This window comes from Balaenoptera physalus (assembly GCF_965194825.1).
Source record: "Balaenoptera physalus genome assembly, chromosome: 4".
NCBI lineage: Eukaryota > Metazoa > Chordata > Mammalia > Artiodactyla > Balaenopteridae > Balaenoptera > Balaenoptera physalus.
In genome coordinates this window covers 22,141,271-22,285,449 of record NC_138891.1, presented here as the reverse complement: position 1 = coordinate 22,285,449, position 144,179 = coordinate 22,141,271, and the positions used below count along the sequence as shown (strand labels likewise).

At 44.6% G+C, this 144,179-nt stretch overlaps 2 protein-coding genes across 2 annotated transcripts; one reads left to right on the top strand and one right to left on the bottom strand.

Moving 5' to 3' along the window:
* Positions 1-31,607: 31,607 nt before the first annotated feature.
* Positions 31,608-60,316, top strand: COPB2 (COPI coat complex subunit beta 2). The gene is made up of 22 exons (XM_082461192.1): positions 31,608-31,750; positions 35,914-36,051; positions 39,587-39,673; positions 39,879-40,005; positions 40,875-41,023; positions 42,892-43,038; positions 43,727-43,826; positions 44,481-44,623; positions 44,858-45,057; positions 46,371-46,481; positions 49,522-49,610; positions 49,701-49,807; positions 50,869-51,012; positions 51,655-51,785; positions 52,056-52,263; positions 56,049-56,159; positions 57,253-57,467; positions 58,857-58,949; positions 59,038-59,218; positions 59,405-59,473; positions 59,626-59,697; positions 59,950-60,316. The coding sequence occupies exons 1-22, from the start codon at positions 31,748-31,750 to the stop codon at positions 60,043-60,045; spliced, it is 2,721 nt and encodes a 906-aa protein (XP_082317318.1). The 5' UTR covers positions 31,608-31,747; the 3' UTR covers positions 60,046-60,316.
* A 605-nt stretch (positions 60,317-60,921) lies between these two features.
* On the bottom strand, positions 60,922-79,803 carry MRPS22 (mitochondrial ribosomal protein S22). Its single transcript, XM_082461295.1, has 8 exons — positions 79,596-79,803; positions 73,044-73,207; positions 71,798-71,962; positions 69,812-69,955; positions 69,416-69,499; positions 68,004-68,149; positions 62,046-62,154; positions 60,922-61,051 (listed from the first exon to the last, which is right to left on the bottom strand). The coding sequence occupies exons 1-8, from the start codon at positions 79,765-79,767 to the stop codon at positions 60,956-60,958; spliced, it is 1,080 nt and encodes a 359-aa protein (XP_082317421.1). The 5' UTR covers positions 79,768-79,803; the 3' UTR covers positions 60,922-60,955.
* Between the last annotated feature and the right edge of the window lie 64,376 nt (positions 79,804-144,179).

Sequence of the window (144,179 nt, the reverse complement as noted above, 5' to 3'; positions counted from 1 at the left end):
TACTGTTATCTAGGTACTTCAGAGAGGAGCTAAAGCAGAGGATATGGGGGAAGGCCTGTCCTGGGAAAGACCCATAGGGTCCTGCTGGGTTACAGAAAGACGTACCAAAATGTGTAGCCCCCAACCAAAAGTAGGGGGCTGAGAAGTTGATAGTTTGTTGTTGTTGTTTTCACTGCTTTTAGTCTGATGGAAAGAACAGGAAAACTAGAAATTCAAGAAGGGGGGCTACTGCCAAGTACCATTGTTCTTTGGAAGCCATTGATGGGTCTGCTGTGCTGGGGAAGAGAGCAGGTCAGAGCCTCTGCTTTAGACACTCAGGGACCCTAAGTGACTTTCCTCCGAGAAAGGACAGTACCCCCATCCAACACACAACATTTTGCAGGGTGGGGGGCTGTGCCAGAGGGGAAACAGAGACCACTCTGAATTCACCATCCTTCTTCTCTAGCTCTAGACAGACATGAAGGTTCCCTTTCCTTTCACAGCTGGACCACAGGCCCAGGCCCAAGGCCCCAGAGGATCTGTCTCTTCCCTTGGACTTTCATATGCAACTGCTTCTTGAGTCCTGCCATTTCTTCACTCCTAGACTGTAATCCTGGAGTGAAGGAGCTAATAAGTGGAGCCCAGAGCAATCATCTAGCCCAAGCCTTTCATTTTGGAGAAGATGCCCAGAGAAGGAAGTTGACTTGTCCAAGGTCACACAGGATGTTAGTGACTAAGGTGTGCTGAAGAAAGACCCAACTGAGGGCTGGTGCTGAGAAAAAGCTGGCCAGAAGACACATTTTGACCCAGGTTTATGCTTATATTTCTTACCAAAGAGAAGCAGAGGGAAGGGGCAAGGTACATGTCAATGAGGTGCAAGGTGAAGAAATCCACAGGGAAGGGAATTAATCTTCAAAAAGCCCCACCTCTGTTCTGGGTATGAGACACTTTACCTGTAACTCCAGTTTACCCCTATTTTACTGATGAGAAAACTGAGGCCCAGAGAGGTTAAGTGACTTGCTCAATGGCACACAGCCCATCTCTAGTAGAGCCAGGGTGAGAAGCCAAGTCTCTGTATAATGCCCTTGATGTTCATACCTTCTCTCTAATCCCCCCAGGCTCCCAGCAGGTCATATCAAGGTTACAGCCAACCTCCTAGCAGGTACACCACCATGGGGTTCTCCACAAGTCAAGTAACCTCCACATCACCCTTAGATTATTTTTCGCAGAACGTCCCTGTTTAAAGTTGACAGAACATCATGTAAGTGGAATTGTGTAATTATGTGTCTGCCTTCGTTCACTTACCATGTTTTTGAGATTCACTCATGTTTTGCATGTTCATCCCTTTTTTTAAAATTGCTGCATAGCATTGCATTATATGGACATACCACAGCCTTTCATCCATTCACCAGCTGATGGGCATTTGGACTGCTCCCAGTTTTTGGCTACTATGAATAAAGCTGCTATGAACATTCACATACAAGCAGTGTGAGGACTTATGCTTTCATTTCTCTTGGGTAAATACACAGGAGTAGAATTTCTAGGAATTATATTAAGTGTGTGTTTAACTTTATAAGAAACTGCCAAACTATCTTCCCAAGTGGCCTTATGATTTTACATTCACACCAGCAGTGTATGAAAGTTTCAGTTGCTCCATATTCTTGCCAACTCTTGGTATTGTCTTTTTAATTTTAGTCATCTAGTGGGTGTGTGGTAGTATCTCACGGTGTTTTTGACTAGCATTGAGCACCTTTTCATGTGTTTATTTGCCATCTATATATGTTCTTTATTAAAGTATTTGTTCAAGTCTTCTGTCCATTTTTTTAATTGGGTTGCTTGTCTTCTCATTATTGAGTTGTAAGAAATGTTTCATGTATTCTAGATACAAGTCCATTGTTAGATGTATGTTTTGCAAACATTTTCTACTAGTCTGGGGCTTGCTGTTTCATTTCCTTAACAGTGTCTTTTGAAGACACTGTCTTTTAATGAAGTTCAGTTTAATCATTTTTTCTTTTATGATTCATAATTTTATCTTTGCCTAACCCAAGATCATTAAGGTTTTATTCTATATTTTCTTCTAGAAGTCTTTGAGTTGGCTCTTACATTTAAGTCTATGATCCATTTCATGTTAATTTTTGTATGTAGTGTCACATAAGGGTCAAGGATTGTGTTTTTGCACAATATCCAACTGTCAATCCTTCTATTCTTGAGGCTCCTGATACTGAAGAAAAAGAATCTACACCAAAACAGAATCTTAAAATATTCTCAAGTATTTTAAGCGGTCACATTTAATAAATTAGTACTCTTAACCTCAAATTATGATGAGACAGTGATTATATATAAAATCTCATTTGCTCAAATTATCTCGAGGTCCCTGAAGACAGGCCGCACCCACAAGCCTTCTTCCATCAGTCAACCTGTAGCTCCCCAGGGCCTGAGCTATTATCTTCACATTCCCTACACTCTTCAGAAGGACTGGAGGGCAGGCAGAGACTCACAAGAGATGGATAGATATGTTACCCATATCCATATTACACAGCATGTACAAATGGAAATAACATGCTACTATCCTCATTTTACAGTTGCAGAAACTGAGGCCCTGAAGTTTTAAGTTCCTTAGCCAAGGTCACTGAATGATGAAACAGCAGGGGAGCTTGGATTTGAGGCCAGATATGCAGAGACTAGAGCTCTACTCCCCACCCCTAACCATCTCTCCACAGATCCAGGCTTGATACTTGTGATCCCATTCATGTGGGTTCCTGAACCCCTGCTCACGTGATCATTTCAGTTGGATGGAAGTGACTTTTGCCAATTTTATGGGAATAAAGGGAAGAGGGTGTTTCTTCGATAAATAAAGGATATAAAACCAGGTTGTAAAAGTAATTTTCCTTCAGACTTTTTATTTTGAAAAATTTCAAACAGAATACTGAATGAGGAGGACTGTCGTGTTATACACCTAGATTAACAACTGTTAACATTTCACCACATTTGCTTTACTTTATAGACTTTTTCTCAGAATTATTTGAGAGTAAGTTGCAGACATCACCCTTAAGACACTTCACCCTTATATAGTTCAGCACATATCTCCTAAGAACAAAGATGTTCTTCTACAGAATGATGATACCATGATTACACCTAAGGAAATTAATAATTTCCTGGTGTCTAATATCCAGTTCGAGTTCAGATCTCCTCAAATGTCTCCAAAATGACTTTTATAACTTTTTAAAAATCAGGATCCCATCAAGGATTGACACATGGTATTTTGTTTTATGTTTTTATGACACTGACTTTGTAAGGAGTCCAGGCCAATTTTCTTGTAGAACATTCCACACTCTGGATATGTCTTGGTGTTTCCTGGTGGCATTCTTTCACTTACTGCTGTCTCTGCAGAGGAAAGAGTTTTCAGCTTAGACATCCTGGTTCCTTTAACCAGCCTCATTTGCATTTGAACCATTATTATGTGAATAAGAAATACATTGTACCTACACTTTTTTAAAAAGCTCTGGCTGTCAACACCAGCTGAAAAATGAGACGCTTTACTTTTACAGTCATATAACAGCAACAATAATGATAAGCTAAAGGTTTACCTTCCCAAACTATTGACTGCTTGCCAGGAGCTGGGTAAGACGCAAAGAGCCACCAGAGAAGGCCAGTCCTCCATGGCACTTGGCTCCAGGAGTTGTCAGGCATAAGTGGAGAGAGAGCCGTGACTCCCAACCTCCCAGTGACAGGCTGAGCCCTGGGAATCAGAAATGGGAGGGATGGGAAGTGGCGCGCAGTTAATGATGGCGGCCTGGGCGCGGTCCCACCACCTTGGGCCCTGACCGAGGGGCGCGGGACAGCCCCCCTCCCAACACGCAGACCGCGTGTGGCACGAGGGAACTCGCGAAGGGACCGCGGCAAGACCACAGCACGAAATCTCTTACAATCTATTTAAGCAGGTTGGAAGATTGTATTTTCCTTCTCCTTGAAGTTAGACACAGCTGCATGGCTGTTGAGCCAATAAAACGGGAGCAGAAGTGAAATAAGACACTTCCAAATGGAAAACTACTACGCTGGGGCTCTTCTTTCCAGCCCTTCCTTCCCCTACTTCGAGGAGTGCAATCACAGGAGCTCATATCCACGTGGAGGTGGTGTAAGCATGGAGCAGCCTGGAAGGCTGAGCAAGCACCCGGAGGGACACCGCATGGAGAATTGCCTGGAGCCCCGCAGATTTGTAAAGATGGCCACGTTTGTCAAATCGTGATAGAAGACCTTGATGAAACCATATTAGTAAAAGAGAGAGAGAAGAAAAAGAAGGAAAAAGAGTGTCCACCTTTACCCCCTCCGTCCCCTCCACCAAAAGGCTCACCTCCTCTCTTGTTCCTGCTATTATCTTCATCTTGGAGTATCTGACCACAGGGGACAAACTCCAGCTACTCAGCCTGGGGCCCATCTATCTCCTGCCTCAAGTTCACACAGCCAGAAAGGGTCTGTGTCAAGACTGGAACCTAGATTCATCTAGTCTCTCTAGTTTCGTATGGCGCACTGAGGTACTGAAACTTGAATCCAGGGAAGACAGGAAGTGCTAAGCCTGAGGAGACACTAGAGAGATGTATGGAGCTATCCTGCCATGGTCCCTCCTGCCCTCCTGCGTGACTGATAATGAGAAAGGATGTGGATGGGCCTCACTGGAGGAATGGCACCCAAATGCCCTATCTTTCCACTCTGAGCTCAGATACGTCTCTGACAGAAGGGAAGTGGACAGACAGACGGCAATTTAATTTTAATTGTGATTGAGGATTCCGAAGAAGAAATTAGGTTGAAGCAGAAGAAGAAGCAGAAGCAGCAGCAGCAGAAAAAAAAGAAAAATACAAAAGAAAGAATAAAAGCAGCCAAGAAGATCCAGGCCTGGTGGCGTGGCACCCTGGTACGCCAGACATTGTTACACGCAGCCCTCAGGGCCTGGATCGTTCAGTGCTGGTGGAAACTGACCAGGAAATGGACAGGCTGCGGCAGAAGAAGCGGAGGGCAGCCCTGATTTCCTACGCACACACAGAGAGGGCAGTGGTCCAGCTCCAGTCTTTGGTCCGTATGTGGCGCATCCACTGGCGATACTGCCAGGTGCTCAACGCCATTTACATCATCCAGTACCGCTGGCAATGCCACAACTGCCAGACCTGTGCTCTTCTCCGGGGCCACTGTGTCGTCACAGCCACTCACCTGCAGCTCCACATTGAAATCATCAACCCCTAAGGGATGGCAAGAAGCGGCACTGTCTCCTCTCCTCAGTAAAGGTCTAACCTGATCTGGTATGTCTCATGGTCTCCCCGCCAGCTAATGGAAATTTTAGGACTTAAGCCGTGCTGCCTCCTCTTCTCCCTGGGAAAGAACTTTAGTGAGGTTCTCCCCTTGTGCCCATGAACCCTGTTCTGGACTGACAATTCCATATGCTACTTACTTAGTTGTCAAAACAGAAACCGAGGTCCTAGTCTAATATAACAGAGCCAGAAGTCCAAATTCCCATCCCCAGCCCCATTCCTTTCTTCTCGCCGGGAATCTGCGAGACAGGTGAGCTACATCTTCCTGAAGACTTTGGGTACCTCTGCACATGAGAACAGACAGTGAGGGTCTTCTCTGTCCGCCTGCAGTTGGGGATTGACTGGGATCTCAGGTGCCTCGGACAAGGTATCTTTGGCAATCACCTAGTGAAAAGGCCAGCATGTGGCTGAGTCTTCTGGTAGCAGTGCAGTGCAGCCCCAGGTAAAGGACAGGAGGCCGGCCTTAGTGACAGATGTGACTGGGCATGCTGACGAGCAGGTGATGACCCTGGGGACTGGTAGAAAACAGGAGTTCATGGCACTTTGACTCCATCTTCACAATTCCCTTACCAGAACTCCTCTCCCTGAGGGCTGTGTAGCAAACAGGGCTCCCCCTGATATTACCCCCATCCCTACTCTTGTCTCCATTCTCACTCCCATGGTCGTACTAAAGCAGTGCTGTACTCAGTAGCAATTTCTGTGATGATGGAAATGTTCTGTATCAGTGCTGTCCAATGTGGTAGCCACTAGCCACACATGGCTGTGGAGCACTTGAAATGTCCCTGGTGCAACTAAAGAATTGAATTTTAAATCTTATTTAAATTAATTTATGTTTAAATAGCCACATATGGCTAGTGGCTATTCCATTGAATAGTGTGGCTCTGGACCTTACCATTACCAATCAGTGTACTGTGGCCCACATTGCTTTTTCTAGAGTTCCGTTCTCTTTTTACTTTATTTTCTCCTTCCAGTTCACCTTTCAAATACCCCTAATAGAATGTTTCTTCAGATGTGATAAGGTCTTCCAATCTATTGACCCTACCAATGTTTTTTACAGCCATCACCCCTGACAAACCCTTGTATCTTTCTTTACCCAATTCAGATTCTATACTTAATTATTGTAATCTCTCCCCTGAACAACTTGACTTCCCTTGGGCCCACTCTCTGCTAATGTGTGTGGGATGAACTTAATTATCTACCTGCTCTGTGCCTGCAGAAGAGTGGCATGGCTAGAGCAAAACAACCATGAGACATGGTCTCGGTTTGTATTCATGACTGCAAATGTCCATTGGACAAATTTCCCAATAAATTTCTCTGGTGTGTTTGAAAAAAAAAAAAAGAAATGGGAGGGATGCCTGGGATTACATGAATTTCTTGGTAAACAAAGGCTGTGAAGTGTAGAGAGGCAACAGGTCCCTTGGCAGAGAGCAGGACAGGCATTCAGGAGACCTGGCTTCTAAGCCCAACTGCCCCTAACAGCAGCCTGCCTTCTTGGACCTTCCCCCCAGTGTATGATGGGGGATATGCCCAGGTGATCTCCACGGTTACCAAATATGACCTTATGGGAGGGCTCAGAAAAAAGTGGGGCATGTGACAAGACACACCACCAACCTGAAGGCAACCCCATCGGCCAAAACTGGAACAAAATGAGAAATAACTAAAGTAAGGACTGTGTAATAATCCATAAAATAAAATAAACATCCATGATTCCATACTGATATAAACTTTCAATTGCATAAATAAATAAATGGGGAAGAAGGGACAGCTCTTCCTTAAAGAATTCCAAGAAATAAATGTAGAAGAAATGAGAAATGTAAAAAATCACAATTAGGCAAACACCACAGTAATAGTTATCACAGGCAAAACCTACCGATGGATGCTCAAATTAGTATGAGAAAGTTTGAGGAGAAACAGAACATTTGCATAGTTTCAAAGTATTTCCCCCGAGATGTTTATTAATTATAACGGGAAAATAACAATTTTACAGTAGAGAAACCCAGCAGACACCACCTTAACCAACTGCTCAAGGTTAATTATCACCAGTAATAAGGCATATTGACATCATCTACCCCCAATATGTATGCTGAGAAGGTCACATTACTCTGAGATATTCCTGCCAAAAATCCTTAACCTCAATCTAGTAGTGAGAAACATCCAACAAACCCCAATTGACAGATATTCTACAATATAACTGACCGGTATGCCTTAAAAGTGGCAAAGTCACCAAAGATGAGGAAAGACGAAGAAACGGTCACAGGTTGGTAGAGACTAGGAGATGTGGCAACTAAATGCAACGTGAGAGCCACATCAGTGGAAGAACTGGTGAAATTCAAATCATAATAGTGCTAATAATAACATTCATAGTACCACTGTTAATTTCATGGTTTTGATCACTGGACTACGGCTAGGTAAGATGTTAACATATACCTCCAGGAGAGCTGAGAGATGGGGTCCTTTCGGGGCAACTTTTCTGTAAGTCAAAATTCATTTCAAAATAAAAAGTGAAAAAAAAATACTGCTGTATACTTAAGTGAAGTAGAAGTTCCCCTAGACACTGTGGTCTGAGGGACACAAGTAGGAGTCCCCTGCTTTCACATTTTCCTCTCCAGCCTGTCAAGATGTCTGAAATCCCATCAGTCAAGACGCATGCCTTTCAGCTAAGGTCCAGATAGTCATGCAACAGATATTTATTGAGCACTTTCTACGTTCAGGCAACTGTTAGGTACTAGGGATAGGTGGAGAAAAAGACAGATGAGACGCCTCTTCCCCCAGAGCTTATAAACAGCCATTAGCATCTTAGTATGGATTAGTTGGTTTGCTCCATTTTCTACGGCAGCCACAAATCAGGCTACTAAGGAGGCGGAAATTTCAACAAGTAAAAGAGGGAAGGTTTAGAGCATGGAGCAGGTGCCGTTATGCAGAAGGTAGGTCTGCATAGGGGCTTCTAGAAGTTCCAAGATCTGAGCATGGCACTGAGACAAACAGGTTGGGGCACTGGGTGGCAATACAGCCCCTACCTTGGGTGTGAAGGCCAGCTAAGAGGTGAATGCACATGAGTCCTGAATTGAACCTGAAATAATAGGAATAGCCAACACCTGCAGAGCACTAACTATGCGGCAGGTACTGTTCTCATGGTTTTAGAAATGATGACTCATTCGACCCATCTAACAGCCCTATGAGACAAGGTACTATTACTATCCCCTTTTATAGATAAAGAAACTGAGGCACTAGGAGTTTAGAAATTTGCCCAAGGTCCCACAGTGGGTATGTGGTGGAGCTGGGCCATGGACCAGGGCTGTTTGGCTCCTGAATCCATGCACTTAACATCCATGCTCTAATGCTTCTCCCAGAGCTAAGGGGAAACACCTTGGCACAGGGCAGGAAGAAGAGAGCCACAGAGCCAGGACAAAGGCCTTCTCTGCATCTAAAGGGGCAAAAAGAAAAAACCCCCGAATCTTGTTTTGTATGGAGTGCCTGCTATGTGTTAGACAATGGCCACGGCTCTTCATGTATTAGACATGTAACACTCATACTTCTGAGGTCCTATCATTCCTTTTTTACAGATGAGGAAGCCGAGGCTTAGAGAGGTTAAGTATTTTGCCCAACGTCACATAATTCTAGTATTAGGTGAATCTAGGATTTAGCGGATTTGTGGAAAGAGACTTGGAGGCTATCAATCTCACCCATGGCCTAGTACTAAATAAGCCCTTTCTCTCCCTGTCTTTCTCTCCTCCTCTCTTCTTCTCTCCCTGTCTCCCTCCCCTTCACACGATAAAGTTATTATTTGATGCCCACAATATAGATCTTGAGTATGGCATTTTGCAGCCCTGAGCTTTAACTGTGCATGTTTAAATACATTTAATCCAATGAATATTTCAAGGTAATTAATCTCCATGCGGTGAGAGAATGCTCAGGTTTCCCAGCACATCATAATACATCTGAATCAGCAGAGGGAATGATTTGCTCACTCTGCAGTAGGTTGAGAAAGAAAGATTCACTTAAAGGCTTTTAGAGCTGACTCCCCGGTGTTAACAAGCAAAAATGCTGCCACTGAGAAGAACTAAAGCACTGTCTAGTGGCTGAAACTATTTATGCAGAGACAGAATATGGCTAACAACTGTAGGACAGGATAGCGGCTTGTTTGGGGTGTTTTGGAGGGGATGCCCTGAAAATATCTGTTGAAAATAATATATATACATATATATATTATGTATCAAATACACATGACCATTTTAAAAAAATAAATTTATTTATTTATTTATTTATTTATTTATTTATTTATTTACTTATTTATTTATGGCTGTGTTGGGTCTTCATTGCTGCGCGCGGGCTTTCTCTAGTTGCTGTGAGCGAGGGCTACTTTTCATTGCAGTGCACGGGCTTCTCATCGCGGTGGCTTCTCTTGTTGCAGCGCACGGGCTCTAGGCGTGCGGGCTCAGTAGTTGTGGCTTGCGAGCTCTAGAGCGCAGGTTCAGTAGCTGTGGTGCACGGGCTTAGTTGCTCCGCGGCATGTGGGATCTTCCCAGATCAGGGCTCGAACCCGTGTCCCCTGCATTGGCAGGCTGATTCTTAACCACTGTGCCACCAGGGAAGTCCCCATCACCATTTTTTATGGAGATGAGAGCGGGATGGGGATAAGAATGGGTGAGAATTATGGTCACACACCCACATGTCCCTGCCTGGATCCTGTAACCCTTCTGTGAGGTGTTGAAATGACTGTGTTTGTTGAAGGTTGAGTTTGAGGCCACAGAATTCCATGGAGTTAATAGACCTTCAGTGATTTCCAGCACATGACATTAGTAGTAGTAATAGCTGCCATCAACTGAAGGCTTATGGCTGTGACCATGTATGTATATAAGTATGTTGTATGCCATATATATATATGGCTCAGAATTTAAGCAACTTGCCCAAGGTCACACAACCTGTCAAAACCAAGCCTACTAACTCCTGAACGCATGTTATTAACCTCCATATTGCACTGCCTTTGTGGCACATATTACACTGCAGTGAGCTTGTGTTACCGGCATCCAATCAACTAATATTGTATATGCACTTGATGCTTGGTACTGTTGAGAGAACACACACACACACACACACACACACACAGCATGATGCACATCCTTGAGAATTAAATAGTTTTATTGGATAAGGTAATGCATAATTGGTTAAGAAGTTAAGTAATCTCAATATATATATGCATATGTATTCAAGCCGACAGAGCAACCTTAGAAGATAAGGCATTAAGACAATGCTTGTTTAATTGCCAAATAGTATTGACAAGAATTGCCATGATAAAGTTTAATTCAGGGGACATATGGGGGGGGCATTTGAAAGTTGGGTAAGATTAAGGTGGGCTGGGGGGGCAGGTAGTGCTTTACCAGGTGGAGGCTACCCCAGAGGGTCATGAAACGCGGTGAAGTAGTCAGAAAACACTGGGATGGGGGCTCAGAGACCCAGAGACTCAGTCACTGGCTTGCTGGGCACGCTTAGACAAGGAATCCTTCCCTATTTGTGCCTCAGTCTCTCCACTTGTAAAATCTTTAGGGTGTTGGCTCCTCTAGGAACCTCCTCGGTCTGAAATTCTATCATTCCACAAGCCTGGAAGTCTGAGATCCAGTCCATAAAGAGCTGCAGGGTGTTAGGGAGTGTTATTGGTGGTGACCTGGCTGAGCTGTCCCTTCAGCGGCTCATCACTTGGGGAAAGGAGAGGAAAGTCGCCCCACCCACACTCATAAACGTGCTGAGGGCGCCCCCTCATGGTCAATGGCAGCACACCCTCTGGGGTGGTCTGGAGAACCAAAGACATGCAACACCATTGCCCGGATAGTGGGTATGGCATTTCATAAAAAGATGCTTTTCCTGGCATCACAACTTGGTGCGTTGCACCCATGTCACTGTGTAAAAGAAGGAACACAACACAGTATAGATAAGAACCCCACCTGCCAAGTACAGCCAATTGATGTGTACTTTCCCATGAATGGTCTGAAGTTCCCAAAATATACATGCTCACTTCTATCTCCAGGATTTGAGCATGCTGCTCTTTCAGCTCAGAACAGACCACACACTCATACTCATTCATACACTACTAGGCATATGAATATATATATATATATATATATATATATATATATATATATACACCTTTATTCACAATATTCACTGTCATTTATTCAATTATTACCAAAGAGTATAGAAATATTTATCCCAGTCTGTAGCTTGTCTTTTTATCCTCTTTACAGGGTCTTTCACAGAGCAAGAAGTTTTCAATTTTGATGAAGTCCAATTTGTCAATTTTTCCTTTTATGGATTGTGTTTTCGGTGCCAAGTTTAAGAACTCTTTGCCTAACTCTAGATATGAAGATTTTTCTCCTATTTTTCCTCTATAGTTTCATGTTTTACATTTAAGTCCATGATCCATCTTGAGTTTATTTTTATGCGAAGTATGAGACTTAGCGTGAGGTTCTCTTTTTCCCTCTATGGATATTCAACTGCTCCAGTACCATTCGTTGAAAAGCCCATATTTCTTCAACTGAATTGTGTTTGCACTTCTGTTAAAAATCAGTACAGCATCTATGTGTGCATCTCTTTCTGGATTCTCTATTCTGTTCCATTGATCTATGTGAATATCCCTCTTCCAATACAACATGGTCTTGTTACGGTAGCTACATAATAAGACTTAAAAAGACTATTCCTCTCACTTTTCCTTTCAAAATTGTTCTAGCCATTCTAGTTCCATTGCCTTTTAATATAAATTTTAGAATAATCTTGTCTATATGTACAAAATACTTTGCTGGAATTTTGATAGGAATTGCAAATATGTACAAATCTCTGCATAAATTTGGGCAGGGTTGACATCTCTACTATGCTGAGTCTTCTAATCCATGAACAAGAGATGTCTCTCCATTTATTTTAGATCTTCTTTATTTTATCAGTGTTATGTAGTTTTCAGCATACAAGTGTTATACATGTTTTGCTACATTTACATCTAAGTATTTAGTTTTTAAAACAATTGTAAATGGTATTGTATTTTTAATTTCATTGTCTACATGTTCATTGCTAGTATATAGCAATAAATTATTCTTGTATGTTTATCTTATATCCTGCAAATTTGCTAAACTCACTTATTAGTTATAGTTATATGGAGATTACTTGAGATTTTCTACATAGACACCCATGTCATCTGTAAATAGGAACAGTTTTATTTCTTCCTTTCCAATATGTATGCTTTTTATTTTTCTTTTCTTGCCTTATTGCATGAGTTAGAACTTTTATCACTATGTTGAATAAGAGTGATGAAAGTAGACATCTTTGCCTTGTTCCTGATCTTAGGGGGAAAGTATTCAATCCTTTGCCATTAAGTATAATGTTAGCTAAAGGTTTTTATAGATGCTTTGTATCAAGTTGAGGAAGTTTCCCTCTATTCCTACTTTTCTGAGAGATTTTATCATGAATAGGTGTTGCAATTTGTCACATGCTTCTTCTGCATCAACTAATACTAACATGTGATTTTTTTTGGCCCATTGATGTAGTGGATTACACTTTTTTCAAATATTGAAGCAGCCTTGCATCCCTGGTAAATAAACCCCACTTGGCCCTGGTGTATAATTATTTTTATGTATTGCTGAATTATATGTGCTAATATTTTTTGAGACTTTTTGTGTCTAAGTTCATGAGGGATATTGGTCTGTAGGGTTTTTACTTTTATTTTTGGTACTATCTCTGCCTAGTTTTGGTATTAGGGTAACACTAGCTTTATAAAATGAAGTGAAAATTTCTCTATTTTCTTTTTTCTAGAAGAGACTGTGTAGAATTAGTGTTAACTCGTCTTTAAACATTTGGTAGAATTCTCCAGTGAAATCATTTGGGCCTGGAGAGTCTCTTTGGAGAGTTTTAAAATTATAAACTCAATTTTCTTAATAGTCATAAAACTATTCAATTTATCTGTTTCATATTAGGTTAGTTGTGGTAATTTGTGTTTCTTTTAGAAATTGACCCATTTCATCTAAGTGGTCATATTTATGTAGAGTCATTTGTAGTATTCCTTTATTATCCTTCTGATGTCTGCCCAGAGTCTGTATTCATTTCTGTTATTGGTAATTTGCATCTCCTCTCTTTTTTGTTCCTTTGTCAGTCTTGCTGGAGATTTGTCTACTTTATTGATCTTTTCAAAGAACAAGCTCTTTGCTTCATTGATTTTCTCTATTATTTTTCTGTTTTCATTTCACTGATTTCTGCTCTTATCTTTATTACAGTTGACCCCTGACCAATGCGGGGGCTGGTGGCGCTGACGCTTCACACAGTAAAAAATCCCCGTATAACTTTGCAATCGGCCCTCCGTATCTGGGTTCCATATCCACAGATTCAACCAACCACAGGTCGCGCACTACTGTAGTACATATTGATTGAAAAAAATCTGTGTGTAAGTGGACCCATGCAGTTCAAACCCGTGTTGTTAAAGGGTCAACTTTTTTTCTTTCTGCTTAAGCGTTTTGGGTTTATTTTGCTCTTCTTTTTCTAGGTTCTTGAGACGGAAACTTAGGTAATTGATTTGAGATTTCCTCTTTGCTAATGTAGGCATTTAGTGCTATAAACTTCCCTGTCAGCACTGCCTTAGCCGTGACCCACAAATTCTGATATGTTTTATTTTCATTTTCATTCCTTTCAATGCATTTTTTTCTTTCCCTTGAGACTTCCTCTGTGATCCATTGATTATTTAGATGTGTATCATCTAGGTTTCAAGTGTTTGGAGATTTTCCTGTTACCTTTCAGTTATTGATTTCTAGTTTGATTCAATTGTCATCCAATAACACACTCTGTATTATTTAAATTCTTTGAAATTTTTTTCTTTAGAATTTTTGTTCTATGGCCCAAGATATGGTTTATCTTGGTGTATATTCTGTGGGCATTTGGAAAGAATGTGTATTCTGGTATTGTATGGTAGAATGGTCTATATATGTTGATTAGATCCTGTTTGTTGATGATGTTATTCAGTTCATAGAGCTCCCTTATGTCCTTGCTGACTTTCTGTCTAGTTGTTTTTATCAGTAGTTGAGAGAGAGGTGTTGAAGTCTCCAGCTATAATTTGTTTAATTCTCTGTTCAGTTCTGTCCGTCTTTGCCTTACATAGTTTGTGGCACTATTTTTGGTGCATACACATTTGAGATTGCTGTGTCTTTTTTATTGCTATTATCATTATATAATTTCCCTCTCTGTCTCTGGAAATTTTCTTTGCTCTGAAGTCTATTTAATATAATATAGCCATCTATGCTTTCTGTTGACTAATGTTTGTATGATATATCTTATTCCATCCGTTTCCTTTCAATCTGCCTGTGTCATTATATTTGAAGTGAGTTTCCTATAGATAACATGTAATTGGGTCAGTTTTTAATCCACTCTGCCAATTCTTGTCTTTTAATTAGTGTATCGATATTCAGACCATTTACATTTAGTGTAACTATTGATCTGTCAAGACATAAGTTTGTCGTTTTATTTTTTGTTTTCTATTTGCTCTGTTTTTCACTTCTGTTTCCTTTTTCCTGCCTACCTGTGGGTTACCTAAACTTTCTAAAGAATTCCATTTTAGTTTATCTATAGTTTTTTTAGCATATCTCTTTGTATAGCTATTTTAGCAATTGGTATAGGTATTACACTATATGTATGTAACATCAAAGTCTACTGATTATTTTACCAGTTCAAGTGAAGTGTAGAAACTTTATCACCCTTTACATATTTTCACCCTCTCTCACCTATGATATTGATATAATTGTCTTAAATATTTCCTCCACATTCATTAGAACCATATTAGACAGTGGTATACTTTTTGCCTAATTATCAAATATAGTTAGAAAACATAACAGGAAAAGGAAAGTCTATTGTATTTACCCATATTTTGCTTTCAAGTTCTTTTTTTTCACCCTGATGTTTCAAATTTCCTTCTTTTATCATTTCCTTTCTGTTTAGAGAATTTCCTTTAGCCATTCTTTTACAGCAGCAGTCCCCAACCTTTTTGGCACCAGGGACCGGTTTCGTGGAAGACAATTTTTCCACGGAGTGGCGGTGGGTGGGGCGGAAATGGTTCAGGCGGTAATGCGAGTGATGGGTAATGATGGGGAGCGGCAGATGAAGCTTTGCTTGCTTGCCCACTGCGCACCTCCTGCTGTGCAGCCCGGTTCCTAACAGGCTGAGGACCAGTAGCAGTCCATGGCCTGGGGGTTGGGGACCCCTGTTTTAGAGCAGGTCTACTGGTGACAAGTTTTCTTAGTTTTCCTTCATCTGAAAATGTCTTGAGTTTCCCCTTCAATCCTGAAGGTTATTTTTGCTTGATACAGTGTTCTGAGCTGACAGTGCCTTCTTTCAGCATATGAAAAATATCATGCTACTTCCTTTGCCTCCATGGTTTCTGATGAGAAATCTGCCAGCATTCAGATGGTTTTCCCCCTATAAGTTGCATTTCTCTTGCTGCTTTCAAGATTTTTCTCTTTGTCTTCAGTTTTCAAAAGTTTGACTATGATATAGCCTTGGTATGGGTTTCTTTGGGTTTATCATGTTTGGCATTCTCTCAGCTTCTTGAATCTGTTGGTTTATGTTTTTTGCCAAATTTGGGAAGTTTATGGTCATTATTTCTTTGAATATTTTTTCAGCCTCATCCTCTTTTTCCTCTCCTTCCAGGACTCTGATAACACAAATATTCTTCTTGTTATATATTTTGTTTCTTTGCTGAGACTTTCTTTTTACTTTTCATTTGTTCAAGTATGTTCATAATCGCTTGTGAAGCATTTTTAAGATGGCTGCTTTAAAATCCTTGTCAGATAATTCTAACAATTCTGGTATCTTGGTGTTGACATCTATTGATTGTATTTTCCCTTTCAGTTTGAAATCTTCCTGGTTCTTGGTATGATGAGTGATTTTCAATTGGAATCTGGACATTTTGGGTATTATGTTTGACTCTTGACCTTATTTGAACCTTCTGTTTTAGCTGACTTCCTCTGACACTGCTCTAGTGATGGGGGGAGAAGAGAGGCATCTCATTGCCAGATGCAGGTAGAAGTTCAGGTTCACTATGTAGCCTCCTTTGACACCTAAAAGCAGGATGGGGGGAGCTCCCTGTTACTGTTAGGTGGAGGGAGGCCCCACTAAGCCTCCACTGATACCTCTCTAGCTGGGAGGGGTAAGAGTGTCACATTGTTTTTCCCCACGTTTCCTCCACTAACATCCCAGGGGTGGAGGGGAAGGTGGTCACCTTACTGCTAACTCTCCACTGATATCACTCCAGCAGAATGGAGGGGTACCTCCTTACTAACAGGTAGAGGGGGAAGTCCAGGCTCCCCACATCGTCTCCACACTGTGGAGAGCTGGGCCTCCTTATCATCCAGTGGGGACGAAGGATCCAGCTCTGTGCTGGCCTTCTCTGACACCACTGCAGCAAGAGGGCTGGGACACTTCATCATAGTCTGACCAGAGTGGAAGTCTAGGCTCACTACTTGGTCTTTGCTGGCATGAGTGGGGTGGGGCAGCATTTTTTTCTGTGGTGTTTGGCTAGAGTTGAGTGTTTATCATCTAAAAGTTTTCTGTCTCTCTAGACTGCCTCTTTCCTGGTCCATTGGTCAGTAAGAACAGGCTCTTATTTGGGCTTTTTTATTTGTTTGTGCCCATCGGTGTTTCCAGATTGCTGGCTTCTTCAGCTCCAATTCTGGGGTGTATAGTAAATACAAAGAGAGAACCCAGGGAACTCACCATTATGTCGTTATTTGGGTCTTGGGGTCCCTAGCTGGTGTCTTATACTTAGGGAGAAGACTAGGGAAAAATCTATTTATTTAATTTTCCTGGAAGTGGAAGTCAAGTACTGATATTTACAAATTTTAAAACATCCAAATTGTTGAATTCTATGGTCTATGTCCTGTGTCCTTTCTTTTCTCATCTACACCTACTCAGTGACTAAAAGGGACTTCTGTTTTTACACAGTACATCACATCCCTGTAGTAGTAATCATAGAATAGTTGACCATGAAAAAGGGGATGGGGGTGGGGAATTTTAGCACGCACAAAAAAGGAAATATGAGGTGCAAAAAAAATGAGCTAATATTTTTAAAATGGTATCCTCATTTCAAATATATTATCTTTATAACTCTTGCAGCAATCCATGAGTTAGGTATTATTATCAGTTTACGTTGAAAAGGCTGAGGTTGCTAGAGGTGGCGAACTTCCCCAAGTTAAGAAGAAGATGTGAAGAGATTGAGCCAGCTATGTCTGTCCCCTTTATTAGTAAAAGCAAAGGTTTTCCCAGAGCCTTCAGAACCTGGCAGACTTCTACTTGCATATCACTGGTACAATAACTATGTAACATGGCCATTCCTCACTGCAAGGGAATCTGGAAAATCTAGTCACTGTTTCAAGTGGATGGCTATAAGGAGAAGGTTGAGAATGGCTGTTGGATCCACCACCCTGCAGGTTTGCCATAATCCATAACTGTTAACCAGGGGCCTCTCCCTATGCTAGCTGACCCAAATCTCCAGGGAATCTACTTCATTTCTAAAAGGCATATTCAATATGCTTCCGTATTTGGGAAGTTTTAAAATAAATGATAGGTTTAAAGAAAATTAAACTTAACATCTTCTTCACATCCGGGAATCTGTGAAAGATGTAATGACCAATATATGGTATGGGAGAATTTTTATATTTAACCAAAGAGGGCATGAATTGAAGCAAGTTAAAAAACATGATATCAGGAAGTGAGCACTACGGGCACTATTAAGAGACACCACCTGTATTAGCCTTCATGTTCTTCATGAAACAGAATGAATACATCCTGTGTGTGTATATATATATACATAAAATGAAATTTATTATGAGGAATACAATTATGGAGGCTTAGAAGTCCTGTGATCTGCCATCTGCAAGCTGGAGACTCAGGTAGGACAGTGGTGTAATTCAATCTGAGTCCAAAGGTCTGAGAACCAGGGAAGCCAAAGGTCTAAGTCTCAGTCCAAAAGCAGGAGAAGATTGATGTCCCAGCTCAAACAGGCAGAGAGCAAATTCTCCCTTCCTCCACTTTTTTGCCCCACACTGGGGAGGGCCATCTGCTTTACTCAGTCCAACTCAAATGCTAATTTCATCTGGAAACACCCCCGCAGACACCCCCTCCCCCCAAGATAATGTTTAGTTACATAGCTGGGCACCCATGATCCTGTTAAGTTGACACATAAAATTAACCATCACATTACCCTACCCTGAAAGTTATAGGAACTCTAATAGCCATATACAAAGATGAATTGACTGCCCTCTTTGCCAGCTTCAACACATCTATTGAAAGGGGCCAGTGTGTTCTCCGGACCTGTCTAGAGTCAAGCTGCAAGTTGTCACAAATAGTTTGGTGACAGTGTCACCTGTTCCTAAAGCGCAAGGAAGATTCACAGGGGTAGGGAGAAAAGGAGACACATGCTGTAAACCATGGCCAGGGCTAAGTGCCTTGTTTGGCTATGTTTTCCTTCAGGGTCACTTGGCATAGAGAATAGTCAAGCCCAGGATTTGAGGGAAAGCTCTTCCACTCTACATGATTGCTAATTGTCCAAGGAGAAAATCACAGTAGAAATAGCAGGCAGATACAAGACTCCAAATGTTGGTGATAACTGTATTTAACCTTTCCTAAAGGAATGTTAGAGAGGCTTTAATACTTTGGTTGGGGGAACCCCAATGTGTGAAAAAAGAAACAGCAATTTCTGACAGAGTCACTTTCCACCTGAAGGAACCATGCCAGAATCAGTTTCTAATAGGAGGGAAGGGTAATGAGAGTGCCTTGTGGATTACAGTCACGTTCAACATCACATTCTACATCTCTAAAAGCTTCTCTGGACAGACTGTAAATTACTCTGACCTCAAAGAAAATGTTCACACTAAGGCTTTGGTTTTTATGAACATTCCACCTGGACAGTCTGACCTGGCTTCTGATAAAATAAGAAACCAACCAGGAAATCAGCTGAGCCACACAGAGCCAAGGGTCAGGCCTGGTTTGATGATTGATTCACACTGTTTCCTTACCACCCATGTATCTAAGAGACAAAAGAGCATAACTTCCATACATGATTACCAAACCCAGGGCTAATTTGGAATGGCTACTTGCTACCCCAAACTTGCTTTGGCTGTTGTTAAAATCAACGTGACATCTGGGGCTTTCTTTCAGGTTTCAAAACTACAGTTGAGAGGACCATAGCATCTTTTGTTTGTGGGCGGGTTATTGGCTACTGTACTACGCAGGGCTCTTGATTGAAAACAACAGACACTAACTCTAGGTATGTATCAGATGCATATTTGCTGGGGAACAAGGCCCACCCATGACTCCACCCAGGATCTGTGCACGCAGCATAGTGCCATGGGCACTGCATAGGCACCATGGTCCTGCATCCTGTCCATTGGTGCTGCTGCAGCTTTTCACCCTGGACATGCCCTCTATACTGTTGGATTCCACTGTGAATTATCACCAGCTGACCAGTCTCTCAAGATTCAGCTCGGACAGGAACACCTTACAGTTTGTACTGAGGCCACATGGCCATGCTTAAGTCCAAGCTGCCAGGGGATGGGGAAATCCCCCGCATGGGAAGGACATACTGAGCAGACAAACAATAATGCTCACTGTAGATGAGTTAGAAAAAAATAAAAATAGCTATCCTCACATGATATCCAGATAGATAGATAAATAGATATGGTGTATTAGATATATACCATATATTAGTGTGTGTGTGTGTGTGTGTGTGTGTGTGTGTGTGTGTGTATTTCTTCTGGAAATCAGTCAACAAATATTTATAGATAGTAGGTTTAGGTGTCCTCGTGAAGATCTTATTTTCAACTCCTTAGCAATAGAAGACCAGCTAGAAACCTTTACGTGGGATTTGCACTGGGTCCTCTTCCAGCCTGCCAGGCCCCAGTGATTTGTACCAGTTTCCTGCCCTACACACATCAACCCTATCCTCCAGCCCATTTTTTCTTGGTCCTTTTCTTAAACATTTACTTCTGAGCTAGATGCTGTAAAGGGACAAAATATAGAAAGATGGGAAGGGAACTAACATTTACCAAGTGCTCGTTTGTTATTGAGTGTTCTGGGACCTGGTTAAGTTAACATTATCCTTATAATAGGTAGGGCTGTTACCTTACAAGACTCAACTGGATTTGAGGCCCAGCTCTTTCACATACTGTGACCTGGAGCAAGTTATTTAACCTTTGCAACCACCAGATTTCTCATCTACAAAATGGAGATACTTTCAGGATTGCTGGATGAAGCGCCAAACTCTGTGGCAGATGGCCAACTGTTGTTACTAGCCATCAGCTGAAATCTGGACCATTCTCAAGTGTCTCCTCCTCCCAGAAGCCTTCCTCAATCTCCCAAGGCAGATGGTATCCCACCCTCCTCCTTTTGTCTTTGGTTTTCACCTTCTCGGTGACGCTCGATACAGGCAGTTAAAACTATTGAATACCAGGAATCTTCACCAAATCCCCAGCAACACCTAACAATGCTTTGCACACAGTAGGTCTTCTATAAAAAGCCATTGAATTGAAATAGCCAAACTAAATTCTTCATGGCAAATTATCCTTTTAGCAACCTAAATGTGCTAGTTAGTTGTCTAAATTGCTCTTTCTCAACAAAAAAAGGAGATGTTTTGCACTTAGAGTCACACCAGCAAGGTTTGGATTCCACATTTAGCATATTATACAAAATCATGACAAAATAACCCTTAAACACATCCTTAGAAAGGAGCCATGCTGGAGACTGACATATGGCCTTTCCATAAATCCAACATAGCCATTTTCCACTTTGATTACTGCTAAGTACTAGAGGACACAGATGGATTGCATTTAAGGACAAGTGATAGGAAAATCACCTGTTTTTAAACCCCAGACTCTCATCCAGTGAGGGAACAGGTTCTCATCATGGGCGGTACAAAGGAACTGAGGTGTTTGGAAGGAAAGGCAGATTCACTTCTGGTTTGTGTTCATTCCAAGAGGAGAGAGGTACTGTTAATATTATTTAAATTATTTCTTTATTTCTGAGATCAAATAGCTGAATTTGTATAAATTTAAGTGCATGATGCAATTTCACTATGCAGTCACAGACTAAGGAACTCACTCTGTCTTAACTCACTGGGGAATCCTACTCAAGGTTTTGTTGTACACATTAGCTTTTCAGCAAATCGCAAAGAAAATGGTAGAGAATAAGACAGAGGGAACATATTTGATCTGAAAATGTTCTAAAGCTGCATTAAGAGCCCTCTTCACTGTAATCTTGACTGTTGGAAGATGTGGCTAAATTTCTAGTCTTTCTGCCTTCTCCCCTAATATCAAATACAAGATTGATGTTCCTCCTTATCCAGGGCTCTTAGGAGCTGTGTACATCTTGCATTTCTCGTTGGTGTCCCATGGATGCCCTCTTACCACTGCCATCGGTCCCAGCTGCCTATGGGAACAAGGACTTCCATGTCCAGGGTACAGGGGGAGGGGCCTCTTGTGTAAGCACTGCTGATTCCTGCAGTGTGACCACTGTGCTGTGTCCTTCATTCTTTACTTGTTTAGCCATGTGGCTACAAGCCACTAAAATCTGTAGCTAGCCCCCTACTCTTTCTGCTGTAATTGGAATTTATAGTGCATCTAATCTTCCTGGGTTTTGGCGTTTTTTTTAAGCAGGCAAAATAATTGTATAAAGTCCTTTAAAGAGGACTCACCCTGGATATGTTTATGTGGACAATGTTTTTATTATATTATCACAGTAAGCTCAAGCACCTTTAGGATAGGAATGGTGTATTTTTTATCTAGATCTAGAACTCTGCATGATTCCTAGCACATAATAGGTCATCAGGAAATGTTTATTGAATTTGATTGCGTTGTCTGCATCATAGGCTTGGTGCTTGGATTTTTTACACGGTTTCCATGAAATCTTGAAACTTGTATGAAAAGTACATGTATATATACCTTTTTCCCCTTGGGAGAATATTCCGCTGTAGTCTGGGAATACTAGTGACTGCTGTGAACCTTTCCCTCATATTCTGACCCAGGTGAGAGAGGCAGCAGTGGTGGAAAGAATGGAGGGGGAACCTGAGACAGATGATTGAACAGAGGTTGTTGGAGAGTCAAGGCTGAGAGATGCTGGCAGAAAATAGGCACATGAAGGAAAGTGGGGAAAATTCTTGTCAAATATGTCAAAATGTTTTCCTGCCACATCACCCATAGATGGGGTCAGTTTTCAGGAGCACTGTGAAGGGTTCTGTCTCACCTCTTTTAAAAGCATAGTGTTGGCGTATGCTCCTTGCCATTTCAGCCTAGATCTCTTTCCTCCATTCTAAATTGGGATAATTTCTCATCGTTTTTGTTTTTCATGCTCAAAATGCCTTCATTAAGACCCAATTATAAACTCTCTCGAGGCTTCTGGTTTCTGTTAATAGCAAGCTGGTTTACTCAGATCAAAACTCTTGCTGAAAACAACAGCAAAAAATACTGCTAAAATAGATTTAAATAAATACCACTACCTTAAAATAATCAAAGATTTGAAAACACAATAAAGAACTTCCAGGTCAATATCTGGATGAAAGCCTGCTATAGAAATGGCAGGAAGACTATTGGATGGTCAAAACCCCTAAGATCATCTGTCATTACTGCTGTGCCCACAAGGGGCTAGATGGCCACAAGTCAAGGCCTGGAACCCACAGAAACTGAAGAGTCTTATAGGACATAAGTCTTATAATTTCCCCAAATTAATACACACACAGATTGAGGCTAAACCAGATCTAAATCTGCCTTCCCTACCCCTCAACATCAAGGGACTGCAGGAAAGCCTGCCATGGCAATAAGCAAGGCAAAAGAATTAAAAAGAAAAGGGACAAAAAGTCTTCAAGAATTTGTAGCCACAGAATACCCTGTTGTGGATATGTACTGTGGGTACACTTAGCCTGGGTGGGCCAGAGGCGTTTAAGCCATGAATTCGGTGTGAAGAGATCTCAATTGTTATCAGGTGCCTGGCAAAACCAAAATAAAGCCTCTCTGGAGGGGGACACATTCAAACTAAGCTTCAGAGTACCCCCCAAAATAATTTAAAGACAGTGACCAGTTATCCAATCAAAGATAACTAAGCATAAAGGGAACAAGAACCAGCAAAACGACAGACAGAAGAAATATACCCGCAGAGACTTCTTTTTTTATTTTATTTTTTAAATTTATTTATTTATTTTATTTATTTATTTTTGGCTGCATTGGGTCTTCCTTGCTGCGTGCGTGCTTTCTCCAGTTGCAGTGAGCGGGGGCTACTCTTTGTTGCGGTGCGCAGGCTTCTCATTGCGGTGGCTTCTCTTGTTGCAGAGCACGGGCTCTAGGCGCGCGGGCTTCAGTAGTTGGGGCATGAGGACTCAGTAGTTGTGGCTTTTGGGCTCTAGAGCGCAGGCTCAGTAGTTGTGGCACACGGGCTTCATTGCTCCGCGGCGTGTAGGAACTTCCTGGACCAGGGCTTGAACCCTTGTCCCCTGCATTGGCAGGCGGATTCTTAACCACTGCGCCACCAGGGAAGCCCTCTGCAGAGACTTCTGCTGTCAGAGCCAGGTTTAAAAACCCAGGTTTCCATGTTTATGGAAATGACAACCTTGAAAATAACTGTAAGGAGACTATGAAAAGTTACATACTCTATCTGAAAAAAAGAACCAAACTAAAAATAAAGATAGTAATTGAAATTTAAAACTCAATAATCACATTTGCAACATACTGACACTATGAGGGAGAAATAATGAACTGGAAGGTGGGGCAGAAGACCTTATACAGCATGCAGGACTGAGAGAAGAAAATGGAAAAAATACACAGAAGTGTGTAGAAGATGTGGAGAATGCTGTACAAAGTTCTAACTTTGGCATTCCAGGAAGAGACAAAAGAGGGAAAAGAGGATAGGGGTTGAGAATTTTTCAGAACTGATGAAAGATACCTATTCACAGATTTAAGACACTCAGTGGATCCCAAGCAGAATAAAATAAAACCCATGCCTCAACAACTCATAATGAAACTTCAGAAAACCAAGACATAGAGAAAATCTTAAAGTACCCAGAGAAAAAAATTATCATCAAAGGAGGAACTGACAAAGGACTTTTAACAGCAAGTCAGAAAAGGGTAGACTGATACAGCTTTAATGTGCTCAAAGAAAATTAGTGCTAACCTAGAATTCTATACACAACCACAAAAAAAATACCATTCAAAAATGAATTTGGTCCCCTTTCCTAGAGTATGGTCCCCTATAAAATTCTGGACACTCTGAGAGAGGCTTGAAAAACCCATGTTGATTGATTGCACTTTAAAGGGATGGGCTAGGTGATGAGTTTATCAGTCCGATATTTGAGAAAGTCATAGAACAAGTCCTTCTAACCGCACACAGAGTTGATGGGAAAGGGAGAAGAGGGTACCTGAGAGGTTGGAAGTGGCTGCCAAAGACCAACTAGGCTTATTTTATAATTTGCCCTACCGTGAAGATAGCTCGTCAGTGTAAAATACCTGCTTTCTCCTTTCATTGTTCCTCAAATAGATGCATCAAGGACCAGTTCATTATCCTTACCTTACAGGCAACGTTGATGCTCAAAATACTTAACAATACTCAGGCACCAGCACTCATCAATCAGAAGAGTTGCCTAATATCAGACTAGATGCTGGCTGTTGCAGAAGATCAGGGGCCTGGGGGCCTATTGCAGTGTAAAATTTTATCCCTTTCGTGGCCACAATAGGGAGAAACCCAGGGGAGAGACCTGATCAGCTTCAGCTAGGATGGTGGAGACATTCAAGGTAGCAGCTATCTAATGACTGGTATATTAATACATTTGTTGACATACAAATACATACCTGATGAACATGAGCCCTTCCAGCCCTTCCACCAGTCTCCTTAGCGGGTCTCATCCTTCCCCTGCTCCCTGATCATTGCCTCACCTTTCTCCCTTGCAAGTTTAAACCTTTCAACAAAGCTGCTTCCTTGTCTATTTTTACCAGGCACACACCTTACCAAAAAAATCCTTCCTCAAAACCCTCAGACAGGGATTGCATATTCTACCTTGGCAACTGTTCACTCCTGGATATGACTATACCATTTTGTTGCACCTCAAATGGGCTTTATAAAATGAAAATCAAGATTTACGCAGAAAATAAGAGGTATTTCTTTGCTTTATAGTCAGATTAAAACTAAACTTCCTTTAAATGACAAGCTCCTTTGCTACATTTTATATTTGCATTAAGTAATTTATTTTCTTTATTATAGTGTATGTTTATAATAGAAAAGTTAGAAAATATAACCAAAAGCACCTGTAATCTTTTTCTACCTCCCTCAGATATTGACTTTACCTATATATGTATGTCTGTATGTATGTATGAATGGATATATATATATATGATCCAATTAACATTCACTTTATATATAAATCTTTTCAGGATAAAGTTATATCTGTATTCATTGTCAATGTTAGATGCACCAAAGTATGGCCGTATTTAGCAAAGAAAACACTTTCTTCTTCCTATATTTAGATTTTAATGAATGGATCAAGCATTATCAATATGAAGTTCCTTTGACATCAAATGAAAAGTCCTGTAGCAGCACAGCTCAATATAATTTGGATTATCATCTTCAGGTACAAAAGCATATCATGAGTTCAGAGCTCAAGGACTTCATCTTTAAAACTTGGAGCTTGAACTACATTTGAATTCAAATTCAGTCATGCCCTTAGATCAACTTGAGCTGACAAACTCTTTAGAAGACAGTGGAATAAGGCAATTTGATCAAAATTATACTGTGCAGTGCCTTGTCACTCCAGATATTTCACTTTTACATTAAATTTTTTTCAATTAATTTAAAGGTAACTGCTATATGCCAGATATCCAGGCTATTTGTCATTATTATTCATTTATTTATATGCAGCACTATCATTTACAAGCACATAATTCTTAAGGAAACATAATTGCTCTAAACCTCTCAATTTGCTTATATAAAACTTTGTAAAGTCTTTTCTCTGGAAAGACAGTTAAGCATTGGTTGTCAGAGAATGTCCCCCCAGGACCTCTGCATACCATGCACACTTGGGCCTCTGCTCCTGGTCCCCTCACACCCACCAGGCTCCTTGCCCTGAGCCCCAGGACCCTCAAGTTTATACAGCATTGTTTCAAGCATAATAAAGCCTCAACAAACATTTGCTGATTTAAGGTGGCTTCCTGAGAAAAAGAGCAATGCATACTGTAAAATATGCAGGAAGAACTACTTCACTGGCACATGAATGAAGTAAAAAATGTCTAATATATCCTGCAGCCACTCCCTTTGCCCATTTCATTTGACAAGAATATAGAATCACAGACTCAAAATTCTAAAGAAACTTGGAGTACAAAGGGACCTTAGAGTTCATTTTTCCAACATTATTTTGTAAGTAATGAAACTGAGACCCAGAGAGTTCATTCCACAAGACAACCCTGAGTCAAAGAAGTCTCCAGAACCTGCTGGACATGACTTAACCACAGGTTGTCTTAGCACTCCACATGTGAAGAACTGGATATAGAATGTCCAGGGTGTGGACCATTATGGAGGTCACTAAATGACCAAGTCCCAAAACTCTGCTGCCATATTTACAATGTCTAGCAATTCCTACCTATGAAATCACTGCCTTCATTCATTCAAAGCTCACTTAAAACCCTGCCTCCTCTAAATACGTTTATTAAAAAGACATAGAGTTAATGCCATTTTTAAGAAGGTAAAAGTATACTCGTGTCAAAAACATGACTAACAATCTGGATATTTACACTTTCAAGTAAACAAAAGTGAACATCCCCTCTATCCCAAATCCCACGTCAAACTCACACGGAGTAAATTTAACAGATTTTAAATTCTGAGAAGGTAATCATACAAAGTGTACAGCACATTGTAGTTGATCAGTGCTTTTGCAATCCGTCAAAGCTTTGCCTCTGTCAGGCAACCTTATTAAGCTTCATTCTTCTTGGAAGACAACTCAGTGGTTCTCCAATTCAATTCAGTCTCCTGCTGGTTAGTATGTGATTATGTGGTCAAGACTCCCACTTTCATTCACTTCATGCAGAAATCCAGCTGAGAACCTTAACATTTCCTTTAATAGGGAAAGTAACTGACATGCAATGATGAATCAGTAATAGAGCATGAAGATTACCCTACTTAACATTCTTCAGTGCTTCCCTAGATCCTTCAGGGTAAAGTCCAGACTTCTTAAACTGGCAATCATGGGTTTTCAAGGATCTGAGCGTCATCTATCTTTCTAGTCCCCATTTCTCACTCCTCCCCCTTACTCTCTGGTCCAAGCATGCCAAACTACTTCTAGTTCTCTGGAAAAATCGAACTCTCAAGTCTCTCCACTTAAAATGCCCTACATATACCCTCTTGACGTTTGTCTGGCTAGTTCCTAACTCATACTGTAAAGGTCCATTTAGTTGCATGCATCCATGTGGAGTGTCATCATGAAGTAATTAACGTCAACTATACCCCAAATATAGGAACAATCAATCCACTTTCAGTGAGACATCAACATTTGTCTTTTCATGACTAAACTTTTGGTAAAATAGTTTATACCCACCACTTCCACTTCTTTATCATCCAATCCTTTCTTAATCCCTTGCAAACCTGCTTCCCCTAGCATTACTCAACTGAAAAAAAAAAATACTTTTAAGGCTACTAGTGGCCTCGTAATAATCTAATTCATTGACAATAGTTTTTTATTTTCTCCCAATACCAAGTTTCCTTAAGTTCCCTAAAGCCATCTAGACTGCTAGTCACCCTATTATATTCTACCTCCCTTCCCTTCTGTGGCATACAGTTTTCCTTGCTGTCTTATTCTAATTGTTCCTTTACTGTGCCATTTACTGGCTCCACTTCTTCCTCTAATTAAAGATATTCCTCTGGGTTCACTATTTTCAAAACATGAGCATTAGGATGCCTCCCAATTCCCTAACTCACAAAACAAATGCAAATTATTTGTGTACCCTGTTGATTCTAGCTTCTTAGTGAGAAAGGAAGAACTCACAGTCCAGTAAAAAGAGCATTCATTTTGGAGATAAACTTGGGTTCAGATCTCAAGTACATCACCAACTCTTGAGCAGTGTGACATGGAGCATATTACTCAACTCATTTGGGCCTCAGTGTTTCATCTCTAAGTTGAAGAAAATAATGGCTATCTTTCAGTATTACTATATGAATTGCAGTATGCAAAGTGCACATTTCAATGCTGGGTACAAAATTGGGCACTCAATGAAATCTATTCTATATTATTATTTCCACACCCACTTCCTCCAAACTTGTACAGTATCTCACTGTTCCAATCCATTTCTTCATACGCATCAACAAAAGATAAATCTTATAGAGTGCATATATGAACACGTTTTTTTTTTTCTGGCTTAATTGTTCCCAAGTGCTTACTGAATCAAAGCCCAATTCCTCCCTATTTAAGTAAATTTTCAGATTTTAGCCCCATCCTTCCTTTCCAGCCTTCTCCCTCACTGCCATTCTAAATGAATACCATTTTCCAAACAAACTGGATTTTTGTGGTCCAAAGGTCCACCTCAAATTCTGCCTCCTTTATGAAACTTATCTCCCCAGCTGGATATTTTATCCTGAGTATTTTAGTGGTACTTCTTATAAACTGTAACCCTTTTGAAGGGAGAAACTAGGTTCTTATTCATTCTGCTACTCACCGCTTTGCTAAGTGATGAGACATGTATATATATATATATTTTTTAAATTAATTAATTAATTAATTAATTTTTGGCTGTATTGGGTCTTCGTTTCTGTGCGAGGGCTTCCTCTAGTTGCGGTGAGCAGGGGCCACTCTTCATCGTAGTGCGCGGGCCTCTCACTGTCGCGGCCTCTCTTGTTGCGGAGCACAGGCTCCAGACGCGCCGGCTCAGTAGCTGTGGCTCACGGGCCTAGTTGCTCCGCGGCATGTGGGATCTTCCCAGACCAGGGCTCGAACCCGTGTCCCCTGCATTGGCAGGCAGATTCTCAACCCCTGCGCCACCAGGGAAGCCCCCGACATGTATATATTTTAAAAATACCAACTAGACTTTTCCTCAAGGAATTATTTTCACTTCCTCAACTTCTCATGAAAGGGTGGGAATAGAATAGGGAGGGAAGGGTGTATGTAGAGTACTGACAGAGACACTGCTGGCTGAACTTCCACTTGGAATTCTCCCAGCAGCAGCAAAAAGGCAGGGTTGAAACAGTCATCCTAGAAACTGACCAGGTAAGACTTTAAGATCTGTTGATCAATTGCACTCAAACTCTTGGGAAACCCTTTCCCAATTTGCTAAGCTTGTCCATATTTCTTTTCTTTCCCAGAGTTATTTTTCTACCTTCTAGTCTTCTCTAAACTGAAGAGTAAACAAAAGATTTTATTTTAAACCCACAGTTGAACACACAGGAATATACACACATATATTTAATGTTATTTTATGTATTAGTTCATATTTGAGAATCTTATTTCTTTAAAGTGAAGTTTCTTTCAACCCAAATCCAAGACTAAAGTTTTATAGGTATAATCTTCAGGCAGCACCTAGTATAGTGCTTTGGATACAGTACAAATTCATTATGTAATGTCTGAAAGAAGAATGAATTTATAATGCACAACTCCAGAACTTAATGTTGGTTAACTGCCATGGGAAAAAATGAGAAAATATATAGTCAAAGTGAGTGTGATACTTCAGGGCTCAGCATCTTGGGTGCCTAGCGGTGTACAAAGATTTTTTTTTTTTAAGATGAGGAAAACTAAGACCCACAAAGAGGTCACATTGGCGACAAAGCTCCTGCTAAAGGCAAATTACCTGATGCAGAGTACATATGTCTCCCTCTGAATATTACTTTACACACACACACACACACACACACACACACACACTCACACACTTCTTTTTTTTTTTCCTTTCTGATAATCTAGAGGTCTAAAAAATCTCCAAGGCTACTCTCAGGCCTGAGATACACGTTTATATGTAGCAAAAGGGCAAGTGTTACTTGGCCCACGGTGTTTAAAAACTAAAATAAAATTTTAAAATAAATTTATTTTAAAAAGCGGGAAGGGATTTCCCTGGTGGCGCAGTGGTTAAGGATTCGCCTGCCAATGCAGGGGACACGGGTTCGAGCCCTGGTCCGGGAAGATCCCACATGCCGCGGAGCAACTAAGCCTGTGTGCCACAACTACTGAGCCTGTGCTCTAGAGCCTGTGAGCCACAACTACTGAGCCTGCATGCCACAACTACTGAAGCCTGCATGCCTACAGCCCGTGCTCCGCAACAAGAGAAGCCGCCACAGTGAGAAGCCCGTGCGTCGCAACGAAGAGTAGCCCCTGCTCGCCGCAACTAGAGAAAGCCTGCGTGCAGCAACGAAGACCCAATGCAGCCAAAAATAAACAAAATTAAAAAATAAAAATAAAAAGGCGGGAAGAGGGTGCGGGTAGGCAAAAGCTCTAGCACTCTACTTTGTAACTGCTATGGCCCAGGTCCTTATTCTGGAGTTCAACTACCTTAATGAAGATATACTTTGGTGTAATAGAAAGAGCACAGGACTTGGAGGACTTATCAGTCTGGTATCAAATCCTGACTCTACCATTGACTGTGTGGCCTTGGCGGGGACCCTTAACTTCTTTGAGCCTTAGTTTCCTCATCAGTAAAATGGAGATAATTCAGGTTCGATGTGAAGATTTGAGAGGAAAGTATTCTGGCACACAGCCGAAGATCAATAAATAGCTATAAATGAATGAACAACGCGGTCGACGCTCAATAGAAGGAGATCCTGCAGGGTCGGATACTCCCATCTCCTGGGGAGCTCCAGAGCTGAAGGCTCTTGGCAGCCCTCCGACCACCGATGCCTGAAGCTCAGCTCAGAAACCGGCCTACATCTTTCCAGCCTCAATCAGGGCCCCGAGCAGGCCCCGCAGAGGACTCTCTGGGCCTCGTTCTCAGGCCCACCAGGGTACAGTGGGCTTAGAGCCTAGCTTCGCCTTCCCTTCTCTTCCCCGCCCTCTCCTCAGAGCCAGAATCAGAGGAAGCCTCACAGCGCTTCTCAGACCCTGCGACACAACTCCACTATAGGGGAGTTTCTCCGGACGTTAGCATTCGGTTGAAGCATTTCGCTTTTTCTCATCTCATTTAACTCGCGGTTTTCTGATTCTCGTACACGCTCAGCAGCCCCAGGACACTGCAGCGGGTAGTGGAGGCCACACCCCCCCGCCCCAGCAGCGCCAGGTGGGCTCGAGGCCATTTAGGAGGCCTTGTTGCCTTGGAAATTGGGGCGGGGCTTGGGAAACTTCAGCCCTGCGCCGCGTTTGCGCAGGCGCTCGGGCCCTGGCCTCGAGTTCTATCGCGAGAACTCCTCCCGGAAGTTCCACGTCAAGCAGTCTGCCGGTCAGCGGGTCGGTGGGTCTCTCCCGGACTGCTTCGTCGGCACCGAGTAAAGGCGCCCGGGCTCGGACCAACGGAGCCATGGTAGGTCCAGGCCCTGCAGGAGGGAGTGGGGCCCCTGTGGCCAAGGCCAATTTTGGGGCTCCTGGCCTGAGGACCGTAGTCAGCAGCGGCCTGGGCTCCCGCTGCGGCCGCCGCCTCAGGCCTTGCGGGTCCTGGTCCAGTTTGAACTCTGGGAGGGAGGAGGCGGTGGGTGGTTCGAGGAGGCAGTCCCTGGAATTGAGGGGTCCCTGACTCCTCCGGTGCTTACGGCGTTTGCCAGAGGTCCTGCGATCTGCAGCGGGATCGTTGGTGTAGGGAAATAGAAGAGACCGAAAACGTTGAACTCCGTAGGTTTTGATGAAACTGCCTCATTGTGCCTTTAAAACGGCGACAGCTGATTTTGCGCTCATGTTGGGCTTGTTCTGGTATAGTATGTGCTGACCGCAAACTACGAACTTAAACAGGCAAGCCCCCCTCCCCCCAAAAAAGTAAATAAAACGCATGGAGAGTCAAGAGTGGAATTTCTGATGCTTTGGGACCCCAGCTTAAGTTTCTAGGGAGAAACGAAGAGTTGGGGAGTTGTTTATAAAACTGGTTGGCGTGCTTTTCTGCATTTGCAAATATAGCGGCTGATAAGGATGACAGTCATGACAGCATTTTTTATTATCACCCCCAAATATGCTCTAAAATACTTTTGCACAAAAAGAGTTATAATAAGAAAAACAGTACGATAGTGTGAGAATTTCTTTCCAAAAAGATGTAAGAAATTCAATATTTTGTATTTAAACATTTTCCTGCTTTTTTTCACTTGTTAGGAAGCACAGGTTCAAGGATTTTGGAGCTTGAAGACCGTAGGGATTAATAAGTCCAAGTTCCTCACCTTGCAGTTAAAGGAAAAAAATAAATAAAAACTTAAAATCAAGTTAGTTTAAGGCTCGTTGCTGCAGAGTTTTAACTACAACAGAAGTTGATTCCCCGGGGAAACTTGTGAACATTATGGATACTTCCAGAAAAATGCATAGAGAAACACAGCATTGCATAAAATTTTAGTGGGTTCACTCACAGATACCGCCCCCCCCAATCCTCATCCATGAACTTTCTTGGGTCCCCAGGTTAAGAGCCTCTGAACAGTACTCAAGTCACTTAATTATGCCACCTCGTATTACCAACGACCCGCTCTGGGGTGTGCTGTGCTTTCAGCACTGGACATTTTTGGAAACAGCCCTTGCATCTGCCTAATTTAGTTTTCTTTTTTTTTTTTTTTTAGTTTTAGTTTTCTTTTGCAATGTTTAAGAGTATTTTTATAATTACATATTTCATTCTTTAACACATTTAAAATCTTTTATATAACTATAAAATGTGAATTTATTTATTCACTCATTTACTATAGAGTGTTTACTATGTGCCATGGATTTTGCTAAACATTTGCCTCCTAATTCTCACAACAGCCGAGAGAGTGAGTTATAAATGCTTATGGAGTGGTTACAATAGGCCAGGCACTGTACTAACTGTTTAACACTGAATTTAATTCTCATTATACTAAACGGTAGATAATAGTCAATGGTTTTACATTTTTCAAACCTGAGAGAAGTTAAGTAAACTTACCCACTGTTGTACTTTTGAAATGAGTAGTGGAACTGAAGTTTGAGTCCATCATGATTCTTTAGACCTCGATTATACTGTCTGTACTTAAACCCCTATACCCGAATATATAAGACGCTGTGGAGATAAACACATGAATAAGCAGTGACCCTGCCCTTAAGGAGCATCTACTCTAGAAAGCAAAAACAGACATGTGCACAAATGTTAAATGTTAAAATTAAAACCTGTAGGATCCCATAGGAAAGGGTACTTCTGGTAGGGTAATCTGAAAGATCGTAGTAGTGGCAGTAGCATTTAAGCTGAATCCTAAATGCATCCAGCTTTTGGGAGATATAAGGAGACAGAGTTAAGGCTGCAGTATGAGTACCCTACTCATTTTGGTATTCCACAGTGCCTAGTACAATGTCTCATTCAAAGTAGGCACTAAAATCTTGGGAGGAATACAGCAGGAGCTCTTGGCTGTGCTTTTTAAACTGAGATTGTGCATTGGGGGTATTTAGAGTTATACTGGGGTTGCTCAGTCCCCTGGACCACCTTCCTGAAGCATCACTTTTACTCAGTAATCAAGCATTTAAAACATTTTTAATGGTAAAATATACATAGTTTATAAGTGTACAGTTTCCTCATTTACTAGAGGAAAAAGCCTTCACCGTGGTTCTTGGCATGTAATAGACACATCATGTTTGCTGACTCTGAAGAGACCAGAAAAAAAGAGTTAACATTTGTGATGATAATTAATGGGACAAAATTTAGAAATGGGTGAAGTAAGAGGTCCTGCTTCAGCAAGGTATGTGAAGATGATGGTTTGAAAGTAGCAAGTTTGAGATGGAGAAGAAGGTAAGACAGTGGAAACATTTTTGTGGCTATTGTAGAGAAGAGCCAGAGAAGTCAGATCTTTTAAAGGAAAGTAAGAGGTATAGGTTGTTGCCAAAAGTGAGGGAGGCCTGTATAGAAGTCAGAACAAGGTTCGAAGCAGTCAGTGACCCAGATTTGATAGAGATCCAAAACGATGAATAAAAGCCTTGTGAGGTGTTTTGCTTTGTCTCAGGAAATTATCTCTGCGGAAATTATCTAGCAGTCTTCATTTGTGTAGAAAAGTAACATTAAATTTCTGTCCCATTCATGATCATCACGGAAGATCACAAAAATAAAAATTTGATAACTCAACTTGCCAAATAAACTTTTAGGTTGTGTGTAAAACCTGTTGAAGGAGAAACATTTTAAATCAGTCTTCCTCAGATCTGCTTCCAAGAGAGAATTAAGACTACTGCCCTAAGCCATCATTGTATATAATGAATTAACTTTTCTCCTAGAAAGGTATCCTTGGGAGAATTGAGAAAGTAGTTATTCAGATAATTTTCTTTCTGTGGTTTAGATGAGGAATCCAGGTTGAAAAAGGCTGTTTTAAACTGTTAGTATTTTATGACTCGAGAAAGTATTTTTAGCTTCAGTTTAAAATTGTAATTTCCGTTTGGTTCTTGTAACTTAAATACATTAAAACATTATAAACATTCCCATTTGGCTCCAAAGCTCTTCATGGACATGGATATAACCCCTACTGATCCCACATTACATTGCCTAGCATTTACTAATATTATTGCCAAAATAAATCTAATACTTTTCTCTGAAGAACTCAATTTTTTAAAAAAATAATTGAGGTATAATTGACATATGACATTATATTCGTTTTAGGTGTCCAATATAATGATTTGATGTTTGTGTATATTGTGAAACAATCACCACAACAAGGCTAAACACCTGTCACCATACATAGTTACAAAAATGTGTTTTTTCTTGCAATGAAAACGTTTAAGATCTACTCTCTTAGCAACTGTCAAATATGCAACACTGTATTATTAACTACTGTGCTGTACGTTACGTCTCCATGACCTACTTATTTTATAACTGGAAGTTTGTACCCTTTGACCCCCTTCACCCATTTCTCCCCCTTCCACACTCCACCTCTGGGAGTTACCAATCTGTTCTCAGTATCTGTGAGCCAGGCTTTTGTGTTTTGTTTTTTGGGTTTTTTTCATATACATCAACCAAAACAATATATCACAACATATTGACGGCTGAAGCAGATATGTGAAAACAACTGTCTTCTATTAAGTCAGAATTTAGAGTTTTGCAAAAATGTGAAACATTGCTACTCTTCTCACTAAATTTCTTTTGAAACTATAGTTAGTTTTCATAACAATATCTTACTTACGTTAATATGTAATGGGTTTAGTTCATTTTTGAAAATGAATTAATACACAAATATTTTAATGTCTCAGTTTTAATTTTTAACATGGTAAATATTAATAAATATAATCTACCTAAAAAGAAGCTTTTTAGTGTCCTCAAAAATTAAGACTGTAAAGGTGTCCTAAGACCAAAAAGTTTGACAAGTGCTGCTACAAATTAAAAATTTTTAAATACTCATATTTTTTGTATATATGAGTGAATAGGTGCTTTAGACTTCAAACTGTGTCTGTAATTTAAGCACAGTAAAAACTGAATTGTTTTGTAACATGTTAATGCACTGTTTCTAGGTAAGATCTCAAGCATGTTTTATTTGTCATAGCAATTTAATGTTTGTTTTTTATGTTTGTCCTTAGCCTCTGCGACTCGATATCAAGAGAAAGCTAACTGCTCGATCTGATCGAGTTAAGAGTGTGGATTTGCATCCTACGGAGCCGTGGATGTTGGCGAGTCTTTACAATGGTAGTGTGTGCGTTTGGAATCATGAAACACAGGTAGGAATTTTTAAAGACTTTATTAGAAATACTATCTTAATCTGTTTATAATGAAAGAGAAGAAATATAACAGAGTTCAGTAGTATATGCATACTGCTTTCTTAAATAAATTGGTACAGAGTATTTTTAATAAAGATAAACTAACATTTATGAGGGTAGAGCTTGTGGGAGAAACTGTTCTGGGCTCATTATATCCAATATTTAAGTGTTAAGTTCTGAGATAGGTAGTATTAGCTCTACTTTGAAATTAAGGAAACTGACACCAATATAAGATCACTTGCTCTAGATGAAAGTATTTAATGGTACTTAATTTTCCATTCAGTGAGTATTCTAACAATCTTAATGGGATTTTTACTTTTATTAAATTTTCCCCAAGTGCTCACTGTAATGCATGATGCAGGTAACTTTCAGTCAGCCGTACAAATTATAGATTATATCAGAGAGAGATTTGTAGTCAGCTTTTCATTACCCATGAGAATGTGCCTTTTTACAGATTATCTGCCCTAAATGCTTTCATCTGAGTAAATAATAGGTCAGCTTAGTTTGTCTTACCTTTTCCGGTCTTTGTTGGCCATCCTTAATCTTTTTCTTTTAAAGTACAGAACATACCATACAGTTTTGAGTCTATTTATACAGTAATTATCCCCAACATCCAAGATTAAGTTCTTAAAATCCAGATAAAATTCACATTTGAGGGACTTAAGATGGCAAAAATAGGCCTTGGGGAACCAAGTTCAGGAATAAACCTAAAAACACCCTTACAGCTTATATCACTCTAATGAAACAGTAAGGACTACACACTCAGCCAAGTCCCACCAGTGACATTTTATTCACATTAACACTTTGTTCTCTGCTGTATCCCAGTGCCTATGACATTACCTGACACACAGTAAGTGCTCATTAATTATTTGTTGAACTAGTAAATAATAAACTTTCCTTTTAACAGTATATCACTAATTCAGAATTTCTGTCCTGTGACTTCAGATCTTTATCTTGTGAATTCCTTTTGCCTTGATGCGGAGAGTATGCTTGTTAACTGCTTTTGTGTGGGTGGGGTGGGGGGGAGGATCTACTCTCTCCATGTGTTTAAAACCTTTCAGGTTTTATGCTTAGCAGATATACTGGTACCTGCTCCACCCACACCGTGCTTCCTAATGCTCCCTGGAGTCCCCTCTGTCAGCTTCATTTAACCATTTCTCAGCTCTGTCATTTCACTATAGTTGTGCTCTAAAGCCCGGGTGTACTTCCCTTATCGTTCTCCAGGCTTTACTGTAACATAACTCTGCTTTATCTGGGCCATCTACTTTGCTTCGTTTTTCTTTTTGTACCCTTCTGTGCCCTTCTGCAGGGCCATCTACTTCCCCTTTCATAATTAATCTCATTGGTAATTTTTTGTTTAATTTCCTTCTTTCCTTCAAAAATGGAGGTTCTCTGAGGACAGGGATTATCCTAGTGTTAATTCCCATTGTTATTCCAAGTGGGTACCTGGCAGACAGGCTCATAGTAGATACTCAGTAAGTTTTTGTTGAATGGTTGACCTGTTTTTGGTTCTCCCTGCTTTTCCTCCTCTTTTTATCACCAACAGAAGTTACTTGCCACTCGTGTATTGAGAGCAAAATTCTTGAAAGAGCCAAAATGGTTTTTGGAAGTAAATTCAAATGTACTTGAATTTCAAATAAGGAGATATTATACTCTTTGAGGTGATGGGTGCAGCAGTTAAAAAATCAGTACGTTATATATACAATGGAATATTTCTCAGTCATGAAAAGGAATGAAACTGAGTTATTTGTAGTGAGGTGGATGGACCTAGAGTCTGTCGTATAGAGTGAAGTAAGTCAGAAAGAGAAAAACAAATACCGTATGCTAACGCATATATATGGAAGCTAAAAAATTGGTACTGATGAACCTAGTGGCAGGGCAGGAATAAAGACACAGATATGGAGAATGGATTAAGGACATGGGGAGGGGGAAGGGTAAGCTGGACGAAGTGAGCGAGTAGCATGGACATATATACGCTACCAAATGTAAAATAGATAGCTAGTGGGGAACTGCTGCATAGTTTCCCTGCTAATTAAATGATGCGGGCAAGCCTTTGAACCGCGTTGAGGCTCGGTTTACTTACCTAAATGAAGATGATATGTTGCCTTCTTTACTTCGCAGGATTGTCAGAAGGATTAAATCAAATTGATAAAATTGTGTACGAGACCTATAAGGCACCATACAAGTGTTTCTTTATTTTCTTACATTTCGCTGATGGTTTACATGTTGAGTGTGTAGCGTTTCCTCCTGTTTAGCTTGTTTAGCTTATGGAATGGGAAGACCATCTCTTAGGTCATTTGTATCAGCCACAGCTCTTAACGTGGACCTGAAACATGACTGTTAGTTCTGTAGCTGCTTTATTTTTTATTGCTCAGCAGATCCCTGAATTTGTTGGCTCCTCACGAGCTTTCGTGGATTTGTCTGTCATCTTATAGGTTGCATGTTCTACCTGTTTGCAGTGTCTGTATCACAGTCAGCTGGTAGTGGTTGTGCAGGTTGGAGCTTATGTCCCCACTTATTCAGCCTTTGACTGAAGAATCTTTGAAGTCTTGCTCAGGAAGCCAGAGTGGGCTCAACAGTTCTTATGAACCAGTCCCTATTTTTAAATTTGGTGCACATGGTTAATCAATCAGAATATGCTCTTTTCATTATTCTCTCGTACAGAGAGAGAGATTGAAAAGTGATAGTTTGATTTGCAGAATTTTAAAGAACAAGGCATCAAAGTGGGAGGACAGAGAGATGCATTCGTCCCTGCTCTTTCTAGCAGGGTCTCCTAGTTTTCCACCTTTATCCTGTGTATATAATTCTATTCTGAGCAGCTTTAAGGGACATCTAAATCACTGTGTGCTCGTACTTCACTAAAAGGAAACGGCATCTGTATGGAAGCATATTGCTGAAGTGTACAAAAGAATTATATCTTGTTTATAAGTTTATTTTATGAGTTTATGGGTTTAATTTTTAAAAGAAGAAAACTAGGGGCTAATTCATTCAACAAATACTTATTACACATTCATTGTTTTTCAGCCGCTGTTCTAGGCTCTAGGTATACAGTGGTGAACAAGATTCCTGCCCTCAGGGGGCTTAGCAGGAAAGATTGACATTAAACACGTAATTATGAAGGTGCTATGTTGTGAAGGTGGAGTATAAGGTCCTCTGGGTGGGTTTTCAGGCGGAGGGAACATGAGCAAAGGTAAGGCACTGGGAGTAGCCAAGGATGAAGCTAGAGAAGTAGGAAAGGGCTGGAGCACAGAGGATGGGGAACTTCATCTTGTTGACATTTGCTTTCTTTTATCATTTATAAGTATTTGCACTTTGAATCTGTTAAAGAAAAGATCTTTGGTCTATTTTTTTCATTTGACTGTTGCACTTTTATATTTTAGCCTGAGAACATTTTGTGATTAGTAGTGATCTAAAAAATCGGATGTTTTAAATATAACAGGATAGATTTTTCAGTTACCTCATGACTCAAAGTGTATATTCTTGTGAATTTTTTAAGACACTGGTGAAAACATTTGAAGTATGTGATCTTCCTGTTCGAGCTGCCAAGTTTGTTGCAAGGAAGAATTGGGCTGTGACGGGGGCGGTAAGTAATTCCTTGTGCTTCTAACCCATCTCTGAACCTGTCAGTGGCTGCTTTGGCAGCCAGTCTCAGAGCTTTGACTCTTGCTTTGTTTTGTTAATTAGTGCCTTGTTTTGGAACCTGGGCTTTATACCCTGAGCCTATAATATACTTTTTTGTGCAATTTACTTCATAACAGTAATGATGGTGTTAAACTTTCCATTTCTAGGATGACATGCAGATTAGAGTGTTCAACTACAACACTCTGGAGAGAGTTCATATGTTTGAAGCTCATTCAGACTACATTCGCTGTATTGCTGTTCATCCAACCCAGCCTTTCATTCTAACTAGCAGCGGTAAGAGATGACCCCTTTTGGTCATGTGCGTCTCTTTGAGTAATTCATTTTCATTCAGTGAGACATGCAATTCTTTTACTGCTGTTACAAGCAGAGTTCTAATTCCAAGCAGCCTTTAAACGATTTAAATCCATTAACGTTCTATCAGTGCTGCTTACTTTTGTATTTTAATGAATATCAGCTCTACTTAGGATTTGTATAGCAGTTGCTCCAGTTCCCCTCAGGGAAGACCTGAAGGTCTAGATGCTGAAACGTCTACTGAACAGAAAGCTAATTTACATGCTGATTGAGTGAGTTTTTGGCAGATTGCCATATACCCTAGTCAATTTTATCTTTATACTCAGACTAGTTTGCTCCTTGGTATTATGTATAAAACAGTGGAGCTTTTGGAAGGCATTTAAAACCAGTTGCACTGAACTGGTAATAGCTCTTTGAAACATTTTTAATTTAGAGATTGAGAAGTAACTCAAAACTTTTTTTTAACCAATCTTGTATTAAAAGAGAAATGCTTATTTCTGAAATAGTCATTGCCATCATTATTCATTCATACTTAGACTCTAATCAAACTTGTTCCTCTTTCATCATTCTGTAAAGCCCATTGAGTCTGTCTTAAATATTTTTCCATGAAATTTGTATATTTGCTATTAGTAATCTCTCTCTTTTATCTCCACTCTTTAGAGAGTTAAATTTATTCTTAGAATAAATAAGCATTTTGAAAAATCTGTTCAATTCCGATTCTGTTTCTTTAAGTCATGGAATATATGATTTGTGTTAGATTTGCTGCCTTAAAGGGCACAGAGACTCTGCACCTTAGTTCTGAATGAAAGAAATAGAAATTGCAACTAACTGGAGACTTTCTTTTGGTCTAGATGACATGCTTATTAAACTCTGGGACTGGGATAAAAAATGGTCTTGCTCACAAGTGTTTGAAGGACACACCCATTATGTTATGCAGATTGTGATCAACCCCAAAGATAACAATCAGTTTGCCAGTGCTTCTTTGGACAGGACTATCAAGGTAGGATGTCCACTGTTGGTGTCAGTTATGATTGTTGGTGAAATATAGTTGTGTCAGGTATTTTACTACTGGCTGCCCAGAAAGTTATTCCTGTCTGAGAAGTTTCTCTCAAAAGCTCATTTTGAAGCAAAATAGGACTTCTCATTTTGATCCAGAAGGGCATACTCTGTTGAGAAGAACAGTGTGGCAGCTCAGTGCTCTTAATGAAGGAGTGTTTTTCCATGTGGAAGCAATATGGTGTAAGACTTTTTAAACCTCTTCACACCCAGAATAAGAAAATGCCTGTATCTTCTCTAGGTCACTGTTTCCTCTCCTTTAGTATATTTGTTGTTGAATTCTGCTGATTATTAATCTGTTTTATATTTAAATGTCATCTGCCTGCATTCTTTTTCTTACTTCATTTCTCCATACTGCTTCCAGTTATCTTTCTAAAACATGGATTCCATCTTGTCAGTTCCGAGTCTAAAGATAAAGTCCAAATGCCTTGGTGTGGAATACAAGGGTTTCCAAGACTAGCCTTAGCTAATGTTGTAAGATATCTGCAGTAACCCTGGTCTACTCACCATTTTCTGGAGAAGCCCTGAATGTTCACAGAACCTTACCTAATTCAGCTGGTCCTTCTGCCTGCAGTATTCTTTATTCTGCCATTTTGATTTCTTTTCCTCTGGAGAATTACTCATCTTTCAAGGCTTATTAGCACAGTTATTTACTCTGAGAAGCTCTCTTCAGACATTCATTTCACCTCTAGACAGAGCCAGTCATTTTCAAACCGTTCCTTCCATCGCTTTTTGCCTCTATTATGGCCTTCATGTTGAATAATAATGAACGTGTCTCCGGAAATTTTTATCCCTGAAATATTGATGTTTGGGGCAGGAACTGTGTGTTACCCCCTCCCCCAAACAGACACACGTTAGCAAGCAGCACAGTGCCTTGCCTATACTAGATGCTTAATACATGTTGCAGTGAGTGTAAATACATTCCTTTTCCCACTGTAATATTTAAAATATTTCTATATGCGTAGATTTAAAATATACATTACATAAACTTTTGCTTGCATGTATAGGCTTACATCTATATAACATTTTTATTAGTTTTCCTTTAACTTTTATAAAATGTTATATGCTGTTTGTCTGACAATTTATTATTAAATGCTATATGTTGAATATCTTAGGACTTCGGCTTACTTTATTTTTTTTCCTTTCACTGGATTGTCCTTGCTTTTGACATAGGTTGAAACTTTGAAATTAGTTTTAAACTTTCTTCACTAAATTAGGTATATCTTGAAGACAAAAATTGTCTTATCTTTGGCTCTAGTAAAGTTTGTTTACACATCTTTATACTCCACACAGGGCCTCCCACGTAGTAGACATACAAAATAAATATTTGTAAAGGTAAAGCTCAATACCAGTGCTGTAGTAATATTTGACTACTTTTCCATACTTTTAATTTTTTGACTAAGCAGTAGTTTTCTCCTTTTAATACGTCCTACTAAGTCCACTTTCATTAGCTTTATATTAAATCTCTCGTGAAGTCATTTCCTGCCCTTAAAGCAGTGTTTCTCAAAGTCAAGACACCTGGGGTGTCTGTTAAAAAAATCTAGATTCCTGGGCTTCATTGTAGATCCACTGAATCATAATCTCTAGGGATAAAGCCTGGAAATCGGCATTTTTCAGAGAATGCTATAGTGATTCTGCCCCCTGGAAATTCAAGGAAAGTGAGAAAAAACAAAAACAAGTGGGTGAAAAAATGAGCATCCCTGAGCGCCTCTCCCGGCTTTGGCACTTACATGACCTGTCAGGGGTGTGGTGGAGCGGCCTTCTGAGAAGCAAGGCCCCATGTTGACTGGCAGATGCTGTTGCTCTCTGAAGGTGTGGCAGCTGGGCTCCTCGTCACCAAACTTCACTCTGGAGGGACATGAAAAAGGCGTGAACTGCATTGATTACTACAGTGGGGGCGACAAACCATACCTCATTTCAGGTGCAGATGACCGTCTTGTGAAGATATGGGACTATCAGGTACAGTGTTTTCATAGCTTACTTGCCATAGGTTAGATATGCTTCTTACTGTTTCTTCCAGGACAGTTAAAACTTGGGTTGTTGAACTCTGTTTATAGCATAATAACTTAAGGCATCAGAATTTGCACCTAAACTGTGGTCTCAGACTTTCATTTATATTTGAAAACCAGCAGACAAATGAATAAATGTCAGGACATCACCACGGTACAATCATTTTGCCACAAAGACTCTTGTAAACCTAGGTATGTTACTACACTTTTTATCTCCAGAGTATGTTAAATTTTTATTTTTTTGTTTCTCACATCAAAATTTCAATAAACAGTTAATAAAATGAGGCCTAGAAACCAGTTGTACTGAGATACTCAAATCTGTGTTTAAATACAGGATAAAAATATTAAAAACATTATCTTAGGAATTTGAGGGAATGATACTTAGATGAAGACCACATCTTACGGGGGTGTGTTGTGTTTTCTTCTTTAAATGTGATAGTTACATTTACATTTGCCTGTACTATCAAATAATTAGAGAAAATGTGTACACGGTAAGATGGTTCTATTTCAAAAATCTCTATTGAATGCTGTTTAGATGTCATAACCACTCTTATTTATTATGTATCTGTGCACTGGGAAAATTAAGGATGAGTTATTGTTTGCCACTAATAAAAGTGTTTTCTGTGTACTGATTACAGAATAAAACATGTGTACAGACACTGGAGGGACACGCCCAAAATGTGTCTTGTGCCAGTTTTCATCCTGAGCTGCCAATTATCATCACAGGTTCAGAAGATGGTAAGTTAGAAATGAAAATGAATATTTATTCCTGTGTTTAATATCATTACTAAGTGGATATTTAAGCTGGCTAGTGCCCTGCATTTTCATTGGAAGTTTCAAAGGATTTTGATATTTTTATTAGAGTAGACTACTTAAGCTATAAAAGAGTAAAGGGGCATTATTATCAGCATCATTCTAATGTGTTTTGACTCTGTTACTTAAATAAGAGGACACCCAGAAGTGCTAGAGAAAAGCTGAAAAAGCCTGTGCTTTGGAGTCTAAAACCCCGGGGTCAGATTCAGCCTCAGCCACTTCATAGATGTGTGGTTTGGGTACATTATGAAATGGGAATAGATATATCTGCCTCATAGGATTACAGTGAAAGGATGTGAAGAAATCACATATAGAAAGCATCTGGCACGTAGTGGGCACTGTACCCAGGAATCCTGTCATTATTTCACACTTAAGATCACATTTCTTAGTTTTAGTTTCTTATAAATTTTCTATTATTTATTAATGTTGCTTTATAAAATCACAGACTATAGATCAAGAAATTAAGCTGCCAGGAAGTGTGTTCTGTTTGAATATAAAAACTTCCATGTGGCTGGTTCACCTGACAGTTCATTCTTGGATGTTCAAATCAAAAGGGCATATTCACATGGTTCTTTTCAGGAACCGTGCGTATTTGGCATTCAAGCACCTATCGCCTTGAGAGCACATTGAATTATGGCATGGAGAGGGTATGGTGTGTGGCCAGCCTGCGAGGGTCCAACAACGTTGCTTTGGGCTATGATGAAGGGAGCATCATTGTGAAGGTAATCTCTCATTACACTGTCTCTGAATAGATGGACATAGGGGAAGCAGTTATCTTCCAAGTCACCAGTTTTGTTAAACTGGCACTTCTGTCATTAAGCTCAAGAGATTAAGCACCGGAGATTTAAAGTGGAAGAAAGGAGCCCTCCATTAAATGAAAATAGAAAATGTTTATTTTGTCGTGGTTTTATTTTGTTTTCCTTTTCATTGCTAAGAGTCATTTGTCATTCCTCCAGCTTGGTCGGGAGGAACCTGCCATGTCCATGGATGCCAATGGAAAGATAATTTGGGCCAAACATTCAGAAGTCCAGCAGGCCAACCTAAAAGCAATGGGAGATGCTGAAATTAAAGATGGAGAAAGATTGCCACTGGCAGTGAAGGATATGGGCAGTTGTGAAATATACCCTCAGACTATCCAGCACAATCCTAATGGGCGGTAAGCCACCACCAAAATCTCTCTCTGGGCTTCTGTGTATGTTTGCATATCCACAGCATATCCCACCCCTGCCCTTTGGTGGGCATTCCTCACTGAACTTTTGCCATGGCCTCACAATCCTCAACACAGCAGCAGGCAGCCATGCCAGCTGATGGGGTTGGCATGCAAGGTGAAGCGTAGTTGCCTTCCTGGCCTTATCCCACCACGCAGTTTTGAACAGTTGAATAGTTTTGTGTTGACTCTTTATTTCAGATGTGTTGGTATATGTCCTTACGCTCCTTCAAGGCCTAGAATCATGTCTTATCCTGAGACTTAGTGGGTGCTGTCTAAACACTTGATGACTCATTGCTCTTAAGAAGACGAGTTGTGAGGTCTTTGTCTTTTGAAAAAATTTTGGGACTGCTAATAATTCTGCTTCTCTGTAATTTGAATCATCAGCTCTGTTTCTCCCTTAAGATTTGTAAAGCACTGAACATCTTGTGAGAGGAGAGTTTCTAGTACAATAAGTTTAAACCTATGAGTTTTAAAAGTTATTTTACAATAGATCTGGGCATTTTATAATGCTGTCCTGAGTATTAAAAAAGACAGAGCATATAAACCAAGTATGCTGCCTAGTTCAGTAAATGGTATCCATAATTACTTGTAATAAAATTTTATGAAGATTAAGAACGCATTGCATTTTTTCCCCTTAATATCATAAAACGTTTCTTGCTTAAGTTTTACATTTCACCTTTGGCCATCTAATAACAGCCAATATGTCTATTGAGAAAATTTTGACTATGCAACATTCTTTTTTTCTTACATTTAAATGTTAAAATATCCTGTTTATTTTGATAAATTTAACAGTCATTAAAAACTGGGGTAAGATATCTTTATTCATTTGAATGATCAGCTTTAAAATGAAGATAGCCTTGCAACAAGGTAGTGCCTTCCTATGGTGTAAATGTAATGAGCAAACTGCCAGGCATCTTGGTGCTCAACAGATGCTCGTCAAATTAGGGGAATCTTCCCCTGTGTGCCTCCACCCTCTCATCTTCCTGACCCTCTGTGTATAAGAGAGGCCAGTGCAGTAACATTTTCAGCTGTAACCCCCTCTTCATAATCTGCTTTTGATTTATTGGGTGGAATATTTATGTCTAGCTCCATATTCAGAGAAATATATAACTTTAAAAGATAATAGGTTCATTTGTAACAGTCAACTGAAGTAACGTTTGTTATTAGAAATATTTTACCATAAAGATGAATCATTGTTTCTTAACTTTTACATGTCATTGGTCCTCTGTACTTCCCTCCCTGGGTTCTGTAATTTCTAGGTTTGTTGTGGTGTGTGGTGATGGCGAATATATCATCTACACAGCAATGGCACTGAGAAACAAGAGCTTTGGATCTGCCCAGGAGTTTGCGTGGGCCCACGATTCTTCAGAGTAAGTTTTAGCTGTGTCATATCCAGCTTGCCCTGACTGCCAATGGGTGTTTGTGCAGCTGTATTAAAGAGGTTTGCAAGGCTCAGTGTAGGCTGTGCTGCACCATGTTAAAGAACAGTTCTCACCAGAGCTGTATTGGAAGATTGGTCAGGGGCAGCTATGCAGCCTGAGCTGCCTCTGCCTTTTCTGTGCTCAGTATTGAGCTGGCTCACTTAATCTGATATAATATTCACATTAAACCGGGGACCCGCACCTATTTCCTTGGTGGAGCCCATGGCAGGGCCTGGTACTTATGGGCTGAAGGCAAAGTTGGCCCTCAAATCAAGACCGTGGCAGGCCCTCCCCAGGACCTGGCATCCTGAGCTGCTGCTGCCCTTTTCTGAGCTACTGGGGAGAGATGCTAGATTCTGATGTAATCTTGATGAAAACCTCAATGAATCTTTTTTTTTTTAATATCTTTATTGGAATATAACTGATTTACAATGTTGTGTTGGTTTCTACTGTACAACAAAGTGAATCAGCTATATGTATACATATATCTCCATATCCCCTCCCTCTTGAGCCTCCCTCCCACCCTCCCTATCCCACCCCTCTAGGTGGTCACAAAGCACCGAGCTGATCTCCCTGTGCTATGCAGCTGCTTCCCACTAGCCATCCATTTTACATTTGGTAGTGTATATATGTCAGTGCTACTCACTCACTTCATCCCAGCTTCCCCTCCCCGCCGTGTCCTCAAGTCAGTTCTCTACGTCTGCGTCTTTATTCCTGCCCTGCCATTGCAGGTCTGTTTACAATAGCCAGGACATGGAAGCAACCTAAGTGTCCATTAACAGATGAATGGATAAAGAAGATGTGGCACATATATACAATGGAATATTACTCAGCCATAAAAAGAAACGAAATTGAGTTATTTGTAGTGGATGGACCTAGAGTCTGTCATACAGAGTGAAGTAAGTCAGAAAGAGAAAAACAGATACCGTATGCTAACACATATATATGGAATCTTTAAAAAAAAAAAAAAGTTCTGACGAACCTAGGGGCAGGACAGGAATAAAGATGCAGATGTTGAGAGTGGACTTGAGGACACGGGGAGGGGGAAGGGTAAGCTGGGATGAAGTGAGACAGTGGCATGGACATACACTACCAAATGTAAAATAGTTAACTAGTGGGAAGCAGCTGCATAGCACAAGGAGATCATCTCGGTGCTTTGCAACCACCTAAAGGGGTGGGATAAGGAGGGTGGGAGGGAGATGCAAGAGGGAGGGGATAGGGAGATACACGTATGCATATAGCTGATTCACTTTGTTATAAAGCAGAAACTAACACAACATTGTAAAGCAATTATACTCCAATAAAGATGTTTAAAAAAAAACTCATTTTCTGTAATGTTACCTCTTTTTTTTTTTTTTTTTTTTACAATCTTAGGATCCATTTAATTTTATTTAAATATATCATCACCCTCCTTGAGAATCTAAATCAAGGACTTGGGATCCTAATTTGAAAATGAAACAGAACAACACAGAGGAACCTGTTTCCTCAAAACAGTAATGGGCTTACAGAATGCCTTTTAGGAACTTATACCTAATTAAGTCTGTTCATTCCTTGCGTAAACTTTAAGCATCCTCAAATTTTATACATCTCTAAATAAAGTGGAAAAAGGGGGAAAACCACATTTAGCTGCATAATTCAAATAAAAGTATTTCTTTACTCACATCCCATTCTTAACAAAACAGATTCTGTCTGAATTCAAAATGTTCATAAAATAGTCTCATTAAAAACAGGAAAAATTTACATCTCAATTATTATAGTCACTGACCGGTTCCATTTTGATTCCTGTTTGGTGCATGTAATAAACTTCGGGGCTTACATTTTTTTCAGACACTGAATTACATCTTTACAGTTTTCTTAGTTTTGTTTTCCCCATATTTTGTGTTGCCTCTTCTGCCGGCAGTGGGTAACTTAAGCCTCAGTGTTGCATAGTAAGATGCATGCTTTTTATTTTTTAACAGAAAGGTCACTGAGAGGTAAGATCTTTTCATAAATTTCCTAAATAAACTCATTCATGCACAGTTCCATATACTAAAAGGTACTTTGTTACCATCTTAATCAAAATTATGGTTCATGAGTCGCCTTACCTCTCTCAACATACCTCTCCCTCTGTTTTGATAGTTTCCTCTTTTCAGCTTTATCCAGCCCAGACCCTGTTCAGCATCTTTCCCGTCTTGAGCAAAGCACTTGTCAGATCACTTCCTCATACACTCCCGAGTATCCAACCACAGCCCTTTTTCAAGGCAGAGGCCTGAGTATATATGATTTATTAAGTTGTTGCCAAACATGGCTGACTAATGAGCCACTTATAATAAAAGTTTTTATTTTTTAAGTTACTTTTATTGAGGTATAATTTATACGAAATAAAATGCACTGTTTTACGTGTATATTTCAGTGAATTTGGACAAATGGATATAATCTGTAACCACCAGCACAATCAAGATATATAGAACATTTCTATCATCTCAAAAACAATCCCCTTGTGTCCCTTAACAGTCAGCACCCAGCCCCTACTCCCCAGTAGATTAGATTTGTCTTCTTTAGGGTTTCATGTAAGTGGAGTTGTGTGGTATGCACTCTTAAGTCTGGCTTGTTTTGCTCAGCATAATGTTTTTGAGGTTTATCCATGTCGTTGCATGGATGGGTAATTGGTTCCCTTTTTTGCAGAGTAGTATTCCATTTTATGAACAGACTGCAGTTGGTTTAGTTATTCACCTATTGAGGAACATTTGGATCTTTTCAGTTTCTAAAATAGTTTGTAAGCCCTAGTAATTTGTGTAATAGACCTTGTGAAACCCATTCATTATTTGTCCAACTGTAAGCAGTTCACTGATCTCTCAGGAAAAAATATATTAGTGAATTTTCAACTATTTTATATTTTTGCATAATTCACTACTCAAATGTATTTGAAGATATTTGTAACATTTGGTGGAATTGCAGTTTAGTATATACATAATATGCTATATTTGCTTTCCTTTTTCCCCCCCCCCAGATATGCAATAAGAGAGAGCAACAGTGTTGTAAAGATATTTAAGAACTTTAAGGAAAAAAAATCATTTAAACCAGATTTTGGAGCTGAAAGTGAGTGCTGTTTATATATGATACAATTTTAGAAGCTTTATAATGGCTCAAAAACATCTAAAGATCTAAAATTTTTTTTGTTCTTTTTAGGTATCTATGGAGGCTTCTTATTGGGAGTCAGATCTGTAAATGGCTTAGCTTTCTATGACTGGGACAATACAGAACTCATACGCAGAATTGAAATTCAGCCCAAACACGTGAGCTCCCTCCATTGCTGTTTTTGGAGTGTACATCTTTGTGACAAGCTCTGAGTCCCTGAGGCCAAGAAACAACCTTGTACCCTGCTGTCCCTGTTCCATTGTGCTGGACACAGTGCCATGTACCTCAGGATTGCTTAGAAAAGGAGAGTTGTGGTATTTGAGTGAGGCAGTAGATGTTGGGCTTTTTGAAAAGTATAAAAAGTTATACAAATGCCAAGTGCTGTTTATATTTTAAATGGCTTTAATGCTTTGAAGATAAATAGCCAGGGAGTTCTTGACCTGGAAGGGCCTGCAAGTCTCCCACTCAGTTCAGAAAGCCTTTTCATACTTTACCTGATAATGGCTGTTTAAAATTTAGGTAGCCGTTCTCCAGTGACAAAGTTTTCAGCCTTTAGATCTGCCTGCTTCTTTGACAGCTTTAACTGTCAGGAAATAATCTGTGGAGACAAATCCACCTCCCCAGGGTCCTGGTTCTGTCTTCTAGAGCATGCATTCTCAGCAGGGGGACGTCGTCCCCTAGGGGGAAGAAATTGGTTCCTGGAACCAATTGATGACAAACTGTACTCTTTATAAAGCATAGATGCACATATGTTTATACACATTATGTGTTTGTGTACCGTATGTATATGTTTATGTATTAATATATGTATAGACATATAGTATCTGTGATATTAAAACTTCAGGGGAAGGTGATTGGGAAAAAAATGCCTAAAAAAGGTTTGAGGTGGGGGTCATATGGGAAAAAAAGAAAGAGTGAGAAACACTATTGTAGGGCAATAGGGAATAGGCTAGTGCTCCTCTGAATCTCAGCACCCCTGGCACTTACTGCCAGCGCTCCTTGCTGCCTCCCTTAGGTCCTTCCATTTCTATAAATAGAACGGTAGTGCCCTGTCCACCCTCCCAAATATGTGTGTATATACATGACAGAATTGTTAAGTGTATACTTAGTATCTTAATGTAGGACGATAAATCTTGTAGGAAACAAAGTGTATGCAGTTTGTCATACCCACTCAGAAATCCAAAATCATTTATCTGTGTTTTTGTTTGTCATGTTGCAGATTTTCTGGTCTGACTCTGGAGAGCTAGTCTGTATTGCCACTGAAGAGTCATTTTTTATCCTTAAATATCTGTCGGAAAAAGTTTTGGCTGCACAGGAAACACATGAGGGAGTTACTGAAGATGGCGTTGAAGATGGCTTTGAAGTAATTGCATCAGCACAACTTTAGCTTTGTTTTTAAATGATTTATATTCTTAGAGCAGAGCTTCACTCACTGTTACTACTATAAAATAGGTTTGGGGAAACTAATAAGCATTTAAGGAGTTACGGTAAAATGTGAAAATTAAAATCTTGGCTCAGAGATCAGGGTCTGAAAGTATTTGTTCAAAAGAAATTTGTGCTTTGATTTTAGGAAACCTTTAGACTAACTTTGATTGTCTTTCAGTAAGGAAATTAGAAGGTGTTTTGGTCTTAAGACAGTTTAGCCAGAGTTATTTAAAATGCGCTCTCAAATGTAATGATAAATCATCCATTGTGGAGGTGTCTTGGAAGACTTTTTGAAATACTTATTATTCCAGTCTCATGTATGTTAGGAGTTTAGATCAGCACGTTCTTAGATTACAGCTTTGACGCAACAGTGAGATTTTACAGTACAGATACTCATCCAGGAATCTGTTCTTAAGTGAAGAAAGTAGAAATTCCAAGGAAAGATTTTCTTTCTTGAAATAGGATTCTTTCTCTGCATTTCTTATTCTACGTATCACCCCTAATTATATTCAGTTTTTTGTCATTGACAGGATTCCTATTGCTGAACAAGATAATAATAGACTTTATTTTTTTCCTGCAGGTTCTTGGTGAGATTCAGGAAATTGTGAAAACAGGGCTGTGGGTAGGCGACTGCTTCATTTACACAAGTTCTGTGAACAGATTAAATTATTATGTCGGAGGAGAAATAGTCACCATTGCCCACTTGGACAGGTAGCTGAGTATCGTTTTGCTTTTGTCTTTAGCCTCCTAAATTTAAAAGCATACTTTTTAAACATAAACAAAACCAATTGCTGGCTTTTAACAATGATAGGCCTGATTTTTCAGTGTTTTAATAGGTGGCAATTGCTAACCAAAATTGCGTCAATCAAATGGAAAGATTTTGAGCAAGAGGCAGAGTGAGTGAGTGACTGCAAGAGAGAGAGAGTGTGTGTATGTACTGATTTGGGCTTAGTTCTAAATTAGTTTCCGTTTCTCTTACAGGACAATGTATCTCCTGGGCTATATTCCTAAAGACAACAGGCTTTATCTGGGGGATAAGGAACTCAACATCGTTAGCTACTCCCTGCTGGTTTCAGTGCTGGAATACCAGACAGCTGTCATGCGGAGAGACTTCAGCATGGCTGATAAGGTCCTTCCGACCATTCCAAAAGAGCAGAGGACCAGAGTTGCTCACTTTTTGGAAAAGCAGGTAAGGGGGTGGGGGTTGGTTGGTTGTTTTGTGTGTGTTTTTGAAAACCAGCAGTTTGAAAGAATGTTAATACGAATTTGAAGAACTTTATTTCTTAACTACCACTGATTTCCTTATGGCAATGCAATTTCTCCTTTAAATTTAAGTCACTTGTTATACTCCTCCTTTCTCATTGCCCTTCGCATCCCCTTTAAGTGTTGGAGGTGATTATTAGTCTTCCCTTTTTGTAGACTTTTTTTCCGTTCTATCAGTGTTTTCATTTCTATGCTGCATTTTTCTCTATCCTAGCTGGCTTCTCTCTCTCTCTCTTTGTAAAATATACATAAAATTTACCGTTACTGATAAGCCTTTTCCTTAATGTAGCAATTTTTAGTATAAATTCAAAGTTACGTGTGCACAAAGTACAACGTTTTGCAAGGCTTAGGAAGAAAAGAGCCCTCCCTTCTCTCTCTCATTTCTACTCCCTAGTGGTAATCACTTGTAATTCTTTTAGCTGACTCTGTTGGCATTTATTTCCACATGTCTAACATACTTATATTGCTGTTTCTCAGCTTTAGGCATTTCTTGGGACTTTCCACTCTATACAAGATGAGGAATTTATCTCTTTCACTCCCCCTGCTTCTACCACATAATGCCACTTTCCGATTGCTTAACCTCCCAATATAGTTACATCAAAATTTTGATTAAATTGGTATTCATTGTTTATATTACTGTGGCTGTGTAAACACTGTTCACAGCTGAGCCATGTGATATATTATAGCAATAGCTTTCTCTTCTTGCAGTTGTTTGTTTTCCCTGGAGTTAATAATTGTTTCTTTTTTTTAAACTTTGCTTATTTTTCTATGTACTTAGGGTTATTCTCCCTACTCCGATGGTTCTCCAGATTTCCTTGAAATCTCCTTTCCGTATGTTCAGTCTGCTTCAGGCTGAACTGGTTTCTGCCCTCATCATGGATATCCCCTCACCATCGTGTTGGGGCTTCCCTTTGGCTCTCTTGAGTTGGATCCGTTGTTTCCTATATTCCCTATCTTCTTTCCTGGTTTACTCCCTCCTTTTGCTGGGGTATGTCCTTCAGTAGTTTCCTGAGAAAAGGGTTATTTATTAATAGCAGGTAAATTTTTTTGTGACCTCGATTATCTGAAAGTGCCATTGTTCTACCTTAAAACATATTTGGCCATTTAACTGGATATAGAATTCTAGGTTGGAGATGATTTTCTCTCAGAATTTTGAAGACGAAATTCTATTTTGCCTTCTGCCTTCTAGCTTCTAGTTGTTGAGGTCTAAAGCCATTTATATGCCTGATTCTTGGTACCTGATCTGTTTTTTTCTCTTTGGAAGTTTTTTGGATCTTGTCCCTGTTGTTCTGTGATGTTATCATGATGGTGGGCCTTTGTGTAGGGGTCAATTATTGTTCATTCTTCTGGGTATTAGATGAGCTCTCTTAATTGGAAACTCATTCCTTCATTTTTGAGAGATTTTCTTGAATCATTTCTCTGTTGATTTCCTTCCTTTGTTTTCTGTATTCTCTCTGTGCAACTGTTATTCAGATGTTGGACCTCTTGCACTGGTTTTCTTATTTTGTTATTCTTGGACTTTCTAAATCTTGTTTATGGATCAGAGTTTATCTTCATACCCTCTGTAAGGGTATGAATGATGGTTTTTGTTGTTGAGTTTTCTTTTCCCCTTATGTTGTATGCTTTCTTCAGATTGCTGTTATTGGTTCATTTTGATCTCTGCCTTTCCTTTTAAAGATTTTCCTCAGGTATCTCATGATCTTTGGGCACTCATTTAAGAGTGGAGGTCTAAGAAGCAGGTCAAAAGATCTGAGTTTATGGGTGAATTTATTGGCTGGACTAAAAATATGTGATGTGGCTAGGCCTTTTGTTTGGGGAGCCTCAATCAATGTCAGTATCTTCATCTAATGAATTTAATGACTCTTCATTTATTCAATTAGTGAATTTAATGAGCACTTAATATTGTACCAGGCACTGTTCAGGCTGGCATATGGCCCTCATTGACATTTTAGTATTTTTAAGTCTTACCCCTTTGGCTGCTTAGTTTACAGAGAAGCTCCCCAATCACCATCCTTCTGCGGGCTGAGCAGAGTATGGCTTGGTGTCTCAGCATTTAGTATTTCAAATATTTAGTCTCAACATCCATTCTTACAACCTCCTGTTTTCCTTTTGCCACTCAGCACTCCTTCTGGGTGAGCAGGGATCCCTCAGACTGGAGACCCTCTAGTTTACCCTCTCCAAAGAACAAGATTCCTGTCTTCTGTGTGTGTCGAGAGGTCGGGGCGGGGAGAGGAGTGGGGACCTGGGGTATCTAACTGCTTCTTATATAGACTTTCAGGCAGTTTTGTTTATTTGCTGGTTTTAACACTACCCTTCACGAGACACCTCTGGGGATTCTGAGGTGTGAATCCGGTTGTTTCTATGCTGTCTTCACTCCTGATTTAGGGATTAGTCTTCTCTAGTGTTTTAACTTGAATGTTTGTACTCCTCCACCAGCTTTCGAGCTTCCAAAATTGTTACTAATGTCTCTGCTGCCTTTCTGTGTGTCCTTGGGAGTTATGCTTTTAAAAAAGAACCCCCTAAGTGTCATTTCAGTGGGGATTTGCAGGAAAGCAAAAGTAAGTGTATATAGCCCACCTCATTTCATCTGCTTTGCCCTCACCTATATCTGACTAGTTCTATAGATCTTCCATCCTCCACTCTTGGATTTTATATTGTCTACATCAGTGCTAGGGAAGAAAGGGAGTAATGCAGATTATTCAGAATGGCTTGTTACATTGTACTCCTGGGAGAATGGAGGTAGGGGCAGCTTGTATAGTCTGGGAAGTTATTTTAAACACAGTGATACAGCAATGCTGAATATCTACCCAGACAGAACTCAGACAGCTGTCCAGCTTCTCCATCCTGACCACCCCCTAACAGAGCATTCACTCTCAGTCTGAGGAAGTCTTCTGCAGCCTGAGCTTTTTGTCTCATATACCACATCCCTGGAGCTGAAGAACTTGCCCATAGGGCAGACCCCATCAGCCCTGTTTGTCTTGAGGGAGAAGCTAATATAGTAATTACGGTAGTTGGTTTAAAAGCTTGTTGCTGATGACTGGAGCATGGGAAGGCAGTTTTAGACTTCCGTGCTCTGGAATACTTGCTGATGAGTAAACTGGACATGCGACCAACAGTAAAGGCATAGGTAATGACACCAGATCAGTATCAGGACCTGAAAGCAAAATGTTTGCTAAATGATCTGCGGATGATAGAAAATTGGGAGGTTTTACATTCGACTTCCTTTCCTCTGAGGCACTGGACTAGATCTCTGAGGCCCAGCTCAGGAGATTACGGACAGCTAGGTTTACACCACTGTGCCTGTCTTTCTCTTTTTGAAGTGGCTCTTGTTCAGTCAACTTTCCAAAATCCTTTTCTTTTTGACATTTGTTTACTTTTACATTTCTAAATTTTAGTGGTTGTTGTTTTACTTGAGTTTATCAAGCATTGGTCAGCTTCCACTGCTTAGAAAACAGTAGATGTTGTGTGACTGAATTTTGTCTGCCCTGTTTTTTACCAGTTAATTTAACAGCTCCTTAATTTTTCTGTCTTCTAATTGAAGAGTATTTTTTATTTGTTACTTTGTTTGATTTAAGGAATGGGGCTTCCAATGTCAGCAGCATATTTAGTTTGAGAGAGCAACGGATTGTTTGCCACGTGTGTGCACTGTATATGTAGACTACACACACACAGGTTTTTCTGTACATAAACACACACATTTTATCTGTTTAGGGCTTCAAGCAGCAAGCTCTTACGGTATCCACAGACCCTGAGCATCGCTTTGAACTTGCTCTTCAGCTTGGAGAACTAAAAATTGCGTACCAGTTAGCAGTGGAAGCAGAGGTATGTACTAATTTATGATTTTTTGTAAGTGATGGAAGGGTCAGTAGGTACTTATATGTGTCTACTATAAGTTGTGTTTTAAAGTTTTCTGAAATGCAAATTAGTGACTCATTTTGGTGAGGTTGTTGCCTTTCTTTGGTCTTCTTAAAAAATGAATTACGTTTATCTTTGCGTAAATTAAATGGATTATATTGGAGATATGTATTATTATATTCTTATTAATATATTCTTAGCATTCTAATTTAAGAAAAAGTGTTTTTTTTTAATCTTACATGAGATCTGTTTTGGAAGAGAAGGAAAGCTAGAAGATAGTAGATAAAGGAGTCTGGAACTCTAAAAGAATGCAGACACAGCAGTAATTTGCCAATATCCCAAACTAGTGAGGAAGACGTTGGTTTTAAAGAAGGGTTCTGACATTTTGAGACAGTTTAATGACATTTTTATGGATCGTTGTATATTTTGTATATTGAGGGCTCCCAGTTGTGGTTTAAGTCTAGCATTTACTGGTAAATACATTTCAGATGTACTAAATAAATTTTAGCTATGTCAAAATCATCCAAATGAGCAGCATTTTATTTGATTTCTGAGAAGCTACAAATGACAGAAATAATATTTATTATTAAATATTTAAGGACATAAAAAGGTTTTTCTGCTTTCAAAAAGTGGTATTAAATCGTTCCTTAAAATAATTACAGTCTAATTACCTTAAAACTCGTTAGTTTTAGTTTCACTGTGTAATTACAAAATAAAAATATAATGGGCTGAGGATTATTCACATGCAGCATTAAATTTGATTTGTGTTTGAATTAATTTTATGTATGTGAATAATTTCGATTTCCTCATTATACATTTTGTCATTCCGTTCTTATTTTGATAGACCCTACTTAACAAGCAACAGCTCAGTATACATAAAATATGTATTTTATAATTATAGAAAAAGCACAGCTCAGTATACATAAAATATGTATTTTATAATTATAGAAAATATAAAATTGTTAGTACAATGATGTTCAGACTAACAGAATAATGTTGATGTTGGAAATTCAAATGTTTATTTAAAAGATATTTTAATGTGGAATCTCTTTTCTTACAGTCAGAACAGAAGTGGAAACAACTTGCTGAACTTGCCATTAGTAAATGCCAGTTTGGCCTAGCCCAGGAGTGCCTGCACCATGCACAGGATTATGGGGGTCTGTTGCTTTTGGCCACTGCCTCTGGAAATGCTACTATGGTGAACAAGCTAGCAGAGGGTGCGGAGAGAGACGGCAAGAATAATGTGGCATTCATGAGCTACTTTTTACAGGGCAAGTAAGTATTAACCCAAGGTCTGCAAGAGTTGGGCACAGTAATAAAGCACTGACTTCAAGCGTGGTCTTTGGAGAGGAACATGAAGAAGGAGCCCTGGAGCGAGTGCTGATGCCTGGCCAAGCGGTGCTGCTGATGGGAGCAGGCAGGAGGACAGTGCTGCTTTGGAAGAACTCAGAGGATGCTCTTCAGCAAAGGATGCTCTTACCACATTTGGTCTAAATGTCTGAGCAAAATGAGCTGCTCGGGGAGGCTCAACTGGGAGAAATGTTAACCCCTTTCTCAACAGCCCTGCCACTTAGTGGCTAAGGTATTTTAGTTAATGAAGGCAGGAGGCCGTTGGGCTGCTTGTTTCATTTGGTACCTGAGCGGCAGGTGATTTTACCCAAGTTGAATAATTCTGATCTGCTTACAACAAAAATAAGGTGGATGAGGATGCCAGTTACTTTTAGATTTGATTTCAACTATAAAGCATAAAAATGTCATGTATTAAAAAGTCGTAGCAGTTAGTGCGTATGAGATCATTTCATTAGTTGACCATGTTATGAAATAAAACACAGAAGTATTCATTAACTTTGCCCTACATACTTTTTAAACCTCACACTTAATCATAAAAACTTTGAATGTGTATGTGTTTTATACATATGTATGCGTAAATTTATATACCTGTAAGAATAGGTCCACTATTTCTTATCAATAACTCAAAAACCCAAAAACATTCTGAGAATATTTGGTGGCAAAACCTGGCCTAAACACTGAAGTATTATTAGTTGCTTTTATGCTACTTGGTTTGTTTTTATTGCATTTAGTATTCATGTGTTATAGCAGAATATTGATGTTTGTGACTCTGATGCTGAGGGTATTATGTAATGTATATGTACTTTCTAAAATCCAAAAGGTATTACCTTTTTAAAATCCAAAAAATTCTGAGTTCTAAAGCACGTTATCCACTTTATCAAACTTACACAGGAAAAAGTTAAAAAAAGAAAATGGACACCTGGATATTTTCCTACTGGGCACCACTGGATTGTCCAGCATAGTCCGTGTTAGAGATGCTGCCCTCAAAACTATACTTGTGAAACCGAGTTTCTGCTCTTCATATTCTGAAGCCCTTAAATGTGCTCATCTAAGCTACCTTGTTTTAAAAAGCCCCTTTAGATTCTTCTTAGGGAAGTTAAGGAGATTGAAAAATCTCTCACACTCCTGGAGTCCGTTATGTAACACACTGGTGATGACAAGTTAGTGGCTCAGTGACAGAAAAGAGGTGTATGTGTGAGAGTTGGAGAGGGAGTGCTGACTTGCCAGCACTAAACCCACATTTCTTTAATGTGGTAAGTGCCATTATTATCGCGTTCATTCTTGGTAACAGTGCCTCTCCTTTTTAATCTTTAGGCTTGATGCTTGCCTGGAGCTCTTGATTAGAACTGGACGACTGCCAGAAGCTGCCTTCCTGGCACGGACTTACTTACCCAGTCAGGTTTCAAGGTACAGACTTTTCATTTTAGGAAGAAATGTTTGAGATAAAAACAGAGCCCTTAACAGTCTCCCAATGGTTCTATGATATCTGTAATAGGGTGGTGAAACTCTGGAGAGAAAATCTCTCAAAAGTCAATCAGAAAGCAGCAGAATCCCTTGCTGATCCAACAGAATATGAAAACCTTTTTCCTGGATTAAAAGAAGCCTTCGTTGTAGAAGAATGGGTGAAGGAAACACATGCTGACCTGTGGCCGGCCAAACAATACCCACTTGTCACGGTGAGTGCCTGGGGTGCCTCATCCCGTGTGACTACGGGGTGGAAAGGCATTCACGACTTAAGGTTTTGAACTGCACCACATACATTATGGTTCGATTAAGAGCTAGTATCTGGGATTTAGGCCAAGTTTATAGATGAATTATGCTTTCAGAATATTTCATTTCATCATTGCTTTATTCTCTGATAGCCAAATGAAGAAAGAAATGTTATGGAAGAGGCAAAAGGCTTGCAGCCCTCAAGAGCTGCATCTCAGCAGGTCAGTCAGACATGAGAAAGTTTGGTTGAGATTTGTTGATTTTAAGTACCACTTCCCACTTCCTAATCCTGACCTGCCTTCCCTTCGGGAAAAATTTCAAATTCCTGAACAGATTCCTTTGTTTTTATGTGTGTTTCTACTTGGGTTTTCAGGAACTTGATGGGAAACCTGCTTCTCCTACTCCTGTTATTGTGGTCCCCCCCACAGACAACAAAGAGGAAAAGGTACGGACATCATACCCAACTTCTATTGGACCCCAGCCTCACCCTCCCTCCCCGCGAACGTCTGCAGGATGTGCAGGCCTCTGCATTTTAAGTGATGTAATCAGTTTCAGAGCAGGGGTTTTGAAATGAGAAGATGCCCCCTTTTGACTGTTGTTTTAGTTCCCTTTGGATCATGAATCACAGATAACTTTTCTTTAATAACTTTGCTTTAACACAGTACTATATAACTCACCCTCTTCCTTTTCTTTGCAGAGTTTACTTGAACTGGAAGTAGATTTGGATAATTTGGAATTAGAAGATATTGACACAACAGATATCAACCTGGATGAAGATATTTTGGATGACTGAATAATGTTTCCCATTTACTCAACTAAACAGATCATTATTATGGACAGGTATTGATCATCACCCTGACCACAGTGCTTTGGACTCTGAGAAACTCCTTAGATTTTTATATGTAGATGCTGTGGCCCACTGGGAGCACAATGCCCTCATCTTCAGAGGAGTTTATGTGCAGCATCTAAATCACAATGTTTCCTTGTTTAACTAAGACTGCTGTGGGCTTTGATTTTTTTCATACTGTCATTAAGACCATATCTCATAAAATCTTTTGAATTAATGAAGATACTTCAAAGTTTCCTTTCTGCATAATGAAAACAGGATTCTAGTTTTAGAAGGCTGAGCCAAAACTACACCTCAGCTAGGGATCAGCCCACATTCTCTTTTCTTTGAATAACTATTTTCAAATACCATCAATCAAATTTTTCTTAGAACTGAATATCTGTGCTAAACCATTTTCCTTGACCTCACGGCATTATTCCTCTCTATGTAGCTTTCTTATGCCTTGCCCTGACTTTGTCTGGTAGGTACCCGTTTCTGGAATCAGGGTCTGAAACCCCAGCTCCTCTGACCTCATTAGGCTGGGCTCTAGTTAAATTACCGACTGGCCCATTTGGTAACACAGAGAGGCATAGTACTTTCTTTTTCCTTTCTTGTTACACTGTACTTATCTGACATGATTAGAAAAATTCATAACCAGGCACTAAGATGTACTTCTCAGTTATCCCCTCGTAGCCTAGGAAAGTGAGCAGAGTAACAGGTTTTTCTTTGTATTTCTGATAGAGGCACTATTTGGAATTTAAAAAACAAAAGAAGTAATTTTATAGGGAACTCCCAATTTTGACATTTTTAAACCGCTCAGTATTAACAGAGAAAACTAGCCAGTATTTAGTAAAATGAAATTTATTTAAAAAATATCTCAGGAAGCTGCAGAATTGCTAATGAATGCTTCTTGATAAGCTTGCAGTGTTAATTCTATATATGCTCCCTTCTGTGCTTCTGTTTGTGCAAAGACCTGTTTAAAAAAAAAGTTTGAAAATAATAGAGCATATACTATTGATAAAGTTTTTAGTTTTGAGACATCACTAACAAACATTTCTGTAGTAGCAAAGAAAAAGCCCCAGTTTAAAAAGCCTTCCACATTTCCAGTATTTTTCTGATTACCAAACAATAAGCATACTACATGGACAGAAAACAGTATCACAGTTAAAGCAATACTAATTCTACACACCAGAGGTATCCAAATATGGATGCCATCTTTCAGAAAAAAATTAAGAAACCTGACATTGCTGGATCAAAATAAAAACCATTAGGTTCAAGAGAAATCTGGAGGATGAGAGTTAGCAAACTGATTTTTCACTTTAAAGAAAGAATGTTTTTTTTTTCTACCCCACCTATGATGGCATCATCACTGGTTGTTTTTATCCTTAGTAAGCTTTATAACTGCTTTGAAGTATGCATGAAGTAATACTGGGATAGAAGCCAGATCCACAAATACATGTCTATCCTGAGCATTAGAATCTAGAGACGAAAATTATACAATGGTCTTCCTGAAAAAAATCATCTCAACATTTACAGAGACATCTATGTTAGCCCATAGTTTTGAGAGGTATGCAATTCCAAAATGATAGTGCAACTAAGGCTTGGTATTATACAAGCACTGCCCTCCCAGCTTCTGGACACCTGAACAGGAATGTGACCGAACTGGAGGACAGGAAGCTGCACTGGGGACGTGTACTACCCAGCGGTCCTCCACCACGCCCTGCTGGCGACCTGACCACTTAGTTGCCAGTACTGCAAAAAACAAGGGGGCTACTGCCCCACTGTCTGAACTTCTTGGACTCCAGCAGCAGCTCTGTTTCTACTGTCCAGGCTAAAGAAATATGGGAGCTCTGATCACTCTGGTTCAAAGCCACAAATCTGTTTAGTTACCATTAAATATGACCCACTTAAAACTTCCTTCCAACTCAGTCACCACACAGTAGCTAATGTGAAAAAAGTCCCTTTACCTTAACTAAATGTAATCCCTCAGCAGCCTGCTCTTTGGCCTCTTGAGCTGACTGGCCATCTGGATGGAGGATGTGATAGAGCTGGACCAAGCTGGTGGCATCATCGACTCTAGAGGGAAAGGGTTTACTGTTAAAAGGGTTTATTGTTTTCTTCTTTTTTAATTTTTAATTTTTGTTTGTACTGTTTTGCTTCACAGTCCTATAAAATGTGCCACACTTTAAATTACATTTCAAACTTTCCTTGGGCCAGAAAAAATTTTTTACAGCCTTCAGTTTCATGTTTTCAAAGGCACTTTCAGGAATACTGGCTAATCTAGGCTTCATACCAACTCTGAGATAGGTAGGGCAGGAGTCAATACAGGCAGGGCCCAATTTATGACAGTGAATATATTCTAAATGTGGCTGTATCCTTTTTGGAAGCAGAACATCATTTCTTGTAGAAACAGCATTCTAATGGTAGATGATTTCCAAGCCAGCCCACATCATCAGCAGATAACATAATCCAACTCAGATGGTGTGACTGTACCTTCATCCTACATAAGCCAGAGGCTGGTGGTCATGGGGATTGCTCAATGCCACTTGCTTTTAGGTGCATTAGCAGTGACATCTGCTAACGAATTTTCATTGAGACTCTGAATTAGCGGACAGATGCCTCTGTATGAGGCATTTTAGCAGTCCAAGGAAAGACTCCCAGGCCTCCTGTATTCACAGGAACCCATCAGTTAAAAATCAGCATCCTAGGGAAGCAAATTTGAAATTATACATACCAAACAAAAGGAAAGTCAGGTTCTACCTCAGCAACCTATCTAGTGTCACACAAGATGAAGCCATAACAAAAGCTCAATTCTTACAGTTTGTACTTATCTTTTGTGAAACCTATAAACAATTTTTATCAACCTTAAAACTTAGCTAGCCTTCCCCAAACTAATCTCTGTGCTCTCACATAGTCAATACCTTCCTACCGTTTACCACCTCAAAGCTGAGAGGGTATATAAAAATAACCCTTCTAATGGTTTCACAGGCGAATTCTATCAAACATTTAGAGAAGAGCTAACACCGATCCTTCTCAAACTCTTCCAAAATATAGCAGAGGGAGGAACACTCCCAAACTCATTCTATGAGGCCACCATCACCCCAATACCAAGACCAGACAAAGATGTCACAAAAAAAGAAAACTATAGGCCAATTATCTCTGATGAACACAGATGCAAAAATCCTCAACAAAATACTAGCAAACAGATCCAACAGCACATTAAAAGGATCATACACCATGATCAAGTGTGGTGTATACCAGGAATACAAGGATTCTTCAATATACGCATATCAATCAAAGTGATACACCATATTAACAAATTGAAGGGTAAAAACCATATGATAATCTCAATAGATGCAGAAAAAGCTTCTGATAAAATTCAACACCCATTTATGATAAAAACTCTCCAGAAAGTAGGCATAGAGGAAACCTACCTCAACATAATAAAGGCCATATATGACAAACCCACAGCCAACATCTTTCTCAGTGGTGAGAAAATGAAACCATTTCCTCTAAGATCAGGAACAAGACAAGGTTGCCCACTCTCACCACTACTATTAAACATAGGTTGGAAGTTTTAGCCACAGCAATCAGAGAAGAAAAAGAAAGAAAAGGAATCCAAATCAGAAAAGTAAAACTGTTACTGTTTGCAGATGACATGATACTATACAGAGAATCCTAAAGATGCTACCAGAAAACTACTAGAGCTAATCAAGGAATTTGGTAGAGTAGCAGGATACAAAATTAATCCACAGAAATCTCTTGCATTCCTATATGCTAATGATGAAAAATCTGAAAGAGAAATTAAGGAAACACTCCCATTTACCACTGCAACAGAAAGAATAAAATAGAAACCTACCTAAGGAGACAAAAGACCTGTATGCAGAAAACTGTAAGACACTGATGAAAGAAATTAAAGATGATACAAACAGATGGAGAGATATACCATGTTCTTGGATTGGAAGAAACAACAGAAGAAACAACATTGTGAAAATGACTATACTACCCAAAGGAATCTACAGAGTCAATGCAATCCCTATCAAACTACCACTGGCATTTTTCACAGAACTAGAACAAAAAATTTCACAATTTGTATGGAAACACAAAAGACCCCGAATAGCCAAAGCAATCTTGAGAAAGAAAAATGGAGCTAGAGGAATCAGGCTCCCAGACTTTAGACTACTACAAAGCTACAGTAATCAAGACAGTATGGTACTGGCACAAAAACAGAAATGTAGATCAATGGAACAGGATAGAAAGCCCAGCGATAAACCCACGCACATATGGTCACCTTATCTTTGATAAAGGAGGCAAGAATATACAGTGGAGAAAAGACAGCCTCGTCAATAAGTGGTGCTGGGAAAACTGGACAGCTACATGTAAAAGAATGAAATTAGAACACTCCCTAACACCGTATACAAAAATAAACTCAGAATGGATTAAAGACCTAAATGTAAGGCCAGACACTATAAAACTCTTAGAGGAAAACATAGGCAGAACACTCTGACATAAATCAGAGCAACATCTTTTTTGACCCACCTCCTAGAGAAATGGAAATTCAAACAAAAATAAATGAATGGGACCTAATTAAACTTAGAAGCTTTTGCACAGCAAAGGAAACCATAAACAAGATGAAAAGACAACTCTCAGAATGGGAGAAAATATTTGCAAATGAAGCAACTGACAAGGATTAATCTCCAAAATATACAAGAAGCTCATGCACCTCAATATCAAAACAACAAACAACCCAATCCAAAAATGGGCAGAAGACCTACATACACATTTCTCCAAAGAAGATATACAGATTTCAACAAACGTGAAAAGATGCTCAACATCACTAATCATTAGAGAAATGCAAATCAAAACTACAATGAGCTATCACCTCACACCGGTCAGAATGGCCATCATCAAAAAACCTACAAACAATAAATGCAGGAGAGGGTGTTGAGAAAAGGGAACCCTCTTGCACTGTTGGTGGGAATGTAAATTGATACAGCCACTATGGAGAACAGTATGGAGGTGCCTTAAAAAACTAAAAGTAGAACTACCATACAACCCAGCAATCCCACTACTGGGCATATACCCTGAGAAAACCATAATTCAATAGAAGTCATGTACCACAGTGTTCATCGCAGCTCTATTTATAATAGCCAGGACATGGAAGCAATCTAAGTGTCCACTGACAGACGAATGGATAAAGAAGATGTGGCACATATATACAATGGAATATTACTCAGCCATAAAAAGAAATGAAATGGAGGTATTTGTAATGAGGTGGATGGAGTTAGAGTCTGTCATACAGAGTGAAGTAAGTCAGAAAGAGAAAAACAAATACAGTATGCTAACACATATATACGGAATCTAAGGAAAAAAAAAAAAGCCATGAAGAACCTAGTGGCAAGATGGGAATAAAGACACAGACCTACTAGAGAATGGACTTGAGGATATGGGGAGGGGGTGGGGTGAGATGTGACAGGGTAAGAGAGTGTCATGGACATATATACACTACCAAATGTAAAATAGATAGCTAGTGGGAAGCAGCCACATAGCACAGGGAGATCAGCTCGGTGCTTTGTGACCACCTAGAGGGGTGGGATGGGGAGGGTGGGAGGCTGATGCCACAGGGAGGGGATATAGGGATATATGTACGCATATAGCTGATTCACTTTGTTATACAGCAGAAACTAACAAACACAACATTGTAAAGCAATTATACTCCAATAAAGATGTTAAAGGAAAAAAAAAAAAAACGTTCTAGAGTGGGGTAAAGAATTTCTTAAGACATGGTGACCTCTGAGAGATGCTCTGGGCTCATTCCAAGGCCCATCCACCCTAAAGGCCATCTCTTGGTAGAACTGAGAAGCCAGAGGTCAGAAACTAAAACTTTCCAGAGGAAAAATATTTTTTAAATGTTCAGTATAAATCTGTTGTGTTTGTTGTAATCTAATAGTCCAATAAACGTGACAACAAAAGATAACAGTAATTCTCTTTAGAGCATAACCATGTGAACCCATAAAGGGCTTAAATGGGTTTCTATATCTTAGTCATGCTTAGGGCTTCTTTACGTTCATGCTACGGTAAAATGCCTGTGTCTCACAGAATAGTTTAGCTTCACACCCAGCCCATATTTGAAATTTAAAAAAAATAAATTTACATGTAAAGATTTTAAAGGCATCTCAATTCAAAACCAACAGTGGAACTTAAGTTTGAAATGTGCAGAATCTCAATTCTGGCCTGGGCTCCATTCACTGAGGACATGCACCCTCTACTGTTTAGCCTGGGATTTGCAGCAAACTGTCCTGTTCAGCAGTCCCATAGGAAGTTTTACTTACGCAGATCAGGAAATTCAGGGAACTCAAAATTCCCTCCCAGTATGCGAATGAACTGCTTCAGAGGTAAAGCGTACGTGTGATGAGTATTACTATAATATTACTTATTAGTACTCCTCGATAAAGAACTTTAATTTTCAAAGAAATTTTTTTTTTTTTTTAATTTCTTTCTTTTTGGCTGTATTGGGTCTTCATTGCTGCGCATGGGCTTTCTCTAGTTGTGGTGAGCAGGGGCTACTCTTCACAGCGGTGCGCGGGCTTACTGCGGTGGCTTCTCGTTGCAGAGCACGGGCTCCAGGCGCGTGGGCTTCAGTAGTTGTGGCATGCGGGCTCAGTAGTTGTGGCTCACGGGCTCTAGAGCGCAGGTTTGTGACGCACGGGCTTAGCTGCTCCTCGGCATGTGGGATATTCCTGGACCAGGGATAGAACCCGTGTCCCCTGCATTGGCAGGCGGATTCTCAACCACTGCGCCACCAGGGAAGTCCAGAAGTACATTTCTGTGTTGCTCTAATTTCTTATAAAAAATGTTAAATTCTTTTTATAATAAAATAATTTCAGAATATTGACATTTGAGAAGCTTTATAAGAAAATTCATTCACAGGAGATGTCACTGCTAATGCACCTAAAGGCAAGTCATTTTTGAGCATCCTCATGACCACCAGCAGCCTCCTGCTTATGTGGGATGAAGGTATATTTTTGCCCTCTGAATTGTATTACACTACATACACTGGAGAAGAGGGCTAGCCTGGAAATCACTTACCATTAGGAATGATGTTTCTATGAGAAATGACACTGTTTCCATATGGGCTGTATTTCTTAGACAATATGGAACCTTCTAGTTCCAAATGCCTTACCTTTGTGTGAACGGTTCAGATTACGCGGAGGATAGTCTGAGTCAAAACTCCTTACATTCAAGATGGCAATAATCACTAAGCTCTCTGGTGACTTTCTTACTACAGCCATGTTGGTTTCTTTTCCTTGTTATTTTGGCCTTTCTCTAACTCAACCAATGGAAAGATACTTGAAAACAATCTTCTCCTCAGTTCATCACAAGTTGTAAAGTATTATTTCAGCTAGAAGCCTGGGTGCACACCACTTGCATGCTAAAATACAACAGACATTCTTTGTTTCACGCAACTTTGAAAAAAACCTGTAACCTTTTTAATGCCTTAAAAATCTTGCAAAAACAAGGAGGATCAAAAGCAAGAGTATTTTCATAAATTAAATGATGACTTTTACTGAAAAGCACCCATCAGAGTTTATGTCTACTTCTGTACATTTCCTATTTAATCCCCTTTGAGTATATGGAAAGTTCACTGGTATCCGGGAGCACCAGTAAGGCCAGGGATAAGTCAATATCCAGGGTATACAGTACAGATCCAAAGCCATTTACTCTTTCAAAGAATCCAGCCCTGTTTACAGAACACGGAAGCAAAGACTGAGAAAACTGGGTTATACTGGAAAAACAAACCCATAAATAAACTGCGGTAAGTGAAATCTATCACTGGACAAGTACATTGTTATCACTGGAAAAATAACATTAAATACAAGTTTAATGGTAATAAGACTTTCTTTACTTACTAAGATCATACTTACAAATCTCTCTGAATCTGGTCAATCAGTAAACCATCAATCTTTTTCTTATTTACAAAATACCAAGCCATTCCACCGAAGTGTCTTGTTGAACGTAAAAGGTCATACTTTCCATATTTATCTATATCTTCGTAGGTCTGATGATGAATCTATCCACATAAAATGCAACTTTTCAGAAATATGAAAATAAATAGAAGTGAGCAGCATTACCCGTATACATCTACTAGCATGTGAGCTGCCCAAGAAAATATCAGTAAACGAGGTCTACTTATACCGGCCTCCACTATCACTAACCAGAAGATATGATTTAAACCAGCCCTCCACTGTAGAAGTATATAGGGCCTGGAACAAGTCTGCCAAATATTTATAGCCAGATCAATTACTCTTCAGCAGCCACGCACTATTTATGAAGCTCCTATTACATATATATATATGGACCACTGGAAATAAAGGGCCACCACTCCCTTTTTCCCCTATCCAATCAACTACCCCATTCCAACTTATTAACTAATGTTCCTTCAGTTCTTTTATAGTGATCTTCCTAAATGAGGACTTTGATGAGGGCATTCTTGTGTTCAAAAGGCTGCTGACTGAAGTCCAGATTCGTCAGCCTAGCATCTGAGGTCACCTGTGATATGGCCCCATCTACCTTTCTAGCTTAATCTTGAACCACTCCCCTACATATACACTGCATGTACAAGCAAACCAGATGACTGGCCATTTCTCAAGTATACTTTGTTTCCTGCCTGTTCATACTTTCCCCTCTACCTGAAACACCTCTCCTCACCCAACTCCACCAGCCATAATGTTCCCTGCCCTTCTAGAACCCTCTTCAAGAACCCTATGACACCTGAGAGCACGTTGTAACCTTCTCTTAGCACCTAACATCTTAGATCTACAGTGGTAATTATCTGTGTACTTAACTAGCACTCTTCCCCACAATCATTTCTGGACTTCGACAGGGCTCCCTATCCTAGTTCATGCCATAACCTATACCTCCACAATAATACCTTATACATGGAACGTACTACATGATTATTTATTAAACTGAACTGTAAGATACATAGACTGCATTTTGGCAAATTTCAGTGAACAACTGTTTCCTGTGTGATAAACTGAAAAAAGAATAGTCTTTGCCGTCAGGTTTGGGTCTTATCTCTACCACTGACTAGCTATGCAACTTTCAACAAGTTACTTAACTCTCCAAGCTTAAGTTCTCTCATCCTTCAGTCAAGGGTTGTTGTGAGGATGAAAATATCTATCTGGTGTACATCAGGCACTTGATAGGTGTTCAGGCATTTCCCTTCTCTTCCCCCTGTATCAAAGCTTATAACCTAACTCATTGTGCTGGATTAAAAAATCATACTCGTAATCATACTTAAGCCCATACTTTAGAAACTGTAAAATATACTCACTTTGATATATTCAGCAGAATCTGGCTCAAACTGGGCAACACAGAGATTGAGGACATCAACATGCCGGTCCTGGCTGTACATGGTCTAAGCCAACACAGCAGAGTTGGAATTAGCTGAGAAGAACACGAGCGTGCAACACCTGTCCTGACGCCATGCCGGGCCTGCCCATCCACACACAGGCCACATCTGTGCCCAGCAAGAGGGATGCAGAAACAACACAGGCTTCGGAACTGTCCCACCTGGATTCAAATCCTAGCTAAGCCAATTACAAGATAAATAACCCTCCTTATCATTAGAAATGTCAGTTTATCAAAGCAAAATGCCCAGCAGCACCAGAGCCAACTGTTCAACAAAGAAACCATCAGCACTACCTCTATGAAACAAAAATCACCTTACCTGAAGATTTTCTTCCTTGAAAATTACTGGTGTTAAAATTCTACGACCTTCTTTTGGGAAATAAATTTGAATCATCCGGTCCCTTTCTTCCCAAGAGGCTTTGCGTAGTGTGCCACTTGGTTCTCTGACGACAATAAAACGCTCCTGAAACAGAAAACATAATCAAGGATGAGTTCGTGAGGACTTATTTTTAGTTCCAGTGTCCCACTAAGCACCATTATAAGAATAACTTGCAATCAACAATATAAAATGCAACCAGGAAACATAAGATGCAATCATCTGTATGATTTCAATGATAATCGTAAGCCTCAAAGACCTGGCGAGATTTGATACTCCCTTCACCAATCACTGCCGTGCCTCTGATAATCAGAAACCTAAATGAAAGTATGTACTAAATGTGATCTATAGCCCTCAAGTGGGTTCAATACATAAAACGGTTCAACTAAAAAAAGGTGACCTGAGATTCATCTAAATCCATTTCAGAAGAAAGAAGTGCTATAAAACCTTTCTGAATTATTTCATTTCCCCATCCTGAAGTCTCACACAGACAGACTTTACTACTTTATGATTTATGTTTGAAGTCCCAGGGATTGAAGGAACAAACCCAAAGGTGTGGAGTCTTAATCCCACACCTCTGTGATGCCTCATACTGGAGACAAAAGTCTCAGAGAGACTGGCTGGTCCGCTTGCCAAATCCCAGGCCACAGGACTGCTTCCTCCACTGAATTCCACCCACTGTGTGTACACCCAACTGCCAATTTATCACGTGCAGGATTCTTAACACCTCTCAGATATTGTTAATATTGTTACAGAACTGGAAAAGGTCAGGAACTGTGGATTACAATTCTTTGCAACACCCAGAGTGACTTACACAGAGCTTTGCACATAGCAGATAAATGAGACACATCTGATTAATGTTTAAATTAACCAGATGGTACTGACTCTCAACTCTTCAGAGATGTAAGAGTCTCTGAATGTGTTCTGAGGATAATATAATTAAAACTTTCATCAAGCACTGCAAATAGAAAAAAAAACAGCAGATGGCAAAGTAACACAGTTGTTCCTCAAAAGGATTTTGGTAATTTGAATTCCAAGTTCCTTTCTCCCTCTCAGGTTATAGAACGCTCCCACCACCAGCCTGCACAGCACTTCAAACATATATAAAAGCAAAAATTCTAATTAAAAATGAAACTCTAATCCCTGTTCATTATGTCAGATATACAGGTGATTGATGTACAGACATGGACATTGCTCAAATCATGTCTTCTAACCAAAATCACATGATAAAAAGATTAGTACAGGGTGGCCCTTCTCCCAGCCCTATCACTATGCAATATTCTACTGCATTTTGTGGGCTGAACTGTAAATTACTCTTTTACTCTTTACTTGAAAAGGCTCAAACAACAACTAATATATTTTATAAGTGCCAGAGTGTTCTTTTGGAACTGGCAATCAGAGGAAGAGGAGCTAGACAATAAAAACTACAACAGATGAAGTGGTGCCTGAAAATTATCTGGGGAAGCCTGCCATTTTTACTGCAAATTCTGATCAGTGAAAATCCTTCAGGAAGTCTGAGTTTTTTGGGCATCAGCAAGAATTTCCATCTTAAAAAGCTTCAGCTAAGGAAATCAGTCTAACTTGAGCAGAAAGAATCTCCCTTCTCCTATTGCCTTGAAGATATTTTCCTATTTGTGGTTTGAGGGTAGGTTTCTGTCTTGTTCTGTCTCAGCACACCTGTCTCTTTTTCTGCAGTCAATCTGGAAATACTGTGTCCATAATCTGTAAGGAAATGGTGACATGATGATGTGGTGCTGGTTTGCATTTTTCTTCTTTATGCTGTATCTGCCAGGTCTCACTCAGTCACAGAAATTCTGGTTTGGAAGATTCAGAGACAGCTGGGTCACACGATATTGACCCTCGTCCCTCAGGCCCATCTCTACACAGTATTTCAAATAAAAATCATTTTGCAATTAGACATATACTTACCCGGTGTGGTATGCTATATGATATATCAGTAAACACGTATTTGGCTGTTTCTGTTCCTTCCAAAATCTTATCTTCAGCTAACACGTCATTTATTGGCGCTCGCTCTTCCAGAACTGGTGGCATTTTTAATCGGACTTTAGCCGCCTCGACTGCCTGTCTTGTAGCCTAATGAAATAAAATATTTCTTGGGAAAGCCACAAGGTTACAGACCAAAAGGATCACCTGACAAAAGCAGATACTAATGAAAAATGCTAGACTGCAAAGAGAAGAAGCTGTAGCCATGAATAAGTGAGTAAAAAGCCAAACTTGGGCTCCTGGGCCCTGGTCTTTGCCTCTGCGGCGTGGCTGAGAGCATTAGCTACAGGCTTAACCATTCTCAAAACAGCAAAGGGACGCTCTAAGACAGAGCCAGGCCACAAAAGCTGCCTGAAATAGGCCAAAGGATTTCACTTACTGGGTGCTTACTATGTGTTTCAATATTTTGTATTATATTTGGCTCATTTAATGCCCACAACTACCTTATGCGCTAAGGGCTACTGTTAAGTCATTTTATGAGAGAGAAAATAGAGGCACACAAATGTTAAGTAAACTGCTAAGAAGCTGCAGCACTAGGATTTGAACCCAGGCCACTTAACTCCAGAGCCCATGCCCTTAACCACTGAGCACACCGCCCCATGCCATACCATTAGCGGTGGTCACCTCTGAGAGGTGAAAGGGGCCCTTCGTGTGATGTGCTATTGGGTATTTGAATTTTTTGCTATGACTCTTAATCATTTTTGAATTAGAAAGAAGAGCTATTGCTCTTCACATATTCATACATCAAAGCATTTTCCACAAAGCACTCAATACCCACGACTCCAGGAGGACCCTTGCCTGGAGCTGGATGCTGTTCAGAAGGATCTCATAATCTCACCAAAGCCTCAGCCTCAAAGTACTCACAACAAATGCTCCTCTAGGAAGGAAGCTGGAACAGGCAGCACAAAGGGAGGCTGATCAAGCTGGTTCTGGAGCAGAGGCGGCTCTGCCGGACAGCCAGGCCTGACCCACACGCCCAGTCTGCCTAATTCCGGCCATACCCCCTGCTCCTCTCTGCCTGCCTGCTCACATCTCTTTTCTCGGTTCTGTGCCTGCAACCCCCCTCACTAGCACCTGTGGAAGAGCAGCTACCAACATCTGAAGGGGTCCTGGAAATCTTGTTTAATCCTTTAAAGAAAGGTATTATACCAATATTCTTACATTCACATACCTCTTCCAACTGTGCTTGGGTCATTAGCTTATAAGTTGGTGGCTTCACTTCTTGTATAGCTGGCTTAAAAATCTTCCGCAAATCTAAGCCTGTCATCTTGATGAGTATGCTTTGGACTTCCTCATCCATAAAGGTAGGTTTCTTGATCTTTGAGCTACCAGATTCTGTTAAAATGAATTTTTAGTAAATAAGATGTCAAAAATAACAAACCAACAAGACCTCTAAATGGAAACATCAAGCAAAAAAATTATTAACACAAGGTCTACCTCAGTATGCATAATACTAATACCTACAAGATTCCTTCATTCATTCATTTAAAATTACTGAGCATTCACTATGATAAAGATACAGTTTCTGCCAAAAAGGCACTCAAAGTCTAGTGAAGAAAGCAACATGAAAAAAGTAGCTAATGCAACATTAATAACAATCATGGTTACTACCATCTACAGAGTTGTCTCCTATATGCCACGCATTACACACATTTTCAGGAATGCTTACAACAACCCACAAAATACTGATATCCCAGTTTTGTAGATGAGGATATCGGATATTGGAGTCTTCCTAAAGACGGCTAGCTATTAAATGATAGAGCCAGGATTTAAACCGAAGTTTATCTGATGCTAAAGCCTAGATCAATTCCACTCTTCCATTATGCTCCTTAGAGCAAGTGCTACATACAAGGAAGGTACAGGGGTTTGTGTGATTACAGAGGCAGAAACTAAACATAGCCTGGGAGCAGAGAAGGGCATGGTAGGGTCAAAGAAGGCTTCCCAGGGGCCTGAATAGAGCAGAGAAAAAAAGGAAGGAAATTCTAGGCTGAGGGGATCCAGCTAGGAAAAAGAGGCCTGGGTCACTGGACATGATACTGAAGATGTCATGTGGCATCACGGAAGAAAGTTGGACAGAAGAGGAGGAGACTCAGATCTCAGCTCTGCCTTATGCAGCTTGACTATCCCTTTGCCCAACCTCCATTTCCATTAGAAAAAAAAAAGCCATTCCTTCCCAACCACCTCTTCCTCTGCTAGTCCTATAAATGCTGATGTCCTGGTGTCCCTCAGGATTCTGAACTACATTCTTCTTTTCTCCCTTCTCATCTCCCTTGATGGATGATCTCCTAACCTCCTATAATTTCTTCTATATGCTGGAGACTCTAAAATCTGAATCTCCAGCCAAGATCCTCTTCCATCCAACTACCCAATGGATATCTCACATGCAGTTCAATACTGCCAAAGCAGAACCCATAACTTCTCTCCTGTCACAAACCTGCTTTTCCTATTATCCTTAGCACCATCCAACAGGTCACGTGGGCCAGAAGCCTACAGTCATTCTTGACTTCTCCTTTACCCTCCACATCTAGCCAACAGCAGGAGTAATGTTAACAGCTGACACTTGTTAGATATTTACTATGTGCCGGTACTAACTACTTTACGTACTTGGCACGTTTAATCCTCCTAACAACCGCACAAATACTATGATTATCCCCACTTTACAAAAGAGGATACTGACACAAAACATACTGCCTGTTACACCTCATAAATCGGTCTTTAATCCTCCATTTCCCACTGCCACTACTCTAGTCAAGGCCATCCTATCTCTTGCCTTAGCCTCCTAACCTATCCCCCTGCCTCCATTCTGATCGTTCTCCACAGAACAGAGTCATCTCTTAAAAATGTTAATTCAAACAACAGAAAAGATTAACAAAGAGTCGGTTCATTGAAAAGATAAGCGTAATTGACAAACCTTTAGCTAGACCAAGGAAAAAAGAGGACCCAAACCAACAAAACTGTAACTGAAAAACACATCACAACTGACACTACAGAATTTCAAAGGATCCTAAGAGGCATGAACAACTATATGCCAACAAACTGGACAACCTAGAAGAAATGGAAAAATTCTTAGAAACATACAATCCACCAAGACTAAATCAGGAAGAAATAGAAAATCCAAACAGACCAATTACTAGTAAGAAGACTGAATCAGTAATAAAAAATTCTCCCAATGAAGAAAAGCCCAGGACCAGATGGCTTCACAGATGAATTTTACCAAACATTTAAAGAATGAATGCCCATCCTTCTCAAACTCTTCCAAAAAATCGAAGAGGAAGGAACACTCCCAAACTCATTTTATGAGGCCAGCACTAACCTGATACCAAAGCCAATAAAGGATACTAACAGAAAACTACAGGCCAGGACTTCCCTGGTGGTGCAGTGGTTAAGAATCCGCCTGCCAATGCAGGGGATGTGGGTTTGAGCCCTGGTCCAGGAAGATCCCACAAGTCGCGAAGCAACTAAGCCCGTGCACCACAACTACTGAGCCTGTGCTCCAGGGCCTGCGCATTGCGACTACCGAGCCCACGTGCTGCAACTACTGAAGCCTGTGAGCCTAGAGCTCAGGCTCCGCAACAAGAGAAGCCACCACAATGAGGAGCCCGCGCACCACAACGAAAAGTAGCCCCCGCTCGCCGCAACTAGAGAAAGCCTGCGCACAGCAACAAAGACCCAACAATCAATCAATCAATCAATCAATCAATAAATACTACAGGCCAAACATTCTCAATAAAATACTAGCAAATTGATTCAGCATAACATTAAAAAGATCATTCACCATGATCAAATGGGATTTATTTCTTGGGCTGCAAAGACGATTCAACATACTCAGGTCAATCAATCAATATTCATAGAATGAAAGAAAAAAACATGATTACTTTGACAGATGCAGAAAAAGCATTTGACAAAATTCAAAATTCATGATTAAAAACTTCTAACAAATTAGGTACAAAAGGATCACACCTCAACATAATAAAGGCCATATATGACAAACCCACAGCTAACAATCTACTCAATGGTGAAAGGCTGAAAGCCTCTCCTCCAAGATCAGGAACAAGACAGGGCTGTCCAATCTCATCACTCCTATTCAACACAGTACTGGAAGTTCTAGCCAGAGTACCCAGACAAGAAAAAGAAATAAAATGCAACAGAATTGAAAAGGAAACTGTCTCTATTTGCAGATGACATGATTTTATCTATAAAAATATCCTAAAGACTCTATCAATAAACTGTTAGATCTAATCAACAAATTCAGTAAAGTTGCAAGACACAAAATCAATATACAAAAACCAATACCATTTCTGTACACTAACAACAAATTATCTGAAAAAGAAAGCATCAAAAACAATACAATATTTAGTTATAAATTTAACCAAGGAGGTGAAAGATTGCTATACTGAAAACCACAAAACACTGCTGAAAAGAAATCAAAGAAGACACAAATAAATGGAAAGGTATCCTGTGTTCATGGATTAGAAGAATTAATATTGTTAAAATGTCCATACTACCCAACGTCATCTATAGATTCAATGCAATCCCTATTGAGGGTCCAATGGCATTTTTTTACAGAGGCAGAAAAAACAAACCTAAAATTTGTATGGAACCACAAAAGACCCTGAATAGCCAAAGTAATCCTAAGAACAACAAAGCAGGAGGCATCACACTTCCTGATTTCAAGCTATACAATCAGAACAGTATGGTATTGGCATAAAAACAGACACACAGACCAAGGGAACAGAATTGAGAGCGCATAAATAAACTCATGCATATAGAGCCAACTATTATTTGACAAAGAAACCAAGAATACTCAAAGGAGAAAAGACAGTCTCTTCAATAAACGGTGCTGGGAAAACTGGATATTCACATGTAAAAAAATGAAACTAGACCCCTAGCTTACACCATTCACAAAAATTAACTCGAAGTGAATTAAAGACTTAAATGTAAGACCAGAAACCATAAAACTCCCAGAAGAAAACACAGGAAAACAGCTTCTCGACATTGGTCTTGGCAGTGATTTTTTGTATATGACACCTAAAGCACAAGCAACAAGATTAAAAATAAACAAGTGGGACTACATCAAACTAAAAAGCTGCTGCACAGCAAAAGAAACAACCAACAAGTGAAAAGACAACGTACAAAATGCAAAAAAAATATTTGCAAACCATATATCTGATGAGGAATTAATATCCAAAATATATAAAGAATTCATACAACTCAATATCAAAAAACCAAATAATCCAGCTAAAAAATGGGCAAAGGACCTGAACAGACATTTCTCCAAAGAAGATGTATGAAAGGTACATGTAAAGTACTCAACATCACTAGTCATTAAAGAAATGCAAATTAAAACCACAATGAGATATCATCTCATACCTGTTAGAATGGCTATCATCAAAAAGACAAGAGATAACAAATGCTGGTGTGGATGTGGAGAAAAAAGGAACCCCTGTGCACTGTTGGTGGGAATGTAAACTGGTACAGCCACTATGGAAATAGTATGGAGGTTCCTAAAAAAAAAAAAGAACTACCATATGGCCCAGCAATTCCACTTCTGGGAATGTATCTGAAGGAAATGAAAACACTATGTTGAAGAGATACCTGCATCCCCATGTTAATAGCAGTATTATTTACAATAGCCAAGACACAGAAACAACCTAAGTACCGATTGATAAACGAATGGATAAAGATGTGAGATATATACCCACTCATTCGTATTTTACATATATATGTATACATATTTACATACATACGTATATGTTTATGTGTACACAAGAGTGAGATATGTTTACATACCTCACATCTTTATATACACATAAACACATATACATACACACGTGTATGTAAAATACATATATGTAAAATATAGTGAATAACATATAATTTTGTTACAGATACTTCTGAATTTTTCCAGAAAGATAGTTTAAAAACATGTAAAAGATGGTTCTGTTAGAGTAGGCACTCCTGATAGCATCCTGTCTTTACAGTTACTAAGAAAAGAATATTATTAGTGAGAAGAAAAGCATCCCAAAGATCACGTCCTAGTAGAAAATCATGGCTGTCAGAGAAGTTTAAAATTTAATACGTAAAATAATACACACACACATTTTTCAGCCACAAAAAAGGAGGAAATCCTGCCATTTGTGACAACATGGATGGACCTTGAGGGCATTACACTAAGATAAGTAAGTCAGGCAGAGAAAGACAAATACCGTACGATCTCATTTATATGTGGAATCTAAACAACAACGACAACAAAAACTCATAGAAAAAGAGACCAGATTAGGCTGGAGGCGCGGGGGGGTGGGGTGGGGGGCGGCGCGGTGAAGCGCACGGTGCTGGGGGGGCGGGGCGGTTCTAAGATGAAGATGGTCAAAAGGTATAAACTTTCAGTTATAAGATAAATTCTAGGAATGCTGTATGGTATACATGAAAGTTGTTGTGAGTAAATCCTAATAATTCTCATAAGAAAAAAAACCTTTTTTTTTTTTCTTTTTACCTCTGTGAGAAGATGGACGTTAACTTACTGTGGTAACGATTTCACGATATATGTAAATCAAATTATGTTGTACACTTTAAAGTTACACACTGCTGTATATCAAATGTATCTCAATAAAACTGGAAAAAAACTTTTATCTTAACAATGTAATCAAGATCACTCCCATACTTAAAACTCACCAATGGATTTCAACAGCATTTAGAAAAAAAGTTACGGTCATCTGCTTACTGCACTGTGTCCCCACTAGACTCTGTGTTCTCCCAAGGCCACAGTCCTGTTTTGTACTGGTCTCTGGCACCCAGGGTCTCTTACAGTGCCTGGCACACCGTAGTGCTCAGCACTACTCTCCCCTCAGACAATCCCTCCCATTCCGCCAGCTTCGGTTAACATTTTTACTCCAGTGCTTCTCAATTTCTATGTAACTTGCATACCCGACACCTCCACTTGAATCTCAAAGGCACCTCAAATATAATGCGTCCAAAACAGACGTTTAACTTTGCTTCCCTTCCCATCTCCTTACCTCATCGACTCTTGCTTCTTCTCCCCCATTTCTCCTCCTCTCATTCCCCTCTAAAAAACTGCCCTATAATTAATCTTCTCTGTCTCGGTGTAAATGGGACTACTCTCCACTCAACTGCTCAAACCAGAAACTTGAGAAGTTAACACTGATTTCTCCTTTGACATCCAAAGTCATAACCAGCCTCATCAATCCTACCTCCAAAGTGGGTTCCCAAACTACCTGTGTTCAGTCTCATTTCTGGATTTTGCTTATGCTGTTTCCTCCGCGTGGAATGCTTCTTGTTTTCTCCCTGGCACGATTAACCAGATCTCAGCTTTGGCCATATTCTCCAGGAATCCTTCCTTGCCTTTTCAACCTAGTTTGAGTGCCACTCTTCTCTGCGTCCCCTATCACAGTCCGGGTCACACTGCACTGCCATTCCCCACTGGGCCGCGAGCTCGCTCAGGGCAAAACCCATGTCAGTCTTAGTCCACCGTATCCCCTAAACCTAACTCTGTGCTTTACAAAGAGCGGAGCCCAGGCACTGACGCTTAAGTGAAGGAATGAACAAACGCGGTAGACGACAGACCCCGCGGGTACAGTAGAGAGCCGCCTGGGTCTAAGGTCGCGCTGCGGGAAGAGCCGGGGCCCCCGCGTGGGTCTCGCCAGCCTGAAGCAGGCTCTCGATCTCCCAGGAGAACGCCCAAGCGGACGCCCGGCAGGTCACTTACCCGCCTCGGAGCCGAGCCCACGGCATGGCGTTCCCGCCCCGCAGACCCCGGGCAAAGGCTGGAACAGGGAACCGGGCCGGGGCCGAGGGCGGGCCCGGAAACAGACCCGCCAGGTGACCCGAGAACCTGCCTGCAAGGTGAACATCGACACAGACGATCTGAGAGTCGCCATACTTATCCGGGCCACTTACGCCGGAAGCGGCTGAGAGCGATTCCGGGTCTCGCGCGGTTTTTACGGCATTCTGGGAAATGTAGTCTGGAAGAGGGAGGAGGGAGGAGGCAGCAGGGAGCTACGCAATTTCTATTTATAAAACAATAAATTTCTGCTTATGAAGCAATAGATTGTTTCTTGTAAACCGCTTGTTCACAACTAGAAGGTGTTTATGTGCTCTTTTTCCTAGACCTTTCCTTCGTTTCCATGGCTCTCAATAACAAATTTCCTGCCCAAACCTTTTCTCCCAGCCCCAGGTTTAAATCCAACTGCCTATTCGACTTCTCCGTTCAAACTTCTGACGGGGCCCCACCCCACTAACCCCGCCAAATAACACCTGATTCCAGGCTCTGATTGCCACCACCATTCCCCATCAACTCACGCACGGTTTGCTGTCTTGGAATCTTAAGTCTCTTCTGTAGCTCTTTTCTCAATTTGTGCTCAATTATTTTGCTCATTTATCTGCTTGCTTATTTTTCTCATGCCATGAAGACAATGGCTTTATATACTGTATTATAATATCGCCTAGCCTGGTACACATGTACACAGCAAACTTTTGTTGAATAAATGACTAACTGAACAATGAAAGGATCCCATTATGTTCTTCCCAGCTGTCCAGGATGTGCAGGTTTTGCCCTCCCCCAGACTGTAGGTTGGTGCCTGTACTAACTTATCCCAACACCTGGCTAAAGAAGGGTGTTAAGTAAACGATTGTTTGAATTATCTAGACAGACTCATCTTCTAACCTCACCTCACCCACTGCCCAGTAAGAGCTCTGTTTATGAACTCATTCCCTATTCAGGCAGGGAAGGAGAGAGCCCTAGGCTTGGTGCTGCATTCAGGCATGACTGCTGCCCAGTGTGTCCCAACACTTCCTCTCACACCTATAGGATAAAAGGTGTCAGGGAGTGGTAGTGGGATGCATGCAAGTGTCTCCCAGCTATGTCCTTTCTCTGAGAATATACCAACTACTTTCCCAGAGGACAGGCCTCTGTGGTTGTTCATTTAACATCCCCCTGGATATAACTGATTGGACAATGAGTGGACACCTAACGCAGGAGAAGTGAATCCATTGGCTGCTGTATTAGTTCCCTGTAGCTTCTGTAGCAAATCATAACAAATTTGGTTACTTTAAACAACAGAAATTTATTCTCCTGCAGTTCTGGATGCCAGTAATCTAAAATCAGTAGTGCTGGACTGAGGTCAAAGTATTAGCAGAGCTGCGCTCCCTTCAGAGGCTGTAGGGGAGAATCTGTCTCTTCCAGAGTCTTGTGACTGCAAACATTCCTTGGTTTACGGCTGCATCACTCCACTCTCTGCTTCATATCACCTTCTCTTCTGTCTGTGCCCAATCTCTCTTTGCCTCACTCTGTAAGGTTACACATATGATTGCATTTAGGGCCCACCCAGATAAACCAGGGTAATTTCTCCATCTTCAAATCCTTAACACTTCTACAAAGACCCTGTTTCCATATAACATTCACAGGTTCCAGGGATTAGGAAACAAATATCTTTTCAGGAGGGTGGACATTTTTCAGTTGACCCCAGCTGTCCATGTACCAAGCAGATTTTATCTCAATATTTCAAACTAAGAAACACAGAAACTATAGTTGATGGTAGAAGCTTGAAGTAACTATTTAGAGTTAGGTTTGGAGCAGCCTTTTTCAGCAATATGCTCACTAATGAGTGAGCAGAGAAAGCCAGTCTACAGAGAAAGGCAGGAAAATGGAGGAGAAACAGAAATGGCAGAGTAGGAGGTCTGAGAAAGAGAGAGATGGAGGGAGGTGCTATCTTGGCCAGAGACGCTCCCACTTTCCTTCTGTTAACCTCCTTTTCTTGGGCTACACTGAATTTTACTAATGACCAAGTTTCCTGGTCCCAGCTTTAATCCTCGGCAGATGCCCACGTCTTTCAGAGCCTCAGTCTCTCACCTGAAAAATGGGTATGATGATAGTACTTATCTTGCAGACTCTGAGGATAAAGTACTTTCAGGATCTAATGCCTGGTGTTTCCAAAGGGGGTGCAAGAAGGTCATGTGGTAGCCAAGTCGGTGGCTTTCTGAAGATCTTCAGAGGGAGAGCCTTACAGAGGTATGTGCTTACCAGTTAAGATTCTCTGGTTACAAGCGACTGAAATCTTTCCTATAAAACAGAGATGGAAGTGATGGGAAGGATGCTTAATATCTCACAGAGTTAAAGGGAAAGCCGAACAGCCAAGCCTCAAGAAGGACTTGAAGGATGGAAGCTCCAGGCAAGAACTGAAGAGAAATCTCTCCAGGAGGCTGCTGTCAGAATGACGTGGTTCCAACTACAGTTGGCCCTTTGAATCCACACATTACACATCCACGACTTTTTTTTTGGCTGCGTTGGGTCTTCATTGCTGCATGCGGGCTTTTCTCTAGTTGTGACGAGCGGGGGCTACTCTTCGCTGCACTGTGTGGGCTTCTCATTGGGTGGCTTCTCTTGTTGCAGAGCACGGGCTCTAGGCACGCGGGCTTCAGTAGTTGTGGCTCGCAGGCTCTAGAGCGCAGGCTCAGTAGTTGTGGCGCAAGGGCTTAGCTGCTCTGCAGCACGTGGGATCCTCCCGGACCAGGGCTCGAATCTGTGTCCCCTGCATTGGCAGGCAGATTCTCAACCACTGTGCCACCAGGGAAGTCCCCACATCCACGACTTCTGCATCCATGGGTTCAAACTGTGGATTGAAAATATTCAAAGAAACAAAATTCCAGAAAGTTCCAAAAAGCAAAACTTGAATTTGCCATGTGCCAGCAAATATTTACGAAGCATTTACATTGTATTTACAACTATTAATATAGCATTTACATTATATTGGGTAATATAAGTAATCTAGAGATGATTTAAAGTGTAAGTGAGAATGTGTGTAGGTAATAAGCAAATACTATGCCATTTTAAGTAAGGGATTTGAGCATCCTTGTATTTTGGTATTTAAGGAAGTCCTAGAACCAATCCTCCACGGATTCTGAGGGTTGACTTTACATGCTTGCCATCAAATTCAAGTTCTGGTGAAAGAAGCTGATTGGCCTGGGTGGGGTTCTATTTACCCCTGGGAAATGGAGAGAGCTGGTCCTCCAACTGACAGTTCCAAGACAACTTGGCTACATCTACTGGTACGATTCATCAGGTCAAATCTGGGAGAAGGATGCCTAGCTCTGTGCAGCAAGAATGAGTCCTATTATTTGTAAAACAAAAGTGATGTTTCAATTACTCAACTGTCAGTGATTTTACAAAGTCTGAACTTTTCATTATTTCCCTAAAGGGACTAGGATTTTCATTCTTCAAGATGAGGGTATGAGGATAGATGTCAGGCAGAGGGATGGAGACGGAAAGAACAGGGACTGAGGGAGAAGGGTGACAGTCTGGACAATCTAAGAACCCTTGCAATTTTCAGCAACACCCTTGCAACTTCCGTAGAGTCTTCAAAACCTTATCTTTGAAGCCTTTCCCAAGGGCCACACCTGCCCCATTTTTGTCCTCACCCAGAGTGTTTCTCCCCTGTTCCTGTTCACGGTCCAAATCCCCAACAGGTTCCTACAGACATAAGTTCCTTGGTCAAAGCCCCGTTGTGCGCTGAGAAGGGACCAGTAGCAAGAGAAAGAGTAAAGTGAGAAGGGATACGTGATGAGGGGAGGTCCCCAAGGAAGTATCAGGAAATAAGATTCTAAGTGGGGACGCTGGCCATTGATGGGAAGGGGCCTCTGAACCAGCAGGCAGGGAGTTAAAGATGGGTAGAGTGTGCATAGGTTTTGACTAGAAAATCAGAGGGCCTTCCTGCCTCTTGGCCTCTCTCTTCTCTGAGCAATGGAAAGCAAAGTCATTGGCTGAGAAAAGGTAGGGTTGTGTTGGGAGCTGCAGGAGTGAGAATCCTGAAGTAGCTGCTCGGGGCTGTGCACGTGGCTGTGATGCTAGAACTTGAATCCACGCAGCCCACCGAGTAGTGGGACGGTCTGTAGCACTGCAGGGCAGTCGTTCCCGCTCACTCGGAGCACAGTCTTCTCATTAGCCCTGTGTGTCCTCATGGCAGATTGGTGAAGTAGACAAGGCAGGCGCTGATAGTCCCACCTCCTATATATAAGCCGAGGCTCTGGAATTATGGGTTTTGACCAAGGCCACCCAATTTATTCAAAGCAGAGACGAGGCTAAACTCTGTGGTCCCTGGCAGCTGTTACGATGGAAAAGCTCTGTTTCACTCGTGTTTCATGGCGTAGGAAAAACACTGAGACTTGTGAAAATAATACAGACTGTCTTCTGAGCCCAGAATGTGGCCCAAAAGAGAGCAGGCAGGGAGACTGTAACCCACCACGAGATGGTGGGGTGGATGAGTCAGTTCTTCCAGCCTTGGAATTATCAGCTTATCCCCAATTTTCCACATGACACTCTCTCTCTTTTCTTCTGACAACACCTACTGAACTACAATTCTACCCCAAACTGAACACTCAAAACAGAAAATAACTGCCCAAGGCCAAGGCTACATCTGTCTGTGGTGACAGGCAGACTCTCTGCCCTATAGCACAGGGACATAAATGTCAAAGGCACTTGGGCCGGCTCCTTCCTGCCATCCCGGATGCCCCCACTGTGATGCAGGCCCAGAGCAATCATCCCATGTCACAGCCACTGTGGACATGATCTATGATAGCTGACACTTGGCTCCCCTACTCCCCAGAGCTGGCTGCTGTCAGGTTTGGTATGTGGAACATTTTGTCTGAGGGACATGCTGGCCTGGGTTGAAAGTAATTCCCATCAGCTCAGAACCGGGTGGTCTGTCACAAGGTTATTTTTCAGTTTGATCTGGACTCAGGAAGTCTTTCGGGCTGAGAGCTGGTATTTTCAAAGGTTAAAAAGCCCATCAGAAATTTCTTTCATGAGAAAATGTGATGCATCTGACTGCCCTGACTTGCATGCAGTTCCCAGATCAGGGGCCTGAGCATTATTTCACTTTAGACTCAGGACTGCAGTGTCCTGAAGATTCCTGGGGCCTGGGCTGGGAGAAGCTGGCGGTGGGATGCACTGGCCACTACTAATGGGAAGCCAGAAAGGGCAGCATGTATGTTCTTAGGATGCCCTAAGTGTGTGTTTGGCTGTGTGCCTCACACAAATGTTTATGTGCATGTTTGTTTGTCTCCAGCGGACATGTGTTTGTGCATATGTGTATGTATGGGTGGTCAACTGGTGTGAATGTGCATGTGTATTCAAATGTGTGTGTATATGTGCACACATGTGTATGTGTGTTGAACATGTGTGTGTGTGTATGTGTGTGTGGTCCTGTGTATGCACAGATGGACATGCATGTGTTCACACATCTATGCTGGCCTGGGAATGGGGTGGTTTAATGGTAAGAGCTTTGGAATCAGACAGATATGGGTTCAAATTCTAACTCTACAATTTATTAGCTATATGAGCCCTTGCTACTCACCACCTTGGCTTCCTCCTCTCCAAGACGGGATGATACCACCTTTCTCATAGGACCAGGGTGAGGGTTAACAGCCATGAAGTAGATACTGCCCTGGCACATGGTCAGTGCCCAGCAAGTGGTAGATAATATTATTGCTATGACTCTCATCACCACCATTATCATCCTTCTTGTCTCATCTTATTTTGTTTCCTGGCTGTGTGACATTCGTTCTGTCTCTTTAAAACCCATCCAGGGCTGCAAACATTTCAGATGGAAATGAACTAACTTGAACTAGCAGTCCAGAGAAATGGGTGACCACACCAATTCCCCTCACCCACTGTGACTTTGGCTACATCAGTGAATAATAATATCCCCATCAACTAAATGACATGAACAACCATCCCTGCTCAATGAGTTTTCTTTCTGTGCTGGTACCTCTTGTAGAGATGAAAGTAATCAAATGATTGTTGGCCGCTTTCTGCACACCCAGGCCTGGCATAGCTTCCATGGAACATATGAGAAGAGAATACACATATCCCTTACCTTAACAATTTCCAGTGCAGTTGTCTTGTTGTTTTTAATAAATAAACAAGTAAACAAACAGGCTCATTCAGGTATAATTGGCATACAATAATCTACACACATATAAAGCATATGATTTGGTAAGTTTTAACCTATGTACACACCATATAACCATCACCACAATCAAGATAATGAGCATGTCCATCACCCCATCCCTTCCTCCCACTCTTCCTGCACAACCCCTCCCCCCAGGCAACCATGCTTTCTTTCCCTGCAGACTGGTGTGCATTTTCTAGAGTTCTATAATCTTAAGATTATAATCATAAGCATGCATTTTGGGGGGCTTTTTCACTAAGCATAATTATTTTAAGCTTCATCCATGTTGTCATGTCAGTTTATTCTTTTTTATTGCTGAATAATGTTCCATTATATGGATGTACCACAATTTGTTATCCATTCACCTGTTGAGGGACTTCTGGGTTGTTTCCAGCCTTTGACTATTACAAATAAAACTCCTATGAACATTTGTGTACAAGCTTGAATGTATGTTTTCATTTCTCTTGGGAAAATATCTAGGGGTGGGATGGTTGAATCATATGACAAGTGTATATTTAACTTTTTAAGAAACTCCCAAACTGTTTTCTAAAGTAATTGCACCATTTTACATCTTTACCAGCAGTGTATGAGAGTTCTGTTTCCTCAGAATCCTCACCAACACTTGATATGATCAGTCTTTTTAATTTTAGCCATTTTTCATAGGTGTGTTGTGGTATCTCATTGTGGTTTTTAATTTGCATGACCTAATGACTAATGATGTTGAGCATAATTTCTCTTTGTAAAATGTTATTGGAAGATAGTTGATTTACAATGTTGTGTTAGTTTCAGGTGTACAACAAAGTGATTCAGTTATACATATACATATATTCATTCTTTTTCAGATTCTTTTCTCATACAGGTTATCACAGAATATTGAGCAGTGCTATACAGTAGCTCCTTGTTGGTTATCTATCTTATGTAGAGTAGTGTGTGTATGGTAATGTGCGTATTTGCCATTCATGTATCTTCTTTGGTTAGTTGTCTGTTCAAATCTTAAGCCTATTTTTAAAGTTGAGTTATTTGTTTTCTTATTATTGAATTTCAGGAATTCTTATATATACTGGATACAAGTCCTCTATTAAAATATTTGCAAATATTTTCCCCCACTTTGTGGCTTACCTTTGTATCATCTTAACAATATCTTTTAAAGATAAATTTTAAATTTATCACTGTGTTCTTTTATGGGTCGTGCTTTGCCTAATCCAAGGTCACAAAGGTTTTCTCCTATGTTTTCTTCTAGAAGGTTCATAGTTTTATATTTCACATTTAGGTCTATGGTCATTTTGAGTTAATTTTTTAAATATAAGGAATTCCCTGGAGGTCCAGTGGTTAGGACTCTATGCTTCCACTGCAGGGGGTCCGGGTTCAATCCCTGGTAGGGGAACTAAAATCCCATAAGCCATGTGGCATGGCCAAAAAAAAAAAAAATATATATATATATATATATATATATATATATATATATATATATATATAAAATGAGGTATGGATTGAAGTATATTTTTGCATATATATGCCAATTGTTCCAGAATCATTGTTTAAAAGACTGTCCTTGGGGCTTCCCTGGTGGCGCAGTGTTTGGGGGTCCACCTGCCAATGCAGGGGACACGGGTTCGAGCCCTGGTCTGGGAAGATCCCACATGCCACGGAGCAACTAAGCCCGTGTGCCACAACTACTGAGCCTGCGCTCTAGAGCCCACAGGCCACAACTACTGAGCCTGCGGGCCATAACTACTGAGCCCATGCGCCACAACTACTGAAGCCCACGCTCCTAGAGCCCGTGCTCTGCAACAAGAGAAGCCACCACAATGAGAGGCCCGCACACCGCCGTGAAGAGTAGCTCCTGCTCACCGCAACTAGAGAAAGCCCACTCACAGCAATGAAGACCCAACACAGAGAAAAATATATAAATAAAATTAAAAAAAAAAAAAGACTGCCCTTTCTGCACTGAATTGTCTTTGCAACTTTTTCAAAAATCAGTTGTCTGTATATGTGTGGGTCTATTTCTGGAAACTGTTCTATTGTGTTGATCTACTTTTATATCTTTATGTCAATACTATGCTGATTGTTACTGTGGTTTTATGATAAATCTTGTAGTGTTAGTTCTCCAATTTTGTTCTCTTTTCTTTCAAAGTTGTTTTGGCTATTTTATGTCCTTTGCATTTCCATATAAAATTTAGAATCAGGTATTCAATTTATATAAAAATCCTTCCTGGAATTCTGATTGAGATTATATCATATCTCAGATCAAATCTAAGATCTCAGGTCAAATTAAACCTATTCTCTCCAATAAATCAATTTGGAGAGAATTTAGATCTTAAAAATATTGAGTCTTCTCATCTATGAACAAGGTTTATCTCTCCATTTATGTAGATCCTATTTACTTTCTCTCAGCAATGTTTTGTAGCTTCCAACGTACAGATCATATCTTTTGTCAGACATATCCCTAAGTGTTTTTAACCTTCATACTGGTCCACACTGAGCCTCCAGCAATTTGTCAATTACAGTTCAAGTTTTCCTACCTCTGTGCTGGTTCCTGCAGAAGTTGTGATTCTATGTATCCACCTATCTGTCTCTCCAATTTGGGGGTAGCAGTTTGCCCTGTGACCTCACTTCTCTGACAGACCTAAGAAGATCTGCTGATTTTCAGTTTGTTCACCCATTTAATTGTTAGGATAGAGTGATGACTTCTAAGCTCCTTACATGCTAAACCAGAAACCTGTTTAGGTTTTATTTGTCCAGACTGTTCATGATCTCTTTTCCCTAATTTTCTGCTTTTTCCCAAAGTGTTTGCTTTTTGTTCATGACCCACTTTATGTCCTTTGTTGGCTTATTGTATTCTTATCTTAGTAATTATTTTAGGATAGTATATATCTATAACACATTTGGTGTGAGATTACACACCATAGTATACTTCTGTTTTTTTCCCCTCCAGTATTTATGCTATTTTATCATACCTTTCACATATATATCGACATATATACATATATTTTACATACATATATTCTAGACCCCAGAGTGGGTGGTTACTATTTTTGTTTAAACAGTCAATTACCCTTTACATTTTTTTTTATAAGATGGGAAGAACCTGAGGGTTTTTTTGTTTGTTTTTTTTTAATTAATAGCTACTTTATTTATTTATTTATTTATTTATTTTTGGCTGTGTTGGGTCTTCTTCTCGTGCAAGGGCTTTCTCTAGTTGCGGCAAGCGGGGGCCACTCTTCATCGCGGTGCGCGGGCCTCTCACTATCGCGGCTCCTCCCGTTGCGGGGCAAAGGCTCCAGACGCACAGGCTCAGCAGTTGTGGCTCACGGGCCCAGTTGCTCCGCGGCATGTGGGATCTTCCCAGACCAGGGCTCGAACCCGTGTCCCCTGCATTAGCAGGCAGATTCTCAACCACTGCGCCACCAGGGAAGCCCAACCCTTTACATTTTTAATACTTTAGTTTTTAGAGCAGTTTTAGGTTTACAAAAAAACTGAGCAGAAATTACAGAGTTCCCATATACCCTCTCTCCTGACCTCCACCCCAGTTACTAACATTTTGCATTTGTTACCAATGATAAACAATCTTGATACATTTTTTAAAAAGCTAATGTTCAGGGCTTCCCTGGTGGCGCAGTGGTTGAGAATCTGCCTGCCAATGCAGGGGACACGGGTTCGAGCCCTGGTCTGGGAAGATCCCACATGCCGCGGAGCAACTAGGCCCGTGCGCCACAACTACTGAGCCTGCGCTCCGCAACAAGAGAGGCCGCGATAATGAGAGGCCCGCGCACCGCGATGAAGAGTGGCCCCCGCTTGCCGCAACTAGAGAAAGCCCTCGCGCGGAAACGAAGACCCAACACAGCCAAAAATAAATAAATAAATTAAAATAATAGTGAAAAGAGGATGGGAGTCTCCATAGTTGAATTTCCAGGATAGGGCTTTTCACTTTAAAAAAAAAAAAAGCTAATGTTCATGGTTTACTCTAGGGCCCACTCTTTGCGTTATACGTTCTATGGGTTTTCACAAATGCATAATGTCAGGTATTCACCATTACAGTATCATTCAGGATAGTTTCACAGCCATAAAAATGCCCTGTGCTCCACCTAGTCACCCCTTACTGCTCCCCCAAACCCTTGGCAACCACTGCTTTCTCCAGGATGTCCTATAGTTGGAATCATAAAGTATGTAGCCTTTTTAGACGGGCTTCCTTCACTCAGTAATATGCATTTAACATCTCTCCATGTCTTTTTGTGGCTTGATAGCTCATTTCTCTTTGTCACTGAAAAATAATTCCATTGTATGGATGTACCATAGTTTGTGTATCCATTCACGTATTGAGAGACATCTTGATTGCTTCCAATCAAGCATTCCAATATAAACATTCATATCCAGGTTTTTGTGTGGACATAAGTTTCAACTCACTTAGGTAAATACTTAGGAGCATGATTGCTAGATAGTATGGTGAGAATATATTTAGTTTCGTAGGAAACTGCCAAACTCTCCCAACAATTCTCTTTTAAAGATACTTAAGTAATAAGAATATACATATAGATAGATATAGATAGATAGATACACACACACACCCATATATGCCCTTTCTAGTGCTCTTCACTCGTGTAGATCCAGGTTTTCACCTGGCCGGCAGGACGTGTTCTGGGTTCCTGTCCAGCGCCCAACTCTGCAGGGTGAAGGGACGCATGTTATGCTGGGACGACACTAGGTGGTGCTGTGGGACCGCTGTCAGGCCCCAGGCCCCAGGCAATGGGTCCTCCCGGGTGGCTCAGCCCTGGAGGAGCCCTCTCCCACCTGGTCCTTCGTAAAGCCAGGGTGGCCCCTCTCCCTGTTCTCCTTCCCTCGGAATGATATAGTTGTGTCCTCCCTTTTCATGCAGCTTCTTGGTTCCTTTCCCAACGGCCCTGTGGGCAGACAGAATCCTCACCCTCCCTCCCTCCCGCAGAGAGAGACACTGGGTCTCCGAGGATGGAGGAGGAAGTAGGGAGCAGACAGGAGCACCAGTCCTGGGGGAGACAGAAACCTTGCTACAGAGACCAGTCTACCTCCTAAATGCCCAAAGCCCACCTCCAGGCATGCTAACCCCTCTCGCTAATTTTGGAAGCTTGGTGATAAATCTCTGCAACCCTGTCTTTGGGGAGACTTGCTTTCCTAAACGGGTCTGTTCAGGAGAGCCAGAGGGCCAACTCTCCTCCCATCTGGCACTGAGGGAACCCACCTGTGCCCACACGGCTTGGCGGTGGATCTTTCAATGTGGGATAACAGAGAGAGTGTGGGTCAGGAAACGTCAGCCCTGGAAGCAAGCTCAGCCTCCACAAACTGGGTGGTTTAGAATCAGTCAGCATGGAGGCTTGTCTGAGGCTTGTCTGCAGAGTGGGGAGAGGAGGCCCTGCGCTGGAGGGCTGCAGTGAGGAATGAGTGTGTCTTGTGGAGGTGCTGTGTCCACTGGGAAGCTCTGAGCACCTGTGTGATGTGCTTATCACAAAATGATAACAAACTTGGACAGCCTTGGGACATGTACAGAATGGCTGGTGTGGGCAGCAAGGGCCAGGGAGGCCGGAGGAGGGTGGAAGGGAGAGATGGGCCTTGAGCCAGGCGGTTGGGATGAAGGATGGGGGTGGAGGGTTCCCAGGAGCACGGGGATTGCAAAGTGCGGGGTGAGTGGGGCTTGGTCCACAGGCTGGAAGGAGAGGATGGAGTCTGAGACGGGGGCCTGAGTGCCTGGCTGCTGAAGCTGAACCAGTCCTCCGGCCATCAGAGAACTTCTACCCAAGAGGGGCAGCCCTTGCAAAGGTCCCTCTGGCGGCAGTGGGATGAGAGGACGGGAAGGCAGCCTGGAGGCTACTGAAATCAGTGTGCTTTCACCCTGTTCTTAATTGTGATTTTGGAAGCACTGTTCCTCCTCTAACTTTTCCTGACTACAGTATTGAAATGGGCTGGAGAGTCGAGGCTTGCTCGAGGACGGGACTGGCCGGGTCGAGGCAGGCAGCACTTGACGGATGACACAGGGCTGTTCACACACGTGTTCCCGTCCGCACTGACACCACGGAGAGTGTCCCTAAGGCTTCACCCCCTGCTTCCCAGCGAGGCAGGGAGCCCAGCTGAGGCCTGTCTGGGTTGTCTCAAAGAGAGAGGCTGGTTACAGAACCCATGGCAGCACCATCCCAGCGCGCGCGCACACACACACACACACACACACACACACACACACACACACGGCGGTGGGGGGGATGAAATGTATGAAGGACAGGGCTATCTCTGCTCTGAGGGAAAGCCAAACAAACCACAGGGCCATGTGATGTGCCCACACCTCTGGGCTTCATCTCCTCTGCCACCCACCAGAAGGAGAAGGCGCTGCAGCCGCCGGTATCTCCTCTTCCTTGGTATCTCCTCCGCAGCAACCTTATCGCCGAGCCGTGGAACTGTGGGTCAGGAGGCCTTGGCTGGCCACAGGTCTGGGGCAGCGGGCTCTTCTGTCGGGGAGGAAAGGGGGCACCTTAAGTCGCTTGCCTTTCCCAGACTGTGGCTGATAATCTTTCTGAAATCCCAGCACTCCCATCACTGCTGGCGGCTCTGGGTGAAATGTCCCTTGAATGTTAACTCTGAACCCCCGGCAACACAAGGACTGCAGAAGGAGGAGGAGCTGGGCTGGCCTGAGGACGCATTTGAGGACTCCGTCCTGGGGGGAAGCTCGAATCTCATTTCTCTCCATGCATTCAGGGAGAAGGCAGAGGAAGGCGGCGGAATGCGGGACAATGGGAGACTTGGTTTGCTGGGTCCCGCCTTAGTGAGATTTCTGTTCTGAGCTCTGGGAGCAACTCCCCATGGCACATGGCTTCCCCCCCGCCCGCCCAGGGGAGCCAGGAAGACCTCTGATCCAGAAAAGGGGCAGAGAAGCCTTCTATGTGCCCTGGACCGCCCCCTACGAGCTTTGCGCCTAATTCTTCCATCTGTAATGTGGGGACAATGGTACACAAAGGCACTTCATGGGGTCACTGTGGAGGTTAATAGATAGATGTAAAATAATTTGGAAAAGGGCCTGGCACCATTTAGTGAAGGTGGTATTTTTTCCCCCAGTGGGAAAAAGAAGCAATATCTTCTCACTACATAGAAGTAAAACCTTAGTCCCCAGAGCCAATCGAGTCCAAGAAATGAAGCCAAAAGCAAACCTGGAAGGCTGCGGCTGGAATTCTCAGCGAGGAGGCCTTTGAAGTGAGGGCTCTCCCTCCCTCCAAGGGCTCCGGCAGCTCCCCCCGCTCCGCGCTTGATAAAAGGGAAGACAGGCTCTGTTGTGGTTTGACACATGCCCCAGATGTCAGGTTGCAGCTCCACTTGGCAATTAGCTCTCAGAGGTGGCAGCTGTGTGGAGTGGAAAGGACCCGGTCTTGGAATCAGGGTGCGCGGTGCCAGTGCCAGCTGTGCCCCACACAACTTATCTGGGCCTCCTTCCTTTGTGAATAAAGTGGGGGTGACACCAGCCCACGCCACCTCCTCTGAAATTCAGATCAATCTGAATTTCAGATAATGAACATATGATCTTTTAGTACAAGTATAGCCCATGCAATACTTGAGACATACTTACACTAAAAGGAAACCATTATTTGATGTTTACCTGAAATTCAAATTTTCCGGTATTTTATTTGGCAACTCTATTCCCTTGGAAGACTTTACAGGGGTCATCTGGGTGAAAGGGCTTCAAACTGTAAATGCTTTGAAAGTACAGGCTGGGAGGTATTCTGGAAAGATGGTGGACGGTAACTTTGGCAACCAAAAAGGCCTTTTATCTTGAAACGCCCAAGGCCCTCCCCGCCTCCCGCATCCATACCCACTCCCACTGCCGTGGAATCTCTTCATCTCTAAAGGACTCCCCTGCTTTTCTAAGCCCTGCTCCCCTCTGGCTCGCACACCTCCTCCACCCCCAGGTCCTGGAGAGGCTCCCTGGGCTCTTGGCGGCTGAAGTCATCCTCCGCTCTGGGTCCCGCGCACTGGGCTTTAATCCACCTTGGGTTCAATGTGACTTTGGCCTTCATGGGGTGTGTGATGCAGTGGGGAGGCTCCCGGGTCCGGGCAACAGCCCTGGCTGGAGCACGTGCTCTGCTGCGCAAGCAGAGACCTTGGACAAGCTACTTCTGTCTCTGAGTTTCAGAGCCCTCATCTGCACAATGGGAAGATGTTAACCCCAGCTCATCTTTAAGACGAGAAGAGAAGATGATGCTGGCAAAGCACCTCATATGGAGCCAGGCCCACGGCGGACACACAGTGAGCTAGTTCCACTTCCACCTGTTCCCCCCGCCCTCCGCCACACCAGGCGGGGCTGCTGGCAGTCACCCAAGTGTTCTGCCTAAAGGAAGGCTCTCCCTCACCGTTGCCTCCCCCTATATGTTCCCACACTCTCAGGATTCCAAGCTACCAGCTTTGCCAGCTTCTGTCTCCCATCTGTCTGCCCCTCCCCAAACCGCACTGGATACCCTCTCTTACGATGGGAATCTGGTCACTGTCATTGTCGCCCAAGTGCAGCAGAAAAACAGACTTAGCTCACACTGCCTCAATCACACCACCAGCCTATTCCCTTCCCTCCCCAACCAAGACATTCCAGAAATGCAGCCACTTTAGGGAAGCAGGGCAGGTGCCCAAGGTGGGGCTCTCTGCTGCCTCCCTGTTGGGAGCCCAAGTGGCTTTCAGGACAAAGTGTTTTGGGGGATGGGGGTGGGCAGAGGACGATGACAAGGAGGACTCGGGGGTCCTCTGCTTTTGTTCTCTCAGCCCCAAGTGCAGCTGGGGCCAAGCGTCCCACCCGGAAGGATAGGGTTAAGGGTGAGGAACCTCTGCCTTCCTCCCCACGGAGCCCTGGCCCATTCTTTATCTCCACTGGGCTGCAGCATCTCCAAACGCATGGACTACCCCTCCCCCCGAATTATTCATTCATTCACCCAACACACAGACTTCTCATGGGACTGGGGGACACGGCGACGAAGACACATCCCTGCTTTTGTGGGGCTTCCAGGCCTGAGAGAGAGGGAGGGCCGGAAATGAGGCAGATGCAACGCATGTAGGAAGAGCTAAGACAGAGGGAGGCTCGGGTCACTCAGGATAGCATGGGGGCAGGCTCCCAATGGCGTGCAGACCAATGGGTGTGCAGGATAACAGAGAAGGCACACGTGCATCAATAGGTTGGCAAAAATGTTAAAGTTGGTCATCGCAAACGTTGGCAAAGACGTGGAGCAACAGGAATGTTCACACCCTGCCAGTGGGAAGCTAATTTAGTACAACTACTCAAAAACCACCGGAGACGCCCATTCCCTGTGACCGTAGGAGAAATTCTATGCCCAGTTCTGTGCACCAGGAGGGCTGCACGAGGCCACTCCCAGTCTCAACTGCTCGCCGTAGCCTGAGACCCAAACAGCCCGCAGGGCCACCAGTGCTAGAATGTGGGTGAGTAACGTGTGGCAGGGTCACACGATGGAAGGCTGCACAGCTACGAAAATGCACGGGTAGCAACAACTACAAACAGTAGCAGGGACGAATCCCACAAACACAGACACAAGACAGTACATGCACGATTCCATTTTGACCGAGTTTTAGAACAAGCAGAACAAAACCATGTTGCTTTAAGGATGCACACGTGGGTGCTACAACTCTACACATCACAGCTGTGACTGCCACCAGTCAGAGGAGTGGCTTCCTCCACGGCAGAGGTTCTGTACTGGGGTGATTTTGCCCCCATGTGCTTGGAGAAGTATTTGACTGCCACAATGGGGGCGACAGGGGAGCGTGCTACTGGCCAGGGATGCTGCTAAGCCCCTCCCCCACACACACCGCCCATAGAATTATCCTGCCCAAATCTCCCAGTGCGGTTCTTGAGACACCTTGATCTCGGGGACAAGGAGGGTGGCTCACACAGGGCTTCTAAAATCCTGGCAATGCACAAAGGTGGTCATTTTACATATATCCTGTAAACTCTACATGATGTTTTATACATGCCAAAAATAATTCCAGAGCATGCAACTGGGCATCTGGGGGATGAGCGGGGAGGCCCATGAGATGAGGTCAGCCTTGGCCTCCAGCTGCAAGGGGAGGCCAGGGACCAGCGCTGCTGCTGGGACAACCCTCGGAAGGCATTTCAGAGACCCGGGCCGCCCGACACGTGTCCTCAACACTCCTCCAAGAAACTAGAACACAGAGGGGCTCCCCATGCCCAGGACAAGTGCCCTGCCCTGTGAGGTGAGTTCCCTGGGCTCTGCTGCACCGTGGGGCAGAGCAGGGTCAGCGGAGGGCCAGGTGGACAGATGGCCTGGCCAGCCGCCTCCTCTCCTCTCTGTTCAGGAGGGCCTGGGTCTCCTGGGCTTCATCAAGGCATTTGTGGGGGGGGGGGGGCGGTCAGGAGGTAGATCCTTTTGGTCCTTGGATTCCACAGGTGGGGGCACCATCCAGACAAGGTCTGAGGGTTTACAACCCAAGATTAGTAAGGAAGGGCAGCAGTAAAGAGTACTGGGATTCAGACTGAGACCTGGGTTCGAATCTGGACGTGCAAGTTATAAGTGGTATGACCTTGGACAAGCTACTTGATTTTGTTGAACCTCAGCTTCATTATGTGTAAAAAATGAAAATAGAGGTGTCTCAGTCATAGTGTTGGCAGAGGAAAAGATGTGCTAATGTAGGTAAGATGGCCAGACTAGCTTCAAGGGCATAGTAGCGGCTGTTACTGTGGCAGCTGGGAACCACTGCTGCCATACTGAGTAGCACAAAGGTGATGGCTGCTGTGGGCTCTCAACCTGCTCTGTGTCACCCGCAGTGGTTCAGGCCTCTTGTGTCCTGTTTCCCTGCTAACGTCCCTTGGTATTGACTAATTTAAAAACTAACAGCCCCTTTAGGGAAGGAAGGAAGGAATTTGGTTCCAGGCCTGGGCCAAGGCTTTGGAAGAAGACTGGGGGGTCAACCCCAGTGGGCGATGACATGAGAGCTCACACATTAACAGGAAATTTAGGGCCCCTTGGCTCTGCTTCCACCACCTCCACCTGCTCCCCAGACTCTCTTGCCAGGGTCAGAGCCTCTGATTTGTTTTACCAAAAAGATCATGTGCTCTATCAGTCAGGATCCCAGCAGGCAAGGTATGGCACACGCGAATTAGGATGATTTGAAGGGGGTTTAACCAATGGACCATTCAAACGTTGTGCGCAAGTGTAGGGCCTCCTCAGGGACAGTGCAGACGCTGAAAGAGTGGGAGTATGGAAGGGTCACCAGAACCTGGAAGGGAGAGTGGTCCAGACAGGACTGCCTTGAGGGGCCTGTGACCTACAGTCCAGGAGCACCGGTGGCCTGCAGCAACCCTACAGGATCTGCTAGAGGAAGAGATACTCCTACTAACCTTCCTCTTCCTTTGAATCTGCTGGTGCCTGTCATTGGCTGAATTTAATAGGAAGACAACTGGCAAGGGGCTGTCCATGCAGTCCATTCTGGTCAGCCTCCTGGACACAGAGCAGGATGGAGTGGGGAGAGGGTACCCAGAGATACCCAGCACAGGGGTGTGAGGAGTATGTGAGGGGCGCTGCTTGGGGGCTCTCTCTGGTGATGGGTCCCTGCCTGAGTGATATCTTTAAAATCAACTTTCTATGGGACTTCCCTGGCAGTCCAGTGGTTAAGACTCTGTGCTTCCAATGCAGGGAAGATCTAACACAGGTTAGATCCCCGGTCAGGGAACTAGATCCCACATGCCTTGCGGTGCGGCCAAAAAAAAAAAAAAAAAAAATCAGTATTAAAATCAACTTTCTTAAGGTATAATTGAAACACAATAAAATGCACCCATGTTGGGCTTCCCTGGTGGCGCAGTGGTTGAGAGTCTGCCTGCTAATGCAGGGGACACGGGTTCGAGCCCTGGTCTGGGAAGATCCCACATGCCGCGGAGCAACTAGGCCCGTGAGCCATAATTACTGAGCCTGCGCGTCTGCAGCCTGTTCTCCGCAACAAGAGAGGCCGCGATAGTGTAAGGCCCGCGCACCGCAATGAAGAGTGGCCCCCGCTTGCCGCAACTAGAGAAAGCCCTCGCACAGAAACGAAGACCCAACACAGACAAAAATAAATAAATAAAATAAAATAAAATAAATTTAAAAAAAAAGAGAGAATGTAAAGTTGAATTTAAAAAAAAAAAATGCACCCATGTTAAGTGTACACTGTGATGAGTCCTGACAAATGTACACACCACGTAACCACTGCCATAATCAACGTATAGAGCATTCTCATCACGCTAAGTACTCCGTGCCCCTTCCCAGTCAATGCTCCCTTCCACTTTGGCTCTAAGCAACCACTGGTCTGCTTTCTATCATTAGAGATTCCGTTAATCTTTTCTAGAGGCTCATATGAATGGAAGAATAGAGTGTGTAATCATCTGTGCCTGATTTCTTTCCCTCTGCATGATTTTGAGATTTATCCATGTTACTGTGTTCAGTTGTTCATTGATTTCATTGCTGACTTGGTATTCCATTGTACTAATATGTCACAATTTATTCCTTCACCTGTTGATGGACATTGGGGTTGTTTTTAGGTTTTTGCTGTTGTGAGTAAAGCTTCTACAAACATTTGCATACAAGGCTTTGTAGAGACAGATATTTTCATTCCTCTCAGGCAAAGGCCTGGAGTGGGATGGCTGGATCATTTTGTAAGTGTTGTTTAACTTTATGAGAAACTGTCGGAACTTCCCTGGCGGTCCAGTGGTTAAGACTCTGTGCTTCCACTGCAGGGGTTCAATCCCTGTTCTGGGAACTAAGACCCCACATCTCACATGCTGTGCAGCATGGCCAAAAAAAAAAACAAACCTGTCAAACTGTTTTCTAAAGTGGCTGTATCTTTTTGCATCCCATCAGCAAAGGAGGCATTCCAGTTGCTCCATATCCTTACCAACACTTGGTATCGTCGGTCTTTTTAACTTTAGCCATCCTAGTGGTGGATGCAGTGATATCTCACTGTGGTTTAATTTGAATTTCTCTTATGACTGATATTCAGCATCTTTTCATGTGCCTGCTCAGATATATTCTTTTGTGAGGTAGCTATTCAAATCTTTTGCCCATTTCTTTAAGTTGTTTGTATACTTATTAGTGAGTCCGTCGTTCCCTGTCTATAGTTTGCTTTTTTGTTTCTTATCAGTGCATTTGAAGGTCAGAAGTTTTTGATTTCTCACTGAGGCCCTTCTTAAACGTGACTTCGGTCTGGGTAAGAAGGCGGGTTTCCCTCGGGCCCCGCCCCACTCCACGGTGGAGAGACACGCAGGTCCGGGTCTGTCTTTCATTCCATCAGTTCTCACAAGAGCTCCTGGCTGGAAAAAACTGCCTCCTTGTCAGATGAGAGGAGCCCAAGAGAGCACTCTCCTTCTTCCTTCAGCTTAAAACAGACACAGGGTGCTGCACCGGGGGCCCTCGGCTGCCGAGGCTTCAGGCACCCAGACCAAGTCCTCCCTGGGCGCCAGACCTCGGTCCATGATGCCCTTCACAGGCATCTCGTCACTGAGCCCTCATGACCACCTGTGTGTGTGGAGTCATTTTTCCCCACTGGACGGATGCAGACTCTGAAGAATGGACAGGTGTGTCCATCAAGAGATGGAAAATGTCTTTTTGACAGAGCCAATTTCACATAAGCATTGTTAACCAGGAACTGCAGAACTAAAAAGACAAAAGGGAACACAGAGATATCATAGAGGTAGTAACAGCAGGGATACGTAAAGGACTCCTGTAACTCAATAACAAGAAAGCAATCCAGTTTTTCAAAATAATAGGAAGATTTCAACAGATACCTTAAAGAGAATACAGGAATGGCAATTAAGCACGTGAAAAGATGCTCAATGTCGGTAATAGCTCCCAGGGCTGGGGGAACAAAGGTGAGACTTAGGGGTTATAAAGACCTAGACACTTGGAGGAGGGGCCTTTGAGGCTGGGACCCAGCCCCTGAAGGTACACGAGGCCTGTGGAGGACACGGGCAACCGGAGCCAGCAGCTGCTGCTGGAGTGCAAGGCGACTGCTGATGGGAACAGGGAGCGAGTCCCTTCTTCCTTCTCCAGACTGGCGGGCTCCCTCTGGTGTCCCCGCTTGGCAGCGCCTAGAGAGTCCCTGGCAGGGCATAAACCTGACTTGTAGCATCCCACAGGACGGGTTTGGAGCTGAGAGATAAGAACTCAATAACCAGTAGCACAGATAAAGTGTCTTGCCCAGGGAATACAGCTAGTAAGTGATGGAATTTTGATCCAGGAGCATGTGGCTCTGAGGCCAACGCCCAGCTGGAGGTTGGCAAGTGCCAGCCCTGGAGATCAGAAGAGACCCTGAAAAGTCTGATGTGTTGGGTATGGGGGCCAGGGCAGAGGGCTGGGCAGGCAGCTCCACAGAGCTGCCAGCGGGTGCCAGGGGCCTGCCCTGGGTCCTGAAGAACAGAGCCAGGGATGCCAGGGAAGCCAAGTTGGAGCTGTTACGGGGCTGGGGTATGTGAATTACACGCTCCTGAGCTAGCCCCCATTGCAGCCCAGATGAGGCAGCAAGGCAGCCAGGGTGACCGCGTGCCCTGGCTCTGGGCTCTGCATCCATGAGTCGTGGATGGCCCTGCCCAGGATGTCCTGGTGGCCTGAGCCAGGACCTCCCACCAGGGAGTCAGAAAAGCAGAGTACACAGAGCTGGACAATGGTGCCTCTCCCCTAGACACGACACCTTCTTCTTCAGCTGAAGTCTTCCCGCGGCAAGGCCATTAGGATCCCATTTGGAACATCTCCCGTCTTTATTTGCCGTCTTCTCCTGAGACTAGCCCCCTTGTCGTAATGACCACCAGCCACCACTCCCTCCACCTCTGTGAGTCCTTTTTTCTCGGAAGTTTCTAGAGGGTGGGGCCACTCCCCAGACTCCAGGGTGCTGGGAAGAGCTGTGAGCTGGGGAGTGTGGGCTGCCCTCCCCTGTCATCTCTGGGCAGGTCCGGCCTGGGTGGTCACCAGCAGGACACGCCACACACGCCTCTGCCCTGCTCCTCCCCTTCCAGCCTTCCCTGGCCATGCAGCTGCGGAGCTGCACACGCAGTGCTGCTCTGAGCCAGCCTCCCACTGCAGAGCCCTGCACCCCAAGCTCTCAGGCCCTCTGACACCACCTCTCCTCTCTGTGATGAAGCCACATCCAGTCTGATCTCTGAACACCCAGGGATTAGGGGCCCCAACTTTGGGCTCAGCGGCCACGGGTTCAAATCCTAACTCTGCCGCAAGCCAGCCACATGAAGGTGGGCGTGGCACTCAGTCTCTCTGTGCGTCGTTGCGGTATTTGTCAAACCAGGTGACACGAGGATGCCCAGCCTTGCAGCCTGGTGGGAGGACTGTCCGAGGCCAGGCGCGAGAGCTCTGGTGCGGTGCCGGGTGTACGGCTGGTGCTCATGTAAGGGCGCTGTGCTAGGTGGAGCTAGCTTCAGATTTGGGGCTTCTGGGGCCTCCTTTGGCCCTCCACCCACCGCTGGGGCATAAGCACCAGGTATAAATGCTTTCCAATTTCCCACCCAGCCCTGATCATCAGAGAACCAGATTAATTCCCCAGCCTGGCCCAGGCTGCTGTGGTTGGCTTCGGACAAGAGGAGTCACTGACCCGACACAGACACCTTGGGCGCAGGGTCCATTCAGGTGCCTAACTGGTCAGCAGCAGCTGGCCGTCCCCACTCCCCTCCACAACTAGCAGGGCTGTCGGCCTGCAGTCCCAGCTGGCTCCTCCCCCGTTCCACTCCAGCACCACCCATGGGCAGCGGACGTCTGCTGCCTCCACTTTGATCAGGACAGGGGGGTGTTCAGCGGTTGGTGTGGGACCATCTCTATGATGCATTTTGACAGCCTTGGCCAAGCATATGCTTTAAATCCTCAAGAGAAAGGGTCTTTTTAAGTGGAGAGGAAGCCCATTGCATGCAGCCTTCAAAGGGCTCTCTGGACAAATCGGGGTGCATGGAAAAGACCCCCGGCTCTGTATCACCCTGCGGCCAATGTGCAAGTTCAAGGTGGCCTGAGAGAGAAGACTCCTGGCTTGTCCTCAAGTCCAAACGGCAACACTAGAGTCGAGTCATAGCCTTGCTCAGTCTCCCCTCCCCAGGGTTCGTCCTCCTGAAACTTTTCCCACGTTTTCCATGCCCAGCCTCTCCACAGTCCCTCTGAGCAGGTCTCCCTTGGCTCTCCTTCGTCAGCCGCCTTAAGCAGAACCTGCATTCCTTCTAATGGCTTCAGAAGGAGTTAGAGAATTTGTCACTGACATACCTGGAAAAACTTAATGAGATTTCAACTCAGTACTTTTGAAAAATCAGTGATATCCAGCCACAAGAACTTGGACAGCAGAAAGAATATGGCCAACAAAAAGATTTCACCCTTTTCTTGTTTTTTTTGTTATTAGTCCCCTGTTCCAGTCGATATGAACATATCACCTAGATGCAATGCCACCGTGGGGTCACAGCTCCCCAGCTGACAGCAGGGTCAGCCTCGCCCCCGACGGTGCTCAGAGCCAGGCTGGGCCTCCAGGAAGGCAGGGAAGGAACCTCCCTGGAGCTGGTGTGTCCTTCTGTGTTTAATTTTCCCACAAGTCAGCTCTGATTAAGGGGGATGGCCTCATGTTTCGTGTATTCAGAGCTGGGTTCTGAGAGCACCTTGCGAGGGCGGGGGAAGCCCCCTGGCTGACGGGTGGGGGCAGAGGGGTAGCTGCTCACCCGGTCACCCCCCCCCCGCCCCCAGCACACACGTCTGCTACCTATCAGGTCTCATTGGAGGAATGATCCTCTGGACGCTGAGATCATCTGACAGCCTCCTGCTAATGAGACCCAGGGCTGCTCCCAAGCTTGTGTGGGAGGCCAGATGGAGAAACCAACTGGGAGAAACATCTCCAGGGAAGGCGAGATGTTCTCCTCTGAGCCTGTTTTCTGTGTGAAATGGTGGACCCAGAACTTCAGAAGCGGATGCCTTCGTGCTCCACTTTCTTCCTGGGACCATGGCTTCTCAGGTCCCTCCAGGTCAGGACAGAACTTTCAATATTTACTCCTGACATTTGGCATCTCTGTCGCTGGTTCACTCCTGATGGCTTCAGAAGGCTGCAAGAGGAGATGAGTTCAGTTCTCACCTCCAAGAACTTGCAGTCCTCCTGGGGAGACATGATGGATGCCCACGGAACAAGGAGGGTCAATGTCACCATGGAAAGGGGAGTTCTGTGCATGGGGGCACCTATCTAAAAGCATAAATCAGATCATGCATCCCCCTGCCGAAGATGCTCTACTGTATCTCATAGCACTTAGGAAAAATCCAGACTCTTCTCCAAGACACTCCAGTTCCTGCCCAGCTGGGTTCCTGCCAGGGTGGTTTTCCTTCATTTTTCAAATGCAAACTACAACCCTCAGGGCCTGCACCCTTGCTGTTCTATTGCCTGGAATTCCCTTCCCCCAGATCATCACAAGGCTATGCCATCTTGTCATTAAAGTTTCAGCCCAAATGCCATCTCCTCAGAGGGCCCTTCCCAGACCAACCCGTATAAATGAGGCTCTCTCCCCAGTCACTCGTGGTAGCACCAGGTCATCAGAATGGCCTACTTAGCCTTTACCATGATATATTTCCTACTGATTGCTTTCTGAATGATCTCCCACACTTCCCACTAGAACGTAGCTCCATGAGAGCAGGGACCGCATCCATCTTGTTCTCCACCGTATCCTAGAATGCGGGTATGTTTGATGAGTCTAACAGAGAAGACTCATTAAATATCTGTTGAATATGTGATGGAAGAGGGAAGAAGGAATCTACGGACAGCAGCTGTTTTGAAATGCTCCCAACAACCCACATCAGCACCCAGCGTGGTGCAAAAATGACCTCAGTTCCACCACCTGCCAGCACGTGGGAATAAGCCTCAATTCCCTTGTAAGTAAATGGGGGTGTTTCAGGATTCAGCATGGACCACTTGGTAGGGATCAAGTGTGACACACAGTAAGTGTTCCATAACTTGGAGTTTCGTCCCCACCACCACCATCGTCATCATCCCCATCAAGCCTGTCATGCCACCACCATCATCTACACTGCAGTTCAGCATCGATCCACTTTAAATTCTCTTTGTTGTCTCCTCTTAGCTTTTGCTATATGTCTTCCTGTCCTGGCTCCCTCTCCTTGCCTGGTCTCACTTGAACCATTGGCAAATACTGTTGGTTTCCTGGCCCAAAGTCATCCCAACCTTTATCCCTGCTAATAGAACCCTGATTATCTGATAATAGATGTCTTGATCTTAGGGTAGGTGGGTGCAGAACCTGGTCTGAGGAGTGGGCACATGAGCCATCCCTGGTCAAGCTTCTGGAAGAAGTTTTCTTACCAGAAAAGAGAGGTACATGAGGTAGACTTGAATAAAGTTGAATGTGATGTCTGGAGTTGTGGCAGCTATACTGTAATTATGAGGCAACACACATGGGAACAAAAATGCTAACACGCTGAGGATAGGAAAATAGACAGCTAGAAAGAGCCTTGCTCCTTGATGACATCCTCGAACTACTGATCTGGCTCTGGATACACCTTTCTTCAGTCCTCCTGTAAAGTATCTACATTTTCTAAGTCACCCTTAGTTAAGTTGTTACTTGCAGCCAGAAGCTAAGATAGCAAATGTGGTTTCAGGCCATCTACAAAGCTCTGATCTAGCAGTCCTTGCAGCAGTCTATACTCCAGTGGCCACACACCCTCCCTATGAGACACCAACTAAGCTGGGCCTGTGGCAGAACCCACCCCTGCCCTCCCTCCTCTCTCTCCCACCGAAGAAGGGGAGCATACTGGAGAGTACACAGGAATCGGAATGGGAGAATAGGAAGCGCAGCAAGAACCTTCCCACTTGAAGGGAGGAGGATGTGGGGTATAATGGTCTTCAAAGACCTCTGTTTCTGGGTACTTAAAATGATAAAATGATTTAAAATAATAAATGGTCAATTCTCTGAGAGAGAAAAGAAAAACAACTTCACATGTGAGATACTGTGTCTTAAGCATACACTTATGGCCAAACCTGAGATCAATCTTGTTTCATGTTTAAGAATTGAACACGTTACCCACTGGACTATGCCGAGAGTGAGGCTTTCTTTTATATCCTCTGTAATGTATCTCCTCTATCAGGATAGTGGGGGGAAGCGGGGGCGATCGAGTTTAACAATGATAGGAATTAGTCCTCTCAGGTATATAGTCTTTCTCTCTCTTTCTTCTTTCTTCCTAAAGCAGCTTCCAAGAGTAGGAGAAAGCTTGTGTCCTCTTTTGGTGGAGGGAGAGTCCTCAGGAAAGTGAGAGATAAGCCCCGGAACTGTTCTCTCCACCTACTCCTGCCCTCCTCTGATGGCACCTAGGGCTGAGAACTCATGGCTTTCTTTCAGCATGATCAGTGCCCCCTGGGTTCTCCCAGCTCAGCCCCTGGTCCCATCCTCAGTGACGCTGTGAGCCCTGTGTCTTAGCCACATGCATCACGTGGCCCGGCTCAGTCTCCCCATCCTGGTCTCTCCTCTGGGGTCACCTTGGCCCTCATCACGGTGGCCCCCTGGCTGCCCCACTCCCAACCTCCCACATCTCTCAGCGGGAGCTTGTGAACAACTCCAGATTCCTCTATAGGAGCCAAAGGAGACCGTCCACTATTTGTGTAGTTCCCTGTCCAGCCATTGCTGGCTCTGTCTTCTGGGCAGTGGCACCATGTTGGATGCAGTGCTTCTCTAAGAGGGATCAAAGTTCTCTCAGTCTACCTCCATGGGAACTATAAATAAGCCCTGAAATCAGAAATACCCTCAAATTTATCTGTATCTTCTCACACCACATTTCTCTTGGGTTTCACAGGAGGGAGCCAGATGACATAGTCCCACCACTTCCCCAGCCTTCCTCCCCCTTCCTCCTCCTTCCTCCCAACACTGGAGGAGACTTTCCTCCTTTGAAGCCTGACAGGATTCCTCTAATCATTTCCCCTTTCCTCCCCCAGGGATCTCCACATTCTAGGCTACACCTGCTCTCTTCTCTCCTGGAGCACCAACCTCATGGCTTTGCCTCAGTGGGTAGGTGGGATTTCAGAGAAAAAGAAGCCAACTTGCCCATTTTAGAATATATGTTGAAAGGCATTTTTACAACAGTATCGGGCTTTCTTGGTGGTGCAGTGGTTAAGAATCGCCTGCCAATTCAGGGCACACGGGTTCGAGCCCTGGTCCGGGAGGACCCCACATGCCGCGGAGCAACTAAGCCCATGCGCCACAAGTACTGAGCCTGCACTCTAGAGCCCGTGAGCCACAACTACTGAGCCCATGTGCCACAACTACTGAGCCCACGCACCACAACTACTGAAGCCCGTGTGCCTAGAGCCCGTGCTCCACAACCAGAGAAGCCACCGCAATGAGAAGCCTGAGCACCGCAACGAAGAGTAGCCCCCGTTCGCCGCAACTAGAGAAAGCCTGCGCGCAGCAACGAAGACCCAACGTGGCCATAAATAAATAAATAAATAAATAAATAAATAAATAAATAAATAATTAAAAAAAAAAATAAAAAACAGTATCCTGGTTATATTCACCTCTGTACACTCTTCAAGGACCTGCTTGGTTGCAACTCTTTGAGTAGAATTTATTTCCAAATGAGAGCCCATTGAAAGCTCCCTCCCACTGGGTTTGTTCAGCAGATGACAATGGCTCTTTCCCTCCCCTCCCTCTCCATTTCAGGGGGCCCCTGTTTTCTGCAGGACCTCCAGGCGGTGGTGTTTCCACCCAATGGAGTGCTGGGGCTGGGCCACAATTATCCTGCACACAGGCCAGGGCAGGACACCCTGAGGGTGCGATCAACGTGACTGAACTAGACAAGAAAGGCTTCCTGGAAGAGGAGGGCCTGGAGCTCAGCCCTGAAGGGTGGGTAAGCCTTGGCTTGCTCAAGGACTCCGAGGCCGGATGAGCCTGGTGAGAACATGCCCTTGCCCTGGCGTCTCCCTGATGAGCCTCTACCTGACCTCTAAGACTCAGATCCAAAGGTCTCTGACATCCTGTCAACATTGCTGACACGAACTCTGTGCCAATCGTGGGAAAACATGAGCCCTCCTTGATCAGAGGCACTGGGCCGCCCTACCAGCTTAGGCCTGGCAGCCCCTCATGTCCATGCTGCAGTGGCCGTAATGCCTTGTAGTGGAGGACTGATCCCTTAGTCCTGAGTAAGGAAGACCTCCCCGTGGCCCTTTAAAACCCATCCCCTGGGCTTTAGATTGGTTGACCTTGCACCACTCAGGAGGGCTGTCGGCTCCAGTCACTGGAAGTCAGGCCCATCCTTGTCCTGATTCATGTTTTCATATTCATCTCTCTGCTGTGTGGCCTTGACAAGCCTCTTCACCTCTCTCAAGCCTCATTCCTCACTCATGAGGTATCCCTTGCAAGGGTCTGAGGACTACAAATGTTCATGCATGTCACACACGTAGCACATAGTAAGTGCTCAGCTAACGACAGTTATTACTCTATCTTCTCATACCTCATCACTGAGACGGGTCCCTGTCCTTTTTATCCTATGGGTCCACACAAGTGCCAGGCTGCCCAGCATCCCTGACAAATATATCACACAGGAGAGTGTCGCCCTCACAGAGGCCTCACCATCCCCGGGCCTCCAGGCCCTCTGCACCCCTGTTGGGCCTCCCCTGGCTTGCTCCGCCTTTGTCCCTTGTGGGGAGCAGCAGGGCACTCTGGGAACCCTCGGCCCGTCTTGTCGCCCAGAGATCTGCTCTGCCCAGCACCCTAAGGTCCTTCTGACTTGCCTCCCGGCTCTCATCTCCCATCTCTCCCCACCAACATGGGCACACAACCGCATGCACACCTGCTCTCGTACATGTACACAGATGCACATGACTACTGGCTCCCTTGTGCATGGAACGACCTTCCAGAAACCACGTGCTGAGGTCTGTCCACACTACGATGCCTCAAACATACAGGGAAAAACGGGCTTAAATGGCATCTGGAGATGAAGAGGCCAGTCCCCTCACACCCGGGGGTTTGGCATTAACTAGGAGGCAGGGCGGGAGGGCGGGAGAACGAGAGCTGGCCGTGTGGGCCGCCTGCACACGGACAGCGCAGAGGTGAGGGACGCGGGCTCTTCACCATACAGAGGACGGATTCAAATCGCAGCTCTGTCATCTCCTAGTTGTGTGGCCTCCGGCAAGTTACTTAACCGCCCTGGGTTTCCGCTGCCTCATCTGAGCAATGAAGACGAGAGGACCCACCTCTGAGCAGGGCTGGGAGACTTAATCCAAATAATGTGTACAAAACGCTGAGCAGAGCAGGCATATGGCAAGCAATCAATAAGCAGAACAGCTTTTTATTATCAGTATCAGGCCCTCGGAGAACAGGAAATAAACGAAGGCCAGAGGAGCCGAAGAGGGCTGGGTGGAGGGCGTGGACGCTGACCCCCCTTGTAGAGGGGTCAGGGAGCTGGTGGAAACAATGCGCGCACAGGAAACGGAATTTACACGTGCACGGTCCAGGTTGGCAGAGGGTTTGTCCAGCGGGTTGAAGGGCATTCAGAGGACGCTCTGAGCCTGGAGTGAATCCTATTTAAAATCCTCTTACCCCAGACGCCTCTGGAACTAGTGTGAGGCCTCGGTATCAGTCAGCATCCCTGGGTGTGTGACAAGGAGCAGCGATCTGCAGCGAGAGGCAGCTCAGGCCCAGGCCTCAGGTCGCGGCCCCACTGAAAGGCCCAACACTGCCCACATCACAGGGGAATCCAGGACAACCCACCCTGGAACCCACAAACCCAGCGTGGATCCCAGCTCCCCACTCACTGGCCACAGGCGCTTAGACAAGGCCATTCGCCTCCTTTGTGGGACAGGCAAACAGCAGGTGCTCAATGACGGCAGTCAGCAGCCACCGCTCCAGTACCAGCCTGCCTCCCAGTTCTGCTTCCTGCCCGAGATTTAACCCCCTCTCTGAGGATCCAGGCCACGTGGTCACTGTCCGTGGTGTGCCCCCCTCCACGTGAATGCTAACGTTCCTCTCGTCTCCGGAAGAATTCAAAGGGCCCTGGAAACTTGTTTATTAGGAAAAGCTGTGGGAGTCTGTCCTGCTTGGTGGATTCGCTGACCTCTCCCATCCTTCCCTGCATATTTCTCCTCAGCGACATCTTTTCATGTTCCCTGGCTCACTTGGGTGAGTCACAGATCTGTAAATCCTGACCACAGAAAGCTTGGCAAAGTATGTTAGGTGTTTATTGGAAGGGGGAAGGAGGCAAACGATCAAAACATTGGCTGTGGCTCTCATCTCTGATATTTGCAAGAGCAAGTTTTAAAATCTGTGTTTGAAGCCTCGAAACAGACTCATGGAGCATTTTTTTTTTAAGCCAAAATGAGGATAAGACTGTATCTACTCCTTAGTTACAATCAGATCTTTAAGCTGCCTTTGGATAGTGCCAGATATACGAGTGAAAACCAAGAAATACAATTCCGTTTTCAGTTTCCCTATTTAGACAGCCTATGTTTGTATCAGCTCTGCTGATACAAACACAGGCTGTAGTTCTCTGTACACTCCACCCCCATGCTGAGTCGTGCCTGCCTCCATGCCTTTGCACATGCTGTTCCCACTGTCTACAACTCTCTTCCACTCATACCAGAGTGGAGTGTTTTTACTCCGTTTGTTGTTACTCTGTGCCAGGCCCTGGGCTGGGCCCTGGGACACAGAAATGAACCAGACACAGTTTTTGACCTCAAGAATTAGTGAGGAAAAGAGGCTAAAAGAGGAGGAGGCCCAAGCTCGGTCTTGACAGGTGAGCAGAAGTCCTCCAAACCAACGAAGAAGGGAAGACCTTTCTCATGAGAGCACATCTATTCATCCTCGAAGACCCTGGTTCTGTCTCCTCTGGGAAGCGTCCCCTCTTGTTGAGTTGGTGACTCCTCTCTGTGTCCACACTGTACCTGGTACACTCCCTCTCCTGCCCACCCTTTCCTGGGTTATTTATCTGCCTGGTGGTCTAGGCTGGGGGTTTGGAGAGCAGACATTATTTCCTCTCTGCAGCTGATGGCAGCTCCAGACCTGCTGCATGGCGGGTTCATTAGGTGTTTGGTGGTGTTCCCAAGCTGAGCTTCACCATTATCAGGAGGCAAGAACTGACACGGCCACAGGGCATTATGAGAGTGCTGACTGCTGTTTTGTCAAAGAATCCACACCTGAACCTCACCCACTGAGCCCCCATTGCTTCAAGCATCTGAGCCCTGAAGGGGTCTGGGTGGGATTAACCCCTGGATCCCAGCCTCATTCCAGCATCCGTGGTTTGGTGGTGGCAGTGGGAAGGGGGAGCTATTCAATCAAGGAGGAAATATGCTTTGAAATGAAAACATTTCTCTTTCTGATCTGCCTGGCTCTCCTTTCTCCTGCCTTCTTAGTATGCATGAATTCAGCCCCCATTTCAAGATGTACTCTCAGCATCTTCTCCATGCGGATGGGGCTGGAGCGGGCGCCCTCCCCTCGCCCCTCTCCAGTTCTCTCCAAAGACAAATTGCTTACATCTGTCAAGGCTTTTCTGATTAATAGAGGAATACGCCATGGGATGTCATCAGGGGTTCAGAGGCTTTTGATCAAAGGGGGAGGGGGGTCCGGCCACACATCCCCGTTGGTTCATTTATCAGGTCAGTCTGGCACCTTCCCTCCTGAGTGCCCCTGGCAAAGGCCTGCCCACCAGGCCACCATCAGCTCCCACACCCCTTCTGGAGCAGAGAGGGAAGCAGAGAGGAAACAGTGCTCCAGTGAGGGGGCAGCGGGGAGCCAGATGCAGGGAGAGAGGAAGAGGAGCAAGTTCAGGGCAGCCAGGGTGCTGACTGGGGCAGCAGGTCCCAAGTTCTTCCTCGTTTGTGGGCAGCCACTGGGATGAGCATCTACCAGGCGATCCCCCAAAGCAAGGGATGAAAGGGAGGGAGGGAGGGAGGGAGAAAGGGAGGGGCCAGTGGATGAATGAATAAATCAGCAAGAGAATGTGAGATCTAAGAAAAGAACAAATAAAGGAGGGGAGGGAGGGTTGAATTAATGAGTCACTAAGCAACTGAACAGGCGCAGGAATTTACAGTCCTTACAAAAGTTGAGTTTTAGAACACAGATCATCTCTCGTTCTTTCTTCCATTCACCCATTGGTTGCTGTCAACAAGACATGGCTTGGAGGAGCCACACAAAGTTGAAGGCAACTCTGGAGGAATTCAGGCCTCCTCTCCACCCAGCTCCTCCCCGTCCCTGGGAGCTGGGCGAGAGCAGATGAGGGGGCGGCTGGGTGACTCGTGCCCAGGCAGGGGCAGCACGAGACCCAGACCCGGGCCTGCCTCTTGGCTCAGTTCCCTCCCGCACCGCCCAGGTCCCCGAAGAGCGGCTGGTGTCCATCACAGGCTCCGAGGGGCCTCAGCTGCAAGGTCACTGCCCACCGTTCCCCCAAAGCTCACTCCTGCTGAGACTCGGCAATGGCAACTGCAGAGAGCCATGTAGGGTAAGGCTTCGGTTGGCCTCGGAGGCTGCTAAATTAGGCTCTGAGGATTTAGATTAGCCTAATTTAATGACACGGATGACTGGCTGGATTGAAGTTCTTGCTACAATTTTTTTCTTTCAACTTGCTCAACAATTATTTCCCTCAAGTTGGTTGCAGATGCAGCCTGCCCAGGAATTATAATCCATTCCTTACTGAACAGCAAGGAGACCCGAGATGCTGGCCACGTCCACACGCACACCACCCGGGCAGGGGGCCGTGGCCAGAGGGAGGGCAGTGCCACCGGCTGTGTCTGTGCCATGACGAAGAATTGGGATGGAGGGCCCAGAGCATCTTGCTGGGCTGGGCTGGTGATCCTGGAGGCTGGCAGGCAAGAGACACAGCTGCCTGGTTCCTGGCTGGGTTGTGACCGTCTCTACCCCCTGCTCTCAGCCAGAAGCAGCACCCCCTACAGACACGCAACACACACAGGCGCGCAGTCACAAAAGACACATACGGACACAGCCAGGAAGAGACAGCCGTGGACACTCAGTCACACACACAAGCATGCAAGCCTGTATGACACAGACCCAAACCACAAGGTATGACACATATACACAGAGACACACCAAACCCACCTACCCTGATATCCCTCCTGCCTTAAGCCTAGTCAGCAAGGCACGCAGGTAAACAGGCCAGAGCATCACCACATGTCAGGGCTGTGATGGAGGGGACCGTGGAGTCCTGAGGAGCCCGGCGTGTCTCCAAGTTCTTCCCAGAAGAGGGGATGCCTAAGGCCAGGGATTAGGTGAACATGGTAGGAAGGACGTTCCTGGCGTAAGGAGGAGCCCAGGCCAGGACCCAGGGACACCAGGGAGAAACTATGTTCAGAGACAAGTGGCTCACACAGTGTGGCCTGGCCACAAGGAGGGGCCGGGAGCATCTGAAGAGAGTCAGACCCCGGTCCTGCTGCCCCAGCAAGTCAGCCTCAACCTAGAGGCACTGACACTGCTGTGATTCACATTAAAAACACCTTTTCCCTCTGAGCAGGGGGTCACCTGGGGACTTCCCAGGGCTGGCCAATCGCACTGGCCATGGCCGCCGACCCTCCTCGCCACCACTGGTCTCCAGTCCCTTTAGAGGCTGGCCCAGCCTGAGGAGGAAGGTTGCTCTCTGCAAGCACCCACTGCTGTCTATGGGGCCACTGCCTGGGCCCAGGGCCTGGCTGCAGACAGGGTTTCAGAGCCCGCGGTCTTGATTTCGGTTGTCCTGGGCAGACGCAAGGGGCTCCGCCAGCTGTGAGGCCCTATATGACAGCCAGTTCTTAGAGAGACCTGTCACACACACGCAAGGTGAGCAAAGCCAGGCAACTCCCTGACAGCCGTGTCCCAGGGGTTCGGCCCCTAATCCAGGTTCTCCGTGGAGTGCCCCATCCCCACGCTCTTTTCTATCTTCCATCTTCCCCCTGGACAACTCTCAGTCGCCCTTCCAGACCAAGCTGAAGTGTCATCTCTCCCAAAATGCCTTTCTGAACCCCCGTCCTCACTGTCTCAGGGGAGTTCGATACATTTCCTCAGTGCTTCCCTCGGACCGGCCTTATCAAACAACAGCCTCATTGTCTGGTTACTTGGAGATCTCCCCTGAGACCCTGAGAGCTCTCCCTCTCTGTGGCGTCAGCTTCCCCCATAGGACCTACGTATTAGCTATCTAGGGCCACATAACAAACCCTCCCAAAACTTAGTGACTCAAAACAACAACAGTTATTTATCACCTCCCAGGTTTCCGGAAGTCAGGAATTTAGCACAGCAGGGACATCTTATCCACAGCATATGAGGCCTCAGCTAGGGTCTGGAACTGTCAAAGTATCATTCACCATGACCGGTGGTTGCTGCTGCCTATTGACTGAGGACCAGCTGGGTGTCTCCATGTGGCCTGGGCTTCCTCTCAACACGGTGGCTGGGCGCAAGGACAAGCATCCCAGGAGAGAGAGACAGAGACAGACAGGAAGAAGCTGTATCATTTTTATGACCTAAAATTGGAAGGCATATAGCATCGCTTCTGCCATATGCTGTTGATTGAGGTGGCCACACACACCCATCCAGATTCAAGGGGAATAAACATAGGCGCCCACTTCGTGGTGGGAGGAGTAACAGCCACACTGTAGGAAAGGCATGTGGGTGGGATAAATACTGAGGTGTAGCTGTGTTTGGAAAATGCAATCTGCTGCAATCAGTTGCCAGCGGGTGCTAAATGAAGGGGTGATGAGTGAACGAATGAGTGAAATGAATGAATGAATGAATGACTCTTGTTCTGCACTGTCCATCTCCCCTCTGTCCTCACACAATTCTCAGTTAAGACTCTAACCAACTCTGACAAGCCCCAGGGCAAGTCACAGCCCCTCCTTCCACTCTGGAAGCTAAGAGGCCATGAAATCCCTTCCAGGTTCCGAGTTCTCCGAATTGTCCCCGGAGTCTGAGCGGTTCTCACTGTGGTTTCAGGGAACAGGGGCACGCTGAAGGGAACTAGAGAGGCCGACGGGGGAGGCAGTTTCCTTGCTGATTCACAGACAGGGTTCCAGGAAGCAGATCTATGGAACTAAAATATTAGAGGAAAGTCTCCTTTAAGAGGTTTTCAAGGTTTAAGTAACTGTCTTCAGTTACTTAATATTCTTAGGAGAAAAAGTGCTACTTGGGGGCTTCCCTGGTGGTGCAGTGGTTGAGAATCTGCCTGCCAATGCAGGGGACACGGGTTCGAGCCCTGGTCTGGGAAGATCCCACGTGCCGCGGAGCAACTGGGCCCGTGAGCCACAACTACTGAGCCTGCACGTCTGGAGCCTGTGCTCCGCAACAAGAGAGGCCGCGATAGTGAGAGGCCCGCGCACCGCGATGAAGAGTGGCCCCTGCTTGCCACAACTAGAGAAAGCGCTCGCATAGAAACGAAGACCCAACACAGCCAAAAATATAAATAAATAAATGAATAAATAAATTTAAAAAAAAAATTCCTTTAAAAAAAAAAGTGCTACTTGTACAAGCTGATTATATTTTTTTGAGCTCCAACTTTTGAACAATTACTATGTGCTTCCACAGTTTTTCTTATTAATAACAGAATGCACTGAGATTTTAAAGGGCCAGGCTCTAAGTGCTTTATAAGCACTATTTCTGTAACAGGGAAACGTGATTCATGTATGAGCATTTAGAAGCTCCCTCCACTTGCCATATTATGATGGTAACCAGTGGGGAGACAACAGAAAAGCCCTTTGGTGAGGGAGATTTTTTGGAGCAGGTTATGGGAGGACTGAGGGGAAGAGGAAAGCGACCTTGAGGATCATTCTGGTGAGCTACGGACTGGATCTCCTGTGACATTCTTCAAGAGATGCAGTGGAGATTGGAATACCTTTTAAAGTTACTTTTGGCTCTTGGAACGAGCTTCCTTCAATGTGACTGCACAGAGTCTGAGCCACAGGGACGCTGAAACGTATAAGGGTTGCATCTCACTTGGTGCACACAATAATGAATGAAATAGAAACACCCATCCTCTCTTTTCAACAGCTGAGAAAAATCAGATGCAGACCTTAAACAACAAGCCTAAGGTCACAGCACCAAGGAGTGGCCGAGCAAGGGCTACAACCCAAATCTCTCTGATCTGGAGGCTGATCTCTTAGTGACGTGACCACTGTGTGACACCACCTCAATCTTCACAGATAGGAACTGGAAGAGCACAGGCATTTCACCAGAAAGCAAGGCCAGGTATTATTCCCAGGTGGGAGAAGGTGGGCAATCCAGCTCCTACCCTACTCGGGTGCCACCTCCTCCAGGGAGTCACCTGTGAGCACCTCAGCCCACAGCCTGTGGCAACGGTGCCAGTCTTAGCACCTCCGCCTGGACCGTAACACCCCGTGCGCAGGGGCCACACCTGCTCCCCTTCCCCCAAGAGGAGCAGCTAGCTCAGGCTAAGTGTCCGCTAGAACTCTGGGCTGAATTGGGCGGCGGGGGCAGGGATTAATCGGAGTCTTAGAGGGAGCTTTGTAGAAAGTCAAATCTAGTAAGACAAATCTCATGATCGCAAATTCAGTCTCAGCTGCTCCTGTGTTCTTGGTTCTTCCTTTTGTGTTTACTCTGTTGAATGAAAGTCTGGGGAACCTGCAATATGGACTAGGGTCATCTGATAGACCCAGGGTTCCTGCCTCTTCCAGATCCAGGCCCCCTCTCAAACAACAAATCATCACACACATACAGAGACACACACACACACACACACACCCCACTTGTTCTAAATTGTGTTTCCGAGGGCCCCATTCTCAGTAGCAATCCCCAAAGTTGCTGGCCTGACACACACACAGCCCTCCCTCCCTGGATCTGGACCCACTTCCACCTGTCTTCCCTCCCCTCTCATCACTCCTTGCCTTGAGCCCTTAGAAAGTTGCTTAACCTCTCTGAGTCTCTGGGACTGCAACTTAGAACAGGGGTGATAAGAATGCCTGGCATATGGTAACAACTTATTCAAGAGTCAAGGAATGAATGAAAAATATCTACTTTGTAGGGCCATTGAAGGGGCAGAGTACACAGTAAGCACTCAATAAATAGTAGTTACTATTATAAAAGAGGTGGAAGGACCAAAACATTGTACTGAGAGTTTGCATTGCCTCGTGAGTCTTCATGCCATTCACAGCCAGCACTCCTTACTTTTTTTGCATAACCACATCTCCGTCTGATCTAAGCATTATGAAGAAACAGTAACAAACAAACAAAACACAAAACCAAAACAACCAGCACCGAGTAACTCCATAACTGTCCCCTGTGACCACACACATGCCAAGCATCGCTTAGCGAGGCCAGTCCAGCCACGATGGAGAGGGAGAAGTCGTGATGAGATCCAGCAAAGGAAACCCGAGACCGCTCCTGGGGGTGAGTCAGACTCCGGAGTGGAGACCAAGGCAGCCAGGGTGAGCAGGGTGCCAGTGAGGCCCGTGTGCACATCTGTCCAGCTCCGGTGCCATGGACCCAACTGTGCCCCACACACTGTGGGTGGGCGGGGAGGCGGCTCGGGAGTGAGCTGAACACGGAATCCCTGGAACAGAGGAGGACCGTGCAGAGCTCAGGTTTCCACCCAGTGGAGCCTCACCGTCAACCCGCTACACAGAGGCTGGCGCTCCGCTGGCTCCTCAGGGTCCTTTCTCAGCACCTGTGGCTCTCCTGGAGGCCAGCCCTTCCTGCCCACCTTGCCCCACTGCTCACGGTCAATTCCCCCAGGCGGCAGGCCGAGGGCTGGGGCAGGTCCCAGGCAGGGTCCTGCTGACATCTGTGTCCACATCTGAGCAGTTCTTGGGGCAGGGCTCACCATGGCAAGACAAGCGCTCAATAGATGGGTGCTACCATTATTGTTGATACAGCCCGGCCTCTCTGGAGCCCACTCGGCTGCGGCCCACAATCTCCGGTGTGCTGCAAGCTCGGGCCACTCACTCCCTGAGCCAGTGGCCTGCCCGGGGTACAAGCATTTGGACCCTCAGCCCCATAGGAGGTGGGCATCTAGTGGGGGCTGTGGCCTGGATTTGATGGACCCGCCAAAGCCTGGCGCTCTAGACCCTGCCCAGTGTCCTGGACCTGCATGCAGGAGGCTTCTCCCGACCCTCCAGCCGTCCCAATGGATATCAACCCCGAACCTGAACTCAGGCCGCTTCTAGCCTGGAGGCTCTGCTTTTTCCTACCTACTCAGCACAGCACTTTGCAGGCAGCACAGACTTTGTCTGGCTCTGCAGAGGGGACAAAGGGAAGTATAGCTCTTGGCCGGCAGGGTCACCCTGCTGGTGGGCCTGCTCCTTCCCTGGGCGTCAACTAGGAGGCCTGGAAGGGCTGGGCCCTCTCTCTGAGCAACAGGCAAAGTCGGCTCAGCTGGCTGTGTGGAAAAGTACCCACCAGAGAAGTAGCGCCCCGTCCCCGCCCACACGTACACTCCTCCCTCCAGGGAGGGCGGGCCCCGAGCCCCACCACACCCTGGCAGAGGGCTTTCCAGGTCAATTCCGGCACATGGGTTCCCCTGACAGTCCCTGAGCCCCGTGGGAGTGGAGAGGCTAGAGAGGCACCAACCCCAGGAACGTTCACTTCTATTTACTGTTGTGGCTGGTTGGTTGGTTGTTTTTTCCAACTACACGAGTAGAGCTAAATCTGCAGAAAATTGTGCAAACAGAAAAGTGCAGAGAGAGGCAACCAACATTGTGGGATTTTTCCTTCCAGTCTTTTTTCTCCCCGTTCATTTATTAAAATGCCATTGAAATCCTAGCTCCCCCTACCCTCCCTCGGCCTTCACCTTGTATCAGCAGGATTTTCCCCACCTCACCAAACTCTCTTTGTAAACACCATTGTTAGAGTCTGCACAGTCTTCCTCCGCTGGGCTGAGTCAGGGTTTGTATGAACATTGCCCGAGGGTAAGCCTTGTTCCTTTGTTTTGCGGTATTGCAAAAGTAATGACACGAAAAGCTTTGCCTGCATTCCAAAATATTTCCTTGGGATAGATTCCTAGAAGTGGCATTGTTGGGTAAGGTGTAAGAACATTTTTAGGGTTCTTGGTCTCTGTTGCCCAATCGCCTCTGGGAGGACTGAACCAGTTTACCCTTGATAAACAGAGCCTTCGACACACTGTGTTCGGTGCTAGTGACAACGGGCCCCCAGCCACAGACCTTGCTGCTCTGAACCCGTCATCTTGCCACCACTATCAATTCTGGGATTTCTAAGCCCCAAACAGTCTCCCTTCTCCCATATCCCCAAAAGCCACCTTCCCCACAAAATAAAAAACTTTAAACATCTTTGGAAAGAGTTCTGGGCCCAGGAGATAAGGACAGCAGGTTCCAGACCTCTCCGTCACCGGTGAGCTGGGGAACTCAGGCCTTAGGTCTTCATTGGTCAAGCAGGGCACCTGAAGTGGATGGTCCCCAAGGCCCCAGGCCAGGGGCACAGGCTGGCAGTATAGGGGTCAGAGGTCCCAACTGGGGTGTCAAAGGGCCTTGGCTCATGTCCCAGCTTTCACCACTTGCCAGCAGCATGATCTTGGGTAAGTTATTTAACTAGTTTAAGCTTCAATCCTATAATCTTTAAAATGGGAAGGAAGAAAATTAAATTACCTATCAAGGTATTATGATGATTGAATATAATTATATATTGAAAAATTATACGTTGGCGAAAAAAAAAAAGACAGTGCCTGGCACAAAGTAAATACTACATAAAGGGTTGGATGCTATTGCATTTGCAAACACCAGTACAACTGAAGGGGGTCCTCTAAGGTTGATACAACCAGTCGGGAAAGAGGCCGTGTTCCCAGCCCACAGCGGCATGGTAACCTGGCAGCTGCCTTACCCATCTCGCTCTGACCAGGTCTGGCTGAGCTGCACCCCTCAGGCTCTGAAACATGATGCTTCCCAGGGAAGGGAGTTGAAGGCCGCTACACCAGGTGGTTATCAAGGCCCAGGCTGCCAGGAGGCTTGGGAACATAATCTCCGGAAAGAGATTGAACTCACCCGCTGGGGAACGAGGACACTGGGCTCTGATAAGCCTGTGGAGCGGACGAGAGGAATTATACCTGGGGGCTTGGGGAGGACCCGGCTGACTCGGCCTGCAGACACTTCCTCAGGGCTTCAGTGAGCTGGAAGCCAGATCCTTAGACCTAGGTGACAGAGGGCGGCAGAGAGATGGGGACAGAATCCTCTCTGTGGGCTGAGGATGGAGAGAAAGAGCCATGATCAGAAACATGTCTTATCGCCAGGGCCCAGCCCCAAGCCCGGCATCCAGCCACAGGGCGCAGCCAGGGCCTCTGGGGTGATTGTGGGGCTGGCTCAGGGGCTGCCCAGGCTCTCGGGAGGAAGGGGTCACGGCTCTAGTCAATGGGTGTCCTTAGCAGTTTGCTCAGCAGCAACAGGAATGAACCTCTGCTTCCAGGACAGGGTGTCCTCATGGAGAAGCCTCGGTGGCAGTGACCCTCGGCATTTTACAGATCCCAACCGGACACTGAGGTTGAGAGCAGTCAGAAGAGGTGCCTGACCTGACCAAGTGAATCAGGGGCCAAGCAGCATGTGAACACAAGTCTCCTATGCCGCCTTTTCCTGAGAAGGGCTCACAGGCTTCACCAGCCTTACAGGAGAGGTCAAGAACCCCTGAAGCAGTTTTCGAGGTGTTGAAGTCACTGACAGAAACTAAGTGAAATGATTCTATGTAATAGGAATTAAGTTTCTGCAGCAAACTCTGTTTCTTAGTCATTAATGTCCACTTCAGTAGACCCTGTTACCTACGCAGGTAGGTTGCCACTCCCTCTCTTTCTCTTTCCCAACAGGACCCTAATTTTGCTCAGGTCTCTATGGCACTCATGCCTGGCTCCATCGAGGCACAATCATTACTCTAAGCCGATGGTTCCCAAATCACGTACCAAAGCACCACAAGGAGGGCCAGTGAATTCACTGTAGCACCAAGTGATAGTTCACATTTCGAGGGAAATACAGTGACGTCTGTCAGAATCATGAGAACTCCTAGCCCAAGGCACTTCACAGTTTTAACATCAATAACACCATATCTTTGTAGAGCCAGGTTTTCAGTGGTTGCCATCATAAAAAGCAAGTACCACACCTTCTTTATCCATATATACAATGGAATATTACTCAACCATAAAAAAGAATGAAATATTGTCATTTGCAGCAACAGGGATGGACCTAGAGAATATCACACTGAGTGAAGTAAATCAGACAGAGAAAGACAAATATCATATGTTATCACTTATATGTGTGGAATCTAAAACAAAATGTTACAAATGAACTCATTCACAAAACAGAAACAGACTCACAGACTTCAAAAACAAACTTACGGTTACCAAAGGGGAAAGGTGGGGGGTGGAGGGATAAATTAGGAGTTTGGGGTTAACATATACACACTACTATATATAAAATAGACAACTAACAAGGGCCTACTGTACAGCACAGGGAACTCTACTCAATACTCTGTAATAACCTATATGGGAAAAGAATCTGAAAAAGAATAGATTATGTATATGTATAACCAAATCACTTTGTTGTACACCTGAAACTAGCACAACATTGTAAATCAACTAATACGCCAATGTAAAATAAAAGTTAAAAAAAAAAAAAAAAGAAAATACCACACAGAAATCCATGTAAATAGGAAAAAAGGGTGTGGCATCCAGTCTAACTTCAGGTTTGAGAAGTTGTGCGGTGCCCGTCAGGCACACCCATCCCATTAGTACATAGTTGTGGTTAATTAGGAATAATATAAAAAGATTTTTTTTCAATTTATTTTTCAAATAGCCATTGAGTTGTTAGGACATAAACTCTTATTAAATTGTTTGTACCTAACTAATTAATAAGGAGAACTGTTAGGTATTTCTTTTGGCTTAAGATGCCATGAAAAACTACTGAGATACTTTGGGTGCTATAATTGCGAAAGTTTGGAAACCTCTGCCCTAAGCTAATAAGAACAGGGCATTTCCCTGGCACCTGTCCATGGTCCCTAGTGGGCCACTGTCCCTATCAGACTGAGGATAAGGACACATGTGGCGTGGGTGCAGGACTGATTCTCTCACTCTCTCGTGGGGTGAGAACAGAGGGGCACACAGACCCAAGTGCCACTGGTGGCCACCTTGTGATCTCAGGGAACCGCCCTTCGCATGGCACCAATACTGAGGACAGCAGAGGGACAGGAGACCTGGGTCCCTGATACCGTCACTGAGCGGCTGGATCTATTCCCCCTGCCTCCGGGCTTCCTGTAGTGGGAAACGAGACACTTCCTATTGACTGAAGTAGTGTGAGTCGGCCTGTGCTGCTTGCAGCCCAAAGCATTCCAAGGTATAAACAAACTCACTGTGATTCAGGCTGTGTTAGGAGGAGCTGGGGGTATGGAGGGGAGCCATGGGGCAGGGGAGTCACCAGGACCCCCTGTGGCCGAGGTCTGTACAAAGCTCTCCTGGTACGGGGCCTGGAGGACTGGCTCTTCCTGGGGTGAGGGTGAGGGCAGTGGGTGCAGGAGTCTTCTGGGGGGCACTCTCCCCACGACGCATCACCCAGGCAGCATGCGTGCACTTGTCACACCGCGCCAGAGCTCTCTGTCCCCACGTGTCTCCTTCGCTCGCCTGAGCCCCTTGAGGGCAAGAACTGAGAACCCACCTAGTCCAGCCGCGGCCAGTAGGCATGAAAGCAGGCGCGTTCCCGCCCCCCAGACTGCTCGGGCCTCTCCGGGTAGGCAGAGCGAAGCTGCCCTGCCTTCTGACGGCCGGCCGGTGGGATGGAGGCGGTCCCTCACAGAGGCCGGGGGCCCTGGCAAGCTGAAGGGTGGCCTCTGCGCTCCAGCGGCCTCCATACTTTCCTACAGAGGGAGGACTCAGCTCCAGGCGCTCCCATCTCCACAGATCAAAATGGGCTCTAAATGCAAATCAAGAAGGAAATTACAACAATGTGAAGCAGAATTGCCTTCTATTTCTGGCACCTCGGTAACTTTAGAAAGTCCTGAAAGATTTACATGGTTTTTCATTTAAGGAGAATTCCATCCCCCTTCCAGCAGGAGGCCACGCCTGCCAAGCTCCTGCCCAAACAGTCAGGCATTTCAGACGTGCATTGCTGCCAGAGAGGGTGCAGATGGGAAGCCACAACTCACTGCTTACTGCTGAGCCTCAGAGCCAGGGGTCCCTGGGCCGGGCCAGTCCAGCCCCTCTCCTCTCCCTGTGGGTCAGGGCTCATGGCTGCAGCCAGAGACTCTGATCTAGGATCCAACAGGGGGCACCAGCGACTGCTCAGGACAGTGAACACAGAACAGCCAGGAAACTGGTGAGACCCAGAATCTGATCCCAGGAGCAGCAAAGATGAAGATCACTGTACATTCACAGTGAGCCCTTTCTCCCTCTCTGTCTTACAATAAAGAGCAGAAATATATTCAATACATGCTCTCAAATGACTGTGAACAAACTCACCCGGCACACATCTTCATCCCCACATACACAGAATATTATAACAGCTTCCAAGTTGTCGCCTGAGATTGATTAGCAATGTCTGCTATGGGCACAGGAAAAGGAGGAATGTGACAGATTTTACCCATTCATGGACTGCACAAATCTTCTTAGAATACATATGTTATAAGTGTTCATTAGTTCAAAGAGCTACAGTGGTCCCTGCTGCCTCCAGAAAAAGCTAAGCTTGGTATTGAAGGCCCTTCACAATCTGTACCCCACCTCCCTGGAGACCTTGATTCCCACCAGTTACCCACTGGCCTGGCGGCCTCGCCGTGGGCCTCCAACATGCCCTCAATAGGCCCAATGTACCTTTGCTCACTAGGATCCACCTGACAGGAATGTACTCTCTTTGCCTTTCCAAAGTCCACTAGCCTCAACTCAAGGGCAGGGACCCATCCGTGACCAGAAGGTCTAAGCAGCCCACTTTCTGCTTGGCTTCTGTAGCACCTAAGCATTTGTGGCTTTTGTTAGCCACCACTTTGTTAAGGCCTGGAAGAATCAACTGTCTTTTGTGCACATGGAGTTTGCCCATCTAGACTATAAGTTCCCTGAAGACAGGGATGTTGCCTCGTTCGTCCCTTAAGAAAGGAGGCAAAACACTTACTCTGTACCAGGAACCATCCTGGAGATTTTCACTCATTCTTTCACTCAAGCCTGATAACAATCTCGTGATGTATGACCACCCTCATTTTGCAAATGGGGAAATAAAGGCGCAGAGAGGTTAAATGACTTGTCCAGGGTCGGACGGCTAAGAAATGCCAAGGGCTTGGATTCAGACTCTGATCTGCCTGATTTCACATCCAGGCCTCTTTTGCCCTGTTCTAGGATTCCTCTCACAGAGGACCACATTTTCCACAGAGGACCCTGAAGAGGGCAGTGCTGACCCCCTACGGATGTGCCTGGCACTCCAAAAACAGTTACGGTCTGACTGATAAAGGTCTAATGGTTGAGTGTGATGTGTGGTGGCAGATGGTGGAGGGGCTGATCAGGCGGTGGGATGTGCCCAGCTCTCCACCCATCTCACCTCCCAGGTGACTGCTGATTCCACCTGTCGAAGCCTAGCACAGCCGGTAAGCCACACAGAGCATGCCTTCCCTGCCTTTTTACTTGATGCCCGCCCCTCCCTCCACCCCCAAGATTCAGTCTTCCACCATCCTGGGTGATTCAGCCTTGAACTGCTGAGGCTGCCACAGCGACTGCTTCAACCACATGGAGAAGTCAGAAATCCCCGTCACTTGTGCCCTCGGTTTATCTTTAGAAGAATGACTGAAAGGACCTCCACTGCCCAGGATGACTGTTTTGACAGTTTTTTTATTGTGCATAAAATTGCATCATTGTTTTGGTTAACATTGAAAGGAGTTAAACTGCTATGAACTTAATGTGCCACCCCCCCCCACCCCGGTAAACCATTAGGTCCCTTCTGTGTTCCTGACTTTATAAGTCTGTTTCCCTCAGAGGAACATCTGTTGTATACTTAAATGACCTTAGTTCAAAGGCACGATCAACAAAAAATTCTCAACTCCACTAGGAAGCATTCGAGGGTATCCGTTACTCTGCGCTGGTTGCGGTATTAGGGGCTTCTCCGCCAACAGCTGTGCACATCTGCCCACGCGGGCCGAGGCCCCTCTCTTTCTGCACATCATTAAAGATGATCAGGCCTCCTTTTCGGCCTCATTCCCGCTCTGACCCATGCAAGTGAGTCTCGCCAAAGTCTCCATTTTATGGGCATCGATAGCCAGGGTTCCACTCAAATATAATTTCTACCCTGCGTGCGGAGGGAGTGTGATGAAAGACGAGCAAGGGGTGTTCTGCTAATCCTTGGAAAGAACATGAATGAGCATTAGGAATTTCGAGCAACTTGACAAATGCAGGAAAAACAGACTGTCCTGAGCCAAACACAGAGGAATTTGAGGAGAAAAACGAGCCTGTTGCCGAGAAAGATTACAAGGAGACACCATCTTGGAGGCCATAAAAATCATATTGGAAACAGAAATGGCCAGGCAGCAGGCTTTCTGGCTTTCACCTTGATTAGCTCATCCAGATGTTATCCCCATTTTCCAGATGAGTCAACAGACACTGAGAGCTCCTGACTTGACCAGAGGAGGGCCCAGGCGTCCGCCTCCTGCCACCCTGTTTACGGGTGGCTGCTGCAGAGGTTAAAGGGAACCCGACCAGTTTGGAGAGAGGAAGACAATTGAGGGCAGGGACAGTCACGGGGAGGGGCTTGAAATGTCTCTTTCCCCAGCTCCTCTGCTTTGGGCTTGGTTCTCAGTGGGTCTCCATGAAGTTAGCCGACAGTCGCTTTTTTTCTTAGTGTTTGGTCAGATTTTCCAGGGGACGTGACTTTTTGAGGATGGTCTGATGTCCGCTGCACGAACATCAGGGAAATGCAGAACTGAATTTCTCCAGGAGGTTGAGGACAGGTGGGCTATCCTAGAGCAGCAAAGCTGAGCTCGCTCTGGGGCTGTGTCATCCAGCCTGGCTGGTGAGGTGTCCTGGGGATGGGGCAACTGGGCCCCAGCTCGGGTTTCGGGCTTTGTCTGTGGGCCCTTCCCTAAAAGGGGTCATTGGGTTTTCACACACATGGGAATCTTTATGAGTTGTTGAAACATTTCTGGAAGTTGGTGGGTTTCTGCAAGGCCGGTTCACGGAATTGTGCCTTCTTGCAGTTGGGAAAATCACTACTAAAAATAAAGGAAAGTTGGGTTTTGCCTTATTTGGAGAGGACTGGCCTGCACTGTCTCCCCCTTCCTATGTTATCTTTTAGAGAAAGTTGAAGAGCTTTATACACGCACACACAGAGTGTTTTCTTTAAAAAGTATAGATCAAATTCCATTGCCAAGAGTTTCAGAGACTGCTAGAATCTCTTTGCTGGACCACAGTGTTGCAGCATTTTCTCTATGGTGCTGGTAACGTGTGGACCCATCTGGGTCTGAGGAACCTCAAGGGGTTTGTCTGGTTTGGTCATTAAAATTCTAGTTGAAAGGGGATGTGACCTATAGCTCTGCTATTCTTTCATTTGTCCATTCGGTCAGTCAGCCAGCCAGCCAGCCAAAGATGATGGAAGCCAATCTGTGTCAGGCCCCATGAAGGGCTTTAAAGATGCAGAGATGAACCGAGGCAGCATTCTGCTCTGAAGGAACACTGGCAACAGTGAGTGGCAGAGGGGGGTGGAGCAGGGAGGGGGTGGGGAACACGGAAAGGCTCCTAAACCCGCCTGGGGATAAGGCAGGGGCTGCCACAGCTGAGTGTTACAACAATTTTAAAGGATCCTGGTGGGAACAGAGACAGAAGACAGGAAAGAATTCCAGGAAAAGGGAAGAGCCCTGCAAAGGCCTGAGGTGCTCAGAGGATTGTAAGCAGCTCCTTGGGCTCAGCTGGCTGATGCATGATGAGGTGGGCACATCCAGATACATGGCCAGCACTAGGGTGAGGGAGTGAAGACCAGATAAAGACAGGATCTGACCCTGCCCTTGCACGACTCACCTCACTTCCCTCACTCTAATCCTGGCCCTGTCTATTTCTTCGTTCAACGTTTTATTTATCATGGATTTTTTTTTTTGCATTAATTTTCACTCTAAAAAAGATGGCACTAAAACATTATTTATCTTGATCACTGAGCTTTGGGGCGTCCCCTTAAATTTTGTTCCAGAGGTGAGCATCTTTCTTTCCTCACTCTAGTCCTGGTTCATTCAAGAGAAGAGGCTTGGGAAGTGGGCAGGACAGGGGGCCCGGGGGTGGCCTTCCCAGCTCAGAACTTTGCCTTTCACCCTGAAGGCAGCAGGGAGCCACTAAGGATGGTACAGCAGGGAAGGAATGCCATCATCGGATGTGATGTAGAAAATCTCCCAGCAGGAGCAGCAGGGTGGAGGCGGGCTGGGGGTGGAGGGATTGGAAGCAGAAGATCTGTGAGGAGTGAGTCCTAGAATCCTAGGTGAGAGCTGATACGGGCCCAAGTCAAGGCTGGGGAAATGGGGTTCGAGAGGGGGACCTGCAGGGGAGCCACGTACGCTGCAGACTCTCCACAGCAGTCCCAGTGCCCAGCCTCCCTGGGCTCCCTTTGGCAAAGAGCAGAAAGAGAACTCCCGGACTCTCTGGTGGGCAGAGGAAGATGCGGGGGTAGGAGAGGTCAGATGACCTGGCTGCAGCTGCCTAGGGCACGCTGAGCCCTGCCATGCCCACCCCGCAGGGCTCGCACCCCTCCCTGTACCCCACCCCCCAGCCTACCCGGCAGGAGACAGCGGGCCTGGGGCCTGCAGGCAGGACAGGGGTCCCAGGGGCAGGGCTCTGAGCCCCGCACACAGGCATGCAGACACACAGGGCGGGCAGGTGGGAGGCTGGGAGGAGGTCTGGTCCCCATTAGGGGCCATTTGCCTGTGGTATCAGGCCAGTGGGGCTGCGGGCTGGTTAACAGGCATGGCCACTGGCTGCCTTGAAATTGCACTGATTGGCTCTAATTTCCCCTGCTCCACGCAGGGGGCCCGAGGACAGCCTAATGTAGGGTGGCAGCCGTGGCAGCCCAAGACAAGACATCTCTCCTCACTAAAAACACACGGAGTTTCTTGCCTCCAACCGGTTCTTACAGATAATGCAATTTACTGTCCCTGACATCTGATCAAATTCCACCTCCTCCAAGAAGCCTTCCTGCCCTACCCTGACCCCTGAGCTCGGGCATCAGACACATCCGGGTCCCTTCCTTCTTCGTCTCTGCCCCCTCTGCCACCACAAACCTCTTAGCCTCTCTCAGAGTCAGTTTCTTTAGCAGGACCCCCAGGGCAGACGGGGGTGACAATGACGGGGTGACATAATGGTGCGGCACCTTGCTCAGGACAGCCCTTCCCTTCTAAAAGCAAGCACGGCCTTCACATCCAGATGGTCACTCCACTCCACACCCATCCCCACCCTCGCCCTGCCGGGTCTGACGTATTTCTCTGAAGCTACAGAGGAGGAAGCTCCTCCTCCCCCCACAAAGAGACCAGCCTCATAGTTCTCACCATACCCACTGCAGAGGAACATGGAGATAAAGCCCGCTGGACTGGGGATGACCTTGACAGTGCTGGCACTTGGGTGGCGGTGATGCTGGCCCGGGTTTCCAAGGTGCCCACCTGATGCTGGAATACTTGGGGGCCAACCTCCCCACCCGCCGCCGGCTTCCCTGCCTCCTTGCTCTCTTCGCCCTCTCCCTGCCCATCTCCACTGACCTCCTGGGTAGAACCTCACAGCCGGCTGGGCTCCCCTCTTCTCCCTTTGGCATTTTTCTGGCTGCTGCTGCTTTATCTTCTTTTTCTCCACCAACCCTTACCCCCCAAGCTTCTAGCTCTTTCCCTCTCCATTCAACAATACTTATTAATAGTCAAAATACATTTTTTTAAGTGCCTGCTGTGTGTCATGGGCTCTGCTAGGCACTGGGCATGGAAGGGTGGGCTGACATAGGAGACGTTCTAGGGGGTGACTTCCCGCCCTCTGTCAGTTTCCGTCTTCCCTTAGGGGTCTTTCTTGAGCTAAGAGGGAGGTCAGGGCCGCCCTGTAACCACAGAGCGGGGCAGGCCCTTGGAAGTCCATCCTTTCCTCCCTCCCACGCCTGCCCCAGGATGCAGAGGCCCTGCCTGTCCTCCTCCCCCTCTCCATCCTCCAGGGGCTATTCCTGCCCCCGTAAGACTGGGGAGTGAATGGGGAGGAAGGGACCTCCTTTCTCAGGCAGCTGCTTCGTTGGGCTAGGATGCTGAATAGCCGGAGAGGGACAGAAGGAGCGAGAGGCCAGGTCACCGCTGAGTCAGGTCCACAAAGCACTGCTTCCCCCACTGGCCTGGCCGCCAGCCCCCGACCATTTCAAAGGGCTTGATAAACAGCTTGGCGGCCTTGTCTCCCCCACGTGCTGCTCAGGAGCACGGCTGGGAGAGGCAGCACCAAGGGTAAGGTGTTCCTCTGCTGGGTCAAGGTGCTCCAGGCTCCTTTCTGGGCCCCCAGAACCGGCCGCCTTCTAGCAGCCAAACAGCTGCGATCCCCGCCTGGCTCTGCGAGGCACATCTGTTCACAGTTAGGGGTCAGTGCCCATCTGGGAAGCACACGCTCAGACCCCCATGCATGTGTACCCGGGCCTGGGTGCATCCGGGTACACACGTGACACCACAGTCACCCACATGTGCCCACGGGTCCCTGTGCACATCCAGAAACACATATATATGCTCACATCATTGAGAACATGTTCAGTCCAGGAATTATACAGTCAAGTAGATTGGAGGAGGCAGGAGAAGCGCTTTCAACTGAAAAATAAAATATAGGCTAAGGAGGTTCAGAAACAGCTTTGAAAGAAAAAAAAAAAAAAAAATGGAAGGAGCTAAGCCAACATCTTAGCGCTCCTGATGCTATCGGATAGAACTGAGTCAACACGGGCTCAGCCCCGCTCCCCGGAGAGACGTTCCCTCGGGGGCACACCGGCCATCTACCATACAGGGCCCAGCAGTGCATTCTGTGAAAGTCAAGGCCTGGCCTCAGTCCCCGCTTCCTTCTAAGGCCTGTGCCCCTGAGCATGGATGGAGTGGATGTGGCTCCAGGGAGAGGCCCAGGGCTGTCATGAACCTGCCCAGCCCGAGGTGGCTAGTGCAGCCCCTCTAGGTGTTAGGGCATGATGGGGCCCGCTCCAGCCCCTCACTTCCCAAATGCAGAGGCTGGCCCAGAGAGGGGCAGGGACCGCCAGTGTAGCCCAGCACGCCCGCGGCAGTCAGGACGGTAACCAGGGCCTCCTCACTCCTCACTTTCCTCCCACTAGCTGTCTGCCCCACAATTCAGGCCAGTTCAGCTGGACTTAGGGAGACCCTGGTCTGGGTCAGCAGCATCGTGGGGCAGAGGCAGTCCTGCCCCGGGCATGCCCAGGCCTTCCCTGTCCCTTCCACGAGAAGGCTCTGAACCGATCCCATGGTCGGTGGCCATTTACCTGTGCGTCCTGAGGGGCCCGGGTATATGGTAGCCCAGCAAACGGCCTCTGGGGCCAGACTGCCTGCATTCAAGTCCTAGTTCTGCTACTGGCCAGGGTGTGACCTCCACCCTGTCTCAGTTTATCCTTCTCTGAAATGGGAGTGATAATTCCATTTGGCAAAGTCCGTGTAAGAATTCAAGAGGGAGTTCCCTGGTGGCCTAGTGGTTAGGATTCCCAGGCTTTCACTGCCGTGGCCCAGGTTCAAATTCAATAAGATAATGTAGGTAAGGTGACTGGGACCCAATAAAAGCTCAAATGTTACCACTCCTCCAGTCAACCCTGATTCAATAAATTGCGAGGCCCCCTTCACTTCCTTTAGTGTACGCAGCCCGGCTCCTCCTGCGCCCCAGAGGGTGCGGAGGAAGAGGACTCAGGCGGTGGTTTTAAAGTGCGACCCCCAGACGAGCGGCAGCAGCATCACCTGGGAACTACTCAGAGATGCAGATTCTGGGCCCGACCCCAGACCTACTAAATCAGATGCTCTGGGGTGGGGCCCAGCGTTGTGCGTTTTAAGAAGCCCTCCAGGTGACTCTGATGACTCAAGGTGGAGAACCCCTGGTGAAGGTTGGTGCATGCCACTTAGGCAGTAGCTCTGACACCTGCTTTGTGTTAGCTTTTTATGGCCTCTGCCCAGAAATGCTCATCACTGGGCTCTGGGGTTAGGGCCTGAGCACCAGCACCCTGGGCTCCACAGCCAGCAGCGGTCTGGCCCCCTCCTGGTTACCACACCTGCTCCCATCCTGCCTGCCCCAGGCCTGCCCCTCAATCGCCACAGCCCATATGCCGGCGCCCTCCCTGCTCCCGCCTCCAGCCATGTGCACCCTAACCTCCGCCCTGCACTCAGCCCGTGTCCAGCTGGGCCTGGCCCAGCCCCGGAGGGGGAGATCCAGGCACTTGACTTCAAAGCCTTGTCAGACGGAGCCTGGTTTGCAATGGAGGTCAAAGATAAACCAAGGAACAATTCGGCCAGAAAATGTGTGTCGGGGGAGGCTGCCCAGAGCTCCAGGGGAGGAAGGGGGAAGGGGGCTGGGCTTGTTCTGCAGCCCTTCCTGCAGGAGCCCTGCCTTCCAGCAGCCTGGGGCCACGCTGGGCACCCTTCTGCGAGGCAACCTGAGGGGGAGGCTGGCCCTGGCCGATCCCACTCCCACCCAACCCCTGCCTGAGTCTGAACTGCATCTGTTCTGGCCTGATCTCTTGCATCTCCACTCAACAGAAACATGCGCTCAGAGCTGGGACCGACACTCGCCCGGACCCATGAGCAACTTGGTGGAGGGGGAACACAGCCAGGTGGGAGGAGAACAGAGCGCAGGTGGGGCCCAGTGAGGGTGCTGCTGTTCAGACTGCGTGGAGCTGCCCGCGCCACCACGTGCCCTCCTGGGCTTCAGGCGAGGTCTGCATACGCCCTTCTCCAGCGGCCACAATGCCCTGCGTTGCCATGGCCATGCCTATACCCCAGGCCCCCTATCTATGTTCATCTATGTTACAGGGGTGCCCCTCAGGAGCACGTCAGTGGGGTGAAGGCCTGTGAACTCCATCCTACACCAGAGCAGGGGCACGGGGCGGAGTGTGGGAGAACGACATGCTAGGGTTAACCCTCCAAATCCAGCTTACGTGACGATGGCTGGTGGGCATGCTGGGGGCTGGCCAGGACTCGGGGCCTGGTGGGGTCACCGTGAGAAACAGGGTTGGCCCCCAAGTATCCGTGGGGAGAGAGGGGGGCCGAACCACGTAGGGACACCACCGTGTGCTAAGCACGTCCACATAGATTATCTTGCTTAACCCTCGGGGTCCTTTGTCAAGGTAGGGGCTGCCGTCCCCCTGTCACAAGGAGGAAAGTGAAGCTGCGCGGGGCCCCATGTGGCAGGGTCAGAGAGCGGCCAGAAGTGGAAGCTTCAGTGCTCCCACCAGCCTCTGCTGTGGTCAGGGGGCCCCTGTCCTGCTCCTGCGGGGCACCCGCTCCGCCTGCGTCCTCAGTGTGCGGCGAGCTGGCCCTGTCCTTGGCAGCCATGTGGAAGCACTGGATCTTTGGTTGCCCACAAAGCCACATGTGACCATCACGTCCAAGGTGAGCCAGACGTGATCACCACCATTGTTCCCACTTGCAAATGGGAAAGCGGGTTCAGGGAGGCGCCCTGCCCAGGTCTGCCCCACTGGCAAGTGGGGAAGCTGGAATGGGAGCCCGGCTCAGATGGACCGATGCCCTGAGTTCAGATGAGCCGAGGTGTGAGTAGAGCCAGGGGTCCTGAGGTGGCGGGGAGTACGCTTTTTGTCCTGAGGGTGTTAACCAACATTATTTTAAATAAACTACAAACCGTGCAGTGCAGCATAGAGCATGAGACACACATGCCCCTGGCCAAGTCCTCTCCCCTCTCCAGAGGTGACCACCGTCATCAGACGCCGTGGCTCTTTCCAGAGCTTTTCTATGCACTTACAGACATCTACAAGCACCTGGACACTAGGTTTGGGGTTTTGTTGTTTCTTAACAGAAATGTTTCACATATATATATTCGTATATATATGTTGTTGGTCTATGGCTTGCTTTTTTCACTTAACATTTCTTACAAAGGGTTCTACGTCAGTCCATAAAGCTCCCACCGCATTCCTTTTCAGGGGTGCAGAGGCTATCCATTAATGGGAGTCCTGCAGTCAGTTTACTCTCAGAGGCCAGACCTGGGCCACAGCCATGGCCCATGTAGCTGTGGGCTAATGGAGTGACAGCTGTCCCACATTTCAGGCAAAACCTGAGGCCCAGGCTTCCCTCGGGGCCACGCTGGCCCTGGTGTCCTCCTGCCTGGCTCACCTCACCCCCTTCCCAGCCTCCCAGGACCTTCGAGCCGCCTTGAGTGTCTGCAGCCCACTCCCACTGACCCCTGTGGAGGCATCTGAGGCCTGATGCGCTACCCTTTCTGGGAGCACTGGCATCGTGAGAGGAGGCAGTGCCTTAAGCCAAAGGAACAATGCCTGCATGGGAGCCCAAGGCACCATGACGGGCGAGTGGCAGAGACATGTGGGGCGCAGGGACCTTCCAAACTTCACGTGGCCCTGCACAGGAGACCCAAGCCCCCTGCCTTCACGCTTGTGCAGCCAGACTCCTGCCCTGTGTGAAGATCCCGATGCCCCCGGGTAGGCTTCAGCAGGTGGGATGGGGATGCTCAAAGCCCCCCCCAGTCTGGGCCAGGCTCCTGGCAGGCGTGCCCAGGAGGGCTTGGATGCAAGGGGCCCTCAGGCCCTGGCAGCTGCAGATGCCAACCTCACCTCTTCATCTTTCCCCCACTCCTTGCTCTGGGATTGTGGAGCTGGGCTCCCATACAGCTTCTCTGACCCTGAAGTGCTCTGCAGCCTCCTGCTTCCCTGTCTTTGTCCCTGCTATTCCCTCCACTTTGCACACCCTTCCCGTTCATCAAACCTGTTGAAACTCTACTAGTGCTCCCTCCCCTGGCACACAGGCCCCAAAGCCACCACCAGCTCTCCCCACTCAGGCCGTTCTGACGTTCAGAGCCATCTGCGATGGTCGTCACACACTGCCTGGGGGGCCCCTGTCAGCCCAGCTCCTCTCCACCCCACCAGACTGCACGCTCCCTAAAGACGGGGACTGGGCCGTACTTGCTTCCCACCCGCAAGGCCCAGGCGGCTCTGGCACAGAACAGGCTCCCTGCGGTTCCTTGGCCAGGTGACCTCAGCCACGGGGTCACCCCTGCTCCTTCACCAGCAGGAAGTCCTTCCTTGAATCACAGGAAGCCCCTCCTGTTACAGTTCAAGACTGTCCTGATCACAGTGGGGAAAGGACAGCGTAGCCACTCGCTGATGATTCCCTCATCAGCTCCCCGATATTTACTCAGTCGACGTTTACTGAGTGTCTATGTGCCACAGACATCACGCTGGTCAAACGTCACTCCCTTCAAGGGGCTCACAGCCTAGCTGGGAGGCAGATGGCCTGACCCGACACAGGGAAACCGGCGTACACGTGTGCGTGGGTGCCTGCCAAGAAGGGGCTCTGAGGGCATAGCAGAGAGAGAGGTGAGGAAAGCTTCCTGGAGGAGGCGAAGGTGAAGCTGAGTTCTGTAGGCTGAGTAGAAGCTCTCCAGGAAGGCATGGGAACGACACACACAAAGTCATCCAAAGCAGAACTACATGAGGCGCCTGCCTCTGCCACAGCACTGCCTGCTCTGCTGTGACGGTCTCCCCTGCCAGACCACAGTCCCCTGAAGACAGAGACGGCCTATGACATGCCCAGTCCTGGCCCAAGCGCGTCGCTCAGGAACACGTGCTGAGCCAATAAGCTGAACCGAAGAGGCCTGGCTGCTTGGCACTGCTAGCTCCTCTCAGCAAGGGAGCAGGCCCCGCCTCCAGGCCAGGAGGGCCCCCAGTTTGGCTCCACTGGAGACGCAGGCCCTCAGAGAAGAGGGGGAGCAGTCAGGGGGACCAGTGGAAGCAGCCCAGGGCTGCACGTTTCAAGCCCCTTGTTCTATGTTCAGCTCTTCCTCTACTTTTCTGGGTGGCAGTGTGTATGTCACTTTCCCGCCCCTGAACCCTAGTTCCCCCAAACTGCAGTGAAGTCCTTTCTGATTGAAGACTGTCACAGATATAATTGGTACAACCACCTGCTGCCTTGAGAGAACCTTTCTGGTTCCAACATTCTGGGCTTCTGATCCCATGGACCATCCTTAGCAGCCTGAACCACCTGCTTCCCTGCAAGACATTCTGCCCCCTCTCTGCATGGTCTCCGCAAGGCAGGGCGGGGCAGGCAGGCGCCAAGCTAAAGGGCCCCAAGTCAGGAGCCGAGGCCCTTTTTCTCTCTCCTCTTCGATGCTGCTCAGAGTCACTGACTTGGATCTCGCCCCTTCTGGCTGTGCCCCTCCCAAGCACGCACTTGCACGCCTAGCACTTCATCATGAGTCAGGCGCCCTCTGAGGACTCTGCCATCTCTCACTCCTCAGAACGGACCAGCGGACAGAGCAGGGAGACCAGCTAACTGGCTCAGAGGCCCCGCCCGAAGTCCCAGACCAACTGTGTCCAGGTCCCCAGCTGACAGCCTGTCCCAGGCCTGCCTGCATTGGGCACTTCCCTTAAAATGCCCACAAGCTAGGGGAGAGACGGGCCCTCAGGCCCATCTCCCGTCCTGGCTGCCAGAGCTCCTGGCAGGAGAGCCATCCGGAGCGGATGCCGCACACGTACAGAGCGGCAGCATCTGCCGGTGGCGTGACCTGGCCCACATTTCCCCCAGTGAAGAAAAGAGAAACAGCCCCTATCCTCACCCGCTCTAGCTGCTTTCCTGCGGCCCCGGAGAGGGAAACTGCCACGTTCTGCCAGGATACTGCCTCCGGGAGGCTCCCAGGATCTTCCTCCAGGGGGGATGGCTTTGTCTGGCAGGGCCCGTGGGGCAAGGGTGTGTGATGCACGTCGCAGGCAGAGCGGCTGCCGCGGGGCTGGGGGTGGTGAGGGGACACAGCTGCCGCCCCTCTGCTGCGGCGCTGGCGGTGAAGAGCAGGCGTGCAGATAATTGGGGTGACGTCCTGGTACACTGACGAGACCCACTTCCAGATGGCGCTGAGGGCCCACTTAGAACAATTAGCCAGGGCAGATGACTCCACCTGCTATTTTTAGAGGGTACCACATCTGGAGGTGGTATCTTTCGGCTGGAGATGTCTGCACCAAAGGCCGGGGATTTGCATCATCTTCCATGATCAGCTCATCAAGACTTCTCCACCATGTTTTCAGGCCTTCAGATGAAAAGTCATTCTGGTGTTTTATGCACGGGGCCTGGACCTCGAGCAGACTCCAGAAATATCTTCCAATCAGTGCTCAGTGCTGTGCTGGGTGGGGAGGAAAGGGCCCGGGCAGACTTGCTTCCCGTAGCCATGATTTCCAGCTCTGTCCGCAGGGCGTGCTGCTGAGCAGCTGGGGAACCAGGCCTCAGGCATGGGCCAGGGGTGCTTCTCTGGGTTCGTGGGTCTGTTCACCGGGGACGCAGCTGATATGTGGTCCCGGGATCCCCAGGGAGCAGGCCACAGACAGTGAGATTCCCACCTGTAATGGGGGAGGAGACCTGCCTCGGAGTAGAACTAAGCTAAACACACTGCAGGGGAACGTGTGAATTTACACACCCGGACCCCAGGGGACAAAGTTGTGCCTTTCTTGATCTCACAATCCAACTTAGCTCTTGACCCCTGTGTCCACTGCTGGCAGGCAACCATCCAGCCATTTCACAGGAGACCCAGTCTCTGCAGGACTTTCTTAATCAATTGTCCATCAACGTAGCACTCCTCCCCTCTTTCTCCCTTCTTTGTCCCCAGAGGAGATGAAAGCTGCAGGCATTAGAGGGAGGGACTCTTGCCTCTCCCCCGGCTGCCTCTGCCCGAAGCTGGTACTGGTCCTAGACGTTCCTTGTCTGGTCTTTCTCCACTGGCCTCTGGCCATGCTGTGACTGCTGTTGCCACTGGTCTCAGCTCACCAAGTACACGTGGTCACTCGGTGTCCTTCCTGTTCTGATGCGGGATGTCTCCAGATCTGCCCACCCTGCTCTCAGCCACTCCCTCACCCCTGCGGGGCCCAGCATGTTCGCAGATGCTCCCTCGTACCATGCCTGGAGTCTTTTGGTGTTCTCTGCCCCACATTTCTTCCCTTTCCCCTCATCACCTGCCAACCCTCACCCCTCAGAGCCTTGCTCCTGGAGGCCTGCCCTGACTACCAGTCTACTCCAGACAGCGTCCCTTCTCCGCAGCAGCCCAGCAGCCGGCCCCACTTGGACAGCCCACCAAGCACAGGACTCTGGGCGCCTGTGGGTGTCCTCTCATGTCTCACCCTGGTGGATCCCAGTCTCTGCTGGGAAGTCCCTGAGGGTGACCACAGCCCTCTCCTCCAACCTGCCAGGACTGGGCCCCCTGCTGGGCCTCCCCTCGCCAGGCTGCGCTCCCCTGTGGTGGGGGGGAGGTCTGTTTCTATGACCTTCTTCACACCCTCTGGTATTCTCTAAGGTTTATAAATCAACACATAACTCAATTTTAATAAAAGTCTTTCTGATTTTTCTTAAAGATAAATAAATTAGTCTTTGATGAATAGCTGTCCCCTCACCCCCTGGCCAGAAAGGTAGGACTGAAGAGTGACTAAAAGTGGGGGATTTTACCAAAGTTAGGAGAAGAAAGGAAAAACAAAGATCAGAGCAGAAATAAATGAAGTAGAGATGCAAAAGGCAATACAAAATATCAATGAAACTATGAGCTGGTTTTGTGAAAAGACAAACAAAATAAACAGAACTTTAACTTGACTCACCAAGAGAAAAAGATGATAGGACTCAAATAAATAAAATCAAAAATTTAGGAGGAGAGACTACAACTGATACACAGAAAAACAGAGGATCATAAGAGACTACTATAAACAATTATAGGCCAACAAATTGGACAACGTAGAAGAAACTGATAAATTCCTAGAAACATACAAACTACCAAGACAGAATCATGAAGAAATAGAAAATCTGAACAGACCAATTACTAGCAAGAGATTAAATCAGTAATCAAAAACCTTCCAACAAACAAAAGTCCAGGACCAGATGGTTTCACTGATGAATTCTACCAAACATTTAAAGAACAATTAATACCAATCCTTCTCAAACTCTTCCAAAAAATAGAAGAGGAGGGAATATTTCCAAACTCATTTTACGAGGCCAACATTACCCTGATACCAAAACCAGACAAGGACACTACAAGAAAAGAAAATTACAGGCCAATGTCCCTGATGAAGATAGATGAAATAATCCTCAATAAAATATTAGCAAACTGAATTCAACACTTTAAAAGGATCATACATCATGATCAAATGGGATGTATTCCAGGGTTGCAAGGATGGTCCACATCCGCAAATCAATCAATGTGATATACCACACTGAAAAAAATGAAGGCTGAAAATCATATGATCATTTCAACAGATGCAGAAAAAGCACCTGACAAAATTCAACATCCATTCATGATTTAAAACTCTCAACAAAACTCTCCGTGTATAGAGGGAACGTACCACAACTTAATAAAGGCCATGTATGACAAGCCCACAGCTAAAATCATACTCAAAGGTGACAAGCTGAGAGCCTTTCCTTTAAGATCAGGAACGAGACAAGGATGGCCACTCTCACCACTTTTATTAGCCATAGTCTGGAAGTCCTACCAAGAATAATTAGGTAAGAAAAATAAATAAATAAAAGGCATCCAAATTGGAAAGGAGGAAGTAAAACTGTCTCTATTTGCAGATGACATATTATATATAGAAAACTCCAAAGACGCCACCAAAAAACTGTTAGAACTAATAAATGAATTCAGTGACATTGCAGAATACAATATCAATATACAAGTATCAGTTGTACTCCTACACATTAACAATGAACCATCAGAAAGAGCAATTAAGAAAACAATCCCATTTAAAATTGCATAAAAAGAATCAAATACCTAGGAATAAATTTAACCAAGGAGGTAAAAGATATGTACAATGAAAACTATAAGACAGTGATGAAAGAAACTAAAGAAGACACAAATAAATGAAAAAATATTGCACATTCATGGAATGGAAGAATTAATAGTTAAAATTTCCATACTACCCAAAACAATCTACAGATGCAATGCAATCCCTATCAAAATTCCAATGGCATTTTTCACAGAAACAGAACAGACAATCCAAAACTTTGTATGCAACCACAAAAGACCCCAAATAGCCAAAACAATCTTGAGAAAGATGAACAAAGCCTTTCCTGATTTCAAACTATATTACAAAGCTATAGGAATCAAAACAGGATGGGATTGGCATAAAAACAGACACATAGATCAATGGAATAGAATAAAGAGCTGAGAAATAAACCCATGCATATGTGGTCAGTTAATTTACAACAAAGGTGGCAGGAACGTACATTGGGGAAAGGATACGCTCTTCAAAAACTGGTGTTGGGAAAACTGGACAGCTACATGCAAAAGAATAAAACCAGACCCCTATCTTACACCATACACAAAAATCAACTCCAAATGGTTTAAAGACTTGAATGTAAGGCCTGAAACCACAAAACTCATAAAAGAAAACAGGGGGTAAGGTCCTGGATGTTGGTCTTGGTGATGATTTTTTAAATTTGACACCAAAAGAAAAGGCCACAAAAGCAAAATTAAACAAGTGGACCTACATCAAACTAAAAAGCTTCTGCACAGCAAAGGAGACCACCAACAAAATGAAAAGATAACCTACTGAATGGGAGAAGATATTTTCAAATCATATATCTGATAAAGAATTAATATCCAAAATATAAAGAACTTAAACAACTCAATAGCAAAAAATACAAAAAAATAAAAATAAAAATCCTGCAAAACAAAAAACAAATGAATTGATGAAAAAATGGGCAAAGGAACAGAATAGACATGTTTCCAAAGAAGACATACAGATGGACAAGAAGTACATGGAAAGGTGCTCAATATCACTAATCATCAGAGAAATTCACATCAAAACCACAATGAGATATCACCTTACACCTGCCAGAATGGTTGTCATCAAAAAGACAGGAGATAACAAAGTCCTGGAGAGGGTGTGGAGAAAAGGGAACCCTTGTGCACTGTTGGTAGGAAGGTAAATTGGTGCAGCCACTATGGAAAACAGTGTGAAGGTGCCTCAAAAAACAAACAAACAAACAAACAAAAAACTATCATATGATCCAGAAATTCTATTTCTAGGTATATATCCAAAGAAAACAAAATCATTATCTCAAAGAGATATCTGCACCTATGTTCACTACAGCATTATTTACAATAGCCAAGACACTGAAACAACCTAAGTGTCCATCAACAGATGAATGGATAAAGAAAATGTGGTACACACACAATGGAATATTACTCGGCAATAAAAAGGAGGAAATCCTGCCATTTGTGACAAAACAGATGGACCTTGAGGGCATTATGCTAGGTGAAATAAGTTAGACAGAGAAAGCCGAATACTATATGATCTCATTTATATGTGGAATCTAAAAAATAAAATAAAATAAAAATCCGAATTCACAGAAAAAGAAAACAGAAGCAGTTAGTTGCCAGAGGCAGGGGTCAGGGGAAATGTGGGTAAAAGTGAACAAAAGATACAAACTTCCAGTTACGAGATTAAGTTCTAGGGATGTAATGTACAGCGTGGTGACCTTGGTTAACAATACCGTATTGCATAGTTGAAGGTCATTAAGAGAGTAAATATTAAAAGTTCTCATTATAAGAAAAAAATGTGTAACTCTGTGAGATGATGGATATTTACTAAACTTATTGTGGGGATCATTTTGATCATATATATATCAAATCATTATGTTGTATACCTTAAACTAATGCAATGTTACATGTCAATTATATCTCAAAACTGGGGAAAACAAACAGGTTATTCAATAATCTCACTTTTACGGAAGGAAAAAAAGAATATATTAATTACACTGAATCTGAGGTATCATTGATGATTAAATGCACCATTCTTTTTCACCATGAAGAAACACACCAAAAAAATGCCCCCAATGAAACCGTAATGAGCCACAGGTTGTAGGATACATCATGATTTCAGAGATGTTAAAATGACATAGGCAACCCCAAATTGATAAAATACTACATTGTGTCATTTTCCTTTCACTGTAAAATAAACTCCCCACCACCACCACCTGCAAAAAAAAGTGTGGGCTTTTGGTTCAAATCCCCACTCAGCTCCTTACGTTGACCTGGGTGGGTTCTTACCCCTCTTTAGCTTCAGTGTATCAGGTCTAAATGGGAATAATAACCATGCCTCCCTCCCAGGACTGTTGGGAGGGTTAACTGCTCTCAGCACAGCACCCTGCACAGAGTTAAGGGCTCGGCAGAGGACAAGAGTTGCTGTCACTACTATAGTTGTCGTCTTTGTCCCACTGACAGAGCCAAGTTGGATGGACTCATTCCCAGGAGAATACAGCCTCTCACACTCCCCCCAGCTGGGCCCCTGGGCACTCTTCAGCCATTTTTCTGTGAAAAATGCCATTGTCCCCCAGATGAAATGGGCTACTTTAGGCCAGGGGTTTGTCTTTGCAAGAGATAAAAGGGAGACATGAGACCAGAAGCACCTGCTTCCCAGGCCACCAAGGTGGGAGCTGCTCTGGGAGCACATGACCAGGTTGTCAGAAGCAGCCTCCTGTGGCCTCAAGACCAGAGGCCTTGGGCCTCCAGTGTGGCAAGAGGGAGTGTCAGGCGGGCAGCAGTGGGATGTGTGCCCCACCAGGCTGCCACCCATGGTGGGTGTACAGCTGAGCCATCTCTGGGAGTCCGGCATCACCCAAGCCAGGGCCTGGCTCCACCCAAGCCAGGGCCTGGCCCAAAACAGGAGGAAATAAAGAGCTACAGTCTCACCCAAAGCAACTGGAGCTGTCAAACTTGGGAAGGAAAAACCCAGAAGTGAGCAGCACAAAGTGAAAGGAATTTCCACACCAGCTCACACTTGCCAATCACACCTGATCTAATATCATCCACTCGGGGGTAGGAAGGGGCTTGTGAACCCTGTAATCAGATGAAAAATTGGAAGCTCAGAGACACTCAGTGATTTGTCTGTCACACCACAAGTGGGGGAGGGAACTGGAGCCAGAGCCCATGGGCACACTGGCCTTTGGGTCTAGAATTTTCCCACTGAAAAGCCAGTCAGTAATGTCTCAGCAAGACGGTGGGTGTTTACTAAGTGGAACATATGAGATGACTATTTTTGCCAGGCAAAAGTTGAAAAATACCCAGCAGTTTCTTATGTTTCAGCCAGTATTTAAGGTGATGTGCACACTCTGGGGAGATCCCCTGCCTCCCTGCAAATCTCTCCCTGCCCTGGTACCTGCTGCTCTACCATTAGCAGTATGCTCTTCGGCATCCATCTTTTACAAAGTACAGGCCCCTCCAAGGAGTAAACAGAAAGGCAAGAAGGGTCATTCACACTCTAGTGTAAATTAGTTCATCAGGCCAGTCAGGAGGAACAGAGCTGAGAAGCAGAACACTGCGGGAACGGAAGCTGCTAAGGAGAGGGTGAAAGTGGTGATTCGAAAGGGAAGAAGAAGGCAGGAGTGACCATGCAGAAAGGGTCCAAGAAGGCTGTTGAGTCTGACTGTTGCACCATTATACTCACAATCCTCAGCGATAAAGATTTGCTGAGTGCCTCTGAGAAGCCACCTAGCCTCTCCGAGGCTGAGTTTCTCCTCTTCTGGTGGGGACTAATGCCCCTGCCCACTTAGCTCAGACAGGACAGTGTACAGGTGGCCTTGGGAAGCCTGAATTCCAAGGCTCCTCCCAGCTTGGACCTTGTCCTTGTGGCAGTTGGGATGTTTTGCCCCAAGGGGAGGCAGCAGGCCATCCAGGCCCCTGAAGTTTTCATGAGTGTCTCTGCTCTCCTCCAGGGGGCTTCCTAACCTTCAACAATCAAAGCTCCCACTGACTGCACTTACTGTATACCAGGATCTGGCATGGAGATCACTCTCCCCAGTTTACAATGAGGAACGAGGGCACAGAGGAGGGAAGAAGCCCGCCTGGGGTCACACAGCCTGGGAAGAGTCAGAGCCGAATTCTAACCCTCATGTGGCTGATTCCAAAGCTCCTGCTTCTACTCATTGGTTCTGCCAGCCAAGGCACTGTGGCTGGGGTCCCTGGGGGGTGAGAAGTGGACTGGGGACTCCTTCAGGCCTCTGGGTATACCCAGCTCTGACCCCCTGGGTGAGGCTCCCTGGGCACCCAACAGCACAGAGGGTAGGCTTTGAAGTCTCACAGACCACAGTCTCACAGAACAAGCTAGGTCACATGACATGGGGCAAGGGTCCCGACACACGCCTCAGACCTAAGCTTCTGGGCAAGGGCTTCTGAGAAATGGCAGGATGGAGTCCAAATTCTGAATGATCACAGACCTGGGTTGGAATTCTCACTCTGTAGCTGCACGATTTGGGGGGAAGTGGCTTAGCCTCTCTGGCCTCCAGCTTCTCCACTTAAAGTCCTCCTTTGCAAAGCTCTTATGAGGAAAAGCGAGGTCATATGCAGACAATGTTTAGCATTGGGCCTGGTTCCTAGCAGGCACTAAGTAGACAGTAATAATTTTTATAGAGCTTCAGGGCAGGTATAATTTGGCTTGGCTGAGAAGAGAAACAAGGGCACGGAGGCCTCCTGAGAGGGCAGGGGAGGCAGGGCTCCTGGTCCCTTTTGTGAGAAAGGACTTTGGCTACACATCGCTAAGGTCTCCCTGCCCAAGAATTCTTTGAATCTACACCATCTCCTAAACACACCAAAAAGTGAATATTATTATCCTAATCTTATAGATGAGGAAATATACTAAGAGAGGCAAAGTAACTTGCTAAGTATCATACAGTTGAGAAGCAATAGTACTGAGCTTTAAAATTAGGTCTTCTGACTTTAAATTTAAGTCCTTCCCAGTACACCACACTGCCCTGGGCGCTCTAAAACTGAGTTTAGAGATACTTCTAGCCACCTCAGTTTAGCCACATCTCTTCTTTTCAGAAGCCCACAGGCACTGGAAATTCTTTATTGTGAAATATACATACAAAAGAGTGTATTAACATAAGTATTTAACAAAAGGAATAATAATGAAATGTATATATACTTAAAAGTAATGTCTTTGATGTTCTGCAGTTTCACCAAAATTTATGTGGCTGTGAATTTCTACTTATCTTGTTTGAAATTTGTTGTGCTTTTTAGATCTGAGTTTTGGTGTCTTTTAACAATTCTTGGAAAATGTTTCCAAACCATTATTTCTTTGAAGACTGCCAATGCCCCATCATGTCTACAATTATCTCCTTTTGGAACTCCACGTAAATATGTTAGATCTTCACACCCTACCCCTCACATCTCTTAACCTTGCCTTCTTGTTGTTCATATCTTTGTCTGGACTTCATACTAGACAGTTTCTTAAGAATTCTCTTAGTACATTCATTTTCTCTTCAGCTGTATCTAATCCTATTGTATCTACTTCTGTGTCTATTGTATATGCATCCACTGAATTTTCCATTTCAATTATTATTTTTTCCTAGAAGTTCTTTCTGGTCTTTTATAAATCTGCATTAAAAAAAAAAAAAGTGTCCTGGGAACTCCCTGGCTGTTCAGTGGTTAGACTCTGTGCTCTAAATGCCAAGGGCCCGGGTTCAATCCCTGGTCAGGGAACTAAGATCCCACGTGCCACACGGTACAGCTAAAGATAAAAAAACGAAAAGAACTAAATAAAATAAAATAACCATTCTTCTCAGAAAAAGTGTCCTGTGCTGTTTTAATATTTCCAAACCTTATATTTCTTAAAAGACATTAGGCATAGTTATTTTTCATGTCTGCTCATTTTAATATCTTTAGTCTTTGTAGGTCTGCTTCTGCAGCCTGTTGTTTCTGCTGATTCTTATTCATGGTGCCTTGTTTCCTGGTATGATTTTGTGACTTGAACTGAAATGTTCCTTGGAACTATACATCTGTAAGAAATCTTTGAGCCTGGGCTGAATTCGGCTTCCTGCAGAGATAATCTGTCTTTGTTTCTGCTGGTCACCTATGGGAAGCATTAACTCAGGACCATTTTAAACTAGATTCTCTACTTAAGGATTTCAGACTACACATCACTTTGGACCACATATCCATGTGAGAGTCAGCTTTTGATTACCACAAGAGGTATTTTTCCCCATCCACACAGGGCCAAGTTGTCCTTGCTCTCTCTTCTATGGAGTAGAGTTTATTTCTTGGTTACTCTTATACAGATGGTGTAGCCTCTGGGGCGCAAGCTTTATGCAGGGCTCCTTTAAACTGCCCACTTGGGCAGGCCCCAGGATTTACCTGTTTTCTCCCATTCCCAGCACAGCATCAACAGGGAGGCTTAAGGTCACCAGGTTTGGAAGATCCTGGAACAAAAGCCAGCACGGTGCTCCATCCCCATGTCCACACTCTCCATTCAGTTTCAGTCTCTGTGATTCCCTACTTTCTTGCCAACTCAGTAGTACATTATAATTT

What these genes read in the sequence shown, in the direction of transcription:
- COPB2 (XM_082461192.1), top strand. An exon ending in CAGCACAATCCTAATGGGCG is followed by an intron (nt 45,058 to 46,370) that starts GTAAGCCACCAC and finishes TGTAATTTCTAG; the next exon opens with GTTTGTTGTGGTGTGTGGTG. An exon ending in GCGTTGAAGATGGCTTTGAA is followed by an intron (nt 51,013 to 51,654) that starts GTAATTGCATCA and finishes TTTTTCCTGCAG; the next exon opens with GTTCTTGGTGAGATTCAGGA.
- MRPS22 (XM_082461295.1), bottom strand. Translation starts at nt 79,767, where the DNA reads ATGGCGACTCTCAGATCGTCTGTGTCGATGTTCACCTTGCAGGCAGGT. An exon ending in TGGGCTCGGCTCCGAGGCGG is followed by an intron (nt 73,208 to 79,595) that starts GTAAGTGACCTG and finishes TCATTTTAACAG; the next exon opens with AATCTGGTAGCTCAAAGATC. An exon ending in CATATAGCATACCACACCGG is followed by an intron (nt 69,956 to 71,797) that starts GTAAGTATATGT and finishes TTTCTGTTTCAG; the next exon opens with GAGCGTTTTATTGTCGTCAG.